General features: G+C 41.4%; 3 protein-coding genes across 9 annotated transcripts; 2 read left to right on the top strand and 1 right to left on the bottom strand.

The window, feature by feature from the left end:
- Positions 1 to 19,729: 19,729 nt before the first annotated feature.
- Positions 19,730 to 69,835, top strand: MYH15 (myosin heavy chain 15). 3 transcript variants are annotated; one of them, XM_072884635.1, is made up of 43 exons: positions 19,730 to 19,992; positions 22,963 to 23,108; positions 24,221 to 24,324; positions 24,909 to 25,052; positions 26,781 to 26,937; positions 28,455 to 28,482; positions 29,352 to 29,445; positions 30,838 to 30,858; positions 31,463 to 31,555; positions 32,877 to 32,940; positions 33,033 to 33,131; positions 35,096 to 35,199; positions 35,632 to 35,770; positions 36,365 to 36,483; positions 37,579 to 37,728; positions 38,739 to 38,909; positions 39,942 to 40,121; positions 41,418 to 41,550; positions 43,375 to 43,442; positions 44,900 to 44,987; positions 45,218 to 45,335; positions 45,624 to 45,747; positions 46,450 to 46,586; positions 46,960 to 47,215; positions 47,663 to 47,905; positions 48,512 to 48,688; positions 49,205 to 49,350; positions 49,948 to 50,038; positions 51,013 to 51,402; positions 52,376 to 52,502; positions 53,617 to 53,735; positions 54,218 to 54,414; positions 55,452 to 55,801; positions 56,375 to 56,499; positions 58,796 to 58,911; positions 60,938 to 61,130; positions 61,846 to 62,049; positions 63,564 to 63,689; positions 65,106 to 65,276; positions 65,782 to 65,886; positions 67,060 to 67,155; positions 67,675 to 67,812; positions 69,713 to 69,835. In XM_072884635.1, the coding sequence occupies exons 2-43, from the start codon at positions 23,018 to 23,020 to the stop codon at positions 69,728 to 69,730; spliced, it is 5,814 nt and encodes a 1,937-aa protein (XP_072740736.1). In that variant the 5' UTR covers positions 19,730 to 19,992; positions 22,963 to 23,017; the 3' UTR covers positions 69,731 to 69,835. The 3 variants fall into 3 exon arrangements, with proteins under 3 accessions (XP_072740736.1, XP_072740744.1, XP_072740754.1); XM_072884643.1 differs by having other exon boundaries at positions 19,852 to 19,992; positions 22,968 to 23,108; XM_072884653.1 differs by lacking the exons at positions 58,796 to 58,911; positions 61,846 to 62,049; positions 63,564 to 63,689; ... (3 more) ...; positions 67,675 to 67,812; positions 69,713 to 69,835 and having other exon boundaries at positions 19,852 to 19,992; positions 60,938 to 61,124.
- On the bottom strand, positions 68,807 to 83,872 carry HHLA2 (HHLA2 member of B7 family). Of its 5 annotated transcripts, XM_072884721.1 has the most exons (11): positions 83,550 to 83,872; positions 82,880 to 82,927; positions 82,545 to 82,703; positions 81,861 to 82,012; positions 81,140 to 81,230; positions 79,685 to 79,781; positions 77,603 to 77,923; positions 76,884 to 77,144; positions 74,679 to 74,969; positions 72,051 to 72,139; positions 68,807 to 70,733 (listed from the first exon to the last, which is right to left on the bottom strand). In XM_072884721.1, the coding sequence occupies exons 6-11, from the start codon at positions 79,746 to 79,748 to the stop codon at positions 70,707 to 70,709; spliced, it is 1,053 nt and encodes a 350-aa protein (XP_072740822.1). In that variant the 5' UTR covers positions 79,749 to 79,781; positions 81,140 to 81,230; positions 81,861 to 82,012; positions 82,545 to 82,703; positions 82,880 to 82,927; positions 83,550 to 83,872; the 3' UTR covers positions 68,807 to 70,706. The 5 variants fall into 5 exon arrangements, with proteins under 5 accessions (XP_072740822.1, XP_072740805.1, XP_072740830.1 ...); XM_072884704.1 differs by lacking the exon at positions 82,880 to 82,927 and having other exon boundaries at positions 83,483 to 83,872; XM_072884729.1 differs by lacking the exon at positions 82,880 to 82,927 and having other exon boundaries at positions 81,873 to 82,012; positions 83,483 to 83,872.
- Positions 83,873 to 84,127: 255 nt separating this feature from the next.
- Positions 84,128 to 103,634, top strand: IFT57 (intraflagellar transport 57). Its single transcript, XM_072884692.1, has 11 exons — positions 84,128 to 84,342; positions 88,451 to 88,613; positions 89,769 to 89,887; positions 90,482 to 90,572; positions 93,490 to 93,558; positions 94,109 to 94,231; positions 98,198 to 98,269; positions 98,889 to 99,020; positions 99,961 to 100,023; positions 101,873 to 101,939; positions 103,202 to 103,634. The coding sequence occupies exons 1-11, from the start codon at positions 84,134 to 84,136 to the stop codon at positions 103,378 to 103,380; spliced, it is 1,287 nt and encodes a 428-aa protein (XP_072740793.1). The 5' UTR covers positions 84,128 to 84,133; the 3' UTR covers positions 103,381 to 103,634.
- The last annotated feature ends 9,731 nt before the right edge of the window (positions 103,635 to 113,365 follow it).

Below are 113,365 nucleotides of genomic sequence, written 5' to 3'. Positions count from 1 at the left end.
AGAAATAGCTGTATTCTGGGGTTTTGCTTTTAGGTGTCTTTATTATCAGTGTTGAAAATAGTTCTGTAATAAGGTTCCCTGTGCAGTTTTAATATTCTTACTACATGCTGTATCCAATATGCTATTGGACTTTTTTCTTTCCCCACAGGCTCCCTCATTTAGTGCAGAGAATAGCTGGCACCAGCACAACAAATAGCTCTTCAGTAGAGTCGATTTTTAATTATCTGTGTATTATGTCAGGTTGTCAATTGCCTGTTTTACAAGTGCAGAGACTCTTGAGCTGTCTTAGTTCAGAACAACCTCATGTCTCAATATCAGGCACTCTAGTACTTCTCTGAAAGTAGCTGCCTTTTATTCTACATAATCTGGAGAAAGTTTTCCATGCAGCATGTGGTTCGATATAGCTTTGTACATATTTCAATCCTGCTGTAAAAACAATATTTCTTGTTCTGTAGTGTGTCTTTTCTGTGCTCTCTAGTTCATTTTTGGTGTATTTTTGGGGGGATAATGAGATGGTAAACAGTTTGGAGTTGATGCTCTTCAATTCATCATCTGTTGTATGCTGTCTTCATCTTACCACTCCCCTTCCCTTTGGTCTCGATTCTGTGTGCTTTGATCTTTTTCTGCTTCTCTGCTAGTGGTTTGTTTTAGGCTTTCACTTTCCCCTACTTCTGTATCTCTCCTCCTCTTTCACCACTGATTCCAAGTGACAGTGCCTACCACTTGCTCTTGCCTGGTGAAATTTCTGTCTTGTATTCAAACAGCACACAAGAAAAGCTTCCTAATTTGGATGTAGCAGAGGAGTCTTTCCCACCTCTGGGATAAAACAGGCTGTGGAATTGAACTCTGAATTTTGAATTAAATGCAGTTGATCATCCTTGCCTGTGCAGAAGATGGAACACGAAGGTTTTCCTGAACCAATTCTCATGCTGTCATTGTCCTCTCCCTATGCTTATCCCTCTTATAAATAAGACAGAACACTTTTTAAATTGGTGTGGTCAAAATATCTGTGCTGTAGTATTTGTGCTAGCATGTGCAACTTAATGTAGGCAAAAAAACCCTTTCCTCCCAGGCTTGTGAAACTTTGGCTGGAATTTTCTTAACATTAGGATGAAGTTAACATCCTGCACAAACGGTAGGACTTTTGAGCTTTACAAACTGAAAGCATGGCCTTGCTGTAGGAAGTGATCCTAAATGTAAGTGCTGGTAAGTAAGCCTCTTTAAAACAAGCAATATAATGAACAGCTTGATATGATCTTTGATAGATTTTTCAGGAAGAATTTAGTACTGATTGTGGGTAGTAGGATTTATTTAGAGATAGTGTAAACAAAATATAAAACTTTGAGTAAAAAAAGTCCAAAAACCACTTATGCTACAGTTTCAGCAGTGCCAAAAGTGTTAACTGCTGGCCAGGATTTGTCTTGTTTATGCTTAAGTTTTCTTGATTCAGAGGTACATATCTAGTTCTCTGGGAATTCTCTAGCAGTGCACTCTTCTGGAACAAGTGCAGGTCAAAAGTGGGACAAACCCCACAAACTGTGACATCCAGCTTTACAGGTTTGGTTTAAGTGTTCTTGTGAAAGATGTAAGGAGAAGTTCTCTGCTCCTTTTTCTTAGAGTTTATTGTTAGCAGCCAAGGATCAAGTATTTTTAGGCAAGTACTTATTTCACAAAAAATTCTTTCAACCTTGCAAAGTTGGTTTATATATAAATAAACTCCTCCATGCGTTCCCATCTGGTTACTTTTGAAATCTTCAGATTTGTTCACTGTCTGAAATAGGCTTCCTTTCCAACTCTCTCACCAATTTCCCTTCTGCAGCATGATGAAGTTGGGAACAGTCTGCTAGCTTTATATCCCCAGTGACACATTCATGTCTCTCTACCCCAGTCCAATCTAAATTGGCTACTTTCCTAGGAGCGCATAGAAATGAGGGATAACTAGTTAGGCTGAATTATGCCACGCTGAAAATTATAGCTGTTGATGCAAATATCCTGGTAGTCCTGGACCATGCCTGACAACCAGGGCAAGGTGCTTCCCCACCTCCTGAATGGCAGTCTGGATTGTTCTGGTCACTGCTGGAAAAATTAGGTGCCTTTTATCAAAGAGGGCATCCATTTCAGAATAGAAATAACAATGTAGTATGATCGTCACTTTTATGTCCAGCTTCTATTTGAATCTGCTATGCCTGAGGTTCTCATAGTTGCAATATGTTAAACTCTTCCTCAGGGACAACCTTGCGTCCTTTCTGACGTGTTGCCCTTTGACCTGGGATTAACTGATGGTCTTGGCTGAAGAGCTGGTGGTCAGTGGGGATATCTTGTCTTATTGTGAATGATTCTTGTAAAGGGGAATTAGAAGAGCCAGCTGGATCCATGCATGTGTTTCACACTTGCCATTAGTGTCATGTGTATGTGATTAGAAACTCTCCATGTCTCCTCTTATGCCTGCATGGGTTTCAAACTGAACTATAAATGCAAGTTTCAGTCTAGAGGGTGGGGGTTGGGTGGGGGTTTTTTTGGTTGGTTGGGGGTATTTTATGGCCATTAGCTTTTGTCTGAAAATGGAAACTTGGGAATTATGGGAGCCCTTGTATGATATGTTGCTCCCATTGACGTGTTTACAGTCTGTCTTCCTAACCCATTATTGTTGGGCTGTGTTGGGTTTTGAGCAAACATTGCAGCCACTTTGCTCATAACAATAGATCTTTTTTTACTGAGGATGTCTTTTGGAAATGGAAATATACAAGTCTACTGGTGTTATCTCTTAAATTTTGTGGTGTTTACCCCACTACCCTGTATTTCCAGGAGGAATGTGTAAGAGCATCATTGCATGCTGCATTCTTCCTTCTGCCAGTATCTATCTTTCTAAACAGAAGGCTGGTGGAGAAACCACTAAAAAGGGAAAACAATGTAACAAAGCTAGTGGGGCAGCAACTTGCTCCTTTAGCCTTATGAATTCTCAGTGTTCACTGGGGAAACAAACAAACAAAAAAGATGGTGTTGAGGCAAAGGCACCTGGCTGGGAGGAATGAAATCTGGGTTCACCTAGCACAGAACTTTTGTCTTGCAGTGCAGGCTCTGGCCTAGCTTGAAAAATGGACTGCATGGACAAAATCGGCCACAGTCTAGGCAAGAAGTATTAATGGCAATAGGAAGTGTTCAAGGTAGCTGTATCAAATACGCAGTGTTACACTTGTAAGGCTGAATCAAAAGCTGTTAGGCTAATAGCTGAGCCTTTGTTCAACCTTGAGGAAAGCAGGTAATGAAAAATTTCTAGTGTATGAGGACAGGAAGGAAGAAGGTACAAAGGACCTTGAAGCATATTTGGGAATGATCCGAAGTATATTTTCAGTCAGTACACAATCCCAGTCCTGAACACAGCATACTACGTGTGTGTGTGATACAAACCTCTAGGGCTCTTAAAGAAAAGAGAGGCAAAGCCAAGGACAACATATGTTACTCGGGAGTGGGCATTGTAGCTCTTGGTACTTAGATGGACTCTGAAAGCACTGCTTGCTTGCAGGGCTTAAAACATCTTCTGAAGCTCTGCATCAGAAATGAACTCTTCAGTGTTTGAGAAATGTGTTGAAGGTGGCTTACACATTCCTCATTGCAACATAGGGAGCCTAGGGAGATGGCCAGTGCAATTGTGTGTTTTTTTTCTCCTGTGGGAAGTTCCCAGCACTGCTTATGCTCTGGGATAAGGAAAGTGCAGGGAAAGGGGAGGATTGTGTCACTAGATCCTAAAGAAATTGATAGGAGTGGAAAAATCCCAGACTTCCTTGGCTAAGCTACTGTAGTATAATAGTTGACTGCAGTTTTCTTTAATGTGGTTGGCTCGTGATAGTGTTCTAACTCCAGCCTGTGGGTTGTCACTTAATACATGCTGCTTGAATTCTGTAGGATCCTGTTCCTTTGGGCTGAAGTACACATTTGAAAAGGTTATCCCTGCATGGAGAGCAAGTACCTCATACTGCTGGGATCTCCCACATAGCAGGGATGGCTAGCCCTTGATTTCCCTGTACATAGCTAAGCCTTTATATGAGAGAGCAAATATTATATTAGTTAACTTTTTCTTCAGAGTAACTGAGCTATCAATGTGTTTTAGGGTTTTGCGCTGTATTAAGCTATTAAAAACTAATTTTGTAAGTAAGCAGCTGTTGCTTTGGCTCAATTTTACTTTAGAATAACCTATCTGGGTGTATTATTTGCTTATATTGATACTCAAGTGTTGCATTTCAGTTGTGGTTTACAGCACAGCCAGAATGTCCTATAACCTTTGATGGAAATATAAGGCTATTGTAACTTAAAAATCCAGAGGCTTATGATAAGCCCCAGGGGAAAAAAAAAATCCAGTGCTGCTCAGTGACAATATATTTTGTTTAATCTTGGTTCAAGGGTGGGGGCCATGATCAGAAGCCATTTCTGCTTGCCTATGTGTCATATCAAGTACCTTAATTGTTTCTCTTTTTATCTCTTGGGGATAAAGCTTAGAAAAATCTTTGGTTTATTTTTATCATGTATCTAGCAGTTGGAAGTGAATCTAGGTGTTAAAAGAAGCCTTTAATTTTCTTACATGCATTGATTCACCTCATCCTGAATATAACTTCTTTGTGGCTTTCTAAGGCAGCAGGAAATCTCGGAGAGCTATTGTGTTCGTTTCAGTATCAGTTTAATGGCTTGCTTCAACACTGAAAAGCTCCTCATAATATGCTTCAAGGTATTGTGCGGTTGCCTTGCTTGTGTTCTGCAGAGACCAAGTAAATGCCTTTATGCCTTTCACTGGTAAGAGCAGAAGTCGTTTTTACTGGGGGCCTGGGAGTGTTAATACGCTGGGGAACAGCATCCTGTCTGCATGAGGCTGTTGTCACTTCTTCACCTGTTTAATGTCTGTGGCTTGAAGTGCTGTATATTTTTAGGCATGGTATGCTTAGAGTGCAATCTTTGGGCTGGCTGATGCACTCCAAGGTGACTGTTTTCCCCCAGAGGTAACAGGCTACTCAACTCTGTGGAGTGCTGGAATAGAGGTTGCTCTTGCCTCTCCCTGCATGAGCAGAACATAACTGCAGCTTGTAACTGCTCAAACATGTGCTGCTTCTTAGACTGTGCTTGAACACTTGTGTATGCATGAAGAACCTTTGCCAATATGTAGCTATTAAACAGATGAAGATAAAATATCTAATGTGCAGCTCCTTTCTCACCCATTCATTTCTGTATGGTACTTATTATGGTATCTACATACAATTACTTTCATGTTACCAACACAGAATCAAGATGCAAATTGGGGTAAACTGCTCCTTATGTGAAAAGTTGAAAACCTCCATTTCTTAGTCCATAACACTTTATATATGCGTGCACAGATAATGCTTTATATGGCTCCAAAGAATGGTCCTTGGTGGTTTTGGCTGCAGCCCTGGCATGCAGTACTTTCATACACTTCCACTCAGCATTTCCATGCAAATCAGGGGATTTCAACCCAGTTGCATAGAAAATAAAACCAGTTATGGTGGTTGCCAGTTTAAAGGTTGGTGTAAATGGCTTGCTTGCTATCACATGGGTACTTTGTGGTGAAGCCTCCTGGCATTCTAATGCAGACAGCAATTATTTGAATCTTATAATCATCTTTCTTTTCCCACTTCTGAATGACTCATACAGAAGGCAGCTTCTGCAACAGAGTGAAAAGGGACATGCAGACAGCAGTGTCTCCTTCACCACCTGACTTTGCCTTCCTCCCCACACAGGCCTATCTCATATGCAGAATGAGGCAGAGCCCCCAGGGGAAAAATAGCTTCTAATCACATCACTGGAAGCAGAGTGCTTACGCACGCAGGTGCTGAAGCGAGGTCGCACAGCCTCCAATTTTAGTTCTATTTCTGAAGCCTGAAGTACTCAAATGACATTTTTCCTTCCCCCTTTCTCTCCTGCTCCCAAGCCTTGTTTGTTATAAATCTAAATACTCAAGGCCTGATGATAAACGGTCATGTTTATTCATGAGTTGGTGAGAAGAAAGGATAGAAGCTAGACCTAAACTGCAGATACAATTTTATTAGCTTACCAAGTCTGCACACGAGGAGGATTGCAAATGACCATTGCTAGAGGGTGAAAAACCTTTTGGCTGTGCCCAAGCAGCGCCAGTCCTGAGGTACAGAAGCTCTCCAGGAGATGACTTCACTGTTTGATAGGAGGGTGATACACAGTTATGTCTTCTCTATCTCTTCTTAATATCCTGTTGAGATAAAACAGATATTTTATGTCAGTAAGAAGGAAAGCTTAAGTTCTGTAAGAATTTTGCTATCAGGGGTGATGTATGCAATTAAACTATTACAGTACAGCCATGGATAGGCAGGACACAGGAGTGTCTTTCGCTCTACAAGCTAAGAAGTGTGCAATGGCTTGCATTACAGAAACGGGAGTGTCTCCTCCACCATCACCTCCCCCAAATTCTTCCATTTCTCAGAACTTAAGGTAGAAAGTGATTAGAGGAGAGATAGGAGGAGTAGTGCTAATCTTTGGGAAGTATTTTCCATTCATTGCAGTGTTGAAGTGTGATAAAAATTTTAAATCAGGTAGCTGAAGTCTGGCATTAGTCTCTGTCTGTTGTTCAGTGATAACATTTTCCTGGATTTCTCCCAGACTCATTAAATGTTGTCAGTCCCAGGCAAATCTAACAGGGTTGTGTGCTTGGATGAACTCTAGACTAAAATATTAAACAATCATTCATACCGCTGATACAAACTGGTAATTCTTTTCTTTGGATAGTTACAACGATGCCTCACAACTTAGGGGTAAGCTAAGGGGTTCAGCGGGCTACTGATGCCAGCTGGGCTCTGGTACTTCTGCACTTGTGCATAGTCCAAGGTAAAGTTAAGCTCAGCAATTTAGGTCAAACCTGTTTTACTGCTGTCTAAAATAAGTTGCTTTCCACAGTTCATGCACATGGCCAGCTTCCCTTTCATTCAGTAAGGTACTGTGTAACAATTAAAAATCACAATAGCTTTAAGCTTTTTCTTAGTCTCTACATGTTATTCCTCTATGCAAAGGTCTCTGTAATCTCTTTAGCACTTTCTGGGGAAGGAGGCAGGATTTTCCCTTCTTCCAGGAACAGGTCTGTAGTCTTAGTTACCATCTGAATCATTAATTTTATATATAAACACCACTATTTATTATAAAGGACTCAACAACTAAAGTAGTACTTGCTGCATGTCCTTTTGGGGTAATCTTTGCCACTCAATTCAGTTCTTCACAGTACACATGTACTTCCTTCTTTGCAATATTTTTGTTTCCATAAAGGGCAAGAAAGCATGCATTAATTTTTACCCATTTAGAAAGGGATAAAGCTTAGATCAGATCTGGGACTTGAGTTCAGCACTTGGGTAGCAACACTTACAAAGGCTGGTCTAGGCAAGTGAAACTGGATTTTGTTATCTTGTGTTAAAGGCTCTGGCATGCTTCTATCTTTAAAACATTAAAAGCTAAATATCCTCATTCAAGATCCTTTAGACAGGAAAAATGCTGATGTGAATGCTAGCTACAAACCTATTTTGCTGTGAAACTCCATTAAGTCATTGAAAATGGTTTTCCAACATCTTAAAACTATTAACACCTTGACTGGGAAATTTGGTGATATTACTGCACATTGATGTTGTGTTTTTAATAACCCTGTTTAGCAGAGAGAATATTGTCTGGTTTATATAGATTTGAGTGGGTCGATAAGTGGGTAACAAATGCATGTGACGTGCTGGAAAACTACTTATGGAACAATAGCCAAGGTCGCTCCATGTCGCTTCTGCGGCGTGTGGCAGAAGTGCGGAGTCGGGTCTCCCTCACTTACTCTTCCAACCAGGAGAAATGTAAACTCCTCTTCACAGATCCATGCATAAATAGATTGACTTCAGAGGAGAAGGAAAATTCAGTGGCAGGAGCTGGTTACTATGGCTATATGCATTACTTGCTCTAAATGGAAAAATCAAGCCAACAATCGCTGTATACATTAACTATATTTGTATATGAAGGAAGCTCATTGCCAGCAGCTGTGTGAAGGTGTCATGCTGAAAATTCAACTTTGTTCATGCCAGTCAAGGACTTAATGACTTTCATGCATTTAAAGCAGTGCATACTGAAAGCAGCAAAATTTATGCACTTTGTCCTCCTTAAGCCCTTTTGCTCTATGGAAGTGTGACCTCAGTGTTCTCACCTCTGTGCCCTAAGTGATCACAGAACAGCCCAGGTTGGAATGGACCTCAAAAGATCATCTGGCCCAACCTTTCGTGAGAAAGGGAGCCTCGATGAGATTAGCACCCTGTCCAGTTGCATCTTGAAACCCTCCAGTGACGGGGGCTCTACCATGTCCCTTGGGAGGTTGTTCCACTGGGGTGGAAACAGCACATCATGATGCTGGCTTGGAAATCATGGAGGTGCTAGTTGGCCCAGGCTCTGGTGTACAGAATATGAGAAAAACAACTTCTGCCCACGTTGAATTCAGAGTCCAGCTTCTAGCCAGCTACTGACTCGTAGGATTGTCACCAGAGTCACCTTCCCTTTGTCAAATGTCATTGGAATTGATTGGTGAGGATAAAAGTAACTGTGGGTGTGGAGAGATCTGTAGCACAACCACAAATGTTATTTTCATTGGCTGCAAACTTGAAGTAAAATATTTTATGCTTCCTTTTTGAAGTTATCCACCGAAACTAGTGTTTCTGGGGGATACCTAGCAAATACAGTTCCCTTATTTTGTTGCAAGGTGGCTGTCAGAGCTGGGTGTTGGTTTCCCCCTTTATACGGTGCTGCACAAACAGGTAAGTGTTTGGTAGGTGAGGGGAATTAAGCCAAGGCTGTTAACCATCAAAGGCTCTGGCTAAAGCTCTTGTTTCTGTCTCCAGTGCCTAGGTTTGCATGCAAGTGGGAGCAGTGGACTTGAGTATTCTCAAGAGATGGTTTGTAGCTTAGAGCCCAAACTGACAGAGCACTCCTATTACCTGCTGTCAGTTGTAATTCCACTGTTAAGGCTGAAGAGGATTTTGCACTTAAAGTAGGGGCTCAATCTTTAATCTGAACAGAAAATAGACCATATTTTCTGCAGATGTAAAGGCTTGCCTTTTGAAAATGGACTAGATTGTTGCAATCTGCAGATCTTTTAATTAGTGTGGGTTCAAATTAATTAGAAGCTGTCATTTAAAGAATTAAGCATTTGTGGGTTTTACTGAATTCTGAATGATATTAATGGAATAAAATGGACACTTGGAATGTTCCATGTAATTAAAAATAATTGAAATCTTTTGCCTGCATGTATGTGAAGAAATCACCTAATAATTAAGACAAGTTTTTAGCAATGGCTGTATTTAATGCTACGTATAGAGTACAGCCAGGCTAAAAATTCTTAATAGGTCCACCGTGATATCAGAGATAATGCAATTTATTACCAGTCTTCTGCAGATAATTTGCAGGCAAGCACTTTACTGGCTGAAATGTCACTCTTATGGGGGAGACAGGGCACGCAGACTTTCACTGGTGGATTAACCGTGCCACTTAGCTTTGGTCTTTAAAGGTTAAATGACTTAATGGTCGAGTGGCTTGCATATTTCTGCTTGGAATGTCCCCCATACCACTGAAACCTTGCCTGCTGGTGGGAATGAGGGAGAATGACGAAGAACGCCAGAAGTTTGGTGCTGGCAGGACTCAAAGTAGGATCTTCACACTGTTTCTTTGTATGTGTTCTCACTTAAAAAAAATTAAAAAAAAACCAACCCAAGCCAGTTCTTTTACTGCAAATTAAAAGCCAAACCTGTGAGTGGAGTGGGCTGCTTTGTGAGGCTCCAGTCGTGCAAAATATGTGCAAGCCTCTTCAGAGGACTGGTGACCACTGGTTGTCTTACGCTTCTCCAGTAGCTCTGCCCTTAAAATAGTGCTCTGCTGTTTGGCACTCTGCTGCTCCAGAAGGCTGGAAATCTTGTGCAGGAGCCCCAGCTGGTGCTCCTCGCTCAGTCTCCACGGAGTCATTTTGAAATGGGAACTTCCTGAAGGGGAGAAAAGAAAAAAAGCCTGATAAAATGAATGAATGCTAGTGAGTACTCGTTCAATGAATTCAGAAAGGTGGAATCGGCCTTAAAAAAGCTTGTAGGAATACAAATGCTCAGATGCCTTAGTCACAGTCTGTCCTCCTTATACAGCAACACTAAGACTTTTTGAACTCCTAACTATATGTTTCTTATTTCAGTTTAGTTGGGTTTCTTTTTATCTAATCTGTTAATTTCCTGGATCTGATGCTTGGTTGGAGGCTATTGGCAGCATTGCTAATGGCAGCACTGTCATATTCCTAACTGTAATTCTGTCCTTAATATGTATTTTTCTTCAAGTTGAATACATAAATACTGGGCTGGATCTACTTAGACTGGCTGATCAGAAATACTGTTGGTGCAGGAGGATGGTACATCCTCTGCATATTTGCATTTTTAGGACTGATGATCTGTTCCTATCATCAGTTCATACAGAATTTTCAGCTTTTTCAGCTTTTCTTTTATTTAAGGGCCCTAATCCTTTATGGCTAGGAAGATACTCTCTTAGCAAGTGCTGGATTCCTTTTTTGGTATTTCAGATCTCTAAAGAAATTCTGATAGACATGACAAGTGCGGAATCTTAAGAATGATGAATTAGATGTCAGCACTTTATGTTTTGTCAGGTTGTAAAAACATCCAAGGTGATGCGTCCGTCCTGTTGTTTCAAGGAGGGCTTTATTTGGGGAGAGAAAGGGGGTGTCTTTGAAGACAGTAATGAATAAAGGAGGAGTAAGATTGAAACAATATCTGCTAATTACTCTTTCTTGCCTGTATATGGTTGTCTTTGCTTGTGGCTCTGCATTTACAAAACAATGAACTCTCCAGATGTTCTTCTGCCATGCACTTGCCCCAAGTCCAAAAAGATAATGGTGTGGAGGGAGATTACGGGCCAGCTCCTAGATCATCTTGCCCTTAGTTGAGGGCAGGGAGAGAAAGGAGGTGATGCTAAGGAAAACTAAATGATATGAATGTTAAGGCATGGTTGAATGACTGTCATTTGACTGGCTCTTTGAATGCACGCCATTACGAGCAGCCTTCGTGGCTGGCTGAGGTCCTTACGCAGGCCCACGCATGCGCTCTTCTTGCTTAGCCCATTGCTGCTGAGCTGGACAGTAGAAGTCAGACACGAACCCTATCCAGTGAATGAGCACTGTGCAAAAATATCTTTCCTTTGCTAGCACCTTTTCACTTCTGGTTCTGATAACAGTGGTGGGAGACACTTAATGGAGATAGCTGGATTAAGGTGGGCATTGCTGACTCCCAGAGCATGGCTATCATGAAGGGACTTGGACAGCCCTTTTTTCCATGTTACGGCTTTATCAGTGACTTAGTGTCAGAGGTCTGGAGCTCAGCTCAGCAGAGCCCCGTGTGACATGTCACTCGTTGTTACTGCTAACAAACAGGCTGTGGTATGGGGAATAGGAACGGAGTGGAAGATTTAGTTTCATTAGTCCTTTTGCAACCTCCTTTCCATAAGCTGTACAAAAGTGTTCATTCATACTTGGTTTTTTAATGCTCACTAAAACACATCTTGAAGCTGTAGTCTGAAAGACTGTATCCTTTCTGGTTAAGGGAGTATTTGGGTGTGTTTTTTTCTTTGAACTTTATGCATACACTGTGATCAAATCAGTAAGACCTGTCTGCATTGCATGGGTATGGGATAGAACTGGTGCCCGCTGTTGGACTCAGTCTTAAATGGCATTTGGTTTATTATTTCTGGGGAATGGATCCATACGTCTGCTTTGTGATTTTTTTCTCTCATTGAAATAATTCTACTAATTGGTTTCATACTCCAATTTGCATGCTTTTTTTATACCAAGGCACAGACACCCTGTGTGGCAATAGAAAACTGTAAGTAGTTCAGGTATATCCAGGATAGTTTTCTGATTGCTGCAAGCAGCTAAAATTCAAGTCTGTGTGTCCAATGAAGAGTGAGCCAAACTTCCCTAAGATGTAACTTGAAACATAATGGGCATTGCTATTATCTTTTGAATGTATCTACCTATTCTGTTTTGAACAATAGTGCCACTTTGTGCTATTGCTCCTTATACTTTCAGTATCTAAAGTCTGCCCCTCTCTTTCTTGATTCAGAATAAACTGGTCAGGCAAGAACAACTTGCCATTAGTTTTTACACAGGGTTTTCCTACTTTTTTTAAACCAAGTAAGTGTGAAAGAGATGACCCATCTGGTGAGAAGCCCGTCTCCCCATGGAGAAGAGTGGGACTAGCTCCAAGGGCACTGTCAAATTCTTACAGCCCTATTGCCCAGTGGTTTTCCCTGGTCCAACAGTGTGATCATGAACAGGCTGCTTAGTCCCTCTTCTTTGAAGGTAATCAGCTTTGTAACTCCACACAGAGAAAGCAGTGGGAATTAAATGCCTCATTGCTTATATGGATGTAGCCCCTACCTTTGCCTCAATCGCCTTCCCTTTCCTAGAAAGATGTCAGTAATTTTTATATCACAGTGTTGTTTTATTTTTTTTTTTTTCCTGAGGATGGATACACTGCAGATCTTGAAGTATGAATGCCTGTCAGTAATGGATGAGTGTAGGTATCCAGACCATGCTGGCAATGCAATGGAAATCATCTGCACTTAAGCTCTGCAATTCCTTCTCTGCAGTTCTGGTGCACATTTGGGTGAGGATGGGAGGGGAGGTTTTTCTGCTCTGGAAAATCCCTGTTCATCAACTGCAGTACAACAAGAAGGACCAGAGTTTCCACCAGGACCAGTATATCTTGACAGGCAAGAGGCAGAATAATCCAACTTAAAAAAATAAAGTTTCCTTTTCTTTATTTCCATAGCGTATTTTCATACCCCAAAATAGCCCACATTTTTGTCAAAGTTCTGTGTTAAATTTTGCAGCTAAGCCTTCTGCTGTAAATTTGGATTCCCTGAAAATCATCAGTGATGATTTAAAAAAAAAAAAATTATACATCTTTCTACAGCTATATAAATAAAAATGTGATTTTGTTGCCCTGCAGAAGTTATTGTTAGGATCCCATTCTTTCCTCTAGCAGACGCAAGGCACAGGCACCAGACCTGCAGAACAGCATCTAGAGAGGTGAGATGAATAACCATCTGCATCCACAGGGCAGTACAGCAACAGCTCTTCAGTCAAGACTATTCCAAAATGCTCTTTTGGTGAATAGGTTTGAATAGATGGAGCTGCTGGTGAGAAGTTTCTGTGGGACGTGCTGGCTAGATCGAGATCTGAGGTTTTCTGTTGAGTGAGTTTTGATGAAAAATTAACAAGTTACTCAAGTGGGCTGCTGGTCCTGTCAAATGAGCTGTTTGGTGTTTTCATGTTGATGAGCTACCGGTATTTAAAGAGAAGCTTCAGAGGCCCCCATTGAGGCAGGGCATATTTCCCATTCTTGCTCAGTGTTTTTACAGCAATCTAGCTTGGCATCATCATACCAGATGTGTTATTTCTTTTCTTCTTTCCCTTTTCTTTTCTAGACCATTGTGTGAGATCAAAGTGCCTAAAACTGTGTATGTGGCAGGTACTTTGGCTTTGTGCAATAAGCCTCAAGCATATTATCTGGTTTTTTTCTCACCATCTCCTTTTTTTTTTCCTGTAAAGACAAAATGTGTATTTCAATTACAAAAAAAAAGATATTTAAAATCAGTTCTGTTACAACAGGATTAGCTGCTGCTGGGGAGCTGGTGTGACTCTAAAGGGAGTTATGCATGTAACCTCACTGGAAATCTCAGCTGCTGCTCACTGTCGTGGCAAAGGCAGTCTTCCTCCACAAAAGCAATGCCCAGCGATGGTGTCTCGGTGGGTTTTGGTCTAGATGCAAAACACAGCTTCTCCCCAAAGGGCTCCTTGGGTTTCTCTGGGTGGTCCAGCATGGCCTTTTCTCACTGTGACCCACCCACCCCTCTCTACTGTAACTCTTGGCATCTCAGCGCTCCCGCCTCTGCCCTTCCCAAACAGCGCTGAAGCAGTTGCCCTTCCCAAACAGTGCTGAAGCAGTGGGAGTCTGCAGCAGCCCGGCGTGCTGCAGCTCACCACTTTCTGATAGCGCCCTGCCACGCATTTTCAGAAACTAATCTGGGGTTAGACGTAATGTGCTCATTCAGCAAAATAAAAATGCCCTGTGCAGAAAAGAGGCTGAGCCTGAACTGCTGCAGAGGTTTTGCTGGTGGCAGGATTTCAGCTCTCGCGTCAGCCTCTGTGTCTCGCTGGTGCTGAGCCTGGGTAGCAGGAGCCTGGTGTTGTGAAAGGGGGGAGCGCAGCGGTGGTGGAGTCCACCATGGTTTGGCTGCGGTACAGCACCAATTCACAGGATCAGTCCAGCAGATCTCCAGGGGAAAAAGTTCACTTCACCTAGTGTTAAGCTGTAAGCATGGAGCATCATAGCTGGGAAGGCAGAGGTTAGAAAATAAACTTGTTTTCACATATAAAAATATATATATATGTATGTATATATGTTTAGATATACACACAGACATATAAATATATATGTGTGTTTATATATATACTTACATGCACACACCAACCAGTTGCTCCAGAATGTTGCTGCTGGAGAGAAAGATGTCATGTCCATTTTTGGAGGTGTTTAAATTCAACTGACAACAAGCATCAAGTCATTAGACCATGTGAGAAGCACAGGCTTATGCTTTTTTGGGCTCATGGCAGAAAGTAATACCACTGGAAACAGGTTTTTTTAAATTATTATTTTTAAAAACTGGGCTTATTTTTTCCAGGAGCTTTGCTGACTGAGTTTCCTAGTGGAGGTGACCAGCCCAGCATAGCTGTGCTTGGAAAGAAACAGTGTCTTGTCTTTGCTTACAGAATGTAAATGCTGAAAAAATCATACAGTCTGCTTCCTGCAATGCTTTCTTGTTATTTAGTGTCCTGCCAATCACATCGGGTTTATTCTGTTGGCACTTACAATGTTAGTGAAGTATCCCCATGTGGCAATTATTTTACCAATTAAATTGTTGCTGCATTTTTAGCATAGTTTGTGGTTGGCATAAGGTAAACACAAGATAGCAAACAATCCTTGACAGAAAGTTGAGTTACAACTCAGAGTTACAGAAGCAAAAGCCTGAAAAATTGCTGTGTCTAAAAAGGCATGAATACTTTCCTTTTTCCCCCTCACTTCCCCAGAAAAATAAACATCCACAGCAGCAAAACCAGGCCCTCGGCAAGGGCTGTATCCACCTCTGGCCATACCTGAAAGGCAGGCTCTGAATCCTTGAAGCTGAAATGTAAAAAAAGCAAAGAAAGGCAAGTTGTCTTGCAGGAGCTTGGCACCCGGAGCCAGAATATGTTGTGTCTGAAGGCCTAGGAGTATTTTAGGGCAGTGCTGCCTATTGAAATGGAAATGTGGTTTTCAGGCTGCTTGAGCAGAGAGAGTGCATCACAGTCACAGGCTGAAGTAGGGGTAATGAGTACCCTATCTTTGAAGCCAGACTGCATAATACAAATCCTAGAGAGACGTTTATGGACTTTTTTTTTTCCTGCATTGATCAAGGTTAAAATTCTTCTGACTACTAGCTTCAGAACGGCATAATAGAATTGGTGAATGGGCTACAGTAATTCTAATGACGTGCTGTGCAAATAAATGCTTAGTTAATGAATACTGAAAAGATTAACGTGAACCACTTACATGTGTTATTAGGGCTTTTAGCTCCCTGCCTTCCCCTAGTGGTTATGGATAATGCAGAGCAGTTTAAGGTGGGGGAAAAAAACCCCAAATCTCGCTAATGGGAATTAGGATATGTGAAAGTTGAGAAAAGGATGCACAGCAATTCTGGAAACATGACATTACATACTCTCTGACCTCACGGGCAGGGTGGGATGCTCAAGATTATTGGAGACTGAAAACTTTTCACAGATGGGATGGGGGAACGTCAGCTTTTGGAGAGAGAAGAGTGAGAAATCACATGACAAAAACCTTCTTTCCCTTCCCCAGTACATCTCAGAGCTGAAGAGCTGAGACCATTTATTTAGTTAGGCTCACTTTTTAATGTTTTCACCTTCCTATTTTTCTTAGGGCTGTGAGTCAGTTTGAGATTGATTTATCAGCACTGTTAATCTGCTCTCAAAGCGCTGTCAGTCTCGCTCCCAGAAGCCGAGCTCTCCCATTAAAACCCTGACCTATTTAAACGTTCTTAAGATACCGTAATGATCGGATGTCAGCAGGGGAGAGGCAGCAATGACAGCTCTGAAATGTTTATTATCCTAGCCTGGGTTAGGAAGGGAGCGTGCCGATGCAGCCCAGAGCTCGGTGCTTGGCATGGGATGAGAGGCAGGGGCCTGCTGGCAGCGTGGCCGAGGGATGGACGCTGCTGTGTGCTACCAAGCTAATAAGATCGGCTACTCTCTCTCATGGTTTCATGTGTTAATTCTCCACAGTCACTGGTGATTTCAAGCTGTTCAAAGTGGGAAGCGGTATTCTGTTTCAGCGGTCTGCATACTGATGGCAATAGATCATGGATTTCAGTGGCTTAAAAGGCACTTAAAACATTTTTGGTCTTAGAAATTATTTCCCTAGGCATGTTTGCATGAAAGCAGATGCTTTCCATAGAGAAATTTAAATTTCCTTTATACTACCACACCACACAGTAGCTATCAGCAAAGAATTAATTGGAGGAAACTATTTAAAATGATGATTCCGAAAGGCGCGTGAACAGAAGCTCCCGATACCTCTTCAGGTTGCAGACACTTGTGTCCACTGCCAGCGTGTGCACTGCAGCAGGGGGAGCACAAAGGCTTACAGAAACCTGAAAATCTCTAGTTCTAATAATGTGAATCTAGCCGTCGTAAACACACTTTAAATGTACTGTTCAGTGCCAATTTTCTCATCCTTTAGAGAGGTAGCAGAGTGCAACCGTGTTTAAAGCTAAGCTTCTCTCCCCCTCCAATTTCTCCTTGGGGCATCAACGGCTTGAAGAATTAAACCATAATTCTTCACAAGAGAAAATACATCCACTTGTACAGAATGGGCCTGGATTTGCTGCTGGGTACGATGTTCACATTTTTCTTCTGCTGAAACTATTCCTGCATGCACGACCTTTTTCTTTCAAAGAGCATCTGACTAGATCATTTTGGCTCTTTCCCATTTGTCCTTTAAATGGAGACTGCAACAGCAGCAGGGACCAGTGACCAAAAAAACCCTGAGGTAAATAATAGTTTCTCAGTCTCTTTAGATACGGTCACTTAGATCTATCTTGCAGAGGGATAGTCTTTCTGCTTGCTTATGGAGCAGTCCAGAGGATCCTGACTCAGAAGATGCTTTCTCCAAGCATCTATACCTTGAACTAGTGTCCTTCTATCTCATTGATCTTGCTTTTCAGGAGTGCCAGGTTATTACAGTGCACATTTTATTAAGAGTAGTCTAAAGGCCAGTTTTTGTCAAAACACAGCTGGCTGGTCGATCTTTTTTTCTAAGAAAATAGAGGGGGTTTGTAACTGGGCTTTTACAGATCCCAGATGCCAACTCTTCTATATAAGACCACAATATTGACACTATCTGTGTCTAGAGCTGATAAACGTTATTGCATTCCTTTCCAATGTGTAATGTTATTAAAAATAGATTCGTCACAAGGGCTTCTTATCAAAGTCCCTTGTTTCCCTAGAAACAGTGACCAGCATTAACCTTTCTAAAAGTAGCCCCTGCGAGAGACAAATGTCTTTGGTTGTCACTGTTACAAATTTAATCTAGGGGAAATGTGCTGCAAATCCTGGTTCATATTAAGACAAAGCAAATAAACTCCAGAAAGGCAGGAATAACATGTGCAATACCAATTCACATCAGGCTAGCAAGGAAAATAAATTGATCATGTTTGAACCAGTGCTGGCTGTGCCCCTTTCTAAGTGACACAAGCATTGAAATTGCATTGGCATCTGCTATGGAAACAGTTGTTTGCAGCCCCAAAAAAGAAAAGGGAGGCGTGGGAGCGAGATTGTAGTGTTCGTGCAGGACTGATGAAAGCTGAATATTTGCAGAACAGAAAAAGATGTAAGTGATAACAGAGTATTTGTAAAAAGATGCCTTCTAAGCAAAGTAGGTGGTAATGGGAATATTGTGTTTAGAAGCAAAGCTACTGGCAATGTGAGAAGGGAGCAGGAGGGAGAGAGTATCAGTGCGTTATACCCTCATGGCATGAAATAATCATATTCTCAGTCTTCACAGCAGATTAACAGCATCCATAAATCTGGGTGATGCATGCAGTTTACCTTGTTTCAAATTATGTGATCAGGAGCCTCTGCCTGAGCTTTACACAATCACTCACTGTTCACCTAAGCAGCTGCGATCACTAGCTCTATTTTCTTTTTCGCCAGATATAAAGCAAAAAGGTGATGAGTTAGATCCGACGTCAGCGTACATCCATGCTGCGGGGCACCAAGCACCTCTAAAGCAGCAGGCTGGGAGAGGTGGGAAGCGATTCTGGTTTAAGGAAACTAGCGAGAAGAGCAGGGCAGCCAGCGGAGCGCTGGAGAGTGACACATGCCACTCGTTTTCAGCTCAAGCGCAGGTTCCTTTCACAGATGTATCCAGACCAGGACCGAAAGCCTCACCCCTAGCTTTAGCAAAGGGCCCTCTCCTCAACTTAAGCCTGTCTGGAGGTGGGCATGTCTCTAGCAAAGCAGTAGTGATTCTCTGTCTCTTGGTTGCATTCCCCAAATGCTAAAAATACCAGGTCACTAAAGCACTTGGATCCTCAGAGCTGCTACATCAATCTCCCGTCTTTGAGTCTATCGCTTCCATAAATCCCTCCATTTCTTAAAAACCTACTTTGTCTGTGCAACCTGTCACTGTCCAGTCATCAGGACAACAGCTTTAAAAATAGCAGACTCGGTATGCAAACGTTTTTCTTCTTGCCTGGTCACAAACCAAACCACTTGCTCCTGCGGGTATCTAAGAATTCGATGAAGCTGTGGATAAGCTCCCTCCCTCCTCCCCCTTGTTTCCTTGGAATTGAGTTTTCTAAAGCCCTAATATATTGTCTTCCTTTTTGGCCAACAGGCATTATCCACAACATTTATTTTCCTTTGTGCTTTTATATTCAGTTTATGCTAGAACCAAAGGAAACCTATATATCTACCCACACTGGTAAAAACAAATCAGTCTCGATGTGTCAGTTGTTTTGCTATTTATGGGTTGAAGTGAAATGAGACCTAAGTTACTTATGGCACTTGTTTTACAGGAAAAATTAGTTTACCATAAGAAGGCCAGACATTGCCTAAACTCAGTCTCATAAATGAGTTTCCTGAAGCAAAGCACTCACTAAAATGGATGCCTACTTTGTTCATGATCTGTGATTCACTTTCCAGGTAGAATCAATATATTCTTAAATTTCTTCACTGTCTTGCTTTGCTCATAAATTAGGGAATACCTGTGTATCCAAAACCTGAGCCTGTAGGCTTGGATTTTATCCTCTGGGGCCCAAGAAAGGAATTTAAGGTGCTTGACTGTGATGTGAGAACTCACATCCTAGCTTTGTTGCTTGAAGGCACAGAACCAAATTCCCTCTCAAATCACTTGTACCTTGTGCAAGAAGCTTTGATTTTTATTTTATAGGGGAGTTACATCTGAATAGTCTTAATTTCCACCCCACCCCCCAAGCCCATGGTAATTAAGTCCTGAGGCACTTGGAAAAGCAATACTTGCCCCTGTCAAAACACAGAGGCAGGAAAAGCTTCTTCCATGAAGTCATGGAGCAAGAATGGTGTGGCGAGGGGCGGCCGGCGAGAAGCGCGCCGCTCCCCACTGACATTCCTGCCCCCCTCCTCTTCGCCAGGGCGCAGCCACACGTGTCCCCTCCTCGGGCATTGTCTCCTCACCCGGGATCCGGCGGACAAATATAGGCATGGAGGAAAACTGCTGATGCCTTTAAACAGTTATCACCAGTGACCTTGAAATAGGGGCATATAAAGCCTGGACCAGGCAGAGTCGTGATACTTTCTGTGTGCTCTGCAGGGTGAGTACCAACCTCTCTCACTTCTAAATGCGGGTAGCCAGCTGTGCTCTAACTCTGTACCATGGTTTTGATGTGACTAAGGTTTTCATGTGGCTTAAGGCTTTAGTAGTAATATCACTAAACATATAGTACTATGTTAGTCATCCTAGGATGCTGCTTGAATGCTAGGATGGCAAATACATGTTTTTTCTCTAACATCAGCGCATTCATTTAGCCAGCTAGAATAACCGCTTAGGAAAGTGTCAGGTCCCTTGTAATTACGCATCTAGGTGGACTGATTAGCCAGTCCCTGCAAGTCATATTTTCTGTCTTCTCTATCATCTGCAAGAGGTGATGGCTTATGCAGTTTGCAATTTTAAGCAGCTTGTTGGTCCAAGGAGTTCTTTAATCCAACCTGAGTTACAACCCTTGGAGAATTACTGGGTTCCTTTTCAAAGAGAGGCGATGCCTGCTGTCGTTGCTATTGCGGACGAGCCATTAACACTACAGTAGCTCTTCCAACAGCCCCAGCAAAGAAAGACGAGGTCTTTCCAAGTCTGAACGCACCACCAAATCGTTGGTGGTCCTGGGCATGCCACTTAACTTTGTGGAACAATATTGGCTTTCTACAGGGTGTAGGTGTTTTCAAGGATCTTCCGAAGTTCATATACAAGGGCTGGCTCTTTTTGTTGTTAGCTAGAACAGACTGAAAGGAAAGTGAACGTCTTTAGCTCTGCCTTGTCTTTCCCGACTATACTGCCTTTTAAAAATAATCCTATGACCATAAACCAAACAATATTTCCAGATTCTCATATCTGGCAATGGATTTGCCTCACTTGAGTTCTCTGCGCCTACAAGGTGTGCGCTGCCTGGGCTCTGACCTCTGTCGTAACTCCAAGCACATGAGACTGCTGAAGAAAAAGGGATTCTCTCCCAGCTGCCATAGTGCTTCTTTACACCATAACATGTCTGCCATAATGTTTGTCCCTGAATATATATGGAAAAAAAAAAAAAAAGAGATAAGGAGGTGATAGCTGAGTGACTGTTCCTAAGGGGTCTGCAAATGGAGCTAGGTTGCACAGAAGTGGTTTAGAGTACTTTGGTGTATATTAGGACTTGTGAGAATCCATCCTGAGTCCTAGAGATTAACCCTGGAGTGGCTCCTCTGGCATTTGTGTGTTTAATGTGAAAGGACACTTACATGCTCTAACGCTGTTCCGTTTAAATATATGAAATGATGTAATTTCATTGCTCCACTGGAGCTAAAACACACTGCCCATGCGAGAGAGACTTTGCCATGCTAGTTTTGAGTTGTGCCTCCAGTTGCGAATTTTAGTCAGCTCAGATGAATTTAAAATAATTGGTGATAGTTGTGCTTACGTAGGCCCTTAATCTTTAAAAAGGAAAAAAAAGTTAAGGCTAGTTCTGAGGAAGAAAGTTTTTGCTCTACAGCAACAAGACAGAAGGTCTCAAGCTTGTACTGCAGCAGCGGGAGAGGGCTCAATGTAAAATGTTTGGCAGCTCTGCCATCTTAGGGCTTTGCATTCCCCAGGAGGAATGTGTTGAAAAAAATCTGCCTTATTTGATGAAGAGTTTTTATCCCTACCAGGATTTTGTTAGAGAGAAATTGAATTAAATTTTGAAAGACTACAGTATCTGTCTTGATAGGGCTGTTGAAAATTTGTCCAGCTGCTCTGGATATTGCACAGTAAATAAAATAAGGGAAGAGGTAATATCTGAGGGTCACTTGTACAGCTTCAAATAGTAATCAAAGGGTGTTTCGACTTTAAAGGAAAAAAAAAAATTTGAAATTCTTAAATTGTGTGCATATGTGTGTGTACACCTTTTAGCACCGGAACTTCTTTTAGACATTCTCTGGACAGCACCCTGAGTATTTTACATACATGCGTGTGTGTGCATGTAAGTGTTTATTTACATATATGCGTGTGCGTGCATGTAAGTGTTTATATGTGTGTATGTATAAAAAATTATATAAATAAAAACATATCTGTACGATTGCTTTAGAGAGTACGTAACAAATTAATTGCTTGGCAGTACAAACCCAGCAAATCGGTTTCGCTTACACCCATGTCCCTTGCCCTCTCTTTCAAGATAAAAGGCTCCTAAACACCGTGGCCTTGTCATTTGAGAAAACAGGTGTAGGTATTAAGCTGGACTAATAAACTCAGATCAATCTAAAAATCTATGAAGCCCTTGCACCAATACTGCAGATACACTTGCCCTCTGCCATGCCTTGCTGCAGGGGATACCCAAGCTGGTGAATTCGGAGGTACCAGCAACTTGGGAAGCTGCACCAGCACAGGACCTCCATGAGCCGTGTTAGTCCTAGTTTTTCTAACATGCTAATTCGTGTGATCAGAGGAGTGTGCTGCAGGTAGCAGAGTTGTTTCCAGCTCCAGCGCTGGCTTTCTCCAGCACGAGCGTGGGCATATGTCTCTGGAGCCACACCAAGGTTGTAACGCACACACCCTTGCAGCACTTCTCAGTTTGCAGCAGTGAAGTCTTGCTCCATGATTCCCAGAAAATGCCTGCCTGAGACGATGCTTGAAGTGGCTGAGTGGCACGGCCCTAGGGAGATGTGCTGGAGAGCGTGCGCCTGCTCCGGGAGAATTTGGAAGGGGCCAGAACAGGCCTCCACTAAGTGGTTTTTAAAATCACAGCTTCAAGTGGTCTGTTTTATCTCCTGCTCTTAAGCACCATTCGTGCCACAAAGAAGAGATTAAATTCTCCTGTGGAGGTAAGTGTGACCCATGTCAAGGTTTTGAACCACACAGGATCTGTCTGGCTTTAAATAAGCTGAACCAGGGAAGGGTTTAACTAAGGGTGCAGTATAGCCCCAAATCTGTGTTAGGTATTTGTGTTTCAAATTATTCATCACTTTGATCAGCCACCTGCCACATTGTGCTGAGTGTTTTGTATTGCCTCAGATTGTCCAGGAAATAGAGGTTTTTTCCCCCCTTTCTTTGGTAGACCAGGTCCCTTTCTTTTTCCTCTTTGAGCTGTGCCACCTTGAACCCTTGCCAAGATGATGGACATGACGGAATTCGGGGAGGCTGCTCCCTTCCTCCGAAAGAGCGAGAAGGAGCTGATGATGGCACAGACGGTCGCCTTCGACGGTGAGTTGCGGTACCCTGCATGCTGCCAGTGGCCGGCTCAGAGGCATGAGGGTTACATCCAAGTGTAGCTGTGGGAATGCAGGGCAAAGCAGGATGCAAAGCCTCTGTTGTCCTGTCACTGCTGTGCTGCTGCTGCTGTTTGAGGTAGCTGGTTCAACCAAGTTCTGGTTTCTTTATTCTGCAAAGCTATTAAACCCCCCCAGGCAGTACTAAGTAGAAATAATCTATCAATTTATGGTAAGAAAGTAACTACCAGAGTTAGAAGCAAGGCATATTTGTACTGCTCTGCTAAAGGGGGGATCACTTCTTTGTCCGTTCGAAAGAAAAACGCCACACGTTGATGTTCCTGTAATGAGAGAGATCCTGCGGCCTGACTAGATGTCTCATTATGTTGTACCTGTACATCTGTTTGATTTGCAGGCTGTATGACAATCTGATGTTAGCTTTTAGTTTCTCATAATTTATTTTTCATGAAATGGATTTATACGAGCCCTGAGGTGTAGTAGTAAGTATAAATACACCAATAACCACAGCATTTTGTTATTCAGAACAGTTGCTGTAACTAAAGACCTAAAGTCTAGTGCAGCTACTCCAAACTCTAAAAAGCCACATACATAACTCAATGTAAGTTATTAATATTGCTGTTTTTCAAGACAAACCTCAGAAGAATGTGCAGGAATAAGGTTAAATCTGCTGGCTGGCAGGCAAATAATGTGGGCTGAATTCCCCGCTCAGATCACAATTTTCTGTGTGACTTTTTAGCAAACGCCTTAATTTGGGCTTGGATCTCAGTTCCTCCATCTGCGCACTGGTGATAATGATTATGGATTTCCCATGATGGCTGAGGCTTAGCCAGCATTTGTGAAATATTTTGACACCTTGTGCTGGAAGGATCTAGAGGAAGCCAAGTGGTAGTTTCAAAGGGGAGACAACATTTGGGAGCTCTATGCCTTCTGCTTTGGCAGGCAGCTCCCCAGCACTGCCGGTCTGCTGCGGTCCCAGAGGTTTTGTGTCGCTTGTGCAGAAAAAGTAACCCAGCAATTTCACTTAGTTAGGCGTGGTGTTACTGTTTGACGCAAGGCTGTGAACCCTCGGTCTCCTTAATTTCACAGGGAAGAAGAAATGTTGGGTTCCCGATGAAAAGAAGGCTTACGTTGAAGCTGAAATTACAGAAACCAGCGGTGGCAAAGTGACCGTGGAGACGACAGAGGGAAAGGTACAAAACTGGTTTTGAGTGATCCATGACTAACAAGGCCAGGGCAGCAAGCTCCAGAAATTACCTGTCCCGGTTTAAGTTCAGTTGCCTGTTTCATGAAATGGGCTGCGAATGGGAAGCCCCAGTAACTGGTGCCATATCAGAACGACACATGAAAAACCACCAAGGGAGAAACAGCGTTGCGGTGGTGGGTCAGCGAGCATCAGCCTCCGCACAGCAGCGGGCAGTCTGTGAGCAGAGGTGTGCAATCAGCCAGTTCTGGTTTGGACCCCAGAGGTAAAAGCCCAGGCTGTAGCTAAATGCCATGGCTCCTTTCACAGCCATACCACCGCGCTCCTTACTTTGATCATCTCGGCCTTCCCCCAGTCTTCTGATAGCTGTGAAAACAAACAGTGTTACGTACATAGGCTGGGTTTGAGCTGAAGGACTTCCCTCTGCAGGGGAAAAAAAAGATATATATATTCTCCTATAAGAATATATATATATCCTATATAATATATATTCATATATTCTCCTATAAGGTGTGTGAAGCAACAAAAAATCCCAGTGCTTTCCAGTGTTGCTGTACTTATTTGTCTTTGCAGACCATGACTATAAAAGAAGATGACGTGCAGCCAATGAACCCTCCCAAATTTGACATGATCGAGGACATGGCTATGCTGACCCATCTGAATGAGGCGTCTGTGTTGTACAATCTGAGAAAGCGCTACAGCAACTGGATGATCTATGTAAGGGTCATTACAAGGGTATATTTAGAAATCTGCATTTCAAGTGCAGATTTCATGTTTGAACATGTGTTCTTCATATTCAGTGTACAACTTTGATAAGTCACAAAACTGAGGGTCTTGCTCATCTTTTCAGGAAAGAAGTTGCTAAGAGCTGGCTTGTGTCTGAATACAGACAGACAAAACTGAATGAATAAGATGGTGTCTAGTTCTTTGGTTTTGCTTGCTTGCCTAGGAGAGGGTTGTCATGGGACACATTTTCAGCAATCAAGGCATTGGGGAGACCTAGTTTATTTTTCCTCTCCTAATATTAATCCATGTCAATGCCAGCCATGGAGATTTCCTTGTTAAGAAACAATGCCTCAAGCTTAGAGCACACACATAACTTTTTTAAGTATGAGCCTTTCTATCTTTAGTTCAGTCATTTTATTCCCTTCATTTTCAGTGCTGACATCTGTCTTGTTTCACTCTGGCCTTTTCCCTTGCTCTGTATCTTCCCCATGACATCGTTAACACAATTTCTGTCAGCACCAGAACAAGCTTCAGTAGCATCTAATTTTAAGAGGCCAAACTTTTGCTCTCAGTTTGCTGCATTCAGTTGTGTCTGAAATCAGTCAAGGGGAATCTATAGATTTTCTAGCCAGTCCCTGTTCTGGTTTTTGGTGTTCATCAGAGGAGCAAATCCAACTTTTTCCCATTTAAATTCTGATTGTTAAACATTTTCTGCATTTCTCTAATAACCCCTGTATAGACATGTATGGCCTAAAGCATAGCTTCGGTTGCAGATCAGTATAGGTAGAAAATTAAATTTGTCATTTTACCTTAATCCATTTACTGGTTGGGGTTTTTCTTTTCCTTGTAGAAAATAGGACTGAGGACTCATGCCAAGGCCATTCTGGAGCAGGTCCTAATGCTATTTTTAGGGGAAGACACCTGGATTTCACCTGAAACTTTTAGAATGTAATTGGGCTCATTAATCTATGTGCACATAGTTCTTGTGCCCATATAACGACTGGGTTTCTTTGAAGATTTTTGCTTCAACCTGATCTAAGTACCTGAAAAGTTACCAGCTAACACCAATACCCTGGGGTTACAAGTGAAAATTCATTCTTCCTCAGAACAACCAGGCCGCAGCTAACTGATGTAGATAGCCCAAAGAGCGACTATAAAGATAGATTTTTACCAACTGTGTTTCTCCAAAAGCTGAAAAAAGCTCCACAGCTTTGGGGAATAACACTATGAAGTTGTTTTCTCTCTGAACACCCACCAGAAATTGCCCCAAGGTACTCACATCAAATTAATAATGGGAGTCTGTTTCTCCTCCTAAGAATGGAGTTCGAACAGGAAAGCTATAACTTTTCTTTCCTTCGTAACAACTGTTTTCAAGAGGAAACAACACTTGTGGGGTAGCAAGGTAGGAAATCAGACTTAGATCTATCTGCTGCTCCTTTGTTTTGCTGAAGGGGCTGTTTCTGTTTCTGGTTGTCATCTTGAAAATACTTTTCCCCCTTTGGAAAACTGTTTAATATCTGTAGTTTTTATATCAATTGCCAATAGGAAGTCACTTAGCAGCCCAGTAGCTTTAGAAATTCAGATCAAAGGCAGAAATTCAAGTCAGAATTCAAATTAAAATCAGAAGCTGGCAACATCAGGTTCTGCTTGGTTAACTAAGACTTTTTTCCTTATTCCTTGAGCGTTTTTTTTTCACTCTTGTTTTGTGTTCCTCTCTAGACCTATTCTGGTTTATTCTGTGTGACTATAAATCCCTACAAGTGGTTGCCTGTCTACAAGTCGGAGGTCGTTGCTGCATACAAAGGCAAGAGGCGCTCGGAGGCTCCTCCCCACATCTTCTCCATTGCTGACAACGCTTACCACGACATGCTGCGTAGTAAGTGGCACTGTTTGCTTTCAAGTTCGGTTTCACTTTATTCAGCTGACGTGATTGGTACCGAATGGAAGTTTGTGAGAGCTTTTGCATTGTGCAACAAATGTGCAAATACTCTACAAGCAACAGGGCCTTGGCAGTCTGTGTCAATTTTTTAGAGAGAGAAAGGTAGATATATATATTTTTTTTAATTATTATTATTTTTTTAAACTCCCCTGTGGTAATTTTTTTTAAAACTGTCCCTGTGGTATTTCTGGTAACAGTAAGCTCTGTATATGGATTAGCTGTAAGGTGCACAAATTTAGCTGTCTGAACTGGGTGAATCCATCAGTTTGTAACAGAAATGGGGCCATGCCCCAAAGGTCTGTAAGTATTTTCCCGACCTCACAAATAAATTTACTGGCAGTTTATGCTCAGTATTCTAATGCTTAAGATGTATGCATTCAAGGGTTAGCGAAGGCCAGCTACCTAGGGTGCCGTGCGCACATCGCTTGCACGAACCTGCCGTGGGTCAGTGTTATGCTGACTGCTGTGGGTCTGGGCGCCAACCCTGCGGCAACAAACTCCAGATTTTCCTGTGAAATTTTCTCGCCCTGACCCTCAAGTTACTGGAAAAAAAGAGTTTATCAGCAGAGGGCAGCAGTGAAGTGCTCACACGAGGTCCTGTGAGGCAGCAGGGTAAATCCCAGAGAGCCTTGGTGGGAACACATCCTGCTGTCACCTGGTTTTAATAAAATCGAAAGTGCCCCAGCTGTGAGGGGACAGAAGGCGTTGGGCAGAGGGGATGCGTGTGTGGCTGCAAAGAGATGCTCTTTTATCAGATAAGGGTGAAATATGGCCAGGCTGCCCAATATGTAGCCTGTCATGATGACTGGAATTAAAAAAGAAAAGAGGAATTTAGGCTCAATGGCTTGGGAAGCTGCTATGATTTAGCATTTGCTGAACTTGGTTAATAATACATTAAGGTTGCAAAGTGTTCTAATAAATGCTTATTTCTGGTCAGGCCATTAACAGCAGGGACACTATAAAACTTCATTCCAGCAGCATGGCCAACTGAAGAAGAGTCCATATGCATAGTAAGGAACGGCCTGTGAACAAACAGCAAAATTACTTGGGTTGGTCTAGTATTGCAGGAGCAGAAGGGTCAGATGTGAGCAAAGATGTAAGGAGTAAGAAAAGGAATAATGTCAGGAGTAAGAAAAAAAAACATTTTGATGACAGGAAATTACTTCTTTATTATAGTTTCCCAGACACAGGGGGAACATGCAGGACTGACAAGTCTTTAATACCAACTTGAACAAAACATGAGAGGAGGATTTAGGGCAGGGCTAGAACTTGCACTGCTGGAGGTCAGACTGGGTGATACTAGTTTTTATCTTTCCATCTCTGCTTCATGTGATTCTCTCCTGTCCTTGCAGGACTGATTCTGCAATAGTTGGTACTCATTTGCAATTATAACAAGCAATTTGTACAGTCTATTAAGTTTGTCTCTTTTTCTCCCCCCCCCCGCCCGTCCACAGATCGGGAGAATCAGTCTATGCTGATCACGTAAGTGCTTCTTTTTCGACTGATTTGAGACTCTGTTGCTGCAAAAAACTTAGAAGAAAAAAAATCCTACTGAAACACAAGTTGACCCATGAAAGCTCAGCTAAATTGCCTGGAACTTGATCCAAGCCAAGTAACTGGCAATTTGGCCATCTGATGGCTGCCTTGAGCCCCATGGGAAAGGAGTAGCTAGGGTTTGATGGAGGCTGGCCCATTTCTGATCCCTGTCTGGTGTTCATTCCAAGTAAGCATGAAAACAACTCAGCAGGCAGTTAAAGAAGATTCTTCCAGGGTTAGCCTTGCTTGGCTGCCCTCTTTGGACACAGAAGACTCCTTCTTTTCAATGTGCAAATTACTGCAAATTATATTTAAGAATATTGTGTAGACACATCTAAAGGGAGGGAGATGACTGAGGCAGAAAAGAAGAAGCACATCATTTACTGGCAAGCATGAAAGATGGAGAGTTGGGTGTCTCTCTACACATGTGCTCCAGGATAATGCTGGCAAATTACTGCAGCTTTTCTGTACGTTTTCTAACTCATTAGCTGTATATAGGTATATCTCAGATCCTCAATCTGGATGTTTGTAATAAAACTTCATGCCCTTAAAGGAAGCTCAGTGTAGTGTGGGTTTGTACTAGATTTCTGAGCCCAGTCACGTGAAGAATTAGTTGCTGCTATCGTAGGCATTCAACTCTTCATTCAGTCAATTTGATGTGATTTCCACTGAAACGGCCGAACAACAAGCTGCAGAAATCAGTCAGTGATTCTGAGAACAGCCTGTGTGCGGGGAGGAGCTGGCAGGACAGGAGGGTGAAAGGATGCATTACAGCTGTTTGAGCAAAGCCTATGTTATCTTCCTCCTTCCTTTAGCGGAGAATCCGGTGCTGGCAAGACTGTCAACACAAAACGCGTCATCCAGTACTTTGCCACAGTGGCAGCCCTGGGTGAACCTGGTAAAAAGAGCGTAAGTCTGCTGGTGGCTGTTTCATTTCAGACTCCCAAGGTTTTTCTGTTGTGTACAACTAACCTCACACGTCTGCATCCCGAACACTAGACCATGTGCTAGACCTCAATAGGCATGGTTAAGAAAAGAAACTGTTGGGTAAAGATACTGATGCTTCTACATGGCATTACTGAGAGCATGCTGTTCTGCAGGTAGAAAGGCAATGCTCACCTGAACTTGCCATGCTCCGGACAGAGCAGAAAAACCACTCCTGGTTCTGAACAGCTGCTTGTTGCTGCTGCTTTTTTCTAGGAGTTTTAGTTTTCATGTGTGTTAAATATGTTTCTGATTGTGTTAAAGCTGGTCAAAAGATGGGAGACTGTGAAGATTAAGAAATTTGGGGGGTTTTTTCCACATGGAAAATAGTCTTCAAAAGGACTAGGATTATAATTTCTCATCAAAATGTCTGTTTTGTTGAAAGCTTTTTTGTCCACAAAAAAGGAATGTTTTGACAAAAGATTTTTTCCAATCAGCTTTTCTGTATCTCTCTTTGGATAAGTGCTGTTCTGCTTATAAATGCTCTCTAAGGTTACAGTGAATACTGTATTCATGCTGCTTCTTATCTTGTGTTGCTATGAGCTTATTCACTGTGAGCTTCATTGCACTTGAAGGCTCAATGCTCTTTCGTGGTGAATTAACTGATTCCTATGAACTGTATTTATAAGGCCAAAATCTCAGCCAGGCTTGGATTCTGTACACATAACTCACATCACCAAAATCTAATATAGATTCATCTGAGGCCTGGAATGCTCTCTTAACAAATGATTGAGTGGTCCAGAGCCAGCTTTCTGTGTGCAATGAGGTTAGTGCTCATATTGGTGTCTGAAATCTGGTGTGCTCATGGAACAATTGTGAAAATAGCAGATATTGCAGCTGGAAGATATTCCATGTAATTTATCAGCTCAGCTCACATTTTATTGTCATTATCATCACCCCTTTTTTTCAAATAATCCAAGAGTTCAAGTGCAACACAATCTAATTGTCTAAAACGTGTCTGTTTGCATTTACATCCTTTTATTCTTATCACCTAGCACCAGTATCTTTTCTCTGTCCAGTTAGTTAGCCTTTTGGTTCATTGTGCAACATCTCCAGAGCAAAACCACGTAGATGTTTGGAGCAGAGGTTAAAAAAAACAAGCTAGGCAGGAACAGCACTTGGCTATTTTGTGATGTATGGTGAATGCAAAGTAACAGTCGCATGTGGTTTTTGAAGGAAGGCTTCAAAAAGTCCTGCTGATGTGTTGGTGACCACTAGACATCTAACCTTGCTTATCTTTATCTTTTGTGATGTCCCTCATGTTAGTACTCACATTCTCTCTTCTTTTTTTTCTCCATTGTGTTCCTCTTTTGACAGCAACCAGCTACCAAAACTGGGGTAAGTCATCAGCTTTGCTATTTTCTCTTTTCCGTGTGAAAATGGTACTGGGCTCTGTCAGTCCATGTCATGACCTTCAGCATTTCAGTTTGCATGGTTCCCCCAGTGAAGGATCCCTGGAGCCCAGGCAGTTAAAGTAGTTTGCTTCAGCAAACTGAAGTTTGTGCGAGTGACAGTTAACGCTTTACTCATCTCCAAAAATCCCAAATATTACGAGCTCTGAATGCTTTCAAATCTAATGTATTTTAGTGCTTGTCACTGTCTTCAATAGACCCTCTCCTACACACATTCACTTAGACGTCCCCCCATGCTTCACAGTACATGGGAAGATATGGTGATTTCTTTCGTATGCAGATGGCATAAAATATCAACTCTACAAAGCCAAAACAGCAGGGAGCAGCAGAATGTTTGAGGCCTTTTAAGCACTCATAATTGACTGATAATCTTGCTGTTATGCCATTCACATTGTGCCACCCCTAGGGTGGAGCTCAATCACTTTGCTATGGAGACTTCTCTCTATAAGTGAATGCATGGCTGACTTATAGTTGACAGCTGAGTTTGTGGCCTGTAGGTTTCTCAATAGTATTTCAACATTGATTTCTAGGGAACCTTGGAGGATCAAATCATTCAAGCAAACCCAGCCCTAGAAGCTTTTGGAAATGCCAAAACCCTAAGAAATGACAACTCCTCACGTTTTGTAAGTCTGTAACATAATGTAATGATGTCCTCTTCAACAATGGCCAGTTAATAACATCTCTGTAATAATCCCCTTCATAAGCTGCTTCTCATTATGTCCACTAAAATGGTTGGATTTCCACACAGTGGAAGAATAACAAAGTAGGATCTAACCAGGAAAAACTACTGGAATGTTAAAGATAAAAAGAAACAAAGAAAGATCCACCCTGAATAACTGTTTAAACTGTACATGATCAGGAGACAAGCAAAGCCTAGCTTTATGAGGCCCTTTGAACAGCAATGGCAGATCTTCCCCAGCACTGCCTCTGCTGCATAGCCTTATTCTCCTACCATGTTTTCCACTAGCCTAAGTCATTCCCTCTCCCTATGATAGCTCTACTTTGTCACTAAGTGTCAGAAATACACCACAGTCCCTGCTCCCTCCCACATCTTCCCCCTCGGTAGAGCCACACATGCAGCAGGACTCCTACCTTTGATCCATACCATCTACCTTTTTGGCTGAGTAAGCTGCTCCTGCTTGTCCCTCAGTGCTGACATGACCTTGGGCCTCTCCTCATTTCCATTAGGCTTGCAGGAGAGCAATCCCCTCGGGAGCTCTGCCTCTGCCACCTCTGGTTGACATTGGCTCAGAGGTCCAAATGGAATGGCATGAGGCTGACTGCCCGAGTTCGTAGTCCATGCTTCCCTAACAAATCCAATTAAAAATAAAATTCAAAGGGGTGGAGAGGGTCAGAGGTTGTAAGCATCTGTGGAAAGCTACGCAATTGTATAAGGAGTTTGTCCGCTGGAACATAAATTAATTAATTAAAAAAGTTGATGTGTTTGAATATGATAAATTAAATGAAAACTACTCAATTTTAATGCATTTTTGGGGATGAATATGCAAATTTAATGGGCAAAGCAGTGTAAAATCACAGCACCCTTCTGACATAAGTAGTTGCATACGTTAGGACTGCAAAGGAGGAGTCGTCAAAAAAGGAGCCTGTGTGTCTTATGCCCAGGCTTATTGCTCTGAGTCCTGCATTACAGTAAACCTGCCTCATGAAACTGGAAGCTACGTGCATTCCCGTATCTCAGCCTGGCAGATATGTACACTGTTATCCTTTCCCCACAAGCTGATTACATAGCTGTACATACAGATCTAGGGTTGGAAAAGTGTAGTATAATTGTTTGATATTTCTTATTGAAAATCTGCCTGTGCAAAGCCAAGGAGTTAGCATAAACTGATTCTATGGGCCAAATGATTGCCTTCAAGCAGCATCCTTTGTTTCCCTCTGTGTATACTATATGCACTAATTAGAATATTCTTCTGTGTGAATTAGGGTAAATTTATCCGAATCCATTTTGGAACCACAGGCAAGCTGTCATCTGCTGATATTGAGATTTGTAAGCAGCAAACTCTCTCCTTTTAAAAAATACAATTGCTCATCTGAAAGCTTGGAGAGCCTTTCTCACTGAATTTTCCTTTGTGCGACTAGATTTATTGGAGAAATCCCGAGTGATTTTCCAGCAACCAGGCGAAAGAGACTATCACATCTTCTACCAAATCCTGTCAGGAAAGAAACCAGAGTTACTGGGTAAGCATTACATAGATCCACAGCTTTGAAGAACCAACCTTCAGCTGAATAGACGGTGGCTGAGGAGGGGGCAGGGGGCAAACCCATGTGCAGAAGGCCCTTACACTTCCATTTGGTGAAACTGAACTTCCACTGTCAAATACACTCTTTAAAAGATGCTGTTCCAATGGCAGCAACAGAGACCATTTTTCTGTGATATACTGATGCAGGTACCCTATAAAGTGAAGTGATATTACAGATTAGTCTAAAGGAAATGAGACTCAGACAGGACTTATAAAACGTAGCATTATAAAGGCAAAAAATGTCACACTGAATTTGTGTGGCAGGTCCAAGGTCTCAAAACATCTGGAAAATGCTACGCCTCCAAAAGCATTTGTGCTGATAAAACTTTAATTATCCAGATTTTCACATATGAGGAGATTTACTTATAGGTCCATGAAGAAAAGCTAGTTTCCTCTTTCTGCCCCACATGCCAAAACTGGCATCCTAGCATGTTATGTAGCAAGAGAGAATATGCAAAGCTGTGTGCTGCTGATTATGTGGCGATTACCCCTTTCAAGCTTCCCCTGGCTGAAAGTGGTCCCACAGACCTGCTGGAGAAGAGCAGAGAGCAGATGAGGTCTCTCTGCTCCCATTTCCTAATGCTTTGAATAAAACCTTCACTAGTTATTTAAGTGAGGTGGTTTGCTGACTTTAATTTGTGCTCTGAAGGAACACATTTTATAAAATAAATTGAAGTCACTTTATTGCTCCACTAAACTCCTACTAAGCCATTCCAATCATAATCTGTCTTGAAGTCTTATTATCCTGACAGTGCGTGGTCAAGTCCCTAACCCTCTTAGCTTTCACGTGGCCTAATTAATGATGATTACAGGAAAGATTTCAAGGAAGCATTGCACTGAGATTACTGTGTGAATCCCTGTGCTGGGAAAAAATGCTCTTTCTCATAAACTGTCTGTCTGTATACCCTACAATAGCACACACCTTTCTGGCCAGCAGCAGCATGTCTGCAGGCTCCTGAAGAGGCTGAAACCAATGGGGACTTCTGTTTTGTAGACAAGAAATATATGTGTTTGCATATAAACACATACATATCTAAATATAGAGAAGTAAAAATATAGAGAAGTATAAATGTAGAGAAGTATAAATGTAGATAAATGAATACATAACATAATGACTACATAGCAAAGAAAGTCAGACTTATAGAGAATGTGATTTTATATACACATATATTGATAGACATATATATATTTACATACATACATATTTAGACATGTAGGTATGTGTGTATGTATATAAAAGATTGAAGTCTAGACCAAACCTGGGTCTGCTGAATGTGGGTGAAACCTTCTGTTGATTTAGGGAAGCAGGACTCTCCCTGTAGTTTTGGAGCCAGCTAGCTTTCTAGAAAACAACTCTATATTTTTGGGTTTTGGTGTGAAGGAAAAGGAATGAGGAGAGAAAGAGAGTGCCATATGCAGACTTTTTTTCATCAAGAGCCAAGTGCCTTCAACACAGAGTCCTGGAAGTCGCTATTTTGTGAGTCTGTTGTAAAAGATGGGAACCATGCCCATTGTCCCTGTCTTGGATCATACTAAAATCTTTTTCTCCTCTGTACTTAGACAAGATTTTTACCCCTACAGGCACACAAGGCAGAAAGTAGGGCTATATGGGAAATGATGAACTCAGTATACTGCAAAACATGCTTAATAGATGTGTATCCAGTACACCCATATGCTTTTTATTCATGCTTTCTCTAAATCTTGGTCTTCAGACTGGAATAGTAGGGTGAGAGAGCTGGTTGCTGCCCTGCAGTTGTAAAAAAACCCAGAAAACAACTTTATACACAGTTGTGCAGAGACAAATGTATGTCAGAGTTGATCTTTCGATCTCCATTTTTGGGATATCAGGGATCAGGGATATCCTGAATGGATGGCAGTTTTAACCTTGGCAGTTTTTTACAGATATGCTACTGGTATCTACCAACCCATACGACTACCACTTTTGCTCACAAGGAGTAGTTACAGTGGACAACTTGGATGATGGAGAAGAATTGATGGCAACGGATGTAAGCCTGTATTGATTTGACTTTGTGCTTCATAGATTAGGTGCATGTGGGGAGGAAAAGTGCTGGCAGGAGCCTAACTTCTGTCCCTGAAATTATCGGACTAAAGTGAAAGCAGAAGAGGGATCTTAATCGCATTCATACTACGAAGCATGAGGCCTGATAAACTATTATACTTTTGAATCTGGCCTTGCTCTGTGTAATGCCCACGGGCATAATGTTCTTATTTTGATATATAAAATGCTAGATAAAGGGAGCTCTCCTCCTGCTCCCCAGCCACAGCCGGGTCTTCAGGGTGTTCCAGTGTCTGCTTTGTGAGATAACAACCCTTGACAGATTAGTAATATCTATCATGCAAAGGTAAATTGCAGGGCTGCAAAATGCCATTGCTTTTGAATAGGGAAGTAACAAAATATCTGTATTTCCTTTTCACAGCAAGCTATGGACATCTTGGGATTTGTGCCCGATGAGAAGTCTGGTGCCTACAAGCTCACAGGCGCCATCATGCACTTTGGGAACATGAAATTCAAACAAAGACCCAGAGAAGAGCAGGCAGAGGCTGATGGCACTGAAAGTAAGAATAACACCTAAAATTACTCCTTACCTTCAAAAGTCTGGCATGTATCATGCACTGTGTTGAGGAAGAAGCAACCTGTTTGCTTTGATCTTGCACAATGTAGCTCCTGCTCAGCCAAGAGCGCTGTGCTTTATTTGTAGCAGTGGCTTGTTCAGTGGAGGGTAACCTTACTTAGTAGAAGGTGAATAGACACAGTCAGAGTAACCCAATGAAATTCCATTTTTGTGACTATTGGAACAAAATGGTTGTAAAAAGTTGTTGCCTTAGCTTTCTCTTCCATGTCTTCAGGTCTTGCTTCTTTACTTCCTCTCACACCTGAAACTGTCTATAACCAGTGTGGAGATATGTTCTTTTCCCTATACCTGAAGAGCTTCTCAAGTGTGATTCTTGCAGCAATTGGGGTCTAAGGTAGCCAGATGACCTTCTCTACCACAAGGGAGAGTACAGGCACACCTAACACAAATCATTAAAAGAGCAAGGTCTTTATCCAGTTTCTCTTTGGAAGTGGATGTACTTAATATTTTTTTCTTGGCTAGGCATGTTTCCATGTAGAAGTTCAAAGCCAGCTGAAACCTTGTTTCTCTTGATCAGGTGCTGACAAAGCTGCCTACCTAATGGGAATCAACTCCTCCGATTTGGTTAAGGGGTTGTTGCACCCTAGAGTGAAAGTTGGCAACGAGTATGTGACCAAAGGTCAAAGTGTTGAACAGGTAAGGAGAAGCTTTCAGGGTATTGGGATACCTGTCCTGCAAGCCTTGATGATTCATCCATAACATCTCAGAGAGACAGACAGCTGCTGGAAATATTAACATGTACCTCTAGTACCTGTTCTCATTTTATATCCCCAAACTTGGGGGAATAGACAGTGAAAGTGCAGGAAACTGGTAAAGAGACTGACAAAGGAACAGTGGCCGGCACTGCCTGTGACAGGACTGCTTTTCTGATGTCTTAGTAGCAGCCACTCAAGGAAACCAGGTGCAGTAAAACCACGTGGGGATTGATATCTAATTGTGGATGAGAATAGTTACCTAGAAGAGTTGAGCCATGGATTATTTATTCACTCATCACTCATTCATTATTCATGTAATTTTAAGCTTTGTGTGACCTCAATCAGCTAAAGGCAATATCCACTTAAAGGTATCTCTTAATTTAGGAAACAAAAGTCCTTGGGTTAGCACTGCTGCAGCTGTACCAGTACTGTAGAAGATGCTGCAGCATTTTGGTTACAATGAAAGTTTTTGTTTGAAGACAGGCTGTGGTACAGGCTCAGAAATGAGAAAACTGCTAGAGAGAGGTCTATCCTATCGGTGCAGTTGCACATAGGCTAAAGAAGAGACCTTTGACAGACTTTTCCCATTGCCTGCTTATGCCATAGCATCCTTCAAAACTTAGAAGCAAATGGCAATGAGCAACTTCAGCACAGACCTCTCCTATTCTGGCAGTAGCTCTGGACATCATGGCTGGCATCCGGCCTGTGAGCTTTCTGGTACCTAACTTCCACAGCAATGTAAGGGATTAAAATATTTGCAACTTGCTGTCCAGCTTTTTCCCCAAGAGGTGCTTTACTAGCACTTTATGTACGTGTTAGTATACGTACATATACATAACAACAACTTGAAGAAAAGTCAGCATAGATAATGGGAGAAGCTGTGTATTGTATTAAGTATGCCTTGGTGTTTATAAGAACCATTGTGAAATTTCATTTAAGCCATAAGTAAGGATTGAAATAGGCTACTGCACTGAAATCCTTGTGTTCCACAGTGAATTCTATTCCACACAGTGGTATTTTGAAACATGTATTTTAGGTTTTGTATGCTGTTGGAGCCTTATCTAAGGCAGTGTATGATCGAATGTTCAAATGGCTGGTGGTCCGTATCAACAAGACCTTGGATACTAAGCTGCCAAGACAGTTCTTCATTGGAGTCCTGGATATTGCCGGCTTTGAAATCTTTGATGTGAGTATTAATGTATGAGGACTTGGTGGAAGGTCATAAAAGATAGCAAGCAACAGCTCTTGGGTGGGTATTTCTTTTTTTAAATGAACAGAAGGCAAAGTGCTGAGAAAGTTGTACAGCAAATAGTGTATATGATTTTACAACATTTTTCCATAAATAGATGTAGAAAACACTCAGCATTTAGCACAGCTGGACATGCTGATAGTTCCTAGGGAGGAAGAGGGTGGCAACCTTTAGGAAAGATGACATCTCACATGCTTTGGGCTGTGTTTTAGGAGATGTATCGTTCCCACTCCTTCTCTTTGAGAGAAAGCATCTTTTATTGGGTATGATATTTCTTCCTCTTTGTATCTCAATACAAGAGATATATCTTCGTCTCGATGTAAGAAAGACATTTTTTACAGTGAGAACAATCATTCGCTGGAACAACCTCCCCGGGACTTGGTAGAGCCCCCATCGCTGGAGGTTTTCAAGATGCAGTTGGACAGGGTGCTAAACAGTCTCATCTAGGCTCCCTCTCCCACTAAAGGCTGGGCCAGATGATCTTTTGAGATCCCTTCCAACCTGGGCTGTTCTGTGATTATATCATTGATGTAAACAAGTGTATGTGAGAAAAGCACGTCACAAGTTCTGTTTCTCAGAATCCATTCCTGAAGATAAGTGCTTAATGCTGTTGCTGCTACATGCTGCTCTCCATAGGCAGCAGAGCAAAGAGCACATTGGCTCTGCTTTACAGGACTGGTGTGGCATGCTGCTGAAGGAAAGGCACATGCATTTTGAGAGACCTGAACAAATCTGGGCATCCTCACACTCTGGAGGACACCAAATGAGGCAGTCAGCAGCCTGCTACTGAAGTCCCCCCTCCTTTGCCTTCAGTGTTATGCTCAGCAGTTTCTCAACCAGTTACTGTTTAGAAGGTTTTAGATGTAAACAGTTTCCTTCTTGCTGTTCCACCAAGCCCTTACCATAGTTAACTGTGGTGCAAATGCTTCTTCTTTTATCTCCTGCAGTTTAACAGCTTTGAGCAACTCTGCATCAATTACACTAATGAGAAACTGCAACAGTTTTTCAATCATCACATGTTTGTCCTGGAGCAAGAAGAGTATAAGAAGGAAGGCATTGAATGGATATTCATTGATTTTGGCATGGACCTGCAGGCCTGCATTGATCTAATTGAGAAGGTATGTCCAGGAGTGCTAAGGTGTATTTACTGAATTGGTTTTATTTATGATGCTCCCGTGGAGATGTCCTCAAGTCCCAGTGAAGAGAGTAGGATAAACAGCAGGACAAGTTTCTTGCCTTCCTACATGCAATACAGAATCAAAGGAAAATAAATATTTGCGGCATTTGTGGCTACTTGGCTTGACCTCCGTAAGTTTGCCTTACAGAGCCGACAGTAGCCACAAGCTGTAACCGTTAATTTGTATGGCTGTATAATCTTCCTTGGTTTTTACTTTTGTCTTTCTCTGTCCCTACTGTTCTTCCATTTACTTTGTTCCACATATGCTTAACATCAAACTTACTTGTCAGCTTTTCAGGGCAAAGGCTATGTTTCAGTCACATGCCCTGTAGCTCTCCCCGTGAGGCTCCTGTTTCTTACATTACATGTTCCCTCTCACCACTTCCCCAGCATGGGATATGCCTTTCCTTTTCTTTTCTTTGTGAGTATAATGTGATCCTGGTGGGGCAGCTGTCCTTTGCTGTATCCATCTTTCTGCCATCTCTTATAGCATGGCATCTAACCCTGCTGATCTGTGAGGAAAAACAAAATTTTGAGTCTTGCATTAGCAGGACATTTGGAACAGCTGGAGTAGAAAGGCTGACTATTAAGTGCTCTTCTACTTGATCACTTTCTTCTCCAGGGGTAGGATATCTGCACATGATCCTTGTCCCTCAAACAACCTGTCCAGTGCTAGGAAGTTAGTTCATCTTTTCCTGAGACACAAATAATAAAATGCTAGTTGGTCCAACTGCCTTGAAAGGTAAATCAAACCCTTTCTGTAAGTCATCATAAAGTCTCCTAAGGCAGAATTTACATACTGAATAGTCAAAGGCGTGGTTACTATTTTAACAGAATAGTCAAAGTCCTCCTCCTCAGTATGAGAAGAAATTTTGCAGGCTTAAAATTCCATCAAATCAAACTTAAAGGCTGCACAGCTACTGAAAGCAGGCAGCCTAAGCATTTTCCAACAAAGATGTTCTTAAATCCACAGCCACTGGGAATCCTGTCTATCCTTGAAGAGGAATGTATGTTCCCAAAAGCTACAGATATGACATTCAAAGCCAAACTCTACGACAATCATCTTGGCAAGTCACCTAACTTACAGAAGCCCAGGCCTGATAAGAAAAGGAAATATGAAGCTCACTTTGAACTTCTTCATTATGCTGGTGCAGTAAGTTCCTCTGCTGGCAGGTAGACTTTGTGTTAGAGGTCTTCCAGGTGGGGTTTGGCCCATAGCCCACAACAACGGAGGGTGGGAAGGATGAAGAGGGGAAGAAAGGAACAGTGAGGAGTAAAAGCAGACACCTATTCTCTCTGCATGAGTATTGCAACACAGTAAGATGCTACCAGATTCCAAGACATCTGGCCCTTGGATACACAAATAAAATGAAACAAACTGAGGAAGGCAGATAGTGCTTTTGCTGAAAATATGCCTTGCTTTGCCTTTATCACTTTTCCTGTAATCAGATTCAGACTAGTGATTAAACAGCAGCAGCATCTAACTTTCCATCTTGGTTCCCTGTACAAATGAACTGAGTAATTTCTGCCTAACTTCAGGGATGTTTAAAAAAAAAAAAAGGGATATTTGACATCATTTTTTACTCACGTTAGGACCGGTGTGTCAAAGTAGCCAAGGCAAATGTGGTTAATTCTGCTGTGAAGGTTTAGCTAACCTTCATGGTGGGGTGAATGGGAATACAATCCAGTACTGTGATACCTGAGCCAAAACTTGACCAGTTTCAAAGCTCTGTTTTCAGACCAGATGGGCAGAAAGAATTTGAGAGGGACACAGGAAATTTTTTATCAAACTAGAGTTGATATGAAGACCCAGCACAGCAGAGCTGGAACCTACCTGATGCAGTTAATTTCAAATTATAATTGAACGTTAAGCTAATTTTGTATTTATTAAGAGAAATAATGCCCATCTTGCTCTTTATCGGTAGTTGTTAATGTATTCAGCAAAGAAAATTAGAATTTCTATCCCCTTGTGGTACTAATAATGGAACATATTTTCCCACTAAACAGAGCTGTGGCAAAGTCCAGGAGTTAGATTTTTAATCATTAAATTTTGGTCAGAAAATCTTGATTATTCCAGTGTAGCATGGCTGTTGTGAAGTGAAATTATTACTTGTGCATTTTGTAGTTCAGCACTTATTAGTAGGGTTTCTGGGACACTGATGACATGGTATCTCTACAGCTAACCACATGGAGTCCATGAGAAGATGTAGGGGCTAGATAGTTTGGAAGGGGTGTGCGGAATTCAGATGGTAATTATTAGGAAGAGAGGTTTGGGAATTAGGAAGCAGAGAATTGGAGGGGAAGTGATGAAAAACTGTGTGGCTGGTACTGCTCTGAGAGCAGCACTTCACAAAAGGTCATTGACTTCAAGGCAAACCATAAAGAGCTACTGGCTGCTCTGAAGGGGAACATTTGCAACCTCTGGTTTGTTTTCAACGTCTTGCTGTAGGTTCCCTATAACATCATTGGGTGGCTTGAGAAGAACAAAGACCCGCTTAATGAAACTGTGGTAGGCATTTTCCAAAAATCATCCAACAAACTCCTGGCAAGCTTGTTTGAAAGCTACGTTGGTGCTGACAGCGGTAAGCAGAATCGGCTCATGTGGGTTTTCTTTCTGGGATGTGTGCTTCAGAATGAATTTAAGAAACAAAACAATTCTCTCAACTGCAATTGACTCAATGCTAAATGAGGCAGTGACTAATTATTTAGATGCGCACAGCATCTGTAGGAGTTTGCCGGTTATACCAAGCAGGCCATTAACTCAGCTAGTTTGAATGCGTAATACCTCTGAGCAATTTTGGCAAGGAAATCTGTGTGTTGTGAACACCCCAGTGGGAGTTGAGCATGCAAGTGCTCAGATATGCAGGCAAGTGTTGCACAAAAAATTTTGTACATAAATGCCTATGAACAAAAACAGCTCGTTTCCCACACTGTAGTCCTCCTTGCTAGCCACCCTGAATTAAATCAGAAATACAAAGTTTAAGACAGTGTTTTGGAAAATTTTGTTGGATTAGTGGCAAGTAGATACTGAAGGTACCTGAACAGCGTTCCACATTGGCCAAAGTAGAAGATTTTGCCAATACATCTTCCTTTTTGGTTGCTGTTGGTTTTTTTTGTTTAACAAGACTAGTGTATGTCTGAGAATGTATTTAAGCTGTATGCATTACACAGAACTGTTTTATTTGTGAGAAAACAAGTAGCAAGCATCCAGAAAATTGATCTTAAGTAAATAAGACTGGCATTCATTACAAAGATGTAGCTCTTATGTCCTGAAGTTGCAATCACTTACAGCCTATTTATTAGTAACCTCATCTCTATAGACGATGTTGTCATGAATCATAAGACACTTTCTGAGGAAGCAAGCAGGCTGCAGACTTCATAATGTGAATAAGAGACGGAGCTGAATGTAAATAACAAAAATCCTGCCACTAGCAAATTCTTGCAAGTTACTAACTGCCTGTTTGCCTGTGGATATTCCTGTCTGTCAGAATGCTACCTTGCTTTTCCTCAGTGTCAAGAGAAAAGAACAGCCCGTCCAGATTAGCCGCTTCCAGTCTTGTCAGTGTCACTTTCAAAAGGGGGAAAGGCTGTGGATAATTGCATCAAGCACATTGCACTCTTCACTTCTCCTTTTATGCTGACTATTGTTGACAGGTGACAGAATGCCAGACCTCCTGGGAATGATCTAATGGTCTGGTGTTTAGAAAGCCACAGCAATTGCTGTACGTTTTTGGGTCATGTTTGGCTCTTGTGAAACTTTGTAAAGGTCATGTCAGAAACTAGCATTCCTTTGGAGGATCTGAGTGATTTTGACTCTGAAGCTTTAAGCAAAATTCAGAGGACGCAAAGCTACTATATCTAAAATTACAAATATTAATTTTGCTTATTCTAGACAAAAGTTACTTGCACAAGTTCAGTGTCTGCATAGCAGACATGCGAGAATCAGTGTCTACACAGTACAATGTATAGTGTAAATTTTCCATAAGCATTACTTTTCTTTAGCTTTTTGTTTTTCCATATCATTTCACCCTATAGGCTTTTTAATGAACTACAAACTACTCTATTTTGTTAAAAGTTATTTTTCTGCCTTATTCATATTTATGGACTTTCTGCATAACAAGTAATTCTGTCTAGATCTGAAATGCAAATGCAATCCAGAAAGCTTACAGTGGTCTTTGACAAAAATCCTGACTATGGACAGAGAGCTGCAAACTTGTGATACATAACACTTGATGTTCAGAAGTTTTTGTGTAATATTTGAACAATCAGAGCCATCAAGTCATTAGCTATGCCTTTCATTCAAAGGAAGTTGTACTACTAGAACAGTTCGTCTGCCTCCCATGCCCTGCCTGCACCTCTTACTGAGATACAGATTGTGATTTTTATTTATTTCATTTTTTTCTTAGTTGACCAGGGTGGAGAAAAGAAACGCAAGAAAGGTGCTTCTTTTCAAACAGTGTCCTCATTGCACAAGGTTTGTTTACGTCTTCCCACCTGATGGTTTGAGTTAAGACAATGCATTGAAGAGGAATGTTAAGGATTGTAATGGACAAAAAAAATTGAAATCCAACATCGGAATTTGATTCAGGGCCTGGGTTATTGACCTTGGCTAAGTGAATACACTGTTATTAGAAATGCATTTGTGAAGGCCATGTGGATTCCTATAATAAATGATCTTCTGAGCATTCAGGAGATTAAGTGGTTTTTATTCTATTTGAGAAAGTACCACAAAATGTTGTGAACAACCTTTAGCACTTATTTTGTGGCTTATAGCTTCATGCATGTCTTTGGAACAGGAACCAATTACAAGTAATTTGCTAGTCCCTGTCTGATTACTGTTTGTAATTGGATCCTAGGGTTAGAGCAGTCATGGAAAACAAAAGTTGTTGAATGGAGCGGCATATAGCCTCTTTTTTCCTGAGTAATTCCCTTCTACTAGGACTGGCATGTGCTCCTGGGGGAAGCTGTCGCTAGGATCATGCCTGGGGAAAAATGGAGCCTGTAATTTACCATTAGTACCATTTCTTATGGGTAACATTGAGGAAGCTGTAATGTAGGTAAACCTCAGGTAGGGAAGGAAGTAGTTATCTCCCACTAGTCATGTCATTTTATCTTGTTTGGAGGTACTCCTCATGAAGGGAAATCAAGGGAAATCGAGACCTGTATCTTACCTGCTGAAGAAGTGTAAAGATAGCTGAAGGATCACTCAGAGAGTAATCTAATAATCCACAAATAGAAGCCCACTTTCCAGCACACAGGGAGCTGCTAAGTACCTGGCTCAGGTTGTCTCATTTATCATCCTGACTTGCGTATGAGAAATTTTCAGTTTGAACAGTTGTGCTGATGACATTATATTCCAGCTCCCAGGGTCTCTATTTTCTGCTTACCAGACAGAACACTTTCCACAGAGCTTTGGTGATCATTGGTAGGCAATCAATGGTTGGCTTCTTCCAAGCTAGCTTGCTGCCTGCCTGGGAGATGTCTGATTTAGATCAATAAAGGGAAAATGTTTGGCCAGGAGGACAAAAACCTAGCTTTTATGAGGAACAGATGGGAAAGGTGAACTATCCTCACTGAGTGGGGAAGTGACTTCGCAAAAATGCAGCTGGCTTTACCGAGATGCTCTGCAGGATGATACTGCATCTTGCTTGCTGTTCATCTTGTTTCTGACATTTCTGGGGTTGTAAGTAAAACATGTGTCTTCTTAAGACTTTGCTAAAACCAATGTGGATTCCTATAATAAAGTTAATTTGTAATTTGGTTTATTTGAACACATTTCTCTGTAATAGTTTTGGTAAGTTTATAATTTTGTTAGGGACTATTTAGAGAGATGACCTTAATAAGCTTAACAACCAACAAACCAAATAAATAAGTGATTAGAATTCCACTAAACTGCTAAAGCTAATTGTGTTTTTAATATGTCTGTTCTAGGAAAATTTAAATAAGCTGATGACTAACCTAAGATCTACAGCCCCTCACTTTGTACGATGCATTATCCCCAATGAATCAAAAACTCCAGGTATGGAAAAAACAACAGTCTTAAAATTCTAGTATATTTGAATTCTGTCATTCCAATACTTACTTCCAAGTCACCAGATTGTACTTAAATATTGTCTGTGTTGTTCACCTTATCCAATGGTGTTGATCTTTCAGGAGATGACACCTCACATTTTCCAGTTCCCTCGGTGAAATGAAGATTAAGCCCTATGGAGAAACTGCATTTAATTTAGCCTTGTTTTTCCTCTGTAGGTGCAATGGATGCTTTCCTTGTCTTGCATCAGCTCCGCTGTAACGGTGTCCTGGAAGGCATCCGGATTTGCCGTAAGGGTTTCCCAAACAGGGTGCTTTACGCTGACTTTAAACAAAGGTAATGCAGAGCTGTGTTGTCTCCTGTCCTAATCCATCAGTCAAAATAAGCAAAGCATATCTTCTTATTTTTATTTGAGGTATTTTATTCCATTCAAGTTTATTTTCCATTCAGTTTGCCTGAACACGGAAGGCAGAATTCTGCTCTTGCTTGTGTCTGTGTAGATGCAAAGTAGGAAATTACCCTAGGTGATTTTTTTTTTTTTTTTTTTTTAAGTTTTGGGGTAAGGGGAGGGGCGGGAACGCAGAATCTAGGCCAATTTACTCATTGCTCTTCTGTTATTAACAGGTACCGCATTCTGAATCCAGGCGCGATCCCAGAGGACAAGTTTGTGGATAGCAGAAAAGCTGCTGAAAAACTGCTGGCATCTTTAGATGTTGACCATAACCAATATCGTTTCGGACACACCAAGGTAACCAGGAAAGACCATCACTGCTTATGTACAGAGAAAAGTGATGGATCTAATATCCAATTTGTAGAATAGGATATTATGCAATTTCTGGCAGTGGTGATTAATGGAGAGTTAATAATACAAGGAACCAGCAATATAGCAGCAAAGTGATATTAATTTTTAAGGTGTGCTAGAGGAATTTTATTTCTTTGGCTCAAGCTCCCACAAAGCTTTCATTACAGCAACACTAAAAGCAGACACAGCAGCAGCTGATGCTCCATGCCCCCCAGTAAAACAATAGCTTATTTAATATAATATAGGTACACTCAAACATATATGGACCACAAGATCGGCTGCAGCTTTTGAAATGAGGCCATGTGCAATTATGACATGATCCCATTAGCATGGATCTCTGGGAGTTGGGAGCTGTGGTTCAGCTGACCTGCTTTGAACCCTGTCACAGTTGAAAAGTACTGTGGCAATAAAAATGTGGCAATAAAATAGTTCAGCCTATTCAAAATTGGGGAGATGAGACTCTGTTTTAAAACAACTTTGGAACTGTACAGTGCAGTCCCTGACACAAGTAGTATTTGGCCCTCTATACTCTTTTACTTTATAAAGTGTCAATAAAAATACCATTCTTCTGAACGATTTCAATAAGGTCTGTGTAACTCTGGAATAAAATAATTTGTTATGGTGAAATAACATCTATGCATGTACCAGGTGTTCTTCAAGGCTGGTCTCTTGGGCCATCTAGAAGAAATGAGGGATGAGAGACTTGCAAAAATCTTAACAATGATCCAGGCAAGAGCACGTGGCAGGTTGATGCGGATTGAGTTTCAGAAGATAGTGGAGCGCAGGTATGAAGGCATCCCCTTAAATCTTAGCTGATAATAGTAATTACCATTTAATTATATGTTGAATAGAGACATTATTACAGTCCCTAAGGCTATACCTAACCCTAAATTAAAGGTTTAAAATAGATGTATGATAAAAATAATAGCAACTGTATATTAGTCGCCTGCAGATCTGGTAAAAATCAGATTTGGAAATGTTTCGTGTCCCTGAAAATCAAGAGATACAGAGGAAGTTTCTTGTATATCTTGGAACCTAGTACAAGTTCCTAATATTACTGAGAACAAAGCCTTAAACTGACTGAGAATGAAGAAAATTCTCACTTTCTCAGTTCAGGTTAAGCTTTAGGGAATTTTGTTTGTTTTCTTCTTAAACCAGGGATGCCCTTCTTGTAATTCAGTGGAACATCCGCGCTTTTATGGCTGTGAAGAACTGGCCCTGGATGAAGCTTTTCTTTAAGATCAAACCTCTTCTGAAGTCTGCAGAAACTGAAAAGGAGATGGCCAATATGAAGGAAGAGTTCTTGAAACTGAAGGAGGCCCTGGAAAAATCTGAAGCCAGGAGAAAGGAACTTGAAGAAAAGCAAGTCTCTTTAGTTCAGGAAAAAAATGATTTGCTTCTCCAGCTCCAAGCTGTGAGTAGACACATATATTCATATATTCTTTAGATGTTCCTTGAAACTCAAAGGCTTACAGACCAGAATGTTAGTGCAATTCAATTAAAATAAGCTGTTGATCTTGTCAGATTCTTGCCAAAAATTAGAGCGGATAGAAATTCTCATGTTCTAGCATATAACCAGCTGGGCTAGCAATGCAAATCTTAACAGGTTCTGTCCAAGGCAATGTCGGTGGCAGTTAGATATGGAAGTATTCTTATATGTGACTAGTCATGCTCACCACTGTCTCATCCTGCTCCATTAACTACTTGTCAGTCTTGTCTTCTGAAATCAGGAGCAGGAAATTTTCCTTATGCTGCTCTGTAGCATTGGATCAGGCTCTCTGACCACTTACAGGATAGGGGACAAGTGAGGAAGAAAAAAGGCCAGGCAGTCATTGCTGTCCTCTTCCTTGTGCCACACCAGGAGCAAGACACTCTGGCAGATGCCGAGGAACGATGCGACTTGTTGATTAAATCCAAGATTCAGCTGGAGGCCAAAGTCAAAGAACTGACGGAGCGGGTTGAGGATGAGGAAGAGATGAATTCTGAGCTGACTTCTAAGAAGAGAAAATTGGAAGATGAGTGCTCTGAGCTCAAGAAGGATATTGATGATCTTGAAATAACACTTGCAAAAGTAGAGAAAGAGAAGCATGCTACTGAAAACAAGGTACCTTTAGAACTTCACCATGTATTCAAAAGAGGTTGGCCATGGATTGCCTTTACGACAAGAGCTACTGGTCTTCTGATGGTTTTACACTGTCTGTTACACAGGCCACACCGAAGAATCAGTATACACAGAGTTATTTGACCTTATGAGGGAAAAAGTGTTAACTCTGAGCCTGTTTCCCTTTTTCTGAAGTGAGTTTTGCTGCAATTCAGCTAAAGAATTATGTCTAGTTTGGGCATTTTTAAGTAAACAATTTTCTGCTGTAACCATGAGTTCTTCCAGCTCATCTTCTTAGAGCCTGTAAATGTAAAGCTCATCTCCTACTTCTCCTAGAGAGAATCAGAAGCTGGAGTCCACCACAATGAGAGTGACACTGAAAAGAGTTTAGTACATTTGAAAGAATGTACTAAACCCACAAGAACTGGCACACATCGGCTCCCTTGATGGCAATTTCACTTAAAAAGCCACAAGGGGTCAGGGAGGGGAGAGATCCCTTTCTTTCCATCATCTTCCTGCATACAAGTTCAGCACAGGCAGTCATTTGAGCCAGGTTATGATAACCACTTGCTTCAAAGCCTTACAAATACATCTTCCTTTCTCACACAGGTCAAAAATCTGACAGAAGAAATGGCGACTCTTGATGAGAATATCAGCAAACTTACTAAGGAGAAAAAGTCCTTGCAGGAAGCTCATCAGCAAGTTCTGGATGACCTACAAGCAGAGGAGGACAAGGTCAACACACTGAGCAAAGCTAAAGTGAAACTGGAACAGCAAGTGGATGATGTAAGCTGTCTCTGCCTTCACGTTTCCCCAGGCTTGTTTGTCCACCACTTACAATTTCATGAGTCTGAAATGTTGCAAAGCTTTGAAATGTATTCCTGTCCTTTTAGAAATTATCAAGGATTTAGAAATGCAGTCCTTGTTGTTCTGTCTGTAAAAGGTATAATTACAGGAATGCTATAAAAAGTGATCTCTGTAGTTCAGCCTTTGGAAGGAGTGTGATAACGAGGGAAAATTACCCCATTTGCATTTGCAGTGTAACTGGCATGAAGTCAAACAGAACTTTGCTACTAAGAGAACTGTAATGCTTGCACAAATGTAAACTGTGGACTAACCCTTATATTATATTTCTTTAGCCCATATGTCCACTGGGTGCTAGAAAACAAAAAATGTAAAATAGGATGCTTGTAAATACTTCTGCTTTGCCACTTGCTCAGCACAAAGCTGGGCTTAGCATACATTTGACTGTTGTAAACCATCTGTGTTCAATATATTTAATAAGTGACTTTGTTCCTAAAGCTTGAGGGCTCACTTGAACAAGAGAAGAAAGTGAGGATGGATCTAGAAAGGGCAAAACGCAAACTGGAAGGGGATTTGAAGCTGACCCAAGAGAGTGTCATGGACTTGGAGAATGATAAGCTGCAGATGGAAGAAAAGCTAAAAAAGTAAGAGGCTGATTCTGTTGTACAAAATAAAGCAGCACAGTTACCCCTGTCATTTCAGAGCCTTTAGGTGTGTCATCCTGCTCTGATGGTGGCTAAAATGTAATTCCATGACAGAGGAGAGAGTGTCTAGCCAAGGAGGGAGGGAAAAATCACTCTTACTTGTGCACAGTATACCTGAAACATTAGAATTCATTACACTTTCCAGCATTTAAAAAAAAAAAAAAGGTATTTGTGTTTTTTGTTGCTTAGAGGAGAAAGCTGAAGGAAGTCTCTAAAGTTGTGCATCCTAACTAGCTATGACAGTATTGTTGAAAGACCTGACTCTGTTAAATATATTTTTCCATTGAGTCTGAAAATAACGTTACTTTTGTATGACACAAAGAACCAGAAATATAATTGCACAAATGCATGCAGAGTCTTGACTTGGAAACCGGTGCTCAGAGGAAGATGTGTTTTCATGCAAATAGCAATATATGAGGATTGCTTTCATTTTTAGATACGTTAAAAGTTTTATTGAACAACTCTTTAAAAATTGCAAAAGCCTAACTTGAAGCTACAGGGAAAATTGTCACAGTAGGATTTTCCTTTCCGTGGCAGGAAAGAATTTGAAATGAGCCAGCTGAATTCCAAGATAGAAGATGAACAAGCTATAGTGATGCAGCTGCAGAAGAAGATCAAGGAGCTTCAGGTCAGCTTGCTTCTTTCTCATGTATCTTAGGATGAGTTTCTCTTTGTGTCTCACTGAAGAGCTTTGCAGAGACTTTTCATGGCTAGCTGCAGCTTAGCTTTGAGACCCAAAGTGGTACAATTCTGTAGCTTCCCAGACTGATCCCTTTTCCTGTCAGGGTGCTTGCTATATAGTGGTTCCTTCCCAGCAGCAGGACATACGACCACAGAATGCTAGTGATTTCAGGTAAGGCAGAAAGGCCTCTGGTGTTTTGTTTTAAGCAAATAATATTGTTCCACACCATGGAGCTGAGGGTGGATGCTGGGGAGGAGTTCAGCAGTGATAAGCATGGATTTGAAATTTAGAGGAAGGGCTCAAATGCACAGGAAATTTTCAACAGAAATAAAAAGGCCAAAGAAAGTCAGCACAGTCCAAACAAAATGTCTTGACCCAAAGTATCAGTTCTGCTTTTCTGTAAATAAAGAACTTGGATGTGTAGATTGGTCAAAATAACTGGTTCATAAAAAAGACTGTCCCAATGAATATTCGTTAGTCATGCAATTTACACACTGCTGTATTTGAAATCCTGTCTTAACACTCCTAGACAGAAGTTACTTCAGTCACAGAGCTCTTAAAATGGAAACAAAGAGTTCTTCCCCTTCAATGACAATTTGTTGCTGCTACTCCTACTGTCAAGTAACTTCTCTCAGGTACTTCAGCTGAATGTCAAGCACATGAGTATAAGGTCAATGCTCTTGACCTAAATGTCTTGAACTAGAGCTTGGAAAGCAATCTACTGTGAGAAAGATGTGACTCATCATTCTTAACTCTAGCTCAAGATCTGATTTATTGGCACAAATGGGCAAGTTTCTGTGCTTCCACCTGTGTTGTAAAGTGTGGGCTGGCAGAGGGTTTAACAATTTGTAAGGTCCTTCAAGGTATTCCAATGGGAATCATCATGACGGTGACCCAAAGGTGCTCATGTCTCTTTGTAGGCTCGTATAGAAGAACTAGAAGAGGAGTTGGAAGCAGAAAGAGCTGCTCGAGCGAAGGTGGAAAAGCAGAGATCAGATTTGGCCCGAGAGCTGGAGGAATTAAGTGAGCGACTTGAGGAGGCTGGGGGAGCCACAGCTGCCCAGCTGGAGATGAACAAGAAACGTGAGGCAGAGTTCCTGAAGCTGCGGCGGGACCTCGAGGAGGCCACACTGCACTACGAAGCCACAGCCGCCACCCTGAGGAAGAAGCACGCAGACAGTGTGGCTGAGATGGGGGAGCAACTGGACAACCTGCAGCGGGTCAAGCAGAAACTGGAAAAGGAGAAAAGCGAGCTGAAGATGGAAGTGGATGATCTGTCATCCAACATGGAGCAGATGGTCAAGGCAAAAGTAAGGGTCCTGAGGCTTCCCAAACCCCCAAAGATGATGTGTAGCTAAGGCAGGTCTGAAGGTTTCCCAGGACACCTGGTAGGGCTGAAGAGAAGGTGGTGTCTTGCAATCTGAGGGTGCTTAGGCGCACAGTGTCCCCCCTTCCCCAGCTGGTGGCTCTTCTTACCTGGAGATGGGACAGCAATTAAGGTGGCCTAAAACACATAGTGCATCCCCAGTTGCAGGCATATTATTTATCTGTATATCTCAGAGCACAAAACTGTGTCACTTAAATTGTGCTCCCCCAGGCTGGTGATGACTGGGCTGATGCCATCCAAGGCTGGATATCTCCCATCCTAAGCAGAGTCCTCTCAGATCCTGCCCTTGGTTCACAGCTTTGACCCATGTTAGCAAGGAGTGGAAAGCAAAGGCTTGCATGACCATCATGTGTATTTTTACTTCCTATGGCTGAACTGTGGATTTTGTTTCCTGAGTAGATAATCTTGGCAGCTTTCAGAGCACTCTACAGAGTTCTTTCAGTGCAAGTGAAGAAAAGAAATTTCAGTATTCTGAGAGTTAGAAAGCTGTCATCAAACTCAATTTATGATAAATGGCAATTAAAGCAGAATCAGTAAACCAATTTTCATTGGAGGTGATTTTCCCATCTAGTAATTATGAGGAGGCTTATGCCTGAACTTCATAAGCATGTGATTGCTTTTGAAGTTCTCGCAGAGACTTTTTACTCTGGTGCTTTAGTTCAGATCGCAGTTCAGGGAAAACAAATGGGGAAGGTGGTCTGATGGGGAGACCCCTGGCCTGGGACTGCGGACACAGGGCTACTATTCCCCTCTTTACAGCTGTGGTGTTTGTGTCTTTGCTATCTGCCATTTCTCTGAAAGGCAAACAAAAAAAGGATACATATGGAAGGCTACTGCTTCCAAATGGCTGCCTGGAGGCTACAGCTTTGTATGTCTTGTCTCCTGATTCCTGTTAGGCAAATGCAGAGAAACTTTGTCGCACTTATGAAGACCATCTGAATGAGACGAAAACTAAACTGGAGGAAATGACTCGCCTCATGAATGACCTTACTACTCAGAAGACAAAACTCCAGAGTGAGAATGGTACGTGCACATTCAGCCTAAGATAAATTCCTGGAAAACAGTCTGTCAAGTGTGTCTCAGCACTATGTCAGTGAGATGTATTGTGCAATGGCATCTGCTTGAAGGTGGCTGGGTTAGGATTGCTGAATGAAACAGTGGCTTTGTGTCTTTTGACTTTCCTGTCTTCAATATTTTTAGAACCTTGGCAGCAGGGGAGAACCTTGCCTTTGACTGGCTTTTAAAACAAACCTATAACCATATTTACCAGCATACCGTGCTACCATCTCATGAGCTGAAATGGATGTGCTGGCTAGGTACCCAGTTTCAGGAACAAGGACATGTACATCTCTCTTGCAGTGCTAGAGGGAAGATGAAGGAATTGGCATACTGCTGCTGTCTGTGTGAATACCATCTTCCTCAGCATGACCTTGGGCATTGCATTCCAGAAGACACTCACATCCCACCAAAAATACCACATCCTCTAAGTGCTTGCTACCTTTTTTAGCCAGAGTAGTACTATTTAATCTCTGCATCCTCATCAGATATCACTGTTCTGTGTATTTTCGAAGACATATTTTTCATTTCCTGTCTGTTTTCATGTTAGTTCTATGTACTCCTATGAGGCTGCGGTTTCCACCATGCAGTGACACCCTTCTTGTGATAAATGAAATTTTCCTTATGTATCCCTCTGTTCTGTACACTGGTCATTGTGAGGTTCTCAGGGTGCTTTGGAGCACTCTGAAAAGTTGTCTGTGGAAAAACAAGATGAAGTAGTGAAGAAAAGTATAAACAAAACCAGCTACAACTGCAAATGAAAGTAAGCATCAGTCTAGTCTGATCCACGAGCTAAACTAAAATTAACGAATCAAGGTATTGGCAGTACAAATAATTAAAAAAAACCTCACAAAACCAACAAAAAACCCCCAAACAAACAAACACCTAAGGAAAACTATCCTGGTGAAGTGTCTGATAGTTACAGCTTTGGAAGAAGCTTCACAAGAGGTCAGCCACAATCACTGTTAGTTCTTTTCCCCAGCCGAATTGGACAGGTGGGATTTTGATTTTGGCTGGGACTTTGTAATTTCCTGGTCTTACTTTTTTTTTTTTTTTTTCCTTTGGTTAAATCCTGTGGCAGGTGAATTTATAAGACAGCTTGAAGAGAAGGAGTCACTGATAAATCAGATGTCCCGGGGGAAAACATCATTTACACAACAGATTGAAGAACTTAGGAGACAGCTAGAAGAGGAAACCAAGGTAATGCTTTGACTCTCTCCCATTCATTGAGATGGAATGGGGAAAACTGTTCATGTTGATTTGTAGCCTGGATAAAAGCTGAAAGGAGACATAGGAATGAGAATGCTTCCTGGTAATTGTACTGATATAAGTTCCTGCCCCTGACTGAGGCAAGTCACTGGAGAAGAGTTTGGGAAAATAATCAGCGTCCATAATTGCCAAATAAAACTTACCTAGTAGTATAGCCAAAATCTCAGATCTTGCACCTTAAAAGTTTGGATGCCTCTCCAAAGGTGTTGGATTATCTTCAGTCTTAATAGCTTCCTCAACATGTCACCAGTTAGGGATGACTTCAAACGCTTCTTACCTCACTTGACCTGGACTGTCAAGGCCAGAGGCAAAAAGAAAAAAAGGCTTAAGTCTCTATTTGATTTTCTAGGAGCTGTTTGTTTGGGTTTTGCTGTAGGTAACCCTGCAATGCTGTGACCTTTCTATCCCTACAGTCCAAAAATGCCCTGGCTCATGCCCTGCAAGCAGCCAGGCACGACTGTGATCTCTTGCGGGAGCAGTATGAGGAGGAGCAAGAAGCCAAGGCAGAGCTGCAGCGGGCTCTCTCCAAGGGAAATGCAGAAGTGGCACAGTGGAGAACAAAGTATGAGACTGATGCCATTCAGAGAACTGAGGAGCTGGAAGATGCCAAGTAAGTAGGTTATGTGGACATCGTCGTGCCCTTGGCTGGGAGGACTGTGTTCCCTGGGTCTTGTTATGGGGCTAAGGAAATAGGGCAATGCAGTTGGAAAAAGCCCTCTGGCTCATTGCTGTCGTTCGTGGCTGTCCTTCTGTTCTTTTCATTGCTTGAGCAGGTCAATGTTTCTGTTGAGTCATTGTCCATGGGGTAGTGGATATGGATACTGGGGCTTATTTAAGAACTAACAAGATTGGATTACCCTACTTGTTTATCTTGCACACTCACTTGCTTTGCCCCAGCCCAGTGCTATGTTCCCTAGGTCTTGACTTGCCTTCCCAGCAGGGAGATGATGGCTGCTCCAGGAAGGCAGGGCAGAAAGTCATGTTGGCTCCTGCTGCGCAGCCACTCACAGTTACCAGTCTTGGGTGTTATTGGGCAAGGTCTCTGAGCATCTCCAGCACTGCCTCCACACATCTCTGATCTGCAGGATCTTCCCCCACTTCCAGTACATTTTCTCTATCTTGCATCTTTACTTTCTTCTTTCTGGGCCCTCCTTTCTTTCCAGGACCTATTCTTCTTGCCAGGACTCCCAGCCCTCTGTTTTCCCAATCTAAATAGTCTATGAACAGAAGCCCAAGGCATGACCAGCCTCCTAACTGGGGGTTCTGTTTCATATCTCTTAACTGGAGGAACATGACACTTTCATTTAGACCAGGTGTTACCAAAATTTACAACCAGCCCATCCTGGTTACAGCTATCAAGTAGCAGACTGCTGCTTAAGAGTTCAAAAGTTCAATTTCAGATATTCACACTCAAGCACACATGCACAAAATCATCTGCCACACGTCAGCATTCATAATTTAAGCTGATTTTTTGCCTATCATAGTCCCTTCTCTCTAGAGGCTTGAGTTCCCCCTCCCTTCCCCTTGCCTCCCCCAGTTTTCCCTTTCAAAACCGATTTATTGAAGATACTGGTTTGGTGTCAGTTTTTCTGGACAACACGTCAGTGGTGGCTCTCAGTCATTTCACTGTCTCTTCCCACCTGGTAGGAAAAAGCTTGCCGCTCGCCTGCAAGAAGCTGAGGAAGCAATCGAGGCGGCCAATGCCAAGTGCTCTTCTCTGGAAAAGACAAAGCACAGGCTGCAGAATGAGCTGGAAGACATGATGATTGACCTGGAGAAGGCCAACTCAGCAGCTGCCTCGCTGGACAAGAAGCAGCGTGGGTTCGACAAGGCCATCAATGACTGGAAGCAGAAGTATGAAGAGTCACAGGCTGAGCTGGAGGCTTCCCAGAAGGAGGCCCGTGGCCTCAGCACAGAGCTCTTCAAGCTGAAGAATGCCTACGAGGAGACGCTGGACCATCTGGAGACGTTGAAACGGGAAAACAAGAACCTCCAAGGTAGGCTTCATTCAGGCCCCGCATCCAGTGCAAGAGCCACACCAGTGGACAGCTGGAGGGATGCAGGTGCCCTGTTAACAGCTGTGGGGAAAAGCGTTTATCTCATCCTTGAGACTAGCTTTCTGATGTGTTTGGAGACACTGACTGATGCTGGCAATGAATGTTTTAAACATAGAAATTGGTATGGCCAGAGAAGAGCAGGCTTCCCTTTGCTCACCTGTCAATGAAGCTCACTGGCAGAGATGCCAGTCTCAGGGAAGGAATAAGAAAGATGACAGAGGTACAGCGGATGAAGCCTAGATAGCTCCCAAAGCAGAGCACGGTGTTGCTAGCCTGCAGATCACAGATAAAAACTAAATCACTATAACCACTTAAAAAACATTTACAAGAAAGTCTGTGCCTTCAAGTTGGTCAGGTGAAAAAAGTTGCTGTAATTGAAAGTAAGGCAGTGCTTGTGTACAGATGAGCCCTTGAGGTAGTATTTTGAGGCACGGGTCCTGTATTCACACTCCGTGAATTGCAGTATGTTTGGGACACTCTGGTCGCTAAATCTGTCCATCCTTTTTGTTTCAGAGGAGATTTCTGATCTGACCAATCAGATAAGTGAAGGAAACAAGAACCTCCATGAAATAGAAAAAATCAAGAAACAGGTTGAACAAGAGAAGTCAGAAGTTCAGCTGGCTCTGGAAGAAGCAGAGGTAAGGAAAGAAAGCTCAAGGGAAGAGGAAAGGGTGTCTTTATCATGATTTTCCTTCCTTTTTCATCCTCTCAGCAACACAGCCAATGTGTTGATTGTTAGCAAGTGCAACCTCTCTGCACCCAGCTCCTCCAGCCTTGCTAGCCAGTGTTTTCAAGAGTGACTGGTGACTTTTGGAGATGTCAGCTCTAATATCATCAAGTGGAGGCCCTTTCAAAGGAGGTGCCTTGTAGGTTTTGGTTTTTTGTGGTTGGGGGTTTTTTTTCCCTTTCAGGAAGCTCAGAAATCTGCTCACCTCCTGAAAATACAATCCTTCTCGCTCGCTTCAGCATAGAATATTTGTCTTTCAGGAAACAGAAACTGCTGAGAATTATGGTCTTATTTTATCAGATATTTCTAGTGTCTAGTTTCCAACAACAAATTGAGCATTTCCTGGTTTTGAGAATAAGAAGACAAACCTCCTGATGACTTTAAATTGTATTAGGTCTCAGATATTGTGTTGGATCCTGCAGCCTGCTTAAAAAAATTGTAGCAATGTCAGAAACCAAATGAATACAGGCCATTTGGAAAACCTTTGACTCCCATAGAAGTTTGGTAAAGACACTTAGCATCATTGCGCTAATTTCTACAGTGACAAGTATGCACGTACCCAAGAGGGATGCCTCATCCTAGTTTCCAGAAACAAACCAACAATATGGAACAAGCTGACTGGAAATCCTGATTATTCACTTAAAGGGCTGGGTTGTCAGGTTTTTTTCAAGTTTGGTGCATTGCAGAGCTAGGGAGGGCAGACGTTGCTTGCTAGAAGCAACACGGCACATAGCAAGAGATTTTTAGTGAAGGCTGCGTTTCTTTTGAATTGTACTCTAAATAATATCTGCTAAAACAAACATCACCCAGTGACAGGGATCTGTTAATATCTTAAATGCTGTGCAACTTCCTTTGTCTGTTACAGGATGCTTTATACTTTGCAGGGATTTCACAGCCAAACAAACAGGTGTCATGACCAGAGCAGAGGAAAGATCATGTCTTTCCTCCACAGCTCTGAGATGTGGAGAGTGATTACATGCTCTGTCAATAAACTTCTCTCAGTAGAAAGAATACATCGGTTCTTGAGGGACGTAAGGGGCACGCTTTACTTTCCTGGACTGTGTGGAACAGCTTCCTAAAGCTCAGTGAAATTAGGAACTAACGAAAGTAAAGTGGTGATGTATTCTATTTTAATTGTGAAAGAAATTATTTAATACAGATTTTCTCCCTTCATTGTGAGTTTGGGTCTCCGGCAGTCACAATGGTGACATGGTACTCCTGCGTGCTGTTCCCATTAATACGTTGTGGCTCCTTGGCATGAAGTGTGCATTTGACTGACCTGTAGCTGCTGCATGATGGCTGGAGATTAGCAAGGACTTTGTACCGCTTTGTCTTCAGAACCTCCATTCTGTTTCCATCATCTCTTGAGGGAAGCATAGCTACGCCTGTGCAATTCTACCCTTCAGAGAGTGCTTCCGAAATATATGGTGTTCAGTTCTGCTTCCCTTCCCTGTGCGATGCGAGCAGCAAGGAGTCAGAATACCACTGAGCCTGGTTTATGCAAGACCTGGAAGTCGGAGGCCCTGTTATTTCACTATGGGCTGTTGTCAGCTTAGTTCTTAACTTCCATATATGAGAGAAATGTAAGAACAAAGACACAGGAGCAAATCTCCCTTGTTTCATAGAGTTGTCTTCAAGTTAATTGGAAAGAGCGGACAGAGTATTTTTGCATTTTGTCATACAGAGCTGATGTCTGTTATTTCTTTCCTTGAAGTCATATTGTCTAATAAGATTGTATAAATGGGAGGCTTTCAACACTTCATGATTTGGAGAGATCTTTGTGAGCTGGGGGATGTGTGGACCTCTTCACGCTCCCAACAACAATCTTGCTTTAGCTTTTGCCTATCCCTTACAAGCCCATGAATTTCTGGAGGGTGTCTGTACAGAGGTGCAGAGCAGGGAACGTCTGTTGATATCAAAACCACGTAGGCAGGGCCTAAGGTATTTTTTTTGTGAGCTGTGGCCTGTTTGACAATCTGTCCTCCGAGGAGCTTGCTGCTCAGTTTTCCAGCTGCCAAGTTGCATTAGAAGGCAAATAAATGCATTGTTTTGCCATGTAAGCCGCTCATGTCCTTGCTTAGAGAGAGAGGTGCCATTGGGGATGGGGAAAAAAGTGTGAAGGGATCATCTTTGTGCAGCAGTTTATGATTTGAAAAAAAAAAAATAGCACCTCCTGGCCTGCAAGCTCTTGGTGCTTTCTATTTCAGGGAGCTTTGGAGCATGAAGAAAGTAAGACCCTTCGTTTTCAGCTTGAACTTTCTCAGCTTAAAGCAGAGTTTGAAAGGAAGCTGACAGAAAAGGAGGAAGAAATGGAAAATATAAGGTACTGTGCAGGAAGCAGCATGTCTTTTTTAAGGGGAAAATCTCAAAAGACCAGAAATATTCTCAAGACCCAAGCCAGTCAAATGCACCACAGATAGTTATCCCAGCACAAGCAGATACTGTCTGTACTAGGAACCAAGACAGCTCTGATTATTTACCAAAGGGTAGTCCTACCACATTACCATTTCTTAGTTCAAATATTCCTGTCAGTTCAACCTCTGCCAGCATACACATAAGCCCATCATACATATCACATAGCAGCCGTAACACAGCTGACTGGCATAACCAAAGTTGCAGCAGACCAAGGGCTGCTAAGTCTGTGTGTTTACAGTACGGAGACAAGTAGGTCTAGAGAACTGCCTTCTCCTAATCCTCTAGGATGGCTGCTTCCCAAGGGGAACCACAGGCAAAATCAGCAGTACTGCCTCAGTGGTGCTCAAACCTATATTATCTGAAGACAATCTTTACCTCTGCACTTAATTTACACAGTTACAGCTACACTAATTGTGGGAGGATGTGAGGAGCTTGCCTTTACATGTACAGCATTTGGGTAAGCAATGAGAATTGCAGAGGTACAGAAAGTATGAATATAAAGGGAAAGGAGCTTGCAGGTGAGAGGGATTAGCAGGAAAAATGGGAAGCAATTAGATGACAGGAGGATGATGTCTTTTGTCTGTCCTGTCCCACCCAGCACAAACTCTAATCTGAAGAGTTGCACTCTTAAAATGATGCTACGCTGGGTCAGATTTTCAGCAATGTGTGTGTGTAGTTCTTCAGCAAACTCTGGCCTTGAATTAGTCAGTGTTGCAGCACTATTAATCCAAGAACCATGTCATTGTTTGTTGGTAGGATAAAGGGAAGGGGAAGTCCAAGGCTCACCCTGGCCAGCATAGATACAAGGATCGATATGTTAATTGTTTAAAAAACAAATAATGTTTCGGCCCTTTCAGATACTATCTTTTGATGACCTACAGATGTCTGGATTACAGAGATCTCAGGACAAGCTATCCTAACCAATGCCTTCTGCCTCAGCTTCGTTATGTTTGTTTTGCTGCCAAGTTGTTCAGCAGACATGCTGTGCTGTTCCCTGGGAGTCTAGGGCACAGTTCAGTATCCTGATGAAGCAATAAGGCCCCTCAAGGTTTTCCTTGTTGACTCAGTGATTTCCCAGAACTATGTTTTCCGCAAAACTTGGCCAGCAGCGAGAGAAATGTGTCCCTGTGTGAGTCATATTCTGTGCTTTGAGTTACCTTCTGGTTGTAAGAGAGCAAAACTTTCATTGTAGGACTTGACTGTTACAGAGTCAAGAAAATTAAGCACCTGTCTGTATCTGTTTTGCCATCTTTAAATTGGCACTAAGCTGCCTTTCAGAGCAGGATCAGGCTGTTAATTAGGGCGGGCTTAATCTCTCCTAACTTTATATGTTCATAACACAGATTTCTATTCCTGAATTATTCCCCTTATAATTGAGCATAAGAAATGTGTTTCAACATCTACTTTAAGACACAATAAATTGTAGCTTACACATGCCATTTACTATAAAGACCGTCTGGAGTAATTGGCTTAGAATGTAGCTGCCTACCTTCAGTTTGATTAATCCCCTCCACTAATGCCTTCATACAAAGGCTGAGATGTAAAACGTCCCAGTAAATGATTCAGTAAATATCTTGGTAAGTGACTGCTAAGCTTGAAGTGCTTCTTGTTAGGTTCAAACCTGTTCTTGCTTGAGTTTACAAGCGATCTGAGAGAACTCCTTGCTCCAGTATTGCCAAAGGAAATGTGGGAGAAGGATGCTGTAGGTGCTTACAGATTGAGAGTTAGCTGAGGGTGTGAAGCACACCAGCCAGTTAGACGGCAGTGAGGCACTAGAAACCTGTGCTATGTACGTCATTCAGAAATATACTATTTCTAGAAATGAGACACTTTCAGGAAGTGAAGTACTGTTGCATGTAATTCTACATTCCTGTGCAGAGAGGAAAATTACTCCATTCACCCTTCATGTCCTTTTTACATTATTCCATAATCAGGAGAAATCAGCAACGTGCCATAGATTCACTGCAGTCCACCCTTGATTCTGAAGCCCGGAGCAGAAATGAGGCCATCAGGCTCAAGAAGAAGATGGAAGGGGACCTCAATGAGATGGAAATCCAGCTCAGCCATGCTAACAGGCATGCTGCAGAAGCAACAAAGTCAGCACGTGTCGTGCAGACACAAATAAAGGTACTTCGAGAGCTGCCAGTCCCAATCACCCAATGGTAGGTGCAGGCTATGTTTCATTAGCACAGAGCAAAACAGCAAAGGTGATGGTAATTAAGAGAGAAGCTACTCCCAAGGATGTGCAGGGAAAACCCTTAGCGATCACGTCTGGCATAAGAGAATACTGAAATATGGATTTCTTCCAAGACTTGCATACAAGCTGGATGAGATCCAGTCATAAAACCCTTGCTGGCTACAGCCTCCTGCAGGGGCAGAAAGCTACACCATGAAGAACTGAAAACCTGTGATCTTTTTGTGAGCTTGCAAGTCCTTTAAAAGTGGAGAGCAAGTCAGTTGGCTGGAGTACAGGGAGTGTGTGTATATTCAGCTTTGTTGTTTGCTTCAACATTTGTAATAGCTTAAAAAAAAAAAAAAAAAAGTGCCTTGCTAAGACACCTTTTAAGTCATCACCTCTCCCACGCCGAAGCAGCTAGTTCTGCCTCAGGCAGAACTGCCAGCTCTGACAGATTCAAACACATGGGTTTTTCCCCCGTTGCACCACATGCTACAAAAGCTATTCAGCTTACAGTGTGGAGGAAGCCTTTGTCCAATAAAGAAGCACTGAAATTCTTGGGTGGGCCCCATGCAACCTCTGCAGTCTGGGGTCCTCTTATGTAAGCACAGCGGCTTGAAATGGAGTTGCACTGGTAAAAAAATACAAACATCTGTTTTGTTATAGGAGCTTCAGGTGCAGCTGGATGACTTGGGACACGTGAATGAAGATCTGAAGGAGCAGCTGGCAGTCTCTGACAGGAGAAACAATCTTCTCCAGTCGGAGCTGGATGAGCTGAGGGCTTTGCTGGACCAGACTGAACGGGCAAGGAAGCTGGCAGAGCATGAACTGCTGGAAGCCACTGAACGTGTGAACCTGCTTCACACTCAGGTTGGCTTTTTCTGTGCTCTCTCCCTCACTGAGTTAAACTCAGCCTTGTCTAATAAGCACTGACACTGTTTGTCCATAGCCGTCATAAGTCAGACACATCTTGCCCTCCTTCAAGGGAGAAAATCAGGGAGAGGAAGTAAGTCACTCTGTAGGTATGCCACCTCTCTCCCGTCGAGTTAGCTGGAATTGATGATTCAGCCAACTGCTTTAAACAGTTTCCAGAAAAAGCAGTGATGGAAGATAACAAGAGTAAATTTGTTTTCTTTCCTTGTTCCGTGCTGTAAAACCAGTTTCCTGCTTTAGTTAAGCCATGGCTGGGATGGTGCAGCATTTCTTTGGAGAAGCGATGGTTCAGGGTGATGTTACTCAGCAATGAAAACTGTAGAGGCTGGGTTCTAACAATAGATGTATTGTGCAGGGCAGGAAACTACCCTGCAGAAAAGTGCTCTCTACCACGTCATAGATACTCATAAATATAGGCCTTTGGACTTTGTCACAATGGACACCACAGTTTTTACAGGGCCATGGAGGGGCACATCCTGATGTGCCAGGATTTTTCCTACAAAATCAAAGCTTCTCTTCACCAGATAATTAATGGTCAGAAGGAAATGAAAATGTGTGACAGGCTGGCGATGTTTTGCAATGTTTCCTCCAGCCCATGATGCCATGGGGCTTCTGTTTTAATCACCTCATTGACTAACTGATTATGGATCATTAGTATTCAAAAATTAACTAGCTTATTCTTCTATTTCAACCTCTTGCTTATTATTTTATCTAAATCAAAATCTGAATATTTACAGCTTTGAGAGTATTTTTAATATTTCCTCAGTCTGAAGTTAAGCTACATAGTAAAGGCCAGCCCTTACCATGTACCTGGGCCTCCCTTCCCAAATCATAGAAGCGTTTAGGTTGGAATAGACCTTTAAGATCATCAAATTCAACCGTTAACCTAGCACTGCCAAGTCCACCACTAAACCATGTCCCTAAGCACCACATCTAGAGGTCTTTTAAATACCTCCAGGGATGGTGACTCCAGCACTTCCCTGGGCAGCCTCTTCCAGTGCTTGACCACCCTTTCAGTAAATAAATTTTTCCTAACATCCAATGGAAACCTCCCCTGGCGCAACTTGAGGCCGTTTCCTCTTGTCCTATGGCTTGTTACCTGGGAGAAGAGACCGACCCCCTCCTGCCTACAGCCTCCTTTCAGGTGTCTGTAGAGAGTGAGAAGGTCTCCCCTCAGCCTCCTTTCCTCTGGGCTAAATGACCCCAGTTCCCTCAGCCGCTCCTCATCGGACTTGTGCTCTAGACCCTTCACCAGCTTTGTTGCTCTTCTCTGGACGCGCTCCAGCACCTCAATGTCCTTCTTGTAGTGAGGGGCCCTGTACAACTCTGTGTAATCCAGGAGTTGCAAAAATCAGTAAGCCTTGGTGTGCTATGGTATTTAGAGAAGTTATGTGTCTAACCATCACTTTTCCTCCTTTTCCACTGTTCCTTTGGGGAAAACTTAATAAAAGAACACAAGCCTCATCAATCAAAAGAAGAAGCTGGAGGGTGACATTTCCCAGATGCAGAATGAAGTGGAGGAATCGATCCAGGAGTGCCGGAATGCGGAGGAAAAAGCCAAGAAAGCAATCACAGATGTAAGTAGGCTGGTTCCTTGCTCACTTCTTTTCAGTACCACAATGTCTTAGGACAACCAAGTAAGTATTTCCCAGGTCACCATTTCTGTGCTTGCTACAAAGCTCATACATCCAAAGCGCTCCACAGTTATCTGGAGGTAACTGATGAAACTACAAAATAAAACAGGCTAGAGGTAAAAAGAGAGGAAGGACTTCTTCCTGATGCTTGGGGTTTGGTTTTGGTTGTTTTGTTGGGGGTTTTTTTGCCCCAAGAATGCAGTTTCCACAGATCCTCAAAGTCTTAGCTCATCTCACCTTTGAATCGGGTAAATCATACACCTGGATAGGCTAAACCAGTTCAGACTGAACTAGCATTAACTGGTCTCCTGGTGTACATAGAATCTGATGGGAGAAACAAAATTACTGAATCCCAAATGAGGTACCCTAGAACTAGGTGTCTATTGGAAAAACATGAGGCCTAAGATCCCAGGAGGAGAGAGGGAGTGTATTCTTCCTCTAAGGAAGACATCATTTGGGCAGGTATAGTTTCATTTCCCACAGACCTGGAGAAATCCATGTCTTCAGAGTTCAGCTGATGTATCGCATCATACCAACAGATAAAATGAAAGCTAGAACTGGAGGTTTCTGTGAGTTACATGTCTGGAGTGCCTGGTCAAAGCTATTCCTGTACCATGGTCTTTACTGCTTCTCAGCTGACAGCACTATTACTGCTTGCCAGAGAGAAGATGCTGATTGTCCTTGATTCAGCTCCAGCCTGGATTGCAATGACTGCTGTCTTCTGCTGATTGCTCAGTGATGGCTACAAAATCTGTAAATGGCTCTTGGTGGGCAGGCACAAACATCAAAGGAGGAATGAGCTAACTGGCACCCTTGTTACCTGTCTTACAGAATGGCCAGGGACTATGTAAGATGTTGAAACTGAGCTTCCTATCCCAGCACAGACTGCAGAAACTGCTCTGCTGTTACAGCTGCTCAGGCAGCTCTTGTCTATGGCTGTGCAGGGAAATTTGTCTGCTAGTTGTTTTAATCTACTACCTTTCAAGAGCTCCAAACACCAAGATTAGATTTTTAATAAGTTCTAGGTAAAATGTCTGTAGTGAATGGCACAGGCTTACTTGTAGGCATTATAAATGAGGACATTCTATAGCACAGATACTAAAAGAAAAAAAAAAAAGTTGGGGGGAAAATCTTAAATCACAGCAGTAGAATATGGAGGGAAAAAAAAGGCTTACAAGGCTACTCTGTCTTTGCGCTTCCTCTGTCCAGGCAAGTTATGCCACACAAGATATTCTCTGGAGCTTTGGGTACAGTGAATGATCCAAGTAATGGATAATTCAAGATGGATCTCCCATCATTTCTTCTGAGACATAATTCAATAGCATAAGAGAGCTGCTGTAAAATATGGTTGTTTTTCAGGCAGCAATGATGGCTGAGGAGCTTAAAAAGGAGCAGGATACTAGTGCTCACTTGGAGAGAATGAAGAAGAACATGGAGCAAACCATTAAAGACCTCCAGAAGCGATTGGATGAAGCAGAACAAATAGCCCTGAAAGGTGGCAAGAAGCAGATCCAGAAACTGGAATCCAGGGTAAGTTTGTGATCCAATTTCAGACCACTGTCTCCTGCTTACTGAACTGGGACCAGGTAGGTGCCCCAGGGCTGCCTGATAAGTTCATAGAGGCCAATAAGGTACAGTATGAACACTTTCCCTGTTTCACAAAATGCAAGTAAGCAGTTCTTGGAGGCATGCTTCCCCTTTATCATCCAGCTACAATGAGCTGTTGTAGCACAGCAGATGACCACGCCCTTGATTAAAAAAATAATTTAAAAAGCCCCAACATCTAAACCCAGGAAAAGCCTCTACAATACGTACTTCAGTTAAACTTTTTTGGCCTTTGCATATGTCTGCACCTTTGCTGATGCAGTTTAAATACGTTTATGAAAAGCAAAATGGAAAGGTGACATTTTGATCTGTTACCGAAATTCTACTCTATGGAGATGCTGAGAAAATGAGCATTTGTTGAACTGTGAACCAAATTATCTGTTGTTTTATATACGTAGCATAAATGGCAAGGGTTTTTCCTTTTTTGCAGGTTCGTGAGCTGGAGAATGAACTTGAGACTGAACTCCGTCGCAATTCAGATGCCCAAAAAGGAGCCCGCAAGTTTGAGAGGCGCATAAAAGAGCTGACTTACCAGGTACACTGAGGACTGTAGTAACCACTAGGTCCCTGGAAAGAAATGTGTTCTCCCAGTGTCATAAGTTGCCTCAGTGTTTCAGTGAAGGATGAAGGACGAAGGACAGCATTACCCAGAGCTTTCTGATGGTAGGAAGCTTTAGGGATAGGAGGAACATCTCCCTAGGGTTACCATCATCTTGCTTGACTCATCGTGACTAATGTTAGAAAGCCTCTACTGCTGGGATTTGGACAGTTTTAGCACAGTATTAATATGCAGCAGGCTTAAATGACTATTCACACTGCAAGAGAAGAAAGGGCTCAGCTGTGGTGATGTTGAGAAAAAGAGCCAGAAGGATTCAGTTGACTCTAACACATCACTCAGTGTAGAGTTGCCTAGTCCCAGGGCTCTGCCACCTATTGCTGAGCAGCAATGTCTAGTTGTGAGCCTCCCACAGGTTTGCTAGCAGCTGCTGTTGCTGCTTGCCTTTCAAAAAAGGTCTTCAGCACAGAGCACTGATCTTTTTGCTTTCAACAGCATTCGTAAGAAGATAATCCATCTTTTTAGGAGATGGATCCTAAAAATCTGCTTTAGGAGATTATTTAGCCTCTTACCTGTTATTTTATTCTGACTTTTGTATGCAGAGGCTGAAGGTTGTTTTCTTAGAATACAGTGCTCCGGCACAGGCAGACAGAATTAACTGGTCCTTCTGCTTATGGACTGTGACAGCTTAAACCTGGCTCCTTTTACTGGAAATGCCTCCAAACAAGATTTTTAAATATGGAAAGTACATGCATTTTAAGCCCACCCATAGGTCTGTTTCACTAAATAATGACACACCCTATAATGACAAGAGTGCTCCTCATCCCTGAGCAAGGAACTCTGTGTGTGTTTGTGCATACTTCTGAAAGTGTATGCACATATATATGTATGTGTATATGTATATATATTTACATATATATAAAAATGGGGAGGGTACTCTCTTTTAGTCCTCAGCCTCCAGGCTTACATACATCTTCAATCAACCTATAGAAATTTTCCTCCTCTATACATAGGGTGATCACAATATGGCTTGTTTGTATTTTGAACTATGTGTTTTTAAAATTATACATATGGCAGCCATACCTATTTCATTGTGGGAGACGCTTTAGGCCCTTTTACACTGTCAACCCAATTAATGGTGTTTTGATGCAGTCAGAAGAAGATAAGAAGAATCTGGCCAGGATGCAGGATCTGATTGACAAGCTACAATTAAAAGTGAAGAGCTACAAGCACCAAGCAGAGGAAGCTGTAAGTAACTATTTGGGCCTTCTTACCTTTGAGAAATTTATTGTCCTAAACCCACAATCTTTAATCCATAGAAGCTTTTAGTACAAATACACATTTTGTGTGTGTATTAATATTTGTATTTATATTCATATAAACCCTGTATGTGTGAATGTATTTATAATATATATAAAATAAAATATGTAGCATATGTGTTGATTATATTTAAGAAAAGGTATTCAATTTTGTCTTAAGATTGCAGTATAATTTGCAAGGGAAAAGGGGAGAAGGGAAGGAACAGGAAAGATTTTTTTTCCTCCTAGTCCCTCAGGAGGCATGTTGAGAACCTCCCAGTTCACTTTACATGGAGAGTGCCACTGGAAACATCAACTCTGTAAAACAACAATCTCAGTTCTCCAGGAGGCAAGTGGTTCCCATACAGCTGTTACCTAGTCATGCTGAGCACTTTCCGTCCTGCTTGAAACAGAAAGCTTTGTTTCATGTGGACAGGAGGAAATCACCTGCACCATTTTCTCTCACCAGGAAGCTCAAGCCAACCTGTACCTTTCAAAGTACAGAAAACAGCAACATGATCTGGATGATGCCGAAGAACGGGCTGAAATAGCTGAATCTCAAGTTAATAAACTGAGGAGCAAGTCAAGAGATATTGGCATGAAAAAGGTATGGTTATACCATATGGGGTAAATGTGACTGTTTAATACACAGTAGTGGATGCTATGTATGCAGGAAGATCTGTTACATCTCTTAAAATAGCATGAACTAGAATAAATTCTTGTTTACTTCATTTTTTAGTTTCAGCCTACCCTTTGTTTTAACATTAAGGTAAGCCTTTAGGACAGCAATCTGATGCTTAGGCAAAATGAATTCTCTCTCCTCTTGATGTTGTCATTTAACCTCTGTGCTCAGCAGCCAGAAGTTTCCAGAAATGGTGATTTTGGGGGTTTTTTTGCAAGGGATATTAAAAAGCTCTATCTTTTTCTCCCTCTGATGATGTAGATTTCTATGTATGTATACAGCCTGGGGATTACTGCACTAGCAGATTGCCAGATATTTAAACGTTGCTCTTTCAATGAACTTGTATTGATTTGAAGAGCTGGATGGAAAGAAAATATTAGTGATTGGTCACTTAGGTGCTAGGAAGTAACTAGTAATTAGAAATATATTTGTGATGTTTTGAGCAGAATGGTAGTAGAATAATATTGATGAAACTAAAAGGTGCCCAAGAACTTGGTCTGGAACTGAAAGCAAACCTTTGCTTATCTATGCTTGCCTTGGTTGCCTATGTGGCAACCAGGGCAAGTAAGAGTGGGGTTGTTACTTGTAGGAATGATAGAAAGAGGAGCTGGGTCATTGCTTTATCTATTTCATTTGCAAGTGAAACAAACTGCCATGCTTAATGATGTCATGTAAGTTTCATGGGAGTGACAGCTCCTGACTCAAGAAAGAGGAAAAAAAAACACTTTCTGTACAATTTGGGTATTTTTATCACACTTGATCCCAATGCTTTCCTTCTCTCTTCTGTAGTCACCATTCTGTGGGACAAAACACTCCAATTTCTGCTTTTATATTGGACTAATAAAGTCACCTTTGACTGATATAAATTAATGTAGCTCCATGGTCTAGAGCAAAGCTACATTAAAACTGCATGAAGATCTGGTCTCTCACACATTTACGTATGATGGAAGCAGTACTGTAACAGAAGCTCAAAAGAAGTTTTGCAGCTTTTAAGAGGAAAAAATTTCCGCATACTTTTTATTTAAATTATTCCAGCCCTACCAAAAAAAAAAAAGAAAACTCATGTAAGTTCACAAAGTCATGGCATCACACAGACATTGAAATAGGTAAACCATTAGAGTAATTTGTTTTTTTAAATACTGTTAAGAGTGCTGTTTATTCCCTGTATCTTACTAGTACCCTCTTTCTGCCTCAAATACGCAAAAGTCATAGAAAAATGGGGGCCTGTTTTTATTAGTCAGATGTTAGTTTGCCAACACCAGTTCCAGCTCTGGCTTATAGCAGAGTATTGCGCTGTCAAAAGATGAGCTCAACAGTACACGCAGAGGTGTCATCTCCACAAAAAGGGACTTGTGGCAGTAACGGCAGTAGCTGCCAGGAAACAAGTTCAGGCAGCGAGTGCTGTCCCAAAAGTCATGACACACATCCTTTGCGGAGAGAAAGGCACTGGAGAGACTACTTTAATCATGTAGCATTAGAAATACCTTCTCTACTGCTACTAGTACCCACGTTCCTGGAAACTCTGGGAAGCATGTGTGATTGAGAAAGAACAACCCCATCTATTGAAAGAGGGTTGTATAGAAGTCATCTGCTATCAAAGGGACATATACTCTAGCATGAGGACAAGAAACCTGTATTGTTAGCTGAAGTAAGACAGCAAAGGTTGGCTAGATTGGTGCTAGTCTATTTCAGATAAAAACTGGTAATACCAGGGAGCAGAAGCATCAGTGAAGAGAAGCTTTTGTCATTTACTTGTGAACTTACTCTAAAACCCCCTCAACACTTCCATTTTTAACAGTTGTATACTATCTCAATTGCATTTCAGGTTCATGAAGAGGAATAAGTACAGTCCAAGCTGACAGATCTGAGAAGATGCTTGATATAATCAGGCACAACTGAAAGCAGATGTAGAAAAAAGCAAGTGCTTACAGAAATAAACATCAAGTGAAAATCTAAAGAGACTGTATAGTGTATTCCATTCATTTCTTTGTGTTTCTATTTTGCCAAGCCCCAGGGATCAATAAAAGATTACATCTTGCCAACAGCCCACTTCATTATGTTGGAACAAATCCTAATTGGCAGATCTCTGGCAAAATCAAAACCAAGGGCAAAACCAGTCATGCTTCACAGCCTCAGGTATTTCATGCGCAGATTGTTAAAGCAGCACAGATTAAACCTGTGCAGGGGGACAGCCCTTAAAGCTGGGATAACCCAGCTTCCATCTGTCCTGCCAGTCAGAGTCTGTATGAGTTTTGTAGGAGAGCAGAATGTAAGCTTTTTCATATGAACAGTCAGTTTAGAAGCTTCCACTTCTACTAGGCAAAGGACTTTTGTTCGCCAGATGCAGGAAAGACATAGGAGATGCTGTGGAGGGACATGTCCCATCAGGACTGCCTGTGGCTCAGAAATAGGGTGTTCTCTTAGATCTTTTCCACTTTTAAACAAGGAAGTTGTCTTTGCTTGAAATTAAAATACTAAATGAAGTGCAAAACTGTAAGCCATCTCTTTCCCTCATACTGAAAAAAAAAAAATATCCCTCAAAACTGAATCTTCTTCTGTAGAAACTTTTTCATAGTCCCTTTAGGATATCCAAGTTCCAATTTTTCATGCTGACTCCTCACATACAAGTGTCAATTGACTGACTTTTTTTCTCTAATATCAGTTCAGTTGTTTTGTTACTGTTGCCCAGATAATCACATTTCCGTGTGGCTCAGTGTAACTCAATAGGGAAGGTGAAGGAACTCTTTGTTCTTTTCAGAAGCAAACTCAGCAGCATCTGTGTGTGCAGAGCGGGATTTTCTTCTGGTATGTGAAGGTGCTCATATGATTCCTTTTCTTCTGCATTTCTAGTCAAAACGAAAATGTTTGTAAGAACTACTGATGTGTAAAATTAATCCTCTAGTGGGAACATAACAAGACATACTCACTATAAAGCTAAGTCAGTATTTTCCATTTTAACATTAGCCAAGTAAAATAAACATCCACATAACAGTGCAGAAACATTCCTATTTCTTCCATCTAGTTCTCCATCAATGTAACTGGAGCTGAGTTAACCTGTAAACTGTTCCACTTCCTGTGATTATGATATGTTAAAGGTCTCAACAGGTCCCAAGATAAATGAATCTTGCTTAAATTCTTTAAATTTAACAGCTGCATCTCAAAAGTATTCATCAACTCTAAAGCATGTTAGCATTAAAATTGACTAATAAGAAGCATACAAGTGAATCTCTAAGCAAGAGAAAAACGAAAAAAGACTGAGACTCAATCATTTTAGAGTTGTCTTTCTGGTGTGTTCTTGTCGAACCTCATGGTAACCATCGTAAAACGTCTCCTGAAGCTTACCAAATTCAGGCTGTGACAAAATCTTAAGGCCCAGGGAGTTTGAAGGTATATCTCTCCATGGATAGGGCTGTACTGTCAGACACAGAAAGATGTTCCCTAAAGACTAAGAGCTAAAGTTTGTTTTTTTAAGGAAACTTCCTCTGCATTTGTGGTGAGGAGAGAGAATACTATGAGACAGAGCCAGCCTATTACAAATGCACAAGAATAAAATGCATCCACTTGAAGATGCTGTACTCTAGTTAATAGGACAGATGTGTAGACAGATGAGATCAGGGACCATATGGTTATAACAGTCTCCTAAACAAAGCAAGTAGTATAACTTTTCACACTGAAGTTTTGGTGAGTTTTGACATTGGATATAATTGAAATAGTAATTTGAGCCCTAATGAAGACTAGGTATGTGCATTGTTTGAGTGACTCCATGTTTTGGTTGGGGTTTTTTTTGGTCTTAAACACAAGTGAGAGAAAATTAACCAGTGTGATTGTTTTTAAAGCAAGTTATCAGAAAGTTTTTGTGAAGGGTAACCAACTCTTTCATCTTTTTATAGACCACAGGAGAGCATCTTGTCAAGGGAAGATCATGTTAACATTTTACAAACAAAATACTATTTCATAGATGTACCAAAGAGGGCCTTCCGGACATAGAAAATAGTAAGAATGAGGACAATTTATTTATGCTGAGACTTATCATCCTACATTTTCAGTCTTTTCTGTATGCTTTAACCCATGAAAATCAAATTTATGTTTTGGTCAAACATTCAAGGTCTTGATTTAAGCATAATAGTACCTTTAAAAATAAATCCCCTAATGATTGTACATACCTTCAACCAGACCCAGAAACAGACTCCGGCTACCAGGAGCACCGGTGCAGCGATCACTCCTACAATTTTCCCAGCATTACCTGAATTTTCTTTAAAAACACAAATTCCAAAAAGTTTAACAGAAGTGCTTTATATCGCAAATTAATGTTAATTATTGTTCAATAAGGATATCACAGCTATGATTTTTCTCTTATTTATAACCTAAAAGTTATGATTTAGGGCGAATGTCTCAGTTTCTTTTTAATGTTACTAATGCAACAATGTTCAAGTTACTTGACTCATATGATAAGACTTCCAAGTGATACTTTAATGACTTAAGTGTGAATAGCTGAAAGCAGATTCTTTTACTTAATTGTGCTGATACAAAATTCCACATGTGCTCATGTAATGTGATTTGATGACTTCCTAATACAAGTCCATTTAAAAACAATCAGCTGCCCAGTATGGTAAACACTGCCTCCAGGCTCAGTGCTCAGTCCCACTAACAGTACTGCTGATTTCCAGTAGAACAACTTGGTAAGCGTTATCCAGCTTGGACCATAGGTTTCATGATTTCTGTTGTGAAATCTTTGCAACTTTCATCTAAAACATTTCCCAACTTCATGATGCAACCATGCAATGCAGGTGGGCACAAGAAGCAGTAGATCCTCAGGTGGGTGGTAACAATGGATTCCACAGGAGATAAGAGCCTGTCTAGCAGAGGTTGATCCTGCACAATACCAAGCGTCTCATTACGCCAGCCAATTTCAACAACATGAGAACACTCAGGCCCAGAGGACTCATTCCTTTAAGTACGGTTCTTCTACTTTAGGCTTCCTTTCCACTGCTGCATCTCATCCAAAGAATTTGAAAAATTCTACACTCCTCTGGAAACTCCCTATGGAAGTCTAGCAAACAGTTCAAAAATGAAAACTGCCAAAACAGAGCATTTAATCTAGTCACCGCCTTTAGCTTGGCTCTGTCCCCACATGCAGGCCTATACTTACATCTTGTCAGTTCCTTTGGTAGAGCAGCTTTAAGCTGTGACCTTGCTTCACATAGGAGAAGGCCTCCAAAATGATTATAAAATTCATCTCACTTTTTCCCTTAAAAGTCTCCTTCCCAGTGCCACTTGGAAATCTTTCTGACAGTTAAGCAACTGCTGTGCTATGACCACTATCCAACATACTGATCTAGCTCGTTCCCTTATGCCCTACTTGTCTCTATCTGCTTATCTGCTTTCAGCCTGTGCTGCCACAAAGATGCTAACCTCTCTGGTAAGTGGATACTCTCTCTTTGTATCACCTATGGCTATTGCAAGATCCATCTGCAGAGAGCAGCTAGAGAAAGGCAGTTGTAGAGGATGATCCAGATCATATTTGGACTGAACAGGTGCATGTGTCTGTCTCCAGTAAATGTACAGGGAGACTGATGGACTTGTGCACCTAAGTTAGGAGCATCAGTTAAGTCTGTAACTCCTTGGAGGTTTTCAATGCTCTCAACTTCAGAGGCACAATATTAGGTTTACAGGATAAGGAAGATCATGCTGGAATTTGAGCTGCAAGGAAGCATGTTAATCTGACTTAATCATTTTCTTTAATCTAACTCCCCGCCTTCAGATAGCATACAGCCACTGCCATTTAAAACACACCCTACATCAAGTCTTCAGACTGAAACTAAGCTGTCATGGGGGAGGGGGGGAAAGGAAGACAAAAATATGTAGTTATTATCACTTATTCTAGCCCCTTTTCTGCTATGTTGCCTCTATTTTTCATGTCCTACTAGCTTGTTTCAAGTTCTCTTCTTTCTTAAAAAAATACAAATAAGCTGCCCTATATTAGTTCTCAGTCTTTTAGGTGATTGTATTTAATTGCATAAAATGCCTATGTGCTACTGTTTGAATGTTGTTTTTTTTTCTCCTCCCTTTAGACTGAGGTTTAAGGAGGCTGCATCCCAAACAGCATACTATTTTTGAACAAGTCTGTAACTTGTTTGCACTATAATTTTAGAAAACTGGAGTAATTTTTTTTTAACCTTTGGTAAGAGTTTTCAATAGATAGAAAAGTTAATCAGTAAGTCTCCTTGAAACTGGAGACAATGAAATAACTGTAACTAAGACTTCACAGTTGGAAATTTACTACAGTTCATAAAAATGCAGGCATGAATATAAACATATATCCCCAGGTGTAAAAAAGGCCTGCTGTGTAGAATTAAAGCTTTGAAAATAACAACTGTCTACTCTCCTCAACAAGGTTTCTTCTGCAGGCACATTTATACCACATCTTTGGGCCTCCCTTCATCTCCCTGCTACCTTTAAAGACTGTATTTGCTACTAGCAGAGCATTTAGGACATGATTCTGAGAGTTGCTCTGAGGGCAGTTGGTGGCAACAGAGGGCAGCCACCGATTTTGAGACCTTTGCCACAACAAGCTGCTAATTGAAAAAAAGAAACTTCAAGTCGTTAAATAAATACATCTTAGGTAACCTTTTTTTCCTGGGACAACAATAATAAAATATCTCTTCTACCCATGTATACTTATTACACAAGATGATTTTTTCTCAATGTATTACAGATTTCTGATTGACCCTTTGGCTCTGCATTCCCCTCACTGGTCCCCGTCCTCCGAAATGGAAAGAGCAGCAACTTACCAACTTGCAAAGTTCTCACAGTAAGTTTTGTGCAGTGAGGTGTTGAAATATTACACAGATATTCTCCACTGTCATTTGCAGTAAGATCACGCAAAATCAGTGAAAAGTCATTTTGATTAATCTGGACTCGAGGCTGGTAAGAGTGAGATGTACCATTGAAGGAGGCCAGGACTGAGATCACTGCATTTCTGTTTAATGTCCAGACAACACTGAAACCTTCAGTGTTTGCAGTGTTATTGCTGTATTCACAAGGAATTGCAATGCTACTTCCTTCCACGTTAGACAGTTGGTCTGAAAGAGATAATTGAAGAACCCTCTGCATGTTTTTTAAAATACTGTGAAGGTTATTTAGACATTTTTCTGATTTTTTTCTGAAGTCTGATACTACTGTGGACAACATAAAAACATATTTCACTATTTTGATACCATATTCAAACATCACAGTATGCTTCTAGAAGCATCTGAAGATTTTAAAAGCAAATATATCTTACATTAAAAAAAATACATCTAATTGGTATTAGCTATACTTATGAAAATTGTTTTCATTTGCCTATTTCTCCTCTAATTGGGGGGCTCATTAATAAAAGTGATTTAGCCTCGTCTAAGTTACTGTGTGAAGCAGCAAGAAATTCCACATGTTGGGAGCAGAGAGAAAATGCAACTAATCAGATACCTGCACATTTAAAGCAAAAGGGTAAAACTGTTACACCATAATTTAATTAAAAGAATAAAAAGATTGTATTTAGTTAGAAATAACTTTCAGCTATGGTGGACTTACATACTTTACCTGTCTGTGTGGAACACTTACAATTAATGAATAGCTTTTAAAAAAAGGAAAGGGAAGGAAAGAGCAGGTAAGTGGAACTAATAGCTAATGTATAAAATACTAATATAAGACAAATTAATATCATAGCAAAACTATCAATTTGACAGCAGGGATTTGCTGCAAAGGAAGGAAAAAGAGGAGGCTGTGGTGGCTGGCAGTCTGCTGGAGAGGAAACTAATACGTTATTTTGACATGGTATAGCCATACTTGGTTTCTGTTCATGGGGCTGAATGAACGGAGGCATGGGGCTGAAAACTATGAGGCTGAAAACAAAACTGTACCCCACACTGCTATTATATAAGGAAAAGGAAAGCAGTGTATTTTCTAAATGTTCCAGTGAGAGGATAGACAGATGCAAACAAAAGTGTAACGAAATTTACCTTTTTCTCTTGTGGATCAGAAGGATAAATTAAAAAAATAGACACTTATAGTGCACTTGCTACCTACTATGATGCCATACTTGAACCCTTCCATATTCTAAGCTATTGTATGTAAATTAGAAACTGCAATCTTGTTCATGAAGCACATGCAGTGGATTAGGAACTGAAAGTGTCTGGGTACACTTCAGGGGAAAATCAGGGCAATGGAAGCAGCCATGCACATCTCACAAGGGAATTGCTCTTGCTTTGCTCTTGATCCAATTAAAAAATATTTCCTAAGAAACAGGAGAGGTTGAAAAGTACCAGTTATTTACTTGAACTGAATTTCCAGTGAAATTCAGGAGGAGGACAAAATGGAGGGTTGGAATTTCATAGCCCTGTTTTTCCTTAACTAACAAAATGAGTCACTCAATGCTCATTTGAGTGACTCAAAGCTTTTGAGTCAACTCAAAGCTCAAAAGCTTGCTCAAATGCAAGCTTGCTGCTCTCTACTCCCATGCACCCCCCAGCACTCAACCTGGGCACTTAAGAATGAAGTTGAAGAGAAGCACAATGAAAGCATCAAATGGTACTGAAAATACTCTCGCAAAAGATGGGGAATGGACTAAGGAGCATCCGCATCTAGAGCAGCAGACAAACTTTCCCCTCCCTCATATAACCCACAGGTTCACTAAGGTTTCCATGTATTTTACCTGAGTTCATTATTTTCTTGATAGAGTGTAAAGTTTGATTATTATGCACCTCTTGAAACATGAAACTGATACGGAAAAAATGTTCAGAGTAAAGCTAACTTACAGAAGTGTGAGCTACCCCCTCTTATCCCTACTTCTTGGACATATGCTGCCCTGTAACAGATGAGTTTCAAAGAGGAAGGCACATCCTTTTGCACCATCCCATATCCATGTTGCCCCACTGCAGAAAATAGTGTATTTAATTTGGCTCTGAAACCAGCTGTGACATGCAGTAACAATGCAGGAAGAGACTTCCATTCATTCCTACCTTGCATCTTCCATTCAGCAGCCCACTCTTCATGAGGGAGATGAATATGACAGTAGTAAGGATCAGCTGTGTTTATAATGTTCTGGTCACTTCTAAGAGAATAGAGAACTCCGTCTTTGGTTTCCTGCCGATCTGTTTCTTGGATGGATGTATTGCCTTGTACCCAAGATATATGTGGTACTGGATAAGTGAGAAAGGCATAGCACTTCAGCATCCTTTCTGTGTCTGTCTTTTGGTATTCCAGTGCATAATAAGAGGAAACTGTAGATTTAAAAAAAAAAAAATTAAAAATCAATCCTACTACTTTCAAAATACTTTTTAACTTGAAGTGATTGGTCTTTTGAAATAACACTGGGGAGAATAAACATAACAGAGAACAAAATTTAATCTGTGTTTGATTTCAGAAGAAAGCATAGCATTACTTACTGTCAATGCTAGGGTCTGTACTGTTCTGAGGAGCCACATAATGTTTTAAAACTCAAGTATACTACCTAGTTACCCTTTAGAAATCATGGTGCAGCAGGTTATAAGAACAAGTGCTGCACTGAAATTTTTCAACTCATGTTACAATGTTTCACCAGAGAAAAAATGAATTGCCTGATAATACCATCAGGCCCAAAAGGCGCTCTGTTGGGTTGGAGGATTTTGATTCCATGTGAGAAATAACATGAGAAAATCTGTTGGTGTAATCTCATTTCCACTGGTGCAATCCTACTGACCTCTTACGCGCAGTGTGACTTCCACTTCTGTTTTAGTTTGCTTTGTTCCCACGTAGCAATGGTAAGAGCCCTCATCAGTCACGGTCAAGTGACTAAGTTTCAAGGAAGCATTTCCACTAGGAATGTTCTCATGGAAAAGGTGTGTTCTATGTCTGTAATCCGGGTCTTGTCTTTCCAGCTGATCACTCTGGTAGTAGTAGCTGTGCACAGTTTTGTCCCCTTTTTTCCAGTAAATTACTTCATCCTCCCCAGCTGGGAAAGCACAAGGTAGGATGCAATCCTTGGAAAACAGCCCCGTTACTGTTTCCTGTTCTGTAAAACCTAAAGCCCGTAAGTACAAATGAATAACTTAAATCTAGTTTACAAGCATATTTCTGCCCCTCCTTATCCCTGTCCCTGGCAGCACATTCCTACCGAGCATGCCAACGGCTCTTTCATGGCTTTTCTGTAGCATGAGTCTCTGGCACAGCAAGGGTCTTCATTCAGTTTAATATTATACTGTAGAACTCTGCTCTTTGAATTTATAATCAGTTTAAGTAGATATGTATCTTAGCACAAGGATAAGTAGATATGTATCAGGACAGAGTGGATACTGTCCTGGTTTCAGCTGAGATAGTTAATTTTCTTCCTAGTAGCTAATACAGTGCTGTGATTTGAGTTTAGTATGGGAATAACACTGATAACACACTGATGTTTTAGTTGTTGCTAAGTAATGTTTATACTAGTCAAGGACTTTTCAGCTCTGCCAGGTGCACAAGAAGCTGGGAGGGGACACAGCTGGGACAGCTGACCCCAACTGACCAAAGGGATATCCCAGACCATATGGTGTCATGCTCAGCATATACAGCTGGGGGAAGGAGGAGGAAAGAGGGACGTTCGGAGTGATGGTGTTTGTCTTCCCAAGTAACCATTAGGCTTAATGGAGCCCTGCTTTCCTGGAGATGGCTGAACACCTGCCTGCCCATGGGAAGTAGTGAATGAATTCCGTGCTTTGCTTGCATGTGCAGCTTTTGCTGTGCTTTGCTTGCGTGTGCAGCTTTTGCTTTCCCTATTAAACTGTCTTTATCTCAACCCACAAGTTTTCTCACTTTTACCCTTCTGATTCTCTCCCCCATCCCACCAGGGGGGAGTGAGCGAGCGGCTGGGTGGGGCTTAGTTGCTGGCTGGGGTTAAACCATGACACCTGAGTAAGCACCTACATATTCAAATCAGCACACCACCACCTTAGCTTCAAATGCATTTCCTAAAGCACCACCTTCAATCTCAAAACATTTTGAATTGCAGCTTGCTACTTGTTCAAATGTTCGTAGTGCCATGTTGCAATGACCCGGGTTACCAATAACCTCACATAGTGCCAAGCAGTTGTACCATCACAGAAAAAAAGGACATGATGGTGCAACCAACACAAAGGACAGAACTTCTTGAAACATCTTTACCACCACAGATAGTGTCAGGGAGCTCTGTCCCAGCCCCAAGAGGTAATTAAGGTGTGGATTCCTCCAAATTAATTCACACAAGTGGTAGCATCTGATTGCTGTTAACATTTAATTTAGGCCTTGCTGGCATAAAAGAACAATTTTAAATTCATCTTTTAAAAAACTGACTGCATTAACTCAGCATCATCACATGGACCTTCTTGGCAAGGTCAGACAACCTGTTAGGCTGGTAGCAAGTGTCCTGCTGCAGCTGTCTTCTCGGAAATTTTGATGCCCTCTCCAGCTCAGCCAGCAGGGGAATCCACATGACTTTTCCGCAGCCATCTCAGGGCAAAGTCAACCAACATACTTCAACCCATTTTCAGTACAAACTGACAACTACTGCCTGCTGAGCACAATGCACTCCACCAGCCGAGCCATGGGGCAGAAACGTGGGCAGGTAACAGTTCAGGTGCTCAATGTGCTTGATGACCATGGCCATCCATGCAGCCATCTTCCAGTCATCTTTTGCTTTAGGAGTGTTTTACATTACCCCAAATCGATTATTTACCATTAATAAACAGTGTTTGAATTAATTTGCCCTATTAAAAATGAGTAATAATTGTCATCTCTAATATTTTTCATAAACAATGGAGCTAAAACCTACCCCAAAGTGTAGCACCTATGTGACATAAACAGATGAGAAGAGATGATATTTTCTGTCCCTTCATGTCTTCTTTGGTTCATAGTAGACTCATGTCAAACTGACAACAAAAGAAAGGGAGAAAATGTTTACCTGTTTAAATGCAGGTAAAAGACATACCCTAGTTATATAATCTCCTTTGTATCATGTTTTTTGTTTGCAACAGTCTTGGCCCAGATTTTTGGCCTTAAGGTCATTATGTAATACTGTACATTTCATAATGATTAAGGCCCTCTCATTACTATGTAATCCTTTGCAGATTGATACTTTCTGTTTATTTTTAATAAATAGAAAGTGTTTACCCTCAGTGTTCTTACAGGGCTAGGGAACATTATTCTTCATCATTCATGAAGAGGACACCAAGGAAAAATGGAGACATACAATTTCTAAAAGGATATAAGACGTCCCTTGTCAAGCCAGATTTTTCTGCTTCCTGAAATATATTCCTGATTACTGCAACATTTGGCTTTCTGAGGTGGGAAGTTTGCCTGCATTTGCAAATATTGCAAATATAAAGAACTTTTCACACCTTGCTCTTCACCAGATCAAAAGGGCATCAGCTGAACTTCCAAAAATGTGCGTATGGACATCTAGGGTAGGAATGCAAAGGAGGAAGAGGTTCTCCCATCGTATCTTCTGGTTTGTCAGTTACATGACAATGAACTGGAAGCTCTTGTGCACAACAAAAAAAGAATAATCTTATTGTAACTGATAGACCACACTCTTCCTCCACTCAGGGACACTATTCTAAAATACAGCGTACCGCAATGGATAAGTTACCTCATGAATCAAATAATAGCTTGAAAGGAGTCTAAAGAGCTTCCCCCAGTCCTTTTCCTCTCCCCAAAGGACAGCTATAGGTACCATTCCTGACTTACACAGGGCACACATTTAGCCAAGCTTGCTAGCCAGTTCTTTTAATACTAATGAACAATTTTGATTGGTGTGTGTCACTGTATTTGTAGTAGATGTGTATTTTACATCCCAAGGATTTTTGCATGTCATTTATTTTGTAAAGCGAGTGTGATTATTTTATGTATTCTCGCTTTTCTATTAGGGAAAAAACCCAACAGAGGGCCACCAAAATATTAAACCTGAGACAGAGATGATGCAAGAGTAAAATAAGCACTTATGATATATATTTTTGTTCCATGTTAGCAGCAATTGCGAGTATCTGCCTTCTTTTCCTCCTTGCATTGGCAAGTGGCATACATCATGTTTTATTGGAATTTTTTTTGCTCATTTGGTCATTTGTCCATCATTTCCAACTTGATTAATACAATATACTGTGCTTGATGTTTGAATTTCGGAAACTGCAATCAATGCTAAATTTCCCTTAGTGAGTGATCTGCCACATTTAATAGACAGCCTGTGCAGTTTGCCAGTGACGCTCCGAGAGTAACATGGTTCCAACAGTACCTCTGTGATGCCTTCGGGGGCTGCATCAAGGAGTGAAGCCTGGACAGCACAGGCTGCGTCGCATCTTCTAGCTGTACTCCAGAATGCCGTACTGAAATACAGAAATATAACTGGTTATCTGAAAATTTTCATGTTCAGCACAAATCTTAGCTTTGGATCTTCCCACCGTAGTGCGTTGAGAAAAATGTTTGTTGGTCTGTAGAAAAACCTGAGGAGTGCAGGCTCTGGCCTGTCTTCTTTTCAGCAGGTCTGGGGTCTTACAGACATAAAGTACACGTATGCTGATAGTTAAGAGTCACACTGCAAAGTACCGAATAAACATGCTTTTCCTGTTTGTTACAGACCTAAATGGCACAACCAAGAAATCATGCCCTAAGGCTTTGTAGTGCAATACTAGTATGAAATTATTTATACAGACAGCGTACAACAAGACTTAAGGTCACTATAGTCATGTCAGTTACTAATGCTCTAGTTTTCAGGAGTCTTATTTCATACAGAACCACCACAGGCTCAACTGGGCAGCAGCTCAGCCAGGGTTTCTGAGAGCAAGGCAAGGCACTAAAAAGCATCTTTCAAGACATACAGCAAAGCCAAACACTGAACAGCTCAGACAGTGGTAGGGGCAACACTGGACTTGCTTTGGCCGCTACAGGAAATGAACATCAGTCAGCACATGCTTTCTTTTTCTTTTATTAGTCAGTGACCAAACCACATGTCCTACCTCCTGCATCACCTTTGAGCTTTGCATTCCATCTGAACCCTGATCAGAGCACTCCCCTAGCATACAGGCATCAGGATCCATCTCTGCTCAGTGAACTGTCCTCGGTGACCCACTTTGAGAGCAGCCATGCATATTGTAATATTCTCCTAATCCTGTCAAAGATTTATTTATTCCTTAGTAAAAAGGATTCTGATTAATTCCTTTCCAAGATAACTTAACAACAGCACATTTCAAGTACATGCACACTTATGAGGACTGGAAATGCCTGAGGATTTCAAGTTTTACCAAAAGTAAACAAGAAAAACAAATGTGTAAAGTTCTAAAAAAGCCATGTTAATCACATACTGCTAAAATCTCATACTAGCCACAATTATATTAGCTTTCCAGAATCTCCCCACTGAAACTTCAGGAGGCATTTTCTGTAGCAGAAAAATAAAAATTAATTCTCTGCCTCCCCCCAATGAAACCCTTACAACTTAAATGCTAACTCCAATAACTTCAGTTGTTGAGAAACACTCCCATAGGAAGAAGGATCCCCCATTCTAAACATCCAAAGTTGTCTTAGGAAGTAGACCAGAAGTACTGCGTTTTACCTCAGTATACACATATCATATTCCCCACCTCCCCCACCCCATACACTTATAACACCATAGAGCTGTTATAAGAATGTCAGGGGGTTTTTACCTCTTCTGATTTCACAAGTAGCCAAAAAATTCAGAGTCTTGCTGTTTCAGGTGTTTCTTGCAGGCAGGGTTTATTATATATATAAAAAAATAAAACCAATATACAGCTCTCCCAAAGCTGTAGAACTTTGGCTCTTCTCTGCTCCTTTCACGGCCACACCTGCAAATACCAGAGCTCAAGTATTTAACATGCAAGTTCATTCCTGTCCCACAAATGAAAGCAGTTGCTTCTGTAGTGTGAACCACATTTCTATACATGTGAAGCTTCCAGACCTTTTCCATTCACTTCTCCCTCTTTGGGCTTAAAAAGCTTTTTCTCTTAACCATTTCTTTCACCTGGCTTTGTTGAACAAACTCGTTAATGATAACTCCTGCAAGCTGTAACTGAGTAACAGAAGAAATCAGTTATCGTCAGAAACGTGATTTCCACAGCAGTGGTGACGTCGCTTGGGGATTGTGTTCAGGCATTACAAGAGCAAGAGCACTGCAGATGCAGTAGAGACCGGCAATTCTCTTACTAAGGAACCTGATGCAGGGAGCAAGGTAAATTCTGTACAGGTACAGGACAAAAAGAACATAAGAAACAAGTTATCATGACACTCTTCTCAGAAAGCTGGTAATCTGAAACATGAACAGTAAATGCCTTGGGCTGTCTGCAGGGTTAGGTAATTATTTTCTAACAATATTTCACTAGTGCTTAATTTTCTCTGGACAATTCAAGCCTTGTATGTGCTATTTGGTTTCCAGTAGAAGAAACTGTCAGAACGACTCAAGTATTTTAGGGAAGAGGGAAGAAAACCAAACAAAATGTAGGAAGACGTGAAAGGAAGCGGTGTCTGTCCTCCAAGATCCCAGCTGGTGTTAGCAGTACACAGGTGAGGCGTATCTCCTGCATTCCTGGGAACACCAGCCTTCCCACCCGCTCTCCCCCCCACCTACCCGCAGCAGTTCCAGTTGGCAACTGCAGCAGATCTCCAGCTACAACTCCTCTGCTCGCAAGACTTACGTTTCCAGCTGTGAACTACCACACTTCAGCCCATGAGCTTTGCTATCAGCAGGTATAGTTGCTGCCTCGTCTCAGCCTGCATGGTGTAACACGCTCACAGCTTAGTATTAAATCGGGTAAACGTTTAACTGAGGAGCCAACACGGAAGCCCTGTGATTACCCACGCGAGCCCAAGGCTGAGCCACCTGTCAGGCATGGAAGAGCAGCAAAGCTTTACGAAATACACCCCCTGCGTATTGAAGGATGACTGCAGGTCGGGCCCCACACCGTGGGGCTTTATTTACTGCAAGCAGTGTGAGAGGAGACACCCTGCCGGCCCGCGCCCGACCCCTGGAGCAAAACAATCACGTCATCTCCCCCCCCACCGCAGCCTGCCGTCTCCATGGTTACTGAGCGGAAGTGACGAGAACCGATGGAGCGGTGATTGGATGTTGACCCGGCATGCCTCGCCGCCATTGGTGGCTGGCGCTGGACAGGCTCGGCTTCTCGGCGCCCGTGATTGGGGCAGGAGGTGGGTTTCGAGGCCGAGGCAGGCGGGGATTGGTAGGGCCGGTTGCCTCGGTTACGGGCGGCGGGGCTCCAAGATGGCGGAGGAGGCCGGAGGCGGCGTTGGGAGCCGGCGCGGGGGGGCGTCGTGGGAGCGGGACCGGGATGAGGAGGGGGTGACGGTGGAGCGGGGCCCGGGCGCGGCCTATCACATGTTCGTGCTGATGGAGGACCTGCTGGACAAGCTGAAGCTGCTGAGCTACGAGGAGGAGGCGCTGCGGCGCCACAACATGCGGCCGCTCTGCAGGTGCCCCTCTCCCGCTCCGCCGGGCGGCTGGCGGCGGCGGCCTTGCCGGAAGGCGTTCGTGTGGCTGTGGGTGGGGGCCGGGGGGTGGCTCCGCGCCGCGTGGTATGAAGCTCCACGCGTGAGGGTCCGTAGCTGCCACGGCTGCAGCGAGAGGCGTCAGACGCGTACCGCGGGTGTGCGCGTCTGGGTGTGACCCCGCAGCGTTAGCAGGAGGAAATCCCAGCGGACGGTTACGCCCCTGCGGTCAGGGATTAAGGAAGGAAGGCTGGCTCTCGGATGACAGGATGCCTGGGTAGAGTAAGAACCAGTCAACTTCACAGCTTCCCATAGGGTTTTGAAGCTTTCAAAATGGGAAGTCCCTGTAAAGGCTGAGATGTGGTAAGTAAGGATAAGGAAAAGGCCGAGGTACTTAACGCCGCCTTCGCCTCAGGCTTTAATAGTAAGACCAATTGTTCTCTGGGTATCCAGCCCCCGGAGTTGGAAGATAGGGATGGGGACCAGAATGGAGCCCCCATAATCCAGGGGGAAATGGTTAGTGACCTGCTGCACCACTTAGACACTCACAAGTCTATGGGGCCGGATGGGATCCACCCAAGAGTACTGATGGAACCTTTCCATCATTTACCAGCAGTCCTGGCTAACTGGGGAGGTCCCAGTTGACTGGAGATGAGCGAATGTGACACCCATCTACAAGAAGGGCCGGAAGGAGGATCCGGGGAGCTACAGGCCTGTCAGCCTGACCTCAGTATCAGGAAAGCTGATGGAGCAGATCATCTTGAGTGCCATCACACGGCATGTAGATGATAACCAAGGGATCAAGCCCACCCAGCATGGGTTCAGGAAAGGCAGGTCCTGCTTGACCAACCTGATCTCCTTCTATGACAAGGTGACCCGCCTAGTGGATGAGGGAAAGGCTGCGGATGTTGTCTACCTAGACTTCAGTAAAGCCTTTGACACTGTCTCCCACAGCATTCTCCTAGAGAAGCTGGCTGCTCATGGCTCAGATGGGCATACGCTTTGCTGGGTAAAGAACTGGCTGGATGGCCGGGCCCAAAGAGTGGTGGTGAATGGAGTTTACTCCAGTTGGCGGCCAGTCACAAGCGGTGTCCCCCAGGGCTCGGTGCTGGGGCCACTTCTGTTTAATATCTCTACCAACAATCTGGATGAGGGGATCGAGTGCCCCCTCAGTAAGTTTGCAGATGACACCAAGTTGGGCAGGACTGTTGATCTGCTTGAGGGTAGGAAGGCTCTGCAGAGGGACCTGGACAGGCTGGATCAATGGGCCCAGGCCAGCTGTATGAGGTTCAACAAGGTCAAGTGCCAGGTCACTTGGGTCACAACAACCCCATGCAATGCTACAGGCTTGGGGAAGAGTGGCTGGAAAGCTGCCTAGTGGAAAAGGACCTGGGGGCGCAGGTTGACAGCTGGCTGAATATGAGCCGGCAGTGTGCCCAGGTGGCCAAGAAGGCCAATGGCATCCTGGTTTGTATCAAAAATAGTGTGACCAGCAGGAGTAGGGAAGCGATCGTGCCCCCTGCGCTCGGCACTGGTGAGGCTGCACCTCGACTACTGTGTTCAGTTTTGGGGCCCTCACTAACAAGAAAGACACTGAGGTGCTGGAGCGTATCCAAAGAAGAGCAATGAAGCTGGTGAAGGGTCTAGAGCACAAGTCTGATGAGGAGCAGCTGAGCGAACTGGGGTTGTTTAGCCTGGAGAAAAGGAGGCTGAGGGGAGACCTTCTCGCTCTCTACAGCTACCTGAAAGGAAGCTGTAGCGAGGTGGGTGTCGGTCTCTTCTCCCAGGTAAGAAGTGATAGGACAAGAGGAAATGGCCTCAAGTTGCGCCAGGGGAGGTTTACACTAGATATTAGGAAATTTTACTTCACTGAAAAGGTTATCAAGCATTGGAACAGGCTGCCCAGGGAAGTGGTTGAGTCGCCATCCCTGGAGGTATTTAAAAGACGTTTGGATGAGGTGCTTAGGGACATGGTATAGTGGTGGTCTTGGTAGTGTTAGGTTTACGATTGGACTTGATGATCTTAAAGGTCTTTTCCAACCGATACGATTCTGTGATTCTGTAAATAGTCACTTGACCTTCCCTGCCGCCAGTAGATAACTTGAGTTTGAATATTTGCATGCCAGTGTATCTGCAAAAAATACCTCTACCCTAAATGAATTTCTAGTATTCAGAGTCCTGAATACCAGAATTCTGGTATTCTGGTATTTATGGGGGGTGTGTATGTGTAAGGGGGCTTGGACCCATTGTTTTTAAGCCTGCTTTTTCATATCTAATATATATTTGTTTCACATGTAACAAATTATTTTTTTTTAAATTACGGTGGGAGACAGGAAACTTGGGAAACGGGACCAATGTGCTCCCAGCATCTGCCTGCCCAATTAACTTCCATATCCATCCATCAGTTTCAACCAGGTTGCGCAGCAGCATATCACACAGTTAAGCTTTCTATAAGCAACAATATGATAGGGGGGAAAAAACATAGTCCAAATTATTTTCTTGTTGGGAGGGAGGCTCAGCTTGAGCTCAGTGGCTGTAATCTGTTTTTAGCCAGCTGTTGCACCATCAGTATATTCGGAGCAAGGAAGCAAACCTTAGTCCACCTTAGCGAGCAGCCGTGTGTGTAAGGGGAAGAGTTTGGTTCCGAGTATCCAGTGTGCACATGATTTATGTTTTGGGGGGACTAACTGTGGTCTGATTTTATGGACTGAATTCTCATTATGACTAGATCTCTCAATTTAGTGTGATCCAAAATAGGTCTGGTTTGTGTACCTTGCTCTCTAAAGTGACCCAAAGCACAGTAGGTGAGGATGGGTGGAAGGATCACTTCAAAAACATGCTCCTGATCTGAGCTTATGCACTGATTTAGGTAGACCAGCCTCTTGCCACTCTTGAGGAATATGGGAAGGGGAAGAGCTTTGGGGAACTTTGGAGCAAAAGGAACTTGATGCATTGCTATTGTCAGGAAGAGTATTTGCGGATGTTAAGAAGGGAAGAGGAGGTGAGGTTACTGTGGTATAATGGCATGGATAAGGACAATAGGCAGAAAGAGGACACATCTCTTTAGGCAATGAGGCTTCAGTAAATTTGTTCTCCCCTCCTCAAGGAAGTGCCATTCAAGTTTTCATGTGGTCACTTGATGCAAAATTTATTTATTTAGTTATTTATTTTTAAAGCAGCATAGTCATATACCCAAATACAGATACCTTTCTTTGTGCTATTTGTTTAAACTCTTTAATGGAGAGCAATATGCGCTTCTGAAGCATTTTTCAATGTGTTCTAAAGTAGATAAAAGATGAGACAAATCCACCCTGGCTTCCAGTGTCATGGCTAAAGGTATAAAGCTTTAGCAATGGATTGTTTAATTTTGTTTTTGAAGTAGGCTGTTTGCTGTGTGATGTTGACAGTAGTTATCAATCACTTTTGCTAATCTATTCAGAGGATGTTTTTCAAATTTAAATTTTGACTTGCACTGTAAATCACTTGCCCTGTGAAAAATGCCTGAGATTTAGGAAAATCTTAGCTCATTCATGGCCTACAAGTTATTGGCAATTGCGGATCTTTGACTTTTAGTTCTTTTGAGCTTTTCAGTATCTTATGTTATGCAAGGGACATTTGAATGAATCCATTGCACAGGCTCTTAATTAGTCAGTGGTGGTATTTTATGAAGTGATGGGATGGATTCTGCATCCCTAAAATTAAATGGGAACAGAATTGAGCTCATCATGATTTGAGACTGCTCAGGTAAATAAGAGGACTAACTTGGGTTTGTGTGGAAATGTTAATTTGGTGGTGTTTAACTGAAGCTGTATAATCCTGCTGGCAGGAAAGAGGAGTACCCGGTTTCTATTTTATTCCTTGGAAGTCTAATGTAGATTAATAGCTTACTCAAAGGGGCAAACAGATGAGCTGCATGTAGAAAACTTAGTCTACTGTGGTTATGTGTGAAATTAGACATGCTGAATTTAGTTCAGATGGATCACTCATTGAGAAAGTCAGTTAAAGAAACTGCTTTCTAGCCTGTGGTGGCCTATAATGCTGTAAGAGCTTCAGGAGCTCAAAATATTTACCATTTTTTCCCCTTTTTAAACAGGCACTACTTTGCACTGCCCACTAATCCTGGTGAGCAGTTCTTTATGTTTTGCACACTTGCTGCTTGGCTGATCACTAAAGCAGGACATCCCTTCGAACAGCCACAAGAATATGATGACCCCAATGCAATAATATCAAATGTACTCTCAGAATTGCGATCATTTGTAAGTGTTGAACATGCTGTTTTCCCAAGTGTATTTCAAGCACATGCATCACCTTCAGAAATAACAGTAATGACACACTTTCTCTGCTGTCTGATTATGTTCTTAAGGACTGGAGAGACTTTTCCTATCTATAAGTTTGTATTATGTTAATTAGTTAATTGGAAGTTTATACTGTGTGTACCTACTTGCGAACTCTCTGGCACTACAAAAATGGTCTTACAATATTATATATGATTCCAATTAGTTTTGTTCCACAATCTGTAAAATTGATTAAATTAGGCTTACTTCTTATACTGCCACATATGTTGCTCATTTATAGTAGTATAATTGACAAGGATTTTATCTTGAAAGTTTACACAGTGCTTGTGATCCTGCTCCTGCCAGGATCACAATGGTATAAGTCAATGTATAATGGTATAATTCATAGTGAAGGAGATGGTTTAGAATTGTAATTCAATGTCAATGGTATAATTCATAGTGAAGGAGATGGTTTAGAATTGTGTTCATGTTTCCTTCAGTTTCTTTTGGTAAGGAGTAAAAGGTTGCATAAACTCCCAGGAACTATTGGGATTTTTTTCAATATTAAAAAAAAACCAAACCCAAAGGTCAGGAGAGTGTATCAACTTACGGGAAGTATGATCTTATGGAAGATTATACTGTGGTACAGCTGTGAATGATGTTAAGAACACTGTTCTCTAAAGGAGTTACTTGATAAAAAACCAAGATATGTATTCTGTAGGACAGCAATAAATAAAAATAAAATATTCTATAAATAAAATCTGGAACAAACAAGGCAGTGTTGAAAAGCTGGTGGTTAATTCTCAGTACCTGAGTTCCTCCGTAGCTTTCTTGCCTTGCCAGCATGTCACTTGTGTGCTTGACCATCTACCTCCCTTGCAGCTTCTCTCTTCTGCTCCCTGTGAGTATCCTCTTACCGGGAGCTTTAAGATTTCTACACTGCATCTGTTCCTTGGGTTGTTCTGTTTTCCCTTCTGTTGCCTGACTGGAGCTGCATGGGGGAAGAATATGAATTAACATTGGTAAAATCTTCATACACAATGGACACTGGTTTTAGCATAGTAAATTTTGTTACTCCTTGAGAGGCAGCTCCATTGATGGGTAGCCATTAGTAAACAGCATATCTCTTTATTTTAGGGAAGGCCTGTGGATTTTCCTCCCTCAAAATTAAAGGCAGGTTATGGAGAGCAAGCATGCTATGTTCTTGATTGTTTAGCTGAAGAAGCCTTGAAATACACTGGCTTTAGCTGGAAAAGGTATAGTACACTTTTAAGTATCCTCCCTTATGTGTTGTTTTCCAGCAAACAAATGTAAGTTGTAATTGTGAAGACAAAACATAGTAATTACCAAAAATGTTTTACTTGATGTTTCACGAGATGCAAAATTCAACTAAGCTTGAAGCAGTGGGACAAATTAATTCCTAATGCAATTTCACACATTTTGTCTATTACCAGCAAGGATGAGTTTGGGCCATTAATAGACTTAGCTAATGAATAAAGATTTGACTGATGACTTTTTTGGTCATTTTCCTATGCATAACTGCTTGTTAAACTGACAGTTGAGTTGAAGCATATTAATATTCTTTTAGGTCCTATCAATCAATCTTGACCTCTTCAGTTGCAGGTATACACAGTATGTGATCATGTTACAAGTAGGCTACAGTAACTTTGAATATTTAATGAGAAGGAAATCTTAGGAGAAATTAGATGGCAGATAATTTGACACTGTCTAGTTGTATTCCGTATCATCCATACTTCTCATGAAATGTTTTGTTTGCTTAGGAGCAATTTACAGAGGTATTTCCAATTTACTGTGTTTAAAAGCTCTGATGTTCTTTGAACTAAATTCAGGCCAGCATATCCAACAGAAGAGCTAGAAGAAGAAGAAATAACAGAAGATGATGCAGAATTAACCCTTAATAAACTGGAAGAGGATGTTGTGGTAGGTTTACCTAACTGGTTTTGATTGTATCAGTATTGGTCAGCTATGACAAAATTTTTCTCACTGTTCATTTTGTTTGGCTTTGTTTAAGAAGTCTTTTCTACTAACAGTTCCATCCCCCTTTTTTCCTGCATCTCCTTTCCTGTATTGTCAGCTCCTCTGTAGAGTTTTTTGTTTCCTTTCAGATAAGGTGGTTAACTCTTTGGGACAGCTTATGTTATGATGTGCATTTATAGTTCATGTAAAGTGAAGTGGAATCTAACCATACATTAAAATTGCATAGATTCAGAGTTGTTTGTTTTCTACTGATACGAGCTGTTGATATTAAAGAAAACTTCAATCCCTGTTTACAGAATTGGCTAGTATTTGGTTAAAATTTGCCCAGCGCTTAACTGAGTGCTCACTATTGTAACTCAGATTTCCCTGCAAATAGGAAACAGTAACTTTGGTACTTAGTTGATATTAAGATTTAGGAACAGGGTAGATGGAAAAGAACAAATGGAAACCGAGCATTTGTTTAAAAACACCAGCAAAGACCTAAAAGGTTGCAGAATTGTTTCTGTAGAGAAAGGTCATGGCAGCTCATCGCTATATATTCCACAAATGAAAGATTTTTCTGGAGAGGGAAGTTATCTGAAGACAATTAAAGTGAAAATTACGAAACAAAGTTAGTTTCACATCCAATTTCTCCAAAAGCTGATGATTCTGTGCAAAATAAATGTAGATCAAACCCAAAATGTCGAAAGCTGTGAGCCTGGAAGTGTTCACTTGCAGGGTCGGTAAATTACTTGAGGAGAAAACTATCTTCTGGAGTGTTAAGGCCCAGCAATACTGGATAGAAAATGCCACAACTGTCCCATTTTTGTGTTCAAATTTTTCAAGTGCTTGGAGAAATTAAAGGTCATAAAAGTTGGAAATAGAGTGCCAGTAATGTTATCATATGGTTCTGATCATAGTCCCAATTTATATGCCACAATAGTCCACAAGAATGTAACAGTTGAAGAGTTTGCTTCTCTTCTTCCTCTTCTCACAGTTTTCCTAAGTATTGCGCTATTTTTCTCATTTTTATTAGCCAAGAAAAATTCCAAACTTTTATTCTTAAATTTCATACAATATGCCAATATTGTGATGTGGATGTCTGGTTGCATTTTTACCAGCTTTGAAGTCTCCACAGAAAAAGTCTTGAATAATTCTGGGAACAATAAGAGACATTCTGTATTGCATGTTTGAACCGGCCTCAGAAATGTAAGCTGTTGGCTAAAAGCTTTAAATATGAAAACAGTCAGCTGTCTGCTCTTTTCTGTGTTTTGTTAAGGTCTAAGGTGTTAAGTTGGGAAGTGGGGAGGAAACAGTTAACTAAAGCACAGTTGAAACCCTTCAAAGAACCTCTGGATTTGCTCTCAGGTAGTATCTGAGGCCATGATTTTCACAACTAACATGTTTTATTAGCTCTTCTGAGTTTGTGTGTTAATAAAACCATTGAGCTAGGTTTATACCAAGTGGATAACCACTTTTTTAGAGCCCCTAATGGTTCTACAGGGATTAATTATATCCTGATGTAATTTTTTTTTTTCCCCCAGTCCATTGTTGCTGCCAATATATCGATATGTTCTGGATGTATTAGCTGTACCTATAATTGAATTTAGCAGCATTTCCAGTAGTTAAATGCTAATGATGAGGTTCATTGATTGTTCTTCTGGTTTTGATTCTTCTGAATAAAATTGATGAGGCTGAGAGAGACAAGCCTAGTTCTGTAAATCCTGGGGAATTAGGTGAATGGTAGCCAGCAAGGCTGGCTATGCAAGGAAATCTGCACAGTTTGATTCCTCAGTTCTGATAACTAGTCTTGTTGTTGTCATAGTAGTGTTGTAATATGTTCTTCTAAGTGCTGTGCAAATATATATTGTCCGTTTAGCAAAAGATAGTCCCAATCTAGTCACCATTAATTTCTTGCAAGTATTCAGGGGACTAGGGGCCAAACATGCCAGAAGAAGATAAAGTGGTCCCTGTCAGTTAAAAACTAGGTAAGGTACAGGAGTAAGCTCCCAGGTTTTCACTGAGTCTTGAAGGGTTCTACCCTAAAACCTGTGTTATTACAGCATTCATGCTTTGTCTAGAAAGGAGGTGAATGATGAAATTTTACTTTGGTGGAAAAGACGATGGCTCACAGAAGAGCTACAGGAGGACAAGGTGTATAAGGGTGAAGTGTATGGGTGATAAAATGGCAGGTGAAATTCAGTATAGATAAATGGAGGGTAACGCACAGCAAAAGCATCTTTGACTTATGCAGTGATGGGCTCTGAGCTGATCATGATCACTGAGGAATGCAATTTTGAGACTATAATAGATAATTCCATAAAACCGTCAGCCTAGTGTGTAGTGTCATGGGCAAGAAAACAAATCAATTGCCTCAATTTGAATTGTATTGTTCTGCACACTTTTAAAGTGTGGCATCATTCTGCAGCTCCAAATCTGTAGTGCAAACAACATCTTGAAAACTGTGTTCAGGTCTGGTTGTGGTTGGTTTTTTGTTTTGGTTTGATTTTATTTTTAATGCAAAGCTTTAGGAAACACATAAGAAATTACAGTTACCATACAACTATTGATAATGGCCCATTTGATGTGAAAGGGCTTAGGTCTGGGGTTGTTGGGTTTTTTTGTTGTTGTCGGTTGGTTGGTTTAGTTTTTAAATACTGTGGCACCCTGAGGGAAATGTGGGGTAGCTTTCATCTTTCAGCTTGTCCCAGATATTTTGTCTCCTCATAAGATTTTAAGTAAATACAAGCTCCATTATCATAAACTCTCCACGTCAGAAATTTGGAATTTAATACTCCTTGTCCTGTGCTCCTGCAAAATAAAATTATGGAGAATGATTGTGCGATACTTACTGAAGTCCTACTTTGCAACTTTCCTTAAGGAAGAAGAGTCGGACAATGAAGAAAATTTTATTGACCTGAATGTTCTAAAGGCACAAACATACAGATTGGTAAGTTTTTACCCATCAGTCCTCTTCTGAGAGATTTTTACATCTGTAGCAGCAATTTATTTCTGTTGGATTTAAGTGTGAAAGTCCTTATGTAGTCTAAACTTGAAAAAACATTCCAACTGAAATAAATCAGCTTATTTTAAAAGAAAAATGTACATCCAGTTTCTAAACTGTTATCACTGCAAGGTGGCTGGAAACATTTGCAAGAAATTTTTGCAGAGACTTTTAGGAAAACATGGTATTAGTTTATTGAATGTATTTTAATTTTCCCCCCCTTGCTATTTCAGGAATGTATTATAATTTCTTATTATATACATTTTATTCTTTTCAATTCTAAATATGATGAGACGATATATTTATTTTAATTCCTAGTCTTTATGAGTTCAAAGAAAGCCATGGAAGAAATCTGTTATATCTGTAGTCCAGATCATTCTGGATATAAATTTTTTTCTGACTATGAACACTGTAAGCCGTTGTAACGTGATTTCTAACAGTTCTCACTGTGCACAATGATGATACTTTATACATAAACTTTGTGATTTTTACACAGGACATGAATGACTCTGCAAAGCAAGAAGAGATTTTACAGTCCACGACAGATGCAGCAGAGTGGAATCTGGAAGTGGAACGTGTGCTTCCACAGCTGAAGGTTACAGTCAGGACTGACAATAAGGTATGTGAGAATGACTGATGCGTACACACACAAAGCCAGTGTTATTTACTTTCCATTTACAATTTTTTTCTTTTGTCTTGCCAAGAATTGTGAATAATGGGCTCTCCTAGGCTATCTTGTCTGAATCATTGTCGTTTACTTTGACCTTAGAAGCAATAATTTTCAGTAGTGTTTTTTTTTTTCCAATATTATATAAGAATAATTTTTTCTGATACTTACAGGGCACCTTATTTCCATATATGTATTCAGTGGAAACTTCTTAAATCGTTAAACATTTCCAGTGTATTCATACTTCTGAAAAATTATACCCTCAGTGTAGCAGCTATTAAAACATCTTCCTGGAAGAGAGCTGAGGAACTTCTTATCTTTCACCTGTTCTATTTGTCAACCACATGAAAGGTTGATTGCACGGAATTCATCTTGCTGAACTTTAAACGGCAATAAAGTAGGTCTGTACCTCTGATCTAGTCATCATGGGCTCTCCTTATGATTAGCAAAAAGAAGTGAGTACTTTTTCAACTGATCTTACTTACCTATCCAGATAACTACCTCAAGATGAAATTCATAATTTCTTAGAAATTAGTATTTCTCTCCATAATCTATTCCAAGGAGTCTGGAATGAGCAGCTTACAAGTAGACATCTGTCTTTGACAAGTCAAAGTCCAAACCTAGGACCTATTCCTGGCATCGCCATAAACATTCTTTCTAGGAGCTTGTATAGAACACACAGATCAGTGCAGTATTGAAATTGCTCATTTGTTGTGACCCAGCTAGTTGGGGTGTTGGAGCAATCTGTAGCAGTGATACAGAATTCAATGGAAGATAATTATCTCGCCCAAAATAGGCTAAGCTCTCAACTATCTGTTAAATTGCTTGCCTGTTTTACGCTATACTGCATTCTTCTATGTGAAGAATTGCCTGGTTTGATCCACCTTGCTCTGATCCTCGGCAAGCCCATCTGTTACACATGGCTTGATTCTCACACTAATAAATTAAAACTTAATATAAGACATACATGGAAAATTAAAGGCACTGTAAGAACTGAGGTTTACTAGCTTCTAGTTTAATGCACCATTTCTTGGCTATAAGGAATACGTCAAAATAAACATGAAAAGAGGATTCTTCTTTTTCTAGCTTCTGTGCTATCATGCTTTCAGAAATAACTGGAGAGAAGTGTTTGGCATTTTTTAATTCTACAAGAAAAGCACCATGTTCTGTTTCCTACGTGGTGCATGCATACATAGTACCAGGAGAGGGTTAATAGTTTAATCAATGACATTAGAAACTAGAACTTATTTGTGAAGTCTTGGGCAGGGGTGGGAGGTGTGTGTGTGCAGTGTTTGTTGTTTTTATTTAAACTCCAAAGTTTGACAAATTGTGAACAATTGTCACCAGACCAACAAAAGATGTTGAGTCTGCTGCAAACTAAAACCCAACATACAACATAAGCACATTTTCTCTACTAGTCTTTGCTTCATTCTGGAAGAGAATAGTGGGCAGCAGCACAATTGTAGGCAGCAGCTGAACCTCATGGGCTGAACAGCTGTTGGAGATGCTCAGCTGTGCTCTTCTGAGATAGTAAGACAGAAGCACCAGTCCTTTGGTAGTTATGTGCATGTCCTGTGCAGGGGAATAGCCTCACTTCAGATCAGTGGAACTGCCTGTCATTGAAGGATGGCACATGTTTAAGTGTGCAGCTGTTTTAAGCCAGGATTTGTTTTGTACCTGTTATGAGACATTGTAAGTGGCTGTATCCTCTAGGAGCTCTGGGACTGGGAATTCATCTTGCTCAGGTGCTGCAGCCCAGCCCCATGTATCTGGGGACCTGCGGGTTCCCATCCCAGACTGATGGATGCAGCTACTCCTTTCTTGTTTGCAGGTTCAGAAGCATGTATCACACAGACACACAGAGGACCCTGACATGGCCAGCTGCACAAACTGCCGTAAACAAGGCCCTGTCTTCAACAGCAGTTGTAGGACTCCTGTTAAATATAAGTATAGACAGCCAGGCCCCCTTCCTCCTCTTCAGCTAATTAAGATTGAAGTTCCGTAGTGAAAGCACACCCTGCCTTCTCTCTAGATTCACAAGCACATGCACATTCATGGATCTCTCAGTTATCTGGCATGGTCCTTCTGTCTGTCTGATCCCCCTGCCTGGATGCTGGGCCCTCTTAACTGTTTCACTGCTCTTCTACCTACCAGCTAGTCCAGCTTGACACTTGCCAGCAAACAGGTGCACACACTCATGTGCTCATCTTAAGGATACTCTACATTTGTGGGTCCCCCTGAATACCAGCGTATACCCTCTGCCTGCCTCATACCCAGGCCTGGATCCAGGGCCTACTACACGACAGTTAGTTCAGTTTTAAGTCTGCTATTGAATTTTACACGTGCACAGCAGGTTTAGGGAAGAGGCAAACATTTGCCTGTCCCCACCCTAGCAGCTGGCACTGCAGTCTCGCTCCAGCTGCTGGCACTGAGCTACTCACTTGATTTACTCACACTGGTCCTTCCCAGTAGCTTGATTTTGGGATAGACGCCTGTGCTGCCTTGGTGGCCGAGACCCTTACCTGGTGCTGTGGCTGGCACTGAGACCCCCACTCTCTCCAGCTGCAGACACCCCAGGCCTGGGACACTTGCAGCTCTGGTCTGATTCCAGTTGCTGGCCCCATATCCCCTCTCACCAGCAGCTGGCACTTAGTCCTTGCAGCACTCATACGCGCATGGGATAGAGCGTGAGACTGCACAGAAAGATAATTAAAAAAGAATTTAATAAGAAGATACAACAAACTGCAGTGATCAGGCACAGGGCTCAGTCAGACAAGTGGACTGACTGGCAACAGTTTACACATGCCTCTCTTATACCTCTCTCTGTTCCCCACTTAGTTCCTCCCCAGTCCCCTTTCCCCTGCACATTGCTTCATCAGTTTGCACAGTTGCACCAACCCTCCTCCCGAATGTCCAGAACCCCTAGGTTTGCATTGCTATTGGTTGCAAGGGCCAGGTTATCTTACTGAAGCAAGCGCTGTCACCTTCCATGTATCCTTACAGTACCTCTTTTACAAGAAAGTCTCCTAAGGTTTGATTTCAAATGATAAAGATTTATTAAGATGACTTTTTTTTTTAACACCTAGACCAGTACAGCGACAAAAACTTAAAAATATTAAAAATGTTTCTTAGCATGTTCAGAAACACAGTACTGAAATAGCAGTAATTCTGCAGTGCTGCTACTCTGCTTCATGTTGAACTCACAGTCTGTCTGCAGCTGGGCTTTGGTCTGGGAGATGTAAAAAGTTTCAACTGATAACAAAAAATTTGTGATAAAGCTTGGGAACTGGAATTGATTTCTAAGTAGAAGATGCCTACCTATCAAGTCAAAACAGGACCTTTTCTCATCCCCCATCCCTAAGTCCATGTATGTTTCCTATGACCTACAAGCTGCAAATAATTTTCCCCCTTCTAATTTTGTCCCACTATCAAAACCAAGTTTAGGTATTTCTGCCTCTTTTATTTCTTTCCATTCTTCTCCTGATAATAGTAAGGGCTAAGTAGAAAGGGAGGATCTGATAGTCTGGAACTTGTAGGTGCTGGGCATTTGAAGCACTCATTTTGTCTAAGAATAAGCTGAGCTAGTGCAACTATAATCAATATTTTCAGTATTTGTGCCCAGAGTGGTTTCTAGCAGAAATAGTTCCATGAAGATTAAACAGACTCTAAAAAGCATAGCTACTGTGGTATCAGTGAGGTTGTCAGTGTTTGTTTATGGATCTGTCATGTGACATTTAGGAGATTTATAAATTGTGTCACATTAAGCAAGTGCCTCTGGATATGAACATGGCAGTGGCAGAATGATACACAGTAATAGTATAAAAGAGAACTGACCCTGCCTTGCATACTCTGCTTTAGTAATCAGAGAAAGATAAAAGTTGTACTTACCTATGTTTTACTTTGTGGTATCTTTTTTAGGATTGGAGGATTCATGTAGATCAAATGCATCAGCATAAGGATGGAATTGAGTCTTCTTTGAAAGAAACTAGGGTATGTCTTGTATGTGCAGAATATTTCACTGATCTGTCAGCATTTTTATTTTCTCTTTTATTTGATATACGTTAAGAACTAAATTGATTTTTTTTTCTTCATTTTATTTGTGCTAATGCTGTAAAACTAAAAAGGGAAACATACAATAATGATGATCAGGGACAGTGGGACTGGCAAAATATTTTGTGGGAAAGAGTTGTATATGTGAGGATTAACAGGGATAGTAGGGTTCATTAACGTATGCATTACCATAATGCATCCTGCATAAGTGCATCCTGACTACAGAAGGCAAAACAGAATAATACAATCTGAAAATAAGTGCTGATAAAAAACCCAAAATACTGTCAAATACCATTGTTAGAGTAACTTACTGACATTGACATTTGTAATTAATTGAGGGGGGGAGAGTGATGGAAGCAGTAAAGCTTGAAATATGTGTTTTGGAGGTAGGCAAACCAGAACACATTAGGAATAATTTTTTGTTGGTTAAACATACCATTTCTGTAATATTTTTCTCTCTCACTTGTAGACTTCCATATCCTTTCTTAATTACAGCACCATTTTAATACTCTTTGTGTACTATCTGTATACTGTTAACCCACAGAATATGATTTTCTAGGGTTACCTTGACAAACTCCATAATGAAATCAGCAGAACATTGGAAAAGATCAATAGCAGGGAAAAGTACATCAACAATCAGTTGGAGCACTTGGTTCAAGAGTACCGTTCAGCGCAAGCCTTGCTGAGTGAGGTAATGCACTGATCTTTCGTTGTTGCCTTCTCTAGTATTACCTTACTATTAAGTGAGGGTGAAGGCAAAGAAGACTCGGAGGAGTCATCTGTGAATTCTGCTGTTGGATATAAAGCAGCGGAAATGTTGATTGACTGTCAAATTATATATTTTTTAAGCTAAACTAGCAATTTTTATTCAGCTATTCTACAGGGGAAAGTAAATGTTTTTTGCTTGAATATTATGTAAATCTGTTGCCAATCTTGAGCAGCTGGTAAGTTGCTAGTTCTGCTGCTTTCCCTGTGAAGTTCACACATGTGTGATGAGTAGAAAAGCTACAGTCTCAGTCCAGCACTCATCTCTTATATTGATTACTCATGCTAACATGCACAAAGTGCTCTGATTACTTTGCTTCATTTAGTTTTTATGCCAATAGAGTGCTGTTTGAGAAGCTTTTTGATCCCCTAGTTAGGAGGCCTGTATAAGCTGCCATTTGGCTAGCCCTCCTATTTGTGGGCATGATGTTAAAATAAGGCTAACAGGATTTGACCTCTGTGCTTTCTGTTTACCTTAGTGTTAAACTTTAAGAAACTTCAAGGTAGTAATTTATTGTTGGTGAAGAAGTATTCTGGGTTTCGGGATTCAATTCTGTCTGCATTCTGGAAAATTTTCTTTATGTTTATTTCCTCATGTAAATGATTAGAAAACACACTTCTTATTGTGTATGTATTAGGACTATTACAATTTTTAAAACTGCTTTAAATTTTTTGAATGATAGTCATTATAGGGGCTCATGTTTCAAGCCTGTCCTCATATGTGTAGCGCTGTAAACGTCATTGGAACTTCATGGGAGAGTTTCTAGAATTGGGACATATGAGAGCAAGTTTTGGTGTTCTCTCTGAGCTATCTGCATACATGTCTTCAGCTTTGTCATTACAGCAAAAAACATGTTTCTTTCCAGGCTAAAGAGAAGTACCAGGAGGGAAGTGGAGGAGTAACGGAAAGGATTAGAGTGCTTTCTGAGGTAAAACACATCTTCGCATAATTTCTTTTGCTTATTTTAAAACAATCTTCAGAGAGTTGGCATTTAGTGTTTGCGGTATTATGAACCCAGTTCTTTCTGATTTGTTCTCATGTTAAAGATTAATCTATTTGTTTAAGTGGAGGCAATCTAGTCCAGTCCCTAAATTTTAAACCTAGGCTGCCATTGATTTTTAATTTGTGAATTTGAGCAAACTATTGTGAGCTCTTAATTTCCGCAGTTTGTAAAAGAGGGTAAGTGTTCTGTATTTTATAACCTGTGTCCTAAAATTATTGAGGATTAATCAAGTCATGTCCATAAATTCTTTGGAAGAAGAAAAGCTTAACTCTTATTTTTAGTTAAAATTAACGATTTGAAATTTTCATCTTCCAAGCACTTAAAAGCAATATTTGACTAAATAGTAACTTTTCTATACCAGTCAAATTATCTTAATACCTAAAACTGTTTTCTGTTGTGTTTTTTTTTCTTTAAATCAGTGCTCTGACAAATTTATGAAAAATCCCCAGACTCCTAAATGCCTCAACATGTTGACTATTTCATGGCATTTCATTTAGAATTACTGCCTGATTTCCAAATATCTCAACCCTTTGTCCAATTCAGAAGTTATTTTTTTAATGTCTCTGTTGTTTGGGTTTGAAAAACCCACTTTATTTACTAGACGATAAAGTGTCTGGAATAGTCACATAAAATAGATCACACCATAAAAATGTGCTGGAAATTGTAAGACAAGTTTGAGATGTTTTAGAATAGAATAGAATAGTTCAGGCACCTACAATGATCATCTAGTCCAGCTGCAGAAGATAATACAGCAGTTTAATGAGTTTTCTAGCAAAGATTTCTGAGTGTATGGATTCTGCAGAATTAGAGCTTCCTTCTGTTTCACTCTCAAGGAAGTAAGTTTGAAAAAGAGAGTACTTTACGATGACTTCAGATTTATAATGTGTTTGTGCTTTGCAAGTTATTGACTGATTAGTAATGATTAATATGTTACTAGTTGGCAGCCTTCAAACTATGTAGATGCAGTGGTGCATATCTGAGATAAACTAGACATGTTGGATATTGCTACTGATCTGCTTTCAAGCATGCAATCAAATCTCAGCCCACTTAGCGATACCAGTACCACTGTAGCTATGCATTAACAATGCAGCGATGTTTCTTTTTTGTTACTGAAAAGGCTTATTGAAGCCTTAATGAAGAGCCATTTTTATATTATAGACAAAAATACTGAATTATTACCCAGACTGTACCTTAGAATCATATATTTACTTTTTCTTCATTGTCTGCAAAGGCAAACTGGTCAATAGTCAGTGCCGAAATGCACTTTTATCCTTCATACGTACATTTCACATACCCGTACCTGTACCAGTGCCAGCAGGCTTGACTGCTGCACCATCTTTTGCTGCAGTGCTGTTTCTGAGGTTTCCACCACCACCTGCTGAAGTCTTGACACTTCCAGAAGGGCAGGTGGCATGGTCATTTGGTGAATCTTGGTCTGCAGGGGGATACTGGTTCCTGTCTTCCATCCGGCATCATACTGCAACACTTACACTGTTGTTTTTATTGTTTTGGGATGCGCATGTTCTTAGTAACACCATGCTGTTTGGCCAACTTGTTGCTCTTTTTACTGTAATTTTTACAACATTAATTTATTTAAAGTTAAATTAAAATTTTCTTAATGTTTGAAAAAAATGTTTCTCCGATTACAACAACTAAGACAGATTAGGTTTTTTTTTTTTAACTAATGCGGTTATTCAGCAGAGAATTTTCTTTGTTTGCTTTTTTTAACTTGACATTTATCTGGTTTAATCAAGAAAAAAATCTCTATTTTAAGATTACGGAAGTATTAGAGAGAGTAAAGCAGGAAACGGAAGAGAAAGGAAGCAGTATGACTGACGGTGGTAAGTATATTTTTGCCTCAAACAAAACACCTGTTTTCTCAGTGACAGGTACGTAATTTGTCCTTTATTAAAAAAAAATAAAACAAGACCAGAATGAGTGACTAGTCTAAATTATCAGTATTAAAATTTTAAAAGATGTCTAAGAAAACCAGGAGTCTAAACCTCTCTGAAAAGGTTACATAAGTCTGCAGAAGGTAGAGGTTCCAGGATTTCCCCCTCTGGTAAATTATTTGTAAAAATCTAAAAAAAATATGGGTTTTGTCTCTGCTTTGAATAGTTATCAACTCACTGGAAGAAATTCACACATTACAGGTTCAAGCCGTTTTACTCTGAAATAGTTACTGACAGTAGCTGTTAGATTCCTTGAGGCTGGCTGGAGTCAGTAAGAAAATTCATTTTGGTGTTTTGATGTTTGGACTTTTAAAATATTTTTTAAATATTGTTTTGGTGTTTGGACTTTTTTAATATCTAAAACTACATACCTATTTGAATTAGTTTGTCTCAGACTCGGGATTTGGTGGTTTGAGATTTTTCCTGATAAATGCATTCTGTTGCAAATGTATAAGGAATACGAATGCAGAGATAAATTGATGTATGTTACAGTAGGACTAAATATGCAATCTATATCCATATTTAACTGTAACCATTACAGCTAATTTACTTAAGTAGTTGTCAGTGACAAATTAATACATTTTGTGCACCCTTCCTTCACTGTGAAGGAGCTACTTGCGTGCCTCACAACACCTTTTCTGTATTACGGCACGGCCAAGGGTCAGGATAAACTCTAGAGCCCAGAACTATAAGGAGCAATATGATGCAACAGCAGCAGCATCGCTAGGGTGATATTAGTGGGAAGTGAGGGATTAGAAACAAAGTATGGAGCACAAAATATTTTTATAGCTTTTCACAGGTAAGATGACATCCTGCTGAAGGTGTCTTCAGTTCTCTACCAAACCCCAAGTCAGCTATTGGGATGAGGCTTTCAGCTGAGCAAAAGACATAATTGACAAACCTATCTTAATGTTGATGCACATCTTTATGCAGATCTTAGATGTCAAGAAGACAGCAAAATTGTAATCGCCTATTTCTATCTTTAAAGTGTCTTGCATATTAAAAATGATGTATCAGTACAATCAAGTCTTTAGAGTAGAACGCCTTTTTGTTCATTCAACTCTTCAATTTTAAGGAGTGAATTATAGAAAATGATGCTTTTGTGTTAAGTAGCTGACACAGAGTTACACTGTTTATCTTTTTTTGAACAGCTCCTCTAGTGAAGATTAAACAGGCCTTAACAAAACTGAAGCAAGAAACCATTCAGATGGACATACAAATTGGTGTAATGGAACACACATTACTCCAGTCAAAGCTGAAAGAGAAATCTAATATGACTAGAGATATGCATGCAGCAGTGATTCCAGAAGCCACAGTAGGTGCCTATTAAAATTGTTGGAGCTGACTTGGTCTGCCCAAAATACAGTTTTCTACCATTTGCTTTTTTGTTCATTTAGAGGTTCCTTTTTATTGGGGGAGGGGGGGCATTCATTTTTCTTTTTTGTTTTTAAGAAGATGCTTGTCATGCACTTTTAAGAAGTAACATGCACACTTTGGATTCAGCATGGAGTCACGTTTAGTTTTGTTCTGTAAAGATTTACTGCAGATCCCTTCTAGATATACTAATAAATTCTTATTAATGAACATGTCTCTACTTCATTGGAGAATGTTATGTAGCGTGAAAGTCTATAGAACGATACTGACAGCCTGTAATCTTGATATTCCGCAGTGCTGAATGAAAATTGCTTGCAAAGGACTTTAAATGAATTTAAAATGTCTATTATTGCTATTTACATATGTTTAGTAGAAAGTATTTAATTGCTGATATTGAAATTATACAGCGTTATCCTTTCTAAAAGGCCAGGTCAAAATTGTTTCAGCTGCAAGTAAAAGTAAATTGCTGCTTCCACTTTAAGTTTATGAATTAAGCAGAAAACTAATGTTGCAATAGTGGTAATAATATTGGCATGCTCCTAGGGCAGCCCTACACAAATTTGTGAATGGACAACCACTGTATTCCTCAATTCCTCACTATCCCTTTTTTTTTTTTTTGAATTATTTTCTAGACAGACTGGTATGGAAGTTTTTTGTAATTATTTTATTTTTACATTGCCTGTAACAGAAGCAATGATAACAAAATCTATACAAGACAAGAGAATGTGAAACGTATTGTTTGGAAATTACTTTTGGCTTTCTAATTTTTTTTATGTGTCATCACTGTTTCAGAGTCACTTTATGTTAGCATTGGGTCAAACGCTGCTTTCATTTATAGTATGTAGTAGAGCCCTGTGGACATCATTTGGATTATTCTTGTTTTCTGTTCTTGTGTCAGAACACCTGATTTTGATCACTGTTAAGGAAAAATGTTGCCAAATCTAGTTGTGTAATACAGAAACAGAAGGAAAATGTAGGAGGAAGGGGTTAGAAATGTAATGGCAACAGGGAGCTCCCTTTGTCTCAGTAAATGTGTAGGTAGGGAGTGATTCTAGATGTTATAGGTAATGAAGGAGCATGGAACAAAGACATAACCTTATTAAAGTATTAGTACATCCTTTTGGTTACCATTGTTCATAAGCCATGGACAATATTGGTACAATTCCAGTGCTATTAAAATCCTCCCCTAACTTCTGTAATTCCATTCATCTTACAATTAATTTCTCTCACTTAAAGGTGAGCAGTATTCTGCAGAATCAGTGGATTAGTTCTGTGTCTGAAAGTCAAGACACTTGACACAGTCAGTACCATGAGCCAGTTTCTTAACTTTGTTGTGCTTCAGTATTTCATTTGCCAAAAAGAAATCCATCAGATTTTAATACGTGAAAAACTATATGTAAATGCCAACTATTATAATTTACCTGTGCAAGCAACTGCTGAAAATCTCTATGAATCACACTGGAAATTGGTTTTCAGCTTCTTTTGCTGCCTACCTGTATCCTCCCACATTCAGCTTAAATTAGAAAAGTTATTATTCATGTTCCCTTTGTTAGGTGGTGTTGCTGCTGCATATTTACTTTAACAGTGGGTTTACTTCAACTTAAGATAAAAGCAATCCCCTTCCGCATTGCCTGCAAAGCAGCTCACTGATGCTTTTGGATTGCAAATGTTGCGCTGTGAAAATGCTGTTTATGTAAATACTTTCCCCAAAAAACTCCTCCTTCATGCTAATTCATGCTAATAAGAAACAAAATTAATCAAAAACCTTCCCTTATGAATCAAGCCTCTTATTCTATTAGAAGTGAATCTGTTGAGACAAGCACAGTCAAAAACCCTCTAATATGGTAGAAGAATCTCCAGAAGAAAAGCTAGCCTCCTTTATGCCAAAGTAATTCTAAAATAGTGTGCTCATTATATGTAATTAATCTACATTATTTATCACGGTACTGTCTGAAACTGTATTAATCTAAGCAGGACACTTCTGTTGTTGTCTCAAGAGTGATACATGGCCCTTAAATGTCACCTTGTAAAGAACAGCTTTTGCCCATTTAGACAGTAAAACCACTTGACTCTGCTTTGAAAGCAGTCTTCACTGATCCAGCAAGTGGCCACATCACCTTCCTTAAAAGCATGAGGAGAGCAATGAGGTCTGTCACAAGCAGCCTGAAAGGCTGTTCTGAAAAAGCAACTATCTGTGTAATTATTTCACTGCTGGATCAATGCAGGAAGCAGAAACCACATTAAAATCAAATCACTTGATTCACATTATTTCATATGTTGCTCATTACCTAATGCAATGTCAGAACTGAATACCAACAAAACAAAGGTGTCCCTAAGTTAGTAGGATGCACGTGAAGCTGTGCTGTACTATAAAACAGTCTCTCTTCTTTGGAAGAATACTTGGTGCAGAAGGACTATTCATAAGAGTTAACTTTTATATACAGCTCTCCTCTTCCAAGCGCCTTTACCATTTTCACTCCGCTGAAACACACCAGCATGGAGGCACAGTGTCACTGTTACATGTCATCTAGAAGCCAAATAGAAGCTAGCTGTAGACAGATATAGAAGTAGCGCAGAGGGACAAACAAGGAGTTTCATTTGCTGAATCTGGTCAGAGAAGCCATGGGTTTTGTCCTTGCCATGAGGACTGCAATAGTTGAGTCTCGTATGTGGCCCCAGGGAGAGCTGAGACTTGGCTCTTGGAAAAATGTGGCTGAGGAAGGCTCATCAGTAGCCAGCTCACTCTCCTGCCTGTACTCCCCAAAGCTCCAGAAAAGGAACGCTAGCAACGTATTACTTCTTAGGGTTTCTGCAGAAATCCCTCTGAACCTCATAATATGACTCAATGTCTTATTTCCCTGGGCTATCTATCTCTAGGCTAGGATGTAATGGATGCAAGTGCCTGCTAGAAACTGGAAGTAGCCTTAGTGCTTGCTGCCGTATTAGAGGTGCTGTTTACAGGCCATTTAGGATGTTTGAGAGTGATGTTATATTTATTACAGTAAGAGGCTAATACGTGTAATATTCCAATCCCCATTCTCTTCTAATGTCAGCAGACAGCATGATTTGCTGAATATTATGTGCTGTGCTGGTAAAAAGTGCAAAGTAAGGGCTGGATTTTTACCTCCTAATCCAATTCTTGCATCGAGAACCTTCTGTGGAGTTAATGACTTAGTACTGAAATTGCAAGAGTTTAGTAGTGGCTTTCAGTCATATGCCAAGAATTCAGTATTTTGGTAATGACACCGAAGTTAATCATTTGAACTTGTATCAGTGAGTGCTGTGCAGGAAGGTGAACCGAGTTTCACGTAAACTTGAGAAACCACTTGTTACAAACAACTCCCAGATCTGGTCAAAATATTCTCACTCTTTTCTGCTGATGGCATTAAAGGCCTTCCCCTCTTCCCCCACTTGAAAGAGAGGGACTTCAGGGAAAATTCTTTCTTGAAAATGAAAACAAATGCCCACCTACTATTAGACATTGCCACTTTTTTTGGAGTATAGCACTGCTGTGCACTATGACATACAAAAAAAAAAATCACTGTATTGCTAATTGTAAGTTACAGCAAGAGCAACTAAGTCATCTCTGCATGACCTATAAAAAAAGACTAGGCATAAATGAAGAGCCTGTACGTGAACATTTCCAGCTTCAGAGCTCTTTGAATTTTGCATCCAAATTTTGCAGCCTGGGCTTCTCTCCAAGTTTGACAAATGTTAATTAAAAAAAGAAGAAATTAGTGTGATGTTGTTTCTTTTCACGCTGGCTCTCCGCCTGCTCCCTGAATGTCAATGCTGCAGTGTGCCTCCACAAGGCAGCTGCACGTGCCTGCGCACATGCGGTGCGCATACTCCTGCCTGTCATTTGGCCAAAACTAGCAGTAGACTTAGGAAGCATAACAACATGCCTGTCAATACCCTGCCCCAGTTCCCGCACCATTACTGCTTCCCACTTTCATGTTGATGTGTTAATGTTTTAGGAAATGGCTGTGTGTTTTCTGACAAAGGCTTGAAGTAAAACTTGGGAAATGCCTGGCCTATACCTGTAAGCTCAAGTAAACAGAAGATAGAGCAGCAGCTTTTCTGCATGACTGCTGTTCATAGGAGGGAAGTTTCCACAGGAGACTCAGATTGCCAAAGTTATTTTTGTCTGCCATTTCCTCCTCTCAATGTATTTCTCCCTTCAGCAAACACCATTACCAGGGCTTTCTCAACTATTAGCTAATACTTAGCTGTTGCTCCAGGGCCTGGTGTTGCTGGAAATGTCTGTCTTCCAGCCTCACAGTAACGGCCCTACAATTTTGCAAACAATTATTCCCAGGCAACACTGGTATGAGAAGGGTTGAGAGCTTTTTATTGAGAGTAAACAACAATCTGAATAATGCTAGTCTTTCACTTACTGGCTAGTTTCACTCTGTTCTTTTTCATTCCTGTTCTTAAGTAATTAAGAGTGGTTGTGTCTCAGTACTCCATCTCAGAAGTGTCTGAGACATGCTAGTCACTCACATGTCTTAGCTACCTGTTGTAAAAATCAACAAAGATTAATATTTTAAGGTCAGAAGTACAGAATAATTATTTCTACTAATATTCCTTGATGACTCACTAATTGCAATTGTTCATTCAAAATATTTCCCTGTTTCTGTGGCTTTCAAAGGATAGCAATACTTCAAATGACATCTTAGTGTTATTCAGTAGTAACATGAAGAATTAAACTGTGTGTTGTGGGCATCCCCTGGACCAAAAGTTTCCCATCCCTCCTCTAGTTTTAGGGCTGAAGTTTCTCACTCTATCTTGGGAGGGGGGGCTCTGGTAAGGTTTTTGAGAGTTCTCTCTATCCTTCTGTCAGCATTGCTGGTCCATGAGCATGTTACCTCCTTTCAAAGAATCCATTTGGGAAAGAATACGAGCCAGTGGTCAGACCAAGCGGGACAGGCTGTTTGTGAAATTTTGCCAGAAACTAGCGCCAAAAAATGGTGCAGAAGGTTTCAAGAGGTTTGACAGCATCTGTTGATCACCGTTTCCTTTGTTATAGGAAATGCGCAAGTTCCCAGTATGATGGCAGGAGGGATTTCTGCCGAGTTTGACAAATGCTATCAAACAACAGTAAAAATAATGAAAACTCTGATCTTAAGAGTGTCATTCATTAATTTTGTACTAATCTGTCTAGCAGGCATTTCGTTACAGCCTTCTGTAGAGTGCCCATATTATAAGTTCAAGTAAAATGTACTTGAAGATTTTAATCATCTTCAGCTGTATCATACTGGCAATAAAGAATAAAAAATATTGTTCTGAGAAGACTTTGTTCCTGGAGCAGAAAGGTATACTCTAGGTGTGGCAGGTTTGGAGAGGTTTTTTGCTATGACTACTCCAGTACTCTGACATTTCTATTTGAATAAGAATGTACTTAATAGTATGTTTGGGTTTGTGCAGTCTCTGTTGTATAACAGAATTGCAGGTAACTCTGTTAGAGAAGATAAACAATTGAAAGTCAATTACATTTTCTCTCAGTTGTGAACAGGATTGATATACAGGTAACAAATTCAAATGGATAGAATGAAAAAGCTTCCCTTAAAAAGCTCTTCCATATTATCTTTTCTTAAATACAGAAAACATGCCTTCACTTAGTTATATTCCCTTCATTGCTTCTAGTTAGTCCTCATCCCTCTCAGGTGCACAGTTTACCCCTCTGTGATGATGTTTCCCTCCAAATACTGGAAAGTTTGACAACATGACCTGAATATAAATGATGCGGTCAGTCTGTCTGAGCTTCTGCTAACCTGGGTGGAAACTACCTGGTGTGTCTCTGTAGAGTCCCACCTGTAAGCAGCCACTGCCGGGAGACCTGCTGATATGGATTCAGTGTGGGTGTCAAGAGGAGATTAGAAGCAGGAAGCTGGCCCCACCTATCCTGTCATATAAACCTTAGCTTCTCTACAGAGTATTTAAGAAAACCCTGTAGGAGACTGTAGAAGGCTGGGCAGACTGAATTTGCTATCACAGCTCCATACAGAAGGAAGGTGAACACCATGGTGCTCGTCACCCTTCTGCTAAAAGCAGACAATCAAAACTCAGTGTCTCATTGATTGTTCTAATCAGGGGGAGGAGAAAGCAGTGATGAAGGAAGGTGATGAAGAAAGCGGTTACCAGGCGGTAACTTCTGTGCCCAGAATGAATTTTTAAAAAGGCAGAAAATAAAACACACAAGCTACTCACAAATTCAAGTCTTCTGGTAGACTGGATCTCTTGGCTTGTTCTTGGGGTCAGGCTAAATGTTCTTCTGAGTCAGGGTTAGCTTTCCTACCTCACCTGTTTTTTTTCAGATCTTCACCACCTCTCTCTTCATACACTGTAACTTTTATGCCTAAAGGCTCAGAACTCTGGATGGATCTGCTTCTCTCTGTCTGGAGGAGAGACATCTTTGTGTTGCAGCTTTCAAAACCCCTTATATTTCAACCACCTGCTTCTGCAAAGAAACTTCCTTCTTATCTGCATATTTAAGAGCTGTATTGATACCCAGAGTTTCAAAGCAGCTTAACTTGACCTTTATCAGCATAAGGTTTGGCTAGGAGGAGGGAACCTTTCATTTGTGAAAGAAAGATGTTCTGCCCAGGGGTGGAAGAAAAGGAGAAATGCAAGACCATTCGGCCTCAGGAGATAGCCTTTAGAAAGCTATGATATTCCCTGTAGGACCCAGATTTTTATCTTGTGGCCACATATTGTGGGGTGTCTCTGAACACCCAAATCTGCCATTCCTGATTTCAGCAGAGTGACCCCAACGTAAAGCTTCAAGAATACAGCAATGAACAGGACCCATAGCATACAGAAAGATCTCTCACTGCACAACAGTAAACTAAGTCTTCATCTGAAAAGAAACACGGCATTTATTTTTCAGTTACTCAGAATACAAAACATTGGTTTATCAGAGTGAGGGACCTCCTGACAAGCAGAAGATAGAGCTTTGCTGTGATGAAGAAAATGCAACAACGGTAAAGGGCTATGAAGTCTTTTTATGACACCCCATTTTATATTTCATCCCAGAGAATGCTGATACCTCCTTTTCACTGTCTTAAGTGTGCTAGCTCCATTATACAGATCCTGATCTTTAAACCATGCTTTGGCAAATGTATCCTTTGTGGCACTTCTGTGATCAATTATGCTTTACTCAGTGCCATAATTGTTTACAACATGCCACAGTTTTCCACTGGGTGAAAACACATTTATTACAGACAATGGTGCCAGTGCTGATCTGTTCTTACTGGCCATTTGAAAACAAAAGCCAGACAAAAAGGCGTCTGTTTTCAGCGGCTTGTCAGGTTAGTACTGGAAGTCACTTCTTGGTGCTTTTCACCCTGTGTTGGAATACAGCTGCCAGCCTCAGGGTCTCCTTTCATTCAGGACCGCCTCCCTAGAAGAAGCATGGTGGTGGACTCGCTTTGGGGCTAATTCTAGCACTGGCCTCGCCTTTCACAAGCTGTGCAGGCAAGTTTTCACACTGAGTCATTAGAGCCTTGCAAATGGTTTATACAGTTAAAACAGCCAAGAGTGTCAAAATGACTCATATTTTTCAAGTGACGATTGCTATTTTGAGTGACTATTTTGCATTACACTTACTAGGACATGCAGGAACCAACGGTGTGTAAGCTTTCCCGCTGATCTCCACTCCCACCGCATGACCAGCTAGGGCAGTTACCTTGCTCATGTTGCTGAGCTGCACCTTGCTCTTCCCCAGAAATCATATTCCTGGGTGTGCATGTCACCCTGTCAGGAGGAAATGACTGAGGTTTTCTATGAAAGTTGCTTCAGGCAAAGAAGGGCACTGCTCTCAGTGGCCAGCCCGAATCGCAGACCACACACCCAGTGCCTCTGCCTTGCAGAAAGCTGAAAACGGAACCGAGACCCTATGGGCATCTGCAACAGTACCAGCGTGCAGAGTGAAGAAAGGCAAGGTTAAGGACATCGTCGTCATGATCACTCCCATGGAGGACGGACTTGGAGGACAAAACCTGGTGAACATGAGGAAACAACTGGACATGCCCATGCAGAGAAACAATCCCAGAAAAGAAACAGGAAGGCTGCAGCATGGGAAAAGTCATCAGTAGCTGGATGAGGCTGTTTCTGTGATGTAAAGGGGCAGAAGGTAGCTGCAATTGCACAGGAAGCCAGCAAGGAAGCAAAAGCGCTGGAGCAAGTATATTTGCTATGAGAGTGAACAGCAAGAGAAAAGCACAGTCGACAAGAAAAAGGAACAGCTCGCTTAAAGGAAGAGGGAAAAAGAGGCACTGAGGGTGAGGAGAACAGACTGGTATGAAATTAGAGTTCACTACAGCCTTAACATAAGCTAGCATAAGTCACTGTACCTTCCCCCCAGTATATGTGCACACACAAACACCCCAAACACACAAACAAACCTTATGTTTACCAGGACTACCTTTGGTGTCCAAAAGCCACAAGAAGAAATCAAAGGAAATAAGGAGATGTGAAAAAACAGGGGGAAGTCAAAAGGTTAGGTGAGGACGGAAGCTAAGCGACTTAAGAAACAGATACACAAGCAAAGGAAATTATAAACGGAAGGAGAAGAGGAGGGGGGAGAAGGAGGAAGGCAGAGCCCAGTATGCTGAATATGCTGAAACAATGCCGGGTTTCGCATAGACCTTCTTTGTTAGCAGCTCTTCCAGTTCTGGTCTCTGAATAGCTGGAGCTGTTCCAGCTGTTATGCAGGGAGATACCACATTATCTGCTGTACCCACAAAGAAACAGCTAAGCACAGTGTAAACTGTTGCAGGAGTACAAGCAAGACCCTACTTGTCACAGCTACAAGTTGATAAAATTGTCCTTGTTTGGCTACTACCTTGAGGAGAAAGGGTAAAAATATTCTCACAGTAACCCTTTCCAGGGCACTATGTTTTCCCTCTTGCTTTTTTTTCTCCCTCTTTGGAGATGAACTGCATTTATCCGCTGTTATTCAGTAGATAAACAGGATTTCATTCTTGAGTGTTGTATGTCAAATGCAATTTTTACGAGCAATAGGGAAATTTCAAACAGAACTAAAGCTGTTTTACAGTTTTTTCAGTTGACCAGTGGTAACTCCAGTGGAGTTCCTGTTGAACGCGTCCTTTTTTTTTCCTGTTTGCAAGTTCAAACTTGGTGTCAAAGGGCAGAACCCACAATTATCACTTCAGTCAGGTTTAAAGGCAGTTATATTTAAATAAAATTTAGTTGGAAAAACATCTATTGGAGACCTGCCCCTTGAGGAGAGCCATAAGCTAAATTTAAAGGTGCCTCATATAACTCGGAAAATAACTTCTTCCTTGTTTCTTCTTTGTCCCTGGTCCAAACTGAAGACTTGTGATGATAAGCTGGTTGAAAATACTCCTGTGTAACCACATGCAGGTGGAAAAATGCCGACATGATGAGGCTAAAATGCTTTACTTGAAACAAGCCAGTTGCAGAGTTCAAGCTAGGGTTCAGCTGGAGAGCTGCCTGCGTCCCTGGCATCCTGCCCCAGAGCCACAGACCAACCGTATGTCTCCATGCCCTGGGCCTGGGCCAGTCTGCTGGGGAAGACTCCTGGCTCCATGGAAATCCACCAAGCTGAAGATGGCAATGCCTTGTGGACTGCTTACACTGGCTCTGAAAGCCTCATAAGCCCTAGCTTTAACAGCTGCTCAGCTGTACGGGTAGGTGTTGGGGTGAAGCCTGTCTGGCGACGCAGCACTCTGCTGGCAGTCACAGAAGAAACAAACATACAGCTCTGGGACTTCAGCTTTACCGCTCACTTAAGCTAGCTCACAGACCAGCCTGAAAACTAATCCTGTAGGAGCCCCCTCTGCCCGCTCACCCCACGCACTCGGCTCAGCAGCACCTTGGGAAGACAGAATGGGAAAGAGGAGGGCACAGGAGAGTTTTTTGCTGGCAATCCACAATTAAACCAGCTTCAGCTGGTG

Source organism: Ciconia boyciana, chromosome 1, assembly GCF_034638445.1.
Source record: "Ciconia boyciana chromosome 1, ASM3463844v1, whole genome shotgun sequence".
NCBI lineage: Eukaryota > Metazoa > Chordata > Aves > Ciconiiformes > Ciconiidae > Ciconia > Ciconia boyciana.
Note: the sequence above shows the minus strand (reverse complement) of the source record. Positions and strands in the feature narration are given on the sequence as shown.

What these genes read in the sequence shown, in the direction of transcription:
- MYH15 (XM_072884635.1), top strand. Translation starts at nt 23,018, where the DNA reads ATGATGGACATGACGGAATTCGGGGAGGCTGCTCCCTTCCTCCGAAAG. An exon ending in AACCAGCTACCAAAACTGGG is followed by an intron (nt 30,859 to 31,462) that starts GTAAGTCATCAG and finishes ATTGATTTCTAG; the next exon opens with GGAACCTTGGAGGATCAAAT. An exon ending in AAGGTCAAAGTGTTGAACAG is followed by an intron (nt 36,484 to 37,578) that starts GTAAGGAGAAGC and finishes CATGTATTTTAG; the next exon opens with GTTTTGTATGCTGTTGGAGC.
- HHLA2 (XM_072884704.1), bottom strand. Translation starts at nt 79,748, where the DNA reads ATGAAGGGACAGAAAATATCATCTCTTCTCATCTGTTTATGTCACATA. An exon ending in TGCTGAATGGAAGATGCAAG is followed by an intron (nt 74,970 to 76,883) that starts GTAGGAATGAAT and finishes TATCTCTTTCAG; the next exon opens with ACCAACTGTCTAACGTGGAA. An exon ending in GTTTCTGGGTCTGGTTGAAG is followed by an intron (nt 70,734 to 72,050) that starts GTATGTACAATC and finishes CGTTTTGACTAG; the next exon opens with AAATGCAGAAGAAAAGGAAT.
- IFT57 (XM_072884692.1), top strand. Translation starts at nt 84,134, where the DNA reads ATGGCGGAGGAGGCCGGAGGCGGCGTTGGGAGCCGGCGCGGGGGGGCG. An exon ending in AACTGGAAGAGGATGTTGTG is followed by an intron (nt 90,573 to 93,489) that starts GTAGGTTTACCT and finishes ACTTTCCTTAAG; the next exon opens with GAAGAAGAGTCGGACAATGA. An exon ending in AGGCACAAACATACAGATTG is followed by an intron (nt 93,559 to 94,108) that starts GTAAGTTTTTAC and finishes ATTTTTACACAG; the next exon opens with GACATGAATGACTCTGCAAA.